The 144173-nt window shown below is 37.2% G+C and overlaps 2 protein-coding genes across 2 annotated transcripts; one reads left to right on the plus strand and one right to left on the minus strand.

Moving 5' to 3' along the window:
• Positions 1 to 72386: 72386 nt before the first annotated feature.
• On the minus strand, positions 72387 to 112452 carry LOC129256686 (rab GDP dissociation inhibitor alpha-like). The gene is made up of 7 exons (XM_064097737.1): positions 111038 to 112452; positions 92954 to 93056; positions 84703 to 84837; positions 83857 to 84049; positions 80573 to 80704; positions 75399 to 75673; positions 72387 to 73288 (listed from the first exon to the last, which is right to left on the minus strand). Exons 1-7 carry the CDS (start codon positions 111122 to 111124, stop codon positions 72930 to 72932), a joined length of 1284 nt encoding a protein of 427 aa, XP_063953807.1. The 5' UTR covers positions 111125 to 112452; the 3' UTR covers positions 72387 to 72929.
• A 747-nt stretch (positions 112453 to 113199) lies between these two features.
• LOC129258049 (uncharacterized) lies at positions 113200 to 118119 on the plus strand. The gene has a single exon (XM_054896504.2). It carries the CDS (start codon positions 113200 to 113202, stop codon positions 118117 to 118119), a length of 4920 nt encoding a protein of 1639 aa, XP_054752479.2.
• Positions 118120 to 144173: the final 26054 nt, after the last annotated feature.

The following is a 144173-nucleotide window of genomic DNA, read 5'->3' on the forward strand; positions in this document are numbered from 1 at the left end:
CAATGGCAGAATTAGTGACTTTAGCAGAAAAGGCCGTTAAACTGTATCGTGAAAGAGAGGGTTGTGATCACGAACTTTCCGAGCGAAAGCGACGTTGTGTTGTAGTGCATGACGGCACTGTTCATCTGAATGGCAAAACAGTGCGTTGGACTTCCGAACAGGAAGTTGTAATACCGAAAAAGCTATCCCATAATGCTATGCGCGTTACAGGGATTTTCCCGGATCTCGGCGAAATCGCTATTTGGGGTAGCGAGAATTGTCCTTTAAGATACCCCGAAAGTGAGGTCAAATAAGTGAGGCGTACTTTGCTTCACCGGATTTTATTTTCAAGTTTTTAGAGACATTCCACTCTTTTTTAAGATGCTTTATTCTTGGCAATAAAACTGGTGATTTGCAGTTTATATTTCAACATTGCTTCCTGTGGCCATGTGGCAGATCCAGGATTTTGTCACATCTTCCTGAAAATTCATCAGCGAAAAAACAGGTCCTTACCATTTAAAAATTATATACTCTGTCTTTTAAGGTGAGTGCACAAGTTTTCATTATACTTCTCAAAAATGGAACCGGCCGGATGTTCTCGATCCCCCTTTTAAGATCCATCAGTGATATCAACAAACATTGCGACACAGACAATAATTACATAATCATGAATAATTGTGTAGACCTACATGTAGAAATGCACACAAAATACAACGTTCGGAACGAAAGTGCATGTTCATTTAAATGGGATTTTTTTACGTTGATTAATTCGAATTATATTCAGTTTATACTTAAATAAGATGTAAAATCAACCAAGAAAACTTAATATGTTTGAATATGATTGGAAGAGTTATGGCAAGATAAAAGCTGCCGGATGCATGATGAAGTAAAATATAAACTATTTTAGACATTTGAGAGAGAGAAGGAAAGAGAGGAAGAAAAGATAAAAAGGGGAGAGAGGGGAGAGAGGGAAGAGATAGAGAATGAGAATAGAAGATATCCATTATCATATAGCGCTTATTTCCAAGCGAGACATATGAAATTGGTATAACATGAATGAAAATAACTGTACATGTATTGATTATATAAAAGTAGGGTAAAGATAGATAGATGAACGGTATTTACCATGATAACGTTCAATTCGCAGCCAATTAAAGCTGAATAAGATAGAGTTGCACATGCGGAGTAAAATGGCAGTATAAAAACAAATAGTAAAAAAATATCAACAAAAACAACGTATATCAATGCATAATATAAGGAAGGGGATGCAAAGATAAATGCATACAAAGGAAGAAAGAATTAAAGGAGAATGAAACCCTTGAAACCAGCTGAATCCATATCAAAGAGAAAAATCAAAGAAACATATTGTTGAAAGTTTGAGGAAGATTGAATGAATAATAAGAAAGTTATGAGCATTTGAATATTGAGATCACTAATGCCATGTAGATCCTCCCATTGGCAATGCGACCAAGATCTGTGATGTCACACACGTACAACTCCCTCATTACTTTGGTACTTATTTCACTTATATTCTCACTTTAATAGAGTCTATCACAAGGTGAGGTGTTCTCTTTATGAGAGGACAAGTACAGAGGTTTCACAACATTATATCATTGATGAATCGTTTGTCATATGATTAGAATGAGCAAAAAGAGATGGTTTGGGGTATATTTTCAGTGTCCAAAAGGGGAGAGTTGTTCATCAGTGACATCATAGATCTTGGTCGCATTGCCAATGGGAGGATCTCCATAGCATTAGTGATCTCGACATTCAAATGCTCATAACTCTTCTATTGCTAATCCTATTTTACTCAAACTTTTGTTGATCTTATTCTTTGATTTTTCTGCTTTCACAAAAGCTAACTTGCTCCAAGAGTTTCATTCTCCTTTAAGGGAAGAGATCAAGCACTGAATGTGAAGAATTACATTTTGTACGGAAAGTTTCCTTCGTTTCACTCCTAATTATTTGTTATTTCGTGTTAAGAAAGGTACCATTTCATACAATCCGCTCTTAACATACTTGAGAAATAACACGGATATGTTATTCTTTCAATATTGCCCAAAATCATATATAATCATGTTAAAAATATTACTTGTGTTAAAATGCTTTAACTTGAGGCTACTCATATTCCAACAATTCCACTTAAGTTTGGTAATAAATTCGCCGCTAATCGAAATCACCTTTTTATGTCTTGAAAATCAACCAAATTGATCTTAATTAATCATTTCATCGATTTAAGGGGAACAGTGGTGCACAGAAAAGGGGGACGGGGTCTACGATGAGGTGGGGGTTCATTAATATTGACGAAAATACGGCGTCTGCTATTATGGCGTGCTATATTATGTACGTGTATTCCAACAATTCCACTTTGGTCTGGTATTAAATTCGCCGCTAATCGAAATCACCTTTTTATGTCTTGAAAATCAACCAAATTGATCTTTATAAATCACTACATCGATCTAGGGGTGAACATTGGTGCACAGAAAAGGGGGACGGGGTCTACGATGCCCCGAAAGGTGGGGGTGCATTGACGAAAATTATGGCGTGCTATGTATTATATACGTGTATTCCAACAATTCCACTTTGGTCTGGTAATAAATTCGCCGCTAATCGAAATCACCTTTTTATGTCTTGAAAATCAACCAAATTGATCTTTGTTAATCACTTCATCGATTTAGGGGTAAACATTGGTGCACAGAAAAAAGGGACGGGTCTACGATGCCCCGAAAGGTGGGGGGTGCATGAACGAAAATATAGCGCGTGCTATGTATTATATCCGTGTATTCCAACAATTCCACTTTGGTCTGGTAATAAATTTGCCGCTAATCGAAATCACCTTTTTATGTCTTGAAAATCAACCAAATTGATCTTTGTAAATCACTTCATCGATCTAGGGGTGAACATTGGTGCACAGAAAAGGGGGACGGGGTCTACGATGCCCCGAAAGGTGGGGGTGCATTGACAAAAATTATGGCGTGCTATATTATGTACGTGTATTACAACAATTCCACTTTGGTCTGGTAATTAATTCTCCGCTAATCGAAATCACCATTTTATGTCTTGAAAATCAACCAAATTGATCTTTATTAATCACTTCATCGATCTAGGGGTGAACATTGGTGCACTAAAAGGGGAGACGGGGTCTACGATGCCCCGAAATGTGGGGGTGCATTGACGAAAATACGGCGCCTGCTATTATGGCGTGCTATATTATGTACGTGTATTCCAACAATTCCACTTTGGTCTGGTAATAAATTCGCCGCTAATCAAAATCACCCTTTTATGTCTTGAAAATCAACCAAATTGATCTTTATAAATCACTACATCGATCTAGGGGTAAACATTGGTGCACAGAAAGGGGGGACAGGGTCTACGATGCCCCGAAAGGTGGGGGTGCATTGACGAAAATACGGCGCCTGCTATTATGGCGTGCTATATTGTGTACGTGTATTCCAACAATTCCACTTTGGTCTGGTAATAAATTGGCCGCTAATCGAAATCACCATTTTATGTCTTGAAAATAAATCTAATTGACCTTTATTAATCACTCCATCGATCTAGGGGTGAACGTTGGTGCACAGAAAGGGGGGACGGGGTCTACGATGCCCCGGAAGGTGAGGGTGCATTGACGAAAATGCGGCGCCTGCTATTATGGCGTGCTATATTATGTACGTGTATTCCAACAATTCCACTTTGGTCGGGTAATAAATTCGCCGCTAATCGAAACAGTGGCGTAACAGGCGGGGGGCAAGTTGCCCCCCCCTGGCGGATTTCACCGGGAAAATAAAAGAAAAGCGGGAAAAAAAAGGAGGAAGAAAGAAAGGGAAAGGGGAAGGAAGGGGGGAAAGGAAAGAGGGGAAAGGAAAGGGACTGGGAAAAGAAAGAATTTTTTTAATGGGAAAGGAAGGAAAGCGGGAAATGTACAAAAAAAGAACAATTGAGAAAGAACAAATCATTCCGAAAAAGGCCTATGTAATGCAATAGCACCGTGGGAAATAAATCAAAAGATGAAAAAATGGCAAACAATAGCGGGAAACATAGGTAGAATGGGATTAGTCAAAAGCTAAATTGGAAAACAAAGAAAAGGGACAAGAAAAAAATAATAACATGACCGGGCTGCCGATGATTGAAATTAATGAGTGGGAAGAAAGATGGACTGCAAACATTGTGCTATAAGTTTGCTAAATTATATTCAAAATCAACCAAATTGATCTTTGTTAATCACTTCATCGATCTAGGGGTGAACATTGGTGCACAGAAAGGGGGACGGGGTCTACGATGCCCCGAAAGGTGGGGGTGCATTGACGAAAATATCGCGCGCGCTATGTGTGTACGTGTATTCCAACAATTTCGCTTTGGTGGCCGGGGGCTGGTAAGAAATTAGCCGCTAATCGAAAATAACATTTCATGTCATGAAAATTAACCAGAGTGATCTTCATTAATCACTTCCTCGATTTAGGGGTGAACTTTAAATGGCTCACAAAAAGGGGACGGCGTCTAAGATGCCCCGAAATGCAGGTAGTGCATCAAAGTCAATGTAATTTTTACTGAGAATTTAATGTGGTCTACCCCCCCCCCCCCTGTTCCAATGCCCATGTGATAGGGACTGATCCTTCATATAAAATTAATTACCTGATGCATTTTATTTAGGGAATAAGCAAAACTATATTGATACACATAGGAAACTCAGAAGACATAAAATGGTTGCATACTCCGCGCTGGATATAAGATAGTTATTGTGGCGTAACCGGGCCCTGTCGGGGTAGCGTTCTGCCGTCTCGCAGTCTCCAGAACCCGGTCCACGCTTCTCCTCACTTTTATATCTCTTTTGGGGCAGGTTCGTTCACAAAAGTATATTGTGCAACGTGGTACACTCTCTCGCTCCTCTGAAATACACCGGATCACCCGCTCACTCACCCTAAATCATGCAAATGAAGCAACTTGGGAGATATTCAGTATACAGTTCAACTTGATTTATTCGGAGCTTACGTCTTACAACCGCACGCCACCGCAGCTCCCAGCGAACTGACGTACTTCTCCAATAATCGCAAAGCATATCAAAACTAAAATATCGCCCTCTACGATTAAACTATGAAATACATCTTAAAGGCATAACTCATTATGCTACACAGCCCCTCCCCAAGTCTGGGCTGTCCTCGGACCAGGTATATTAACAACAAAACATAAAAATGAATTTCTTTAAATGTTATCTCGCTCTTCCAAAGAAGAAAATAAAACATTAAAACATCGTTAAAAATATACAGGTATATACATTGGCATAGTACACAAAGGAAGAACCTTTCTTACAATAACAACCAAAATAATCTATATACAGAAATAGATAGAAAGAGTAAAGAGAGTAGCATTGAGATCAGGAAAATGTCAAGATGAGAATTACATAAGAAAGGTTAGAAAATAGGAAAAGGAAACATGGAAGCAAAAAATATAAAGAATACATCAAGGCATAAAACAACATGTTGAATACAAAATTCAAATGCGTCAGAGTCTGACTGTTTCTGGCACAAAGTAATATATAGCGAAAGTTCTGTCCAATATCTATTCTGCGGATTTCTATTATAGTGCTAGAGGATTCCTTCTTGGGAGTTTCTTCAAGGCGCATGTCTAGAACTACTTTTCATCATCTCGATCTCTCTCTACAAAGACTTCTTTGGAGGCCAAGGCGTTACCCTGTCGTAACAATCAGCGGATGTGCATCCAACGCAATTCCTTCGAACTATCTATCTGAAGAACAACATCACATGCCAGGTTACATTCCGACCTTGGTCACACTCCTACTTCCTGAAGAGTATGTCTTGCTTCATCTCCAGCTGTGCATCCTCCAATAGGACTTCTCCACACTAGACTTTGAAGCCACCGTTGACCAATCGGGCCGGTCGACTGACTGATGCTCTGCTTCCAAGATCTACCTGATCGAAGGTTCTTTCTGTTGGTATCTGCTCATTGCTGATGTCAAGTTCCACGGTAACCACCCTTGCCTCTGCAAAGATCCAACCAAGTGCCCGATGATCCCTCTTGATCTCCGCCCATAGAAGTTCTGTTGCAGCTCCGAAATACCGGCCCATGACTCCTTTTGAGCCCCATAGTAGTTTTTTCTCTGCTTTCTGAATGCAGTACCCCACTAGCATAGGATATGACTTGCTCCTTCCCAACATAGGACAGCTCCAGTTCCCTCGTTGCTAGTATCTCCATATCCAACAAGTACTTCTCTTCGACGTTCAGAGATCCCCATCTCCATGCTGCACTTATCCTGCAAGGAATTTCAGATCCATTCTTCATAGCCACTCGTCGTAGGCACTATACATTTACATGTATAGGCGCTATCCACGCTGTCGTCTACACACCGACTAAATAGGCGCTATTCACCCACGTGTATAGGCGCTATTTCCGCCACACACACTCAAGGCGCCATCTCCGCCACACAAACTCAAGGCGCTCTTCACCAACGTGCATAGGCGCTACCTCCGCCACACACACCCAAGGCGCCATTCACCAACGTGCATAGGCGCTACCTCCGCCACACACACTCAATACGCCATTCCCCAACGTGTGTAGGAGCTACCTCCGCCACGCACACTCAGGGCGCTATTCACCAACGTGTGTAGGCACTATCTCCGCCACACACACCCAGGGCGCTATTCACCAACGTGTGTAGGCACCATCTCCGCCACACACACCCAGGGCGCTATTCACCAACGTGTGTAGGCACTATCTCCGCCACACACATCCAGGGCGCTATTCACCAACGTGTGTAGGCACTATCTCCGCCACACACATCCAGGGCGCTATTCACCAACGTGTGTAGGCACTATCTCCGCCACACACATCCAGGGCGCTATTCACCAACGTGTGTAGGCACTATCTCCGCCACACACACCCAGGGCGCTATTCACCAACGCGTGTAGGCACTATTTCCGCCACACACATCCAGAGCGCTATTCACCAACGTGTGTAGGCACTTTCTCCGCCACACACACCCAGGGCGCTATTCACCAACGTGTGTAGGCACTATCTCCGCCACACACACCCAGGGCGCTATCCACCAACGTGTGTAGGCACTATCTCCGCCACACACATCCAGGGCGCTATTCACCAACGTGTGTAGGCACTATCTCCGCCACACACACCCAATGCGCTATTCACCAACGTGTGTAGGCACTATCTCCGCCACACACATCCAGTGCGCTATTCACCAACGTGTGTAGGCACTATCTCCGCCACACACACCCAGGGCGCTATTCACCAACGTGTGTAGGCACTATCTCCGCCACACACATCCAGGGCGCTATTCACCAACGTGCATAGGCGCTCTCTCTTCTTGCCTCTTTCCAGGCACCCTTCCTCGGCTCTCTTTACCTCTCTCTCCTGGCGATCTTCATAGGAGATATACGTGGCGCTCCCTGTAATACAGGCGCCTAAGTTGTCTGAGCTTCCAATACCACGTTGTTCAATCCCACCGCGGCCACCAGTGTGGCGTAACCGGGCCCTGTCGGGGTAGCGTTCTGCCGTCTCGCAGTCTCCAGAACCCGGTCCACGCTTCTCCTCACTTTTATATCTCTTTTGGGGCAGGTTCGTTCACAAAAGTATATTGTGCAACGTGGTACACTCTCTCGCTCCTCTGAAATACACCGGATCACCCGCTCACTCACCCTAAATCATGCAAATGAAGCAACTTGGGAGATATTCAGTATACAGTTCAACTTGATTTATTCGGAGCTTACATCTTACAACCGCACGCCACCGCAGCTCCCAGCGAACTGACGTACTTCTCCAATAATCGCAAAGCATATCACAACTAAAATATCGCCCTCTACGATTAAACTATGAAATACATCTTAAAGGCATAACTCATTATGCTACACAATCAATAAGAGTTGAATTTACAAAAGAGAATCTGGAAGCAATCATTAAACTCTGATACTGAATTTTGAAGTAAGCAGTATTTTGTGAAAATATAATGCACGCAGTCATAACTATCCATTTGAAGTGATCATGATGTCGTGTTCCAACTTTCGTTTTGCTAATTATAAAATGTTCTTTCGTGAAATCATTATTAATCATGTGATGTCTCTTATATTAAAATAATGTCCATAAATTAATGAAAAAATGAATTAAATATTTTTAATATAATATTTTTAATTCTATAGGAGGAGGAAATTTGAATAATCATGAATTCATATGATTAAAAAAGTGGGAATATACAGGAGAGATTACTTTTCTCCTTGAATGTTAAAGAAGAAATGCATATATAGAACTGGCCGAAATGCAGATCTTTAAAATATCATAACTCTATTATCCTTGTCCGATATTGTTTACATTTTACCAACTTTGTTTGATTCTTCTTGATCTGTATTATTTTCAGCTGCACTCATGCCATATAGAAACATACTCCATTCAATTCTTTATGATTATATTCAAATGTTATACAAATCAGTCATTATATACTAATATTTGAAGCAATCATAATGTGGAATAGTGCATTATGGAAGTTCCATATTTTCAATCATCTGTAAGTTCGGGTAACCATGCTTTTTTACTATACCATTTCCGTGCGCATTAAGACAATATTCGAGACGTTTGAGAATTTAAGCTGTATTTAGGGTCTGCGACTATTAGACTACGCACACGGTGTAGGGCGGTTTGTATCGCGATAGCTCTGTGCACTGGGTTTGTGCGCTGGCTTGCTTCAATATATTCTGTGCGCTGGCTTCAGCCTGGTAAAATATAAATATGCAGAAATTTTGCCGAAATTGTTTTTCATTTTTACGACATCAGCTTCCAATCGGAACTCTCTTCGCAAGTGAAATATTTTGGTCACTAGAAAAAGGTATTGTATTACCGAACGTGTGTTTTCTATGGGAAAAGTTGGGAAAACAACAAAATCACTGATGAGCTATTTTGACCATATTTTATTGCTTTGTGATAAAGACTTCGAATTGTGTTTTTGATCATTTTTCTATTCAAGCTCCCTTTGGAAGGATATTGCAAAGGTTTGAGCGTATTTGATTATTTTCTGATGCATGATGCGCGCGTTCGGTACAAGGCCGGTCGGTAATACAATCACTCACTGTATCTTGAAAATTTGATGAAGTTTGATGCGGTATCCACTGAGTAAAGATGATTTAAACTCATTTGGTGAATTCGTGAGGTCTAAAGAGAGGCATAATTCTCTTGATTGCGCAAGCGCAAGATTGCATTCATTCAGATCAAATACGCGACTTTAAAGACCCGTAGAAAAAAAATAAGCACATGAACCTACCGGTATATTATTTTTTGCATTTTCATAAAATACCGGTAGGCCTACGCCCTACGGTAACAAAGTTAGATACCAAAGTAACTCTCACTCAGCAAAATTTGGTGAAAATGACATGGAATTCATTTTAACTGTGAGTGTGGAATGTCCTTAACAGAGACCGAAGCTTTTGGTCTCATCAGTGATATGATACGGTATAACAGCATTTTATGGACAATAAAGTTATTCAATTCAATTCAATTAATCTCCAGCTAGGCCTAGGCCGGCTTGCAACTTTGTAGTGTAAGAGGGGCTTACTAGCCCGTTCGTGCCCCGCCCCCGGGCCGGGCCGGGCGGGACTCCACGCAACAACAAAACAAAGGAAACTTACCTGTTGGAGATCATTGTTGGTCAGGGTAAATGGTAAATTTGAGGCATAAACTGTGCTTTTACTAGGAGCTAGGCCACCACTCATCTTGGGAGGGCAGACGTTGATGTAAACCAAAATTTAAGCTTCGGTCTCCTGTTAATAATGTTATGTAGGTATACCGTGCATGCGTATGCTGCAGGCTGCACTCCACTCGTACTCGTGGGGCCGATTGCACGAAAGGGTCTTTCCATCCAAGGACCGTCTTTCGTGTCGCCCATCTTTTATGATACGCCATGTGAAACGCATTTCAAATAAATTATCTGCAAATATATTTTATTTGTCCGTTAAAATAAACAAAATATTTGGGTTTATAAAATGATGTGATATCTCATGAAATCGTATAAAATTTGATTTAAAAGCAAGCTTATAGCGCATCATAAAAGATGGGCGACACGAAAGACGGTCCTTGGAAAGACCCTTTCGTGCAATCGGCCCTAGCTCACTATACCAAATACCGCTACACTATGCTCCACCTGCCCGAGCTTCGAGCCCGTGAACTCGCTCTGATATTCCGAGTGAGAAAGGTGGGATTTAATGGGGGAGAAATAGATAATTCATTCAACATCTTGGTCTTTAAAAACGATTAAAACTAATATTCTTACTTAACACAAAGTTTCACTGCTTTTCCATGCTTCTATCAGTCTAAAAATTGGTGATTTAGAGCCAACATGGAGTTCCTCACACGTATTAACGATCCGCTGCCGATTTCAAAACATCGCATGCGCATGCGCGAGGGTCTGAGCTCATAGTCCCTCTCCCAGGACCAAAATCCAGTTAAAACCAATTAGGGCAAAACCAATTGAAACCAGTTGGCCAACTGGTTTCAATAGGGAAATTGGAACAACTGGTTCCAATTGAAAACCAGTTGCCAATTGGTTCCAGTTAAAAACCAATTGAAAACCAGTTGCCAATTGGTTCCAGTTAAAACCAATTGGGCAACTGGAACCAGTTGGCAATTGTTGTCAATTGGTTCCAGTTGTTCCAATTTCCCTATTAAAACCAATTGAATCCAATTGGAGGCAACTGGTTTCAATTGGTTCCAGTTGAAACCAATTGGAGGCAACTGGTTTCAACTGGAACCAGTTGAAACCAATTGGTTTCCAACTGGATCCAATTGGAACTTCCAGTTGGAACGAACTTAATTAGTTACAAATTAATTAGCATTTGCAGTAACTATTTATCATGCCAACACAGAAGCAGTGTTATATGTCTATTAATACCAATGTAAAGGGCATTGATAAAATACAGACTTTCATGTATATATATTTATATGGAAGATCTTCAAATATATGTACTTTTATTTGATGTAATTTGGTAACAGTTAGTGGTGTACTAATTATCCTTTAATCTGTTTTAATTATAATCTATAACATTTATGAACATGGTTTTCACTGCTAAGTATTCTAAATACTAATCTTTAAAAAGTGTGGTACTTGAAATTGTAAAGAATTAAATAGATACATTGTTAATGATGATTAATCTCATAAAACATTAATCTGTGCACACTGGCAAATAATATGCAAATTAACTGGTTTCAATTGGATCCAGTTGGGTAACTGGAAAATTTCCAATTGGAAACCAATTGGAAATAATTTCCAGTTACCCAACTGGTTCCAATTAGAATTCATTTCCAGTTACCCATCTTTCCAGTTAGAAGTCATCTCAGTTACCCAATTGGTACCAGTTAGGATTTCCAGTTACACAACTGAATGGTTCAAGTTAGGATTTCCAGTTACCCAACTGGTTCCAGTTAGAAATCATTTCCAGTTGGAAGTCATTTCCAGTTACCCAACTGGTTCCAGTTAGGATTTCCAGTTGCCCAACTGGTTCCAGTTAGAAATCATTTCCAGTTACCCAACTGGTTCCAGTTAGGATTTCCAGTTGCCCAACTGGTTCCAGTTGGGATTTCCAGTTACTCAACTGGTTCCAGTAAGAAATCATTTCCAATTGGAAGTCATTTCCAGTTACCCAACTGGTTCCAGTTAGGATTTCCAGTTGCCCAACTGGTTCCAGTTGGGATTTCCAGTTACTCAACTGGTTCCAGTTAGAAATCATTTCCAGTTGGAAGTCATTTCCAGTTACCCAACTGGTTCCAGTTAGGATTTCCAGTTGCCCAACTGGTTCCAGTTAGAAATCATTTCCAATTGGAAGTCATTTCCAGTTACCCAACTGGTTCCAGTTAGGATTTCCAGTTGCCCAACTGGTTCCGTTGGGATTTCCAGTTACTCAACTGGTTCCAGTAAGAAATCATTTCCAATTGGAAGTCATTTCCAGTTACCCAACTGGTTCCAGTTAGGATTTCCAGTTGCCCAACTGGTTCCAGTTGGGATTTCCAGTTACTCAACTGGTTCCAGTTAGAAATCATTCCCAATTGGAAGTCATTTCCAGTTACCCAACTGGTTCCAGTTAGGATTTCCAGTTGCCCAACTGGTTTCAATTGGTTTCAACTGGAAATTGTTAAATTCCAGTTAAAACCAATTGAAACCAGTTGAAACCAATTGAAACCAATTGAAACCAGTTGGAAATCCAACTGGTTTCAATTGGATTTTGGTCCTGGGCTTTATCCAATTCCATTAATTTGATGTAAATATTATTACAATTAATTCACTATTTACGTCTCGCTGTTCATTTGAAATTGTCCATGTTCATAACGGGTCATAACTCTTGCTCTCTAGCTGGCAAACGGTCCGAAACTACTGATATTTCGAGACACTGGCATCTTTGTTTTCCCACTGAAATATCCATAAAGGTAAAAAGTCATCTCAACGCTAAATAGATTACCTACATAATTTGTTTATGTATAAATCTTTTTGACTGGTATCTCATTTTTCTCCCAAACTTTGAGATCGAGCAGGCAGAACATGGCATAATTCTGTACAACGTCACTAACGTATGATAGTTTCCGTTCCTAGACCCTTTTCATTTGGAACAATTAAAGGGGAATGAAACCTTTGGACTAAGTAGACTTGTGTCAAAACAGAAAATTCAACGAAACAGATCAACGAAAGTTTGAGAAAAATCGGACAAACAATGAGAAATTTATGAGCATTTGAATATTGCACTCACTATATGCCATGGAGATCCTCCCATTGGCAATGTGATAAGGATGTGTGATGTCACATGTGAACAACTTTTCCTTTGATGGATTATGGAATACACGGCCCCCAAATGTCTCTTTTTGCTCTTTGTTATGGTGATATATGTGGATATATGTATTTATGATAGATGTATTCTTTAAAAATCTGTATTACATGCCCTCCTTTAAAGAACACATGATCTACTGATAGATGTGATTAAGAGGCAATTTAAGTGAAATGTATACTAAAGTAATGGGGAGAGTTGTTAAAGGACAAGTCCACCCCAACAAAAACTTGATTTGAATAAAAAGAGAAAAATTCAACAAGCGTAATACTGAAAAATTTATCAAAATCGGATGTAAAATAAGAAAGTTTTGCTTCATTTCACAAAACAGTTATATGCACATCTCGGTCAGTATGCAAATGAGGGAACTGATGACATCACTCACTATTTCTTTTGTATTGTATTATATGAAATATGAATTGTTTTGATTTTCTCGTCATTGTCATGTGAAATGAAGATTCATTCCTCCCTGATGAACACATGGAATTCCATTATTTTAACATTTTGTGGTTCAGGCAAGGAGGTCCTAATTGTCAAATTCATAAAAAATGAAATATTGTATAATTCAAACAATAAAAAACAAAAGAAATAGTGAGTGAGTGACATCATCGACTCTCTCATTTGGATGTAACTGGCTCGTTCACATAAATATTTTGTTAAAAATAAGCGAAACTTTGAAATGTCATAACTTATTTTACATCCGATTTTGATGAAATTTTCAGCATTTTGCTTGTATGATTTTTCTCTATTGATTCAAATCAACATTTTTTCTGAGGTGGACTTGACCTTTAACAAGTAATATCACACATGACATGCCACATTGCCTATGTGAGGATCTCCATAACATTAGTGATCGCAATATTCAAATGCTCATAACCTTCTCATTATTTTTCTCAAACTACTGTTAATCTGTTTCTTTGATTTTTCTGTTTTCACACAAGCTATCTTGTTCTAAAGGTTTCATTCTCCTTTAATACAATCCAAACAAAATTAACTAACACAATTAATGTTGAAAGTAACAATATTCTTGTACTATGAAGCTTTGTCTACTGATATAAAATATAGCTACAGTTTCAGAGGGCAAATATTTTTAGTATCGAATCCGGAATCGATTTTGATTTGCAATAGGGTCTGCGTACATATAGTATAAACTAGCAGGCTGCATCGTCTGCTATGTAAACCAAACGAGCGAAAAAGACCGAAACTGACACACTTTTGGCAAGGCTGGATTCCCCTTTAATTGGCAAACTATTTGGAGTTAGCAGCGCCCTCATTTGACAAGAATGGTGCACTAAAACAAAGCTTCAAAAGACGTGTTTGAAATTCAAAAAGTAGAGTTTAAGCTGCACTTCTATTCAAAATCCAATTTTGAATAAGTGTAGCTTAAGCTCTACTTTTAGATTTTCGAATAGATTCACGTCTTTTGAAGATTTGTCATTTTCATCAAATTCAGCAAAATGGTGGAGGAATGAATTGCGAAGGTAGGGAAGTTAAAAGTGCTCGTTTTTAAACTATCAGTATTGCGAGTTGGCTTGAAACAGCCCAAACTGCGCCGAAAACGTGCAAATGTCTAATACTGTCCAAAATGTCTAAAATACGAATGGTTCCTTAGTTCTGCTCTCAAACATTGAAAATCAATATCATTTTCATCATACTTTTTAAATTTTTAGGGGAATATATTCTGAAGATGTTAAAACATTAAAAATATGGGATATATGTGATCGTTTTTAAACTATGCAGTGACCAAATAGGGAGTTGGCTTGAAACAGCCCAAAATGAGCCGAAAACAAGCAAAAGTCTGATAATACCCGCCGTCTAAAATGCGAATTAAGTGTTCCGTAGTCTTGCACCCAAACATTGAAAATCCATGTAATTTTCATCATACTTGGGCGTACTTTGCATATAGAAACTTTCGCACCTGGATAGCATGGGTCGGCCATGTGCTTGATTTTAGCTATAGAGCTTCAAACTTCAGCTAAATGGATGTTCTTAAGAATTGCACATTCAAAAGAATTTGGCATTTTTAGACGTCACAAGATCACAACAATTATAATAGTTTAAAACTCTAGTACTATAAGTCAAAATCCATGAAAATTTCATCATATTTCTCAGTGTAATTAATAATCGTATCCTAAAGAAGGATAATCTATTTGTATTGCTATTGTTTGCCTTTTTAAGTCTATCAGCATTCTCAGATCTTAGAAATCGCGCAAAAGATAAAAACTCAACCTCAAAATTGTGATATTAAAATTACACACTTGAGAAGTACAAGAAATCCCAGTGTCATTTTCACCAAACTTTGCAAAGTTGTAGAGGAAGGTATACATGCATGAGGTGCACAATGAAAAATATGGGTTCATGTGCTTGTTTTCAAACTATCGAGTACTTAATTAGAGCAAATGTGTTTTTTAAAACACCCAAAACGTGCCAAAAGCTTTGTATCTATGTGAGGAAAAATTCCAAACCACTCCGGGAAACCACTCTACCATTTGTTTACTCGGGGTCATATTCGTCTTACTTTGCAGTACTACCGACTAAACTAAAGCATTATGAAATTGTAGAGGTATTAAAAATGGTCCACGGAATAATTCCAGTTTATTAGCTTCATAAGATAGCACATCGGATCTGCAGTTACTGCAGATAAGGAGAAAAATCCGCATACATTCGTAATTCCGACGCTTCGTTATTCTGAAGGTTCGAGTATTCCGAAGGTTCGTTATTCCGAAGGTTCATTATTCCGATGGTTCGTAATTCCAAAGGTTCGTAGTCCAAAAATGAAATATGGTTCGTAATTCTGAAGGTTCGTTAGTCCGAAAACGAAATGAGGTTCGTAAATTCTAAAGGTTTGTTAGTCCGAAAACGAAATGAGGTTTGTAATTTTGATGGTTCTTCAATCTGAAGGTTCGTTAGTCCGAAAACGAAATGAGGTTCGTAATTTTTATGGTTTGTTAGTCCGAAAACGAAATCAGGTTCGTAATTCCGAAGGTTCATTATTCCGAAAAGGAAAGGAGGTTCATTGAAGTACTTATTCTAGTCATGTATTCCATAAAGTTCTCAAACATTATTTTTCAGGTCTGATCGTCAAAACTTATCGGGAATATGTGAATGAAATCCCCCCCCCCCCCCGGCGCTTGGCGAAAGTTCGATGCACATCTGTAGGTCTATAAATGCATATATTTACACATATAAATTTAATGTGAAATAAGTGTGCCCCCCCCCCCATTCCAGAAAGCTTGCTACGATGGCTGCAGATGTTTTTTTTTGCCCTGGCCACCCCAGCCAAAAAAGGAGTCTTTATCACCCCTATTCTGATCCAAACATTCACCCCCCCCCTGCACAGAGCTATTTTTTAATAGGATTATAAGTGGTAAACATTTAATCAAGAATTACTAGCGTACCTATGGGGGGGGGGGGGCAGTCTGCCCCCCCCCCCCCCGACGAGTCACAACCCATGAATATTGAAATTGTGTATCATTAGTTATAATTCTCCCCATGTTAATCCATTAATCCGAAAACGAAATAAGGTTCGTTGTTCCGAAGGTTCGTTAGTCCGAAAAACAAAATAAGGTTCGTTAATCATTTCGTTTTCGGACTAACGAACCTTCGGAATTACGAGCCTCATTTTGTTTTCGGATTAACGAACCTTCGGAATTACGAACCTCACTTCGTTTTCGGACTAACGAACCTTCGGAATTACGAACCTCATTTCGTTTTCGGACTAACATACCTTCAGAATTACGATCCTTCAAAAATACGAACCTTCGGAATAACGAACCTTCGGAATATCCGAACCTTCGGAATAACGAAGCTTCGGAATTACAAATGCATGCGATTCATCATACCAACCAGATTTCCAGGGGATGCTACCTATGAAAAATAGCACCCCCAGCACCCCCGCTTCCAAAGGCCATGCAACTTAGACTGACAGATACACCAAAAATTGCAAGTCATTGCGTGCAGATGACCATACATTTATTTCATTCTGAAGAAACTAAACTGCAATACACCTAGGGCCTTCAACATGTGTTTAAAGCCAGCTATGGGCAATGCAAATACCATAACTTGCTTGGAATTTCAAATATGGACATGGCTACAAGTGTTTATTTCATATATTAGGCAGTACAGTGGCATAAATCTATTCATATCAATATACACATCGACATATAACACCCCAATTTTAATTCACAACAAAGGCAAGGTAAGATAAACATTATCAACATCAATAACCTTATCAACATTGGACAGTAATTTAGTAAATAAGTCATTCACTAATGTTGCATTGTTGTGAGTTGTTGAGTGATCTTCCATCAAAGATCGTTAACATCGGAATTGTCTGTTGTAGTGAACACTTCAAATAAAGATGTGGAATGATTATTGAAGTTTCTCAATTCTCACTATACCATTGCTTACTTAGGATAACCTTGATGAATAATAAATGACTGGACCAACAACATACACAGTAACCTGGGATTGATTTTTATTTTACAGAATCATTTGCATTTCTCTAACCATCACCATCTTAGTTCTATTATCACAATCAGAAAACATGATTGACCTAAGTTACTAAAAATACATAAAACAAAATCTTTTGTGAGTAAAGTGGTTCATATTGCAGTCAGATGTAAAACTAGTATTTCAGATAAAATGGTATGATTTTACAGCACATGAAACAATAATCATTCTTATTGATTAACAAAATTATGTAGGCTGGTTGCACTTGGTTTTTTTTTTCCAGAATGGATTATTTCAAACACACTTCTCATATAAAATAAAGGCAAGTTATATGGATCATAAATAAAACACAAATATTGAAATGTTCAAAATATCAACTATAAAAATACCAAATGGAAAATAAATCAATAAACTTTTTGTAAAAAAAATGTGTATTGCCACAAAAAGCACAAGGCTTGTAAACAAATATGATTTACTGTTCCAGTGGAACTTTGGTATGGAACACTTAGTACCTGACCTTTCTCTACCATGAAACATCAGCCATTATATTGCAAACATACATTGCTTTTATTCACACAGTTTTTCCATTCCAGTGCAATCATATTTTTCATTCCAAAACTTTCAAAACTTTTCGAATGTCGGCTATGAAATAATGTCATATATTTTATTCGTGTTAAAAGGTAGTAATAGAGAAAAATATATCAGCACAACTGCAAGATAAGATATTTAATGAGATGTTCAATGATTAGGTTTTCATTTCAAATGTTAATTACTGTAATGTAATGTTAAAAGAAATGATTCTAGATATGAAATTATCTGATGCACTACACTTGGCTTGAAATAGCTAACTTTTTCTCAAAACTTAATATGAAGTGATAATAATTAATACAAGTAAAGCATCTTTCATTAATTGCAGTTGAACTTGAGACAGACATACATCTGCCCAAGCAAATCATAAAACTTTCAGTCAGTTCCCTTTGCAATGAAATTTCATAGATGGTTTATTTTTAAAGTTGAGAGTAAATATACTGGACATTACTGAGCCTTCCTCAGAGTATTGATACAAGATGAATGACTTTCATTTCAGCATTCATAAAGATCATAATAACTTTAAAAGTAATAATGATAAAATGAACTTTATTAAGCTCTTTATCCACTCAGCAACAAACAAATAAAATATGGAACATACAGTAGATGTATGAATTTAAAGCCAACACTTGAGTTCAATTTTCAATTTTTTTCTCCAAATTTCAATCCAAATCAAAATTTCTTTCTCCATTATTTGATTCACACACTATCTTCAAGCATAACATGAAGGATACAGTATAGGGTTTCAGTTGCACATCATTTTCAGAAAACTCACTTGCAAGTAAAGAACAAGACATTCTACATATTCTACTATTAAAAGCACATTCACAATGGATACATTACAACATAAATGCAATGCAACGACTCACAGGTTACACAATGTTCAAGCTTCAAATGCCATCGATTTGAACGGGAATAATAATTGCAATATTTCTTAACACTTTTTGTCTTTGAACAACAATGGCAAGAGCTGAACTATCTTTGACGTTCAAGATAAGTAGTTTTTAGCGTTCATTATTCATGAATGACTTTCTCTTTAAATGAATGATACAAACCTTGATAAGAATGTCAAAGATATATGTACTATATAATCAAGACTGATATCAGTTTTAGGTATTTCATATTAAGATTACTCATTACTTGCAAGCAAAGCACATTATTTTTTTTTAATTTACACCTAGGATAAAAATGAACATCTAGATCTACATGTACACTATTATGCTCTCTTGACTTAACAAATATTTTTAAGAGTTCAAAAATTCAGGCTTGAAAATCTAATCTAATTAAAATAATATATCTTTCAATAATATATTAATCATCTCATTTTGGTATATTGTGCAATAAATAAAATTAGCAAAAACATGTCTTTGCTCACTTTTCACACTAACATATACACTTATGTAAAGTGCATTTTTTGTCTGCTTCTAATCAGTTGCAATATACACATTAAGATTATGAAAGGCATAACTCATTAAAGTAGTATACATCATCATTCATTACTTCTGTACAACTTATCACTGGCAATAGGAAGCATGATTGGTTTACAATTACAGCTGGAATAAGAAAAAAAAATATCTGAAGTTGAACTTCTAAATGTACAAATAAAATTTGTGGAATGTAAACATTTCACTAATTTGAAGAAGATTTTTTTTTAGTTAGTATCTAACCTCACACCAGAACATCCAATGATTGAAGGAAAAAATGATCCTACATATTGTTACATGTTTAATGCAATCATATGTGATACCATTTGATCAATTCAAATTACATTTACAAGTTGACTTTAAGTACACATCTTATGGCTGCACTTTAAATAGTGATTTGCAACATACTTAAATAATAACATGGCTTGCTTCTCCTGCACACACAGCCTCTAAACTCTCTCACAGGAGATAGTGGACTAAATGTGACTATGGTGCACAGCTTATTGAGAATCTTTACTGATTTCAAGATCATGTTGAACCTTAGAGAAGTCTATTGGTTCTCCTGTAGCTCTAAGATATATATCTTGGATATCATCAAGGACTGTCTCAAAATGTGTAGTAGCATCATAGGAGCAAGATATGAAGATCTGTATTGGTTAGAGAAAATATCAAAACTTGATTTCATATGAATGAACAAATTTAAGTGGAAGTAAACTACAACAATTTCTTATATGGTTTAAAATGTCCAACATGAGCAACCTCAAGTTTGTAACATGGTTTAACTGTATAAAGACAGGTCGCTCGCTGACTTTTTACTTTCAAGTCTCGTGCAACTTTTGAGACCAAAATTGCAACCCCCGGGTACACGGTTCCGAAATTACGCAACATTTCATAAGTGCATGCACTCCCATAATTGCTCAAAAACTTGAATTTGTGTACAAATTCCATGCAAATAGTGTTTTTAGCCAAAATTTATAAATGTATCATTATTTTTACTCTTACCAATTAAAATCAATTAATTTCATCTTGTTTATAGTAAAAGTAAAGTCCCTGAAAATTTCCATTGAAAAAACAATTAAAAAGTTGAAAAACAAAAAAATACATCAGAAATTTGGAAAATACATATGAAATACGTGTGATGTTAAATTTTCTTAAAAACTACATTTGATCAGATTCCTATAAAGAGTCTGTTAACCAAAAATTAGCATTATTAATAATAAGAGCAAAATTTTGATTTTACGCATAAATTAGTATTATTATTTAGCAATGAGATTTTTCGCAGAAATGGAGCTCATAGTTGTGTAGATTATGCCATGGGTAACGCGCGTGCCTATTTTGTTATGATCATGCGATCGACCGTCCCCACGGCTTAACCCCCCCCCCCCCATTCTGACTTTTTACTTTGAAGTCTTGCACATCTTTTGAGACCAAATCTGTAATGCCCAGATATGCGGTTGAAAAATCACGCAACATTATTTAAGTGCCACGTACTTAACTGCCCATAGGCAGAGCTGCCAACCTTGTGCAAGCAAAAAAAAGGAATCATTATGGCCAAAAAAAGGAATTTCCAACAAAAAAAAGGAATGTGTTAAAACGAACCTTAAAACCACATGCGACAAACATCCAATGCAAAAAGTATGTATGCAGTGAACAATTAAAAAAAATTCATCTCTAGGCCTAGTCTGGGCTAAGTAACGGAGTGTTACAAATTGGACCCTTAGTCTTGGGCCGTTTGATATAATCTACCAACTTTAATTAAGTCAGTAGCAGGGCTTGAATTAAGAATTGAGAGGGGCAAGGCCATTTTTAAATGGGCACTTTCAGCTTGGGGCAACCGGCAAAGTGGCCTTGGTTGCCCCCAAATTTCAAGGGGTATCAAGGCCATTCTAAAGGGCATGAAGGCCACTTTTATTCTAGTCAAATGGGCACCTAGGCAAATTTTTCTAAAAATGACAAGTAGGCCTTTCATTTTGTAGTGCAACCTACTCCGGCACTTATCAAAGTGAAGATCTGTCGAGAAAAAATCTTTCAGGGGCACCAAAATCAGTTCTGGTGAAAATTTTTAGGGCTCCATTTTTCTGGGGCTTCCTTTCCACTTCTATTTTTCTAAAATAATTCATTGTTTTATGTTGAGTTTCCTGACAAAACTACCAAATTGTAGACTAAGAGAGAGAAAAAAAAAAGTTGACATCAATTCAGACTTCTCTTCCCAAGTAACATTGTTTTTGCCAAATATACACAACAAAAAAAGTAAGTCCCCCCTTAAACAAACATCAATTATTTCCGAACCAATGCGAGTTTTTATATATTTTTACATGAGCATGTAGGTAATTTTATAAGCTACCCTCTGAGTAAATGTTACGGACGTATTTTATGTCATGCTTCAGTGAGCACCGTCAGAAGGCGAAAATGTCACTTTTCAAAAGTCACAAGCCAAATATCATGACTTTGATTCCATTTTATTGGAACTAATTCCACATACTCATCATGAAAAATAGTAAGAAGGCTTGTAAAAGGTACTTTCTAAAAGACGATACAACTTTTTTGGCTAAATTTCACGGTTGAATAAACACAAGTCCAAATTTGCTATAATTTGATTTTTTTACACATTTCTAAAAAAAAATGATCGAATATGATGACAGTTAATTTTGGGAGGAGTATCTTCAACAATATTCATCGTTTCACGGTTCAATGAACATTTATTGAAAACAAAAAATACGATTTTCAAATATCATAGGCAAGTATTGTTTCATTTTGGTAACTGAAAATGATCTTTTCTCAACTTTTTCGTTATGTTCATGACCAATTAACATACTTCAATGATTCACAGGCGTTTAATTAAACATTCACGCTTGAATGAACATGTGGAATGTGATTAGCTCTTTTTTACGTTATTGGAAAAAATGCAATTTGTAACTATGGATATCTGTCACAAACCTCCTTGCATAGTTCATTTGATTTGATTTTTATGAAAATCCCGATGTTTAATGCATCAGTGAGCACACAATATTCGAAAATTATGCAAATGAGAAGAAAGTTCAAGGCCTTGGCCTCACGCTGTGCCGTATCGAATGGTTATTTTGGTGTGCGCGCCTTTTGGATAGTGTTACTCTGGAGCCATTTGCAAAGTTTCATGAAATAACTGTTGGCAGAAGTAACAAATACCGTATATGAAACAACCCCTCATTTCACATTTGCTAAAATTTTGACTTCCTCTCTCATAGACATTGTGTACATTATGGGTGCATATGTTTAAAAATAAGTAACCCCTTATTCAATATGGTGGAACTTTTTTTCAAGGCTGTCTTTCGCAATGTCATTTGGCAGTAATGTTTATCAACCTATGGGCAGAATTCTGTGCAAAAATGAAATCGATTTGTTTATTCATGGATGAGTGAGCACGCATCAAAGTGGGAAAAGGGGTATTTTCAATGTCACAGACTCATTTTAAAGGGTAATAAAGTGAATATTGGGGGAAAATTCGGTTTCAAATGTGACTTTAATTGCTGTTGTTTTTATCATTCATCGTTTCTATCACCACACACTTTCCGAACTTTTAAAATTTTCATGGTTGAGCGAGCACATTCAAAAAATTAGGAATGAATACTCTTTATACCGCATAAATGTATTCTTTTCCTAACAATTTCTCAGGATCAGTTTAATTTATGGCCAATCAGTGGTGGATCCAGAATTTTAAAATGGGAGAGGGGCCTATAATCGGGGGAACCACCAACATTTTCAAATTTTAACATGATCTAACAAGTTGAAGAGGATACTACCATTAACCCCTATGATGATACGTCACAATACAGGGGTCGCGGAACGGTTTTCAAAGTGGGGGGGGGGGGACTGACCATGCAAAAAAATCACAATCGTATGGTCATTTTTACATTTTGTACATGCTTTTGGAAAAAAGTGGGGGGCTGAACCCCCCCCCCCCCGCTTCCGCGGCCCCTGCAATACACTGTGCTCACTCAACCATAAACATACGATATCAAAATTGTGTGTGGAGTGGCTAAATGATTGATAGTAAAACAGCATTAACACCATAAAATCCACCTAAAAACAACTTTTGCCCAACTTTGTATTTGCACAATCTGAAAAACGACTCTTGTGACTTTCAAAAATTGTCATTTTTAATTCAATCTTTATTTACTCATGCATGACCCAACCGATCAATCTCATTTTTCCCCAGGAGTTCCTTAATGAGTGTAGAAAACCAAAGTTCTACGAAATATCATATCTCAAAATAATTCTGTTCAAAAGTTACAGCAATTTGATTTAGGGGGGACTTACTTTTTTTGTTGTGTATAGTACCCTTTAAAATTAAAGTGTCATAAAATGGTAGTGTACATCACAGTGAGCCAGACTGGTTTGGGTGATTCGCCGTTTTTTCGCCGTTTTTTCTCCCTTTTTCCCAACAGAAAACGGCTAGAAAACGGCTAAAAAACGGCGACAAAAAAAGTGTACCGACTATGGAAAGCTAACTGTATGCAACAATGATTTTCATCAGAATAAAATAGTGAATACCTCCCTTCGAGAAAACGGATACAAAACGGCTAATAAAGGGCGAATACCTCCATTGTGGGAAACGGCTACAAAACGGCTAATAAATGGCGAATACCTTCCTTGTGGAAAACGGCTACAAAACGGCTAATAAAGGGCGAATACCTCCCTTGTGGAAAACGGCTACAAAACGGCTAATATAAGGGTGAATACCCCCATCGGTAAAAAAGCCTTCAAAACTGCTAATAAATGATGAAAGGCACAAAAAAAGTAATAAAACTAGTAATAAATAGGACTAAACAAGTACCAGCAAATAATGTTGTACCACACAAGCGGGTGAGTGCATGTACTTGAGACAACTTGGAATAACATTCATACTACCGTAATGTATGGTAGTGGATAATACCGAACAATCTTCAGTTTTTTCAATCATATCAAACCTTTTCTTAAAATTCATCAAAATTCCACCATAAAGTAATCACAAATACCTACTAAAATTTAAGAATTTTAAAATGGCTGAAATCAATCGGCCTATATCTGAAAAAAAAAAATTCTCAGCTTCCGATTTCGCCCCTCTTCGCGTGTGAAATCTTTTGTCACTTGTGGTTCGTATACCAAACACGTGTTTTCTGCTGTCATAAGAGAATTAACAAAAATCTATAATTAATTCATTTTCACCGTATTTTGTTATGTTTAGAAAATTGATACTTCATAAATATGATTTTTTTCATCATTGTTCTTTTGGAAAGATGCTGCAATGTGCTAAATGTATTGAATTATACTGTACTGTATTATTTTCTTTATCTTGGGCTTGTTACGATCGTTTGCGAAGTGGGAATGGCCGCACCCTTTCGAGAAAACCAGGATAGCTTTTCTCGAAAGGGTGGGATGAGGGAAGGGAGTCAAATAAACACACCTTCTCGGGACAACCAGGGGAGCTTTTTACGAAAGGCTGTGTTTAATAGTTTTCTGAGCCAGTTGTTTCTATGAAAATTATTCATCAAATAATAACAACAACATAATATTAATATAGGCTATTGATAGAAATGCACATATGGGGGGGGGGGGCCTGTTACACCCACAAATGTGATAATCGCTCACAAATGTAATAACACTTTACCCACAAATGTAATAACGCCCAAAAATGTAATAACACTTTACCCACAAATGTAATAATTTAACCCACAAATGTAATAATGCACTTTACCCACAAATGTAATAATGACTTTACCCACAAATGTAATAAATTTGAAGGGATTTTAGACGAATCCGTTCTAAACTAAAATCTATAGTAATACGTTGATAAGGCACAAAAGTGCAAAGTCTTTTTCCAGACCCGGTTGTTTCAAAAAGTATAATATAAGTCCAAAGTCTTTTTTACAGACCCAGTTGTTTCAGAAATTATCATATAAGTCTAGTCTTTTTTCCAGAAACGGGTCTGGAAAAAGACTTTGTCCTTTTTATATCATAATTCTTAAAAAGAAAATTTCCTCCTTTTTTATAAAGTTACACACATAATATGTTTATCAAGAAAAAAAATAATTATGTTATCGTCATCATCATCACCGCCATCAAAATCATTACCACCACCATCATTCTCGTCCTCTTCTTCCTCTTTATCCCCCTTCATTATCACCGCTATCATTATTTAATTACATCACAAATACACTATCATCCTCGATTATCATTCCGTTTTCACAAACGCTGACTATTGTAGTAGGTCTGTGATTGGACAATGTGGTTTGGGGGATTCATCCGGGTTGAAGAAACACAACGAGAGATCACAAGTGATCATTGCGTAACTTAAATTGAAACAGATTCTTCCTATTGTTAGGTGTTAACTGCAATCTTCACACCTTCATTCACACCTTCCATTGTTCACAAAAGGTGCGAGACGGTGTAATTAATTGACCCCATTGAAGTCGCAACAGCTAGTGCATTCACTCCAAAGCTTCTGTTATACATTTTAAAAGTTATCTTTCCTATAAAACGAAGTAGCTCAAGTGCATTGGGGTCTTTAACACTATAAAACACAGTTTTGATCAATATACCAACGAGATCGAACCAGCTCATGACATCATGGAGGCTGATGTATGCCTCCCCAAGAATTAAAGTATATCGAAGTGGTTTGTTGGATACTACTTACATGACCAATGGCCCAGTCACATTTCCCTTACGGCGGGTCAAAAACATCCGTTAAGACTTTTTTGTACCATCTACACATTAATAAAACGGCTGTTTTCGACTCGCCATACGCCGCGGTAGGGGAAATGTGACTGCAGCATCAGGAACATGAAAAGTGCCTTTCGCATTATCATGCGAGAGTGAAAGCAAGAAAAGAATGAAAGAAAGGAAGAAATATGGAATGACAGAAAGAATGAAAAGAGAAGAGGAGAGGAAGGGAACCAAAAAAATAAGGAAAGAAAGAAAAAAGGAGATAAAAGGAAAGTAAGAAAAGGAAGGAAGGGAAGAAAAAAATGAACAGAGAGAGAAAGGATCAGGAAAGAAAGCTAGGAAAGATTTGAAATAAGATAGAACAACAAAAAAGCAAGCAGGAAGGATAGAAGAAAGGATGAAGAAAAAAGATAGAAAAGAAAGAAAATGAACGAAAGAAAGCAATAAAGAAAGAAATGAAGAAAGAATTAAAGAGGAAAAAAAATTTATGCTTCAGCAAACAAAACAAATGTAATCATCTAACAAAAAAAATCTTACTAATATTTGTCTTTTTTATAATATATTTAAAAATTGTTAGAAAACTAAAATGTTTTAGAAACAAATAAAATTTGAAGGTGAAACATTGTCAAACTTTAATAAAATGAACATCGCGGCATCACACCATCTCTCTTCCCATTGTCTTGTCTTCTTGTTATCGGTGCAAACACGAGAAGACTCATTTTCACTCAAAACAAAAGCTGAAACAACTAGATCGATCTAGTAATGAAAACTCGATGACTGACTACGACTACATCACCAAATCATTAATCTGAGGATCCATATATATGTAATTATAAAAATGTCCTGCCGATTTTGTGATTATTTTGTTGGAAAAACTGTTAATCATGTGAGATTGTTCACTTTGATTCAGAGTTTGCAAATCTCCTCCGATCATGCAAGCCTGCCACACACCACACAGGCAGGCAGGCCAAGCCACGTGTGGCAGCTGGTACATGTACACTGTATGCTAACTTTGCGTGTGTGTGTGTGTGTCTGTGTGTAGATCCCAGAAAATCACGGAAAATGGCTTGCAGTTTGAATTGATCTGAGTTATTTTTTAACTTTTTTTTTTTCTATCTCTCTTCTGTATTTTTGCTTGTGAAATATGGGAGAACTTTGTAAACTTTGATCTTACACTGAAGCTAGGGCATGACCAGTTTTGAAAAAGGGCACGTCGCGGCCAGGTAGAAAAAAAGTGCACGGCCTTTTTGGCCGTGAATTGATCACTTTTTGTAAAGGCATCACGGCCAGTTATAGGGGCATCTACGGCCTGCATATTGTACACGATCGAAATTTTAAGAAAACGTATTTTACAAAGAAAAAAAGTAATGCTGTATTTTGGGTGAAAAAACGTAACAAATACGGCAAAAACATAACGGTTGGCATCTCTGTCAGAAGAGTCCCAAACAAATTTAATCGAAAAAATAATGAAAAAAAAAAGTAAAAAACATAAGAAATACATACAGAATTGCAAAAACAATAAGACAAAAGAAATTGATCTGATATCACAATTTTGTTCATGTAGACAAAGAGTTCTTATACCAAAAAAAATAGAACATTCTGAGCTTTATAAAGAAAGTTAGAGGAAAAAGTATGATTTTGCATACTAATTACGCATGAATTAGCATAATTACTTAATAGCGATTTGCATGAAACAAATTACGATACAATTTTGTAGATTACTTCCCTGACAACCTGCGTGCCAATATTCGGCGCGAGAAATTTGGCATTTTTTTAGTAAATAGGGCAAATTTAAGCTCTTTAACTACATTCGACTTTGAATGATTTATTGTTCTCCATCATAAAAGACCACAAATAGTAGAGGGGGATTTGATATTATGCCCCCCTTTCCAAAAAGTGAGGGACAGGTCCCCCTCGGGTTCCCGCCCATGAAGAAGGGAAAATAAGAGTAAAGAATAAAGTATTCAAAGAAGTTTCAATCCAATTCAATTAAATTTTATTTTCATCTGATTGACATTTTATCAAATTCCACATGAAATATCAAAAATGTTGAAATAAAACAATTAATGTAGTAGGCCTATACAATATGTAAATAAGATTTATGAAAGAAGGCGTAAACCCCCCCCCCCCCCCCCCCCGAAAGTAAAATAAAAAATTGTTTACATGAATGAAATGAGAATTATTATCAAATATTACCCATGAAAACTAGAGCTTATTTCCAAAAGGAGTTCTTCAGAAAATCTTAAGTTGGCAGAAAAATTGCAAATATATATTCTACGTTTTCTAGTCACTTTTTCTCAATGCATATCACACATTTTCACATTTCTTTTTGCCATTTTATGCAATGCACTTCGTACTACCCATTTGCCCTTTTCTTTTTTTTTCTAACCTTTTTTTTCTGTTTCATGCTCTCACCTCTTACTACTCATTTGCCCTTTTCTCTCCGTTGTCCCGCCACTTTCTCTCCCTTTCATGCAATGCACTCCTTGGGACCCATTCACAATTTCCTCTCCGTCTATGCACTGCACGCCTTATACCCATTCGCCCTTTTGTCTCCGTTTTCTCGCCCTTTTCTCTCCGTTTTATGCAACGCGCGCCTTACTACCCATTCGCCCTTTTGTCTCCGTTTTCTCGCCCTTTTGTCTCCGTTTATTAGCCGTTTTCTTTCAGTATCTTCACTCCTCTAACAGGATCCTCGTCCTTAACATTCGCCGTTTTCTCGCCGTTTTCATGGGGAAATCAATAGCTCCGCTAATATTAAACAATCATGGCACTCCATAATAATTCAAGATTTACGTAAGAAACCTAATGTAGCCGTTTTTTGGCCGTTTTTTCTCCAAAAATTCTCCCTTTCTTCGCCCTTTTCTAGCCGTTTTCAAAACGGCGAAAAAACTGCAACTTTGAATTTCCCATAGGTTATAACACACAAAACGGCGAAAAAAGGGCGAAAAAACTGCAGTGGCTCACTGTGGCATGTAACATTCCAAAAATATAGAAAAATTATTCATAAATCAATCTAATCTAAAATTCAAATAGATCTATAGATAAGAAGTTGAAATCATTCCACAAAAGTCCCATCGTAAATCACTTCACGATGTGCACAGCTCAGCCTCAATCACACTGCACGCACACTCAATCATCCCCAGCAGTGACAGCACTTTAGAGCAGACATCTAGGCCGCCAGAACCGGGGAAGAAATCTTCCCATTCCTGCTAAACTGAATGCTAAAGTGCCGACTTTTTTAATGAATTCCAAAGGCAGTAGGACATCTCTCTAGTATAAATCATGTGAAACTATCAATAAATGTTGAATATCACCCAGAATTATTACTTCAGGGGACAATGAAGAGCTTTCCAGGTCTTTTCAAAGGACAAAGCCAAATTCATCGTATTTGTTTGATACGAGTTGATGAAAATTAACCAGACAGTACCGTTATCCGAAGGGAATTGATATTAATCAATTCAAGAAAATAGCCTCAAAATTTCATTTCTTTATCACTACAATTAATTTTAAAGTATATGAAAAATATCTTTTGATGATTCAATCTTTAATATATATGATGAGTATTTTTGTAAAATTTTGCAAATGGAATAATTTCCCTCAAACCTCCAAATCCCCCTCCATTACAAATGGACTCTTCTCTTACTACATTTGGGGAATTACCCTACCCAATTCATCGTACTCCTCGCTCTGCGCTGCAAGAACAAACGTTGTAGTCTAGGAGATAGGGGGCTTTATTCAGAATTTTTGGTGGGGAAGGTTTGACAAGCTTATCCGGGGTAAAATTGTGCGCTGATTCCAAAAATGCCACTCTTATTGACCGTACTCACGCCATTTTGGTCATTTTGGCCAAATTTTGACCACTCTTTGGAAAATGGTCCCTTAACAGACTGCTTTTGTAGGCACATGCAATCAAAAGTGTCTATCTTAAGTAAAAATGCACACAGATTCCAGATAAAGTGCTTTCATTTGCCAAATCACAATAGCAGTGGTCATTTTGGCCGAAATGTGTTACAAATATTGATCAGAGCTACGACTGGATGTTTTTTAGAAATCCACATCTATTTTCAAAATGTGCGCTGGATCATAACCATCAACCTCATGTAATTTATTCCATCAGTTTTGACATGAGGGTCATTTTGGGTACTTTAAACATAACTGACCATTCGCGCAGTTTGCATTATTAACTGTTTAAATAGGCAGGAAATTAAGGTCTGCAGCATGTTTTTCTTCTTTCCTTATAAAATGAGAATGCATTGAAATGTCCTTCATGTGTAGAATTTTATGCTGATTCCAAATATATCAGTCATAATAAACTTATTTAATAGCTTGTGGTCATTTTGAACACTTATGGCCCTTAAAATGGCCAATGACATCAGTTCATTTTACCCCCAAATACTTCGAACGTTACCAGAACCATTACAAGTGTGCTGCGACACCTAACCATGCTAACATTGGTGTGTTAATCCTTTAAATTGAACATCTCACAAAGTATTTTGACCTTATGTAATTTATTCCATCAGTTTTGACCTATGAGGGTCATTTGGGGGTACTTTATACATAACTGACCATTCACAAAGTTTTGCATAATAAAGTGCACATATACATGTAGGCAGGAATTTGAGGTATTATAGCGTGTTTTATCTTCTTCCCAATATAAAATGCAAATGCATTCAAAAATTCATCTTGTGTAGAATTTTATGCAGATTCCAAATATATCAGTCTTAATGACCCTATTCAATAGCTTATGGTTATTTTGGCCACTTATGGCCCTTAAAATGACCAATGACATCAGTTCATTTTACCCCCAAATACTTCGAACGTTACCAGAATCGTTACAAGGGTGTGTTGCGACACCTAACATTGGGGTGTGTCAATCCTTTAAATTGAACATCTCAAAATTATTTTGACCTCATTCCATCAGTTTTGACCTATGAGGGTCATTTGGGGGTACTTTAGACATAACTGACCATTCGCACATAGGCAGGAATTTGAGGTCTTCAGCGTGTTTTATCTTCTTCCCTTATAAAATGGGAATGCAAATGTCCATCTTGTATAGAATATTATGCTGATTCTAAATATATCAGCCTCAATGACCCTATTGAACACCTTATGGTAATTTTGGCCACTTATGGCCATAAAAATGACCAATAACATCAGTTCAATTTATCCAAAAGACCTCAATGTTACCTGAATCGTTACCAGGATGTGCTGTGACATCTAAGTGACATCTAGCATTGGTGTATTAGTCCTTTAAAATGAACATTTCAAAAGTATTTTGACCTCATGGAATTTATATCATTAGTTTTTATTTTTGACCTATGAGGGCCATTTTGGGTAACTGACCATTCGTGCAAATCGGCAGGAATTTGAGGTCTTCAGTGTGCTTTATCTTCCTCCTTTATAAAATGGAAATGATGCATCTAGGTCGTTCTTGTGTAGAATTTCATGCTGATTCCCAATATGTCAGTCTTAATAACCCCATTTAAGAGATTATGGTCATTTTGGCCACTTTTTGGCCCCCAAATGACTAATACCATCTGTTCAATACTTCAATTTATCCAAAAATACTTTGAATGTTACTATAATCGTTACAAGGGTGTGCTGTGACACCTAACACTGGTGTATTAATCATTTAAATTGAGTGTCCCAAAAATATTTTGACAACCTTGGTAATTTTAGCCAGATTGTCCCCTGCCCAATGTGTATACTAAATTAGCCTATAGTGAACATAGTGAGGAGACAATTCAGGATTGTGTTAATATTAGCATCAATTATTGTTGGAAAAGTTTGAAAGCTTTTAGGTGAAAATCAATGCAATGATTCCATATGAATCAGTGTTATTGGCCGAACTATTGGACTTTGTGGTAATTTTGATCACTTTTCCTCAATAATTTCTAGAGACCACACTTTATTTGATTTAAAAAGGGCTCAAATGTTGCGTAATATAATTTTCAGCGTGAGCTACTACACCAATACACCAATAATTAAGAGTTTAATGAATGTGATAAAAACCTTTACATCAAGTATATATAAGGTTGTTTGACCATGCACTTTGGTCAATTTCATGATTTTAGGCACATTGACCATTTTGTAATTCATGGAAACGAATTCAAGAATGATGTTAGATAGGACATATTACAAAAACTTTCTGCACCAGATTAATACAATGATTTAGAATATATCAGTCTTAATGACTACTTAGTGGTCATTTTGGTCACTTTTGGTCCCTAAAATTAGCAATGACAATTACATGTATCAAAAGTATTCCAATGTTCTTGCTCTATATTTTTGTAAGATTTGTTGTATCAATCATAATCAGTGACAGATTATTTAATTCAATATGATATTACTAATAGTACATAATCAAAATGTGACCATTTTGGCTACTTTGACCGTTTATCCAATGTGTGAATTTTGAAATAAACATGACTTAGCAGCAATTGTAGGCCTATGAACATGATGAAATGCGTTCAATCCCTTTTGATGGGAAATATTAAAGGATCACCTTGAGTAAAAATTGTGCCAAATACCATGTGACTGTCTACTGTGGCCCCTTTGATCACTGTATGTTCCTAAATAGCCAGCATTATGTTCCTTCTTTAAAGTCAAATTGTACTGAGAATCATTACAAAGCAAAATAGGTCACAGTGAAGTTCACAAAGAAGTTTGACTATCATTCATTTTTACCATCTTTGTTTTTTCTTGTACAGTGGTTCACAAACCTCACATTGGCATGATTGGTGAGCAGCAAATTTACCCTTAATTCTTTTGAAGACGTACTGGGTAATAAAACACATTCTCTATATGAAATTATTCTCTGTGCCGAATTTGGTCACTCTTTAACAATTTAGGGCAAGTTTTCCACTTTCAACTTTACCAATCATGCCAATGTGAGGTTTGTGAAATATTATACAAAATGGCAAAGGTAATAAAAATGCATCATGGTCAAATCTATTCGTGAAATTCACTTTGACCAATAGCTTTGTAATGACGCACCTTTGAATTCAGGATTAGTGCCTTCCTCTAGAATATATTTATCTGTATAATTTGAATTAAAAAGGAAGGAATGATGTTATGGCTACTCAATGACCATACAATGACCACTTGGGCCATATTAGACAGTGGTGAGGTATTTGGCACAATTTTGTACTCAAGGTGAGCTTGTAATATTTCCAATCGAAAGGAAATTGAACGCATTTCCACAATTGCTCCTGTCATGTTTATTTACAAAAGTCATACATGCGATAAATAGTCAAAACGGCCAAATTGGTTTCAAAATTTTGATAATGTGCTATTAGTCATATCATATTGAAATCAATAATTGATATAATACATCTTATTAACAATACGGAGCGACAACAACATTTGAATCCTCTTTGATACATGCAAATGTGATTGGTCATTGTCGGGACCAAAAGCGACCAAAATGACCACTAGCTCATAAATGGTCATTAAGACTAATATATTTGGAATAATTAATCTACATTAATCTAGAAAAGTGTCTTAACATAACATGTAAATGATGCTAAAATGTCTCATTCCTGAATTTGCTGCCCCATATATGTGAGGTTTCCATAAACATTTACTGTGTGGTCAAGGTGGCTAAAATCATGTAAATGACCACAGTGCATGGTCAAACAACCTTATGTATGCTTGATGTAAAGGATTTTATCACAATTATCAACACTCTTCACCGATTATTGGTAGCTCATGCTGATAATGATACTAACCAGCATTTGAGCCCTTTTTGACTCATCAAAGTATGTGTGGTCTCTCTTTTAGCTGATCCCTCCACTAATTGGAGATTCCTAGGGTCCATGGTCACTGGTCAATTTTTTTTTTTTTTTTTTTTGCTTGAGTGTGTGCGCTACTGGGTGGCCCCAAAGAGCTCTCTCCAATTTCTACTTTTTATTGTTGTTACTGGTGCCGGTGATATATATATGGTCTATCACGAGCTGGAATATAAACCACTGACTCATCAGGACCAATTTGGTGTTATTCTTGTGCATTTCAAGTGGGATTTCTGCAGTATTTCTTTTGAACTGTCATATGTTCTACAAGTAGACGGCCATGTTATGTAGTATATAGCCCTACTGTAGTATATGTGGTGCACTTCTATGTACTGCTTCTAAAGGCCCATTCACCGGATTAAAGTGATTATCTTTTACCTGAGCTGAGGCATCAAACTTGACAAAGGAGAGTTGTGCTCTAATCCTTCTTATCTTTTGTATGTGGATTGGTTCTACTACTCAGTGTGAATATATCATTAACTCAACATGGAATCCGCATGATATCAAAAGCAAAGATGTCAAAGCCAAGTATGTTGGAGTTAGAATTAACTACTACCCTAATTCAGTTTCAAGTTTTAGATCTAAATTGCTACAAGCAGGTGACATCGATCCGAATCCTGGCCCAAATGTGTCAGAAAACAGTTTCTCCCATGGCCACCCGCCAAACTCCAATTACATATCCCTTTATAATGGAGTGTGCTTGAAATACAGTGTAGATGATTTATTGAAACTTAATGTTCGCTCATCATTGACACAACCTACAAGGCAATTATGGGAAGTCATCAATAACCTTGGCATTGCTCGAAGACGAAGAACTCACAGAGGGAAGCGTCGACCTCGGAATCCTCGGATGTCTTATGATAGACCGCCCTCTACTGTTGAGTTACTACAACCTAGTCACACAATAGTGCCCTCTGTTGTTGAATCGCGGTTACAACCCGATCCTCCCGTCGATGGCTCTCAAACCGCTCAAGATGCTTCTACGCCGGACATTCACCTAGATCCTGTAACCCCTTCTCATCAACAGTGTAACCTAAACAATCACTCCGTCCCCAGTAGGGAAAAAACACAGTCGAATATTGCTCTACTGTCCTTTAATGCCAGAAGTATTAGACATAAGACTGTCTCCTTGCAATCTTACTTGCAAACTAACCCAACTGATGTTATTTCAATAAGTGAAACCTGGCTAGATGATGAATACAATTCCAGTGAGTTAGGACTTCCTGATGACTATTGCATTTTCCGTAATGATAGGCATAACCAAAGAGGGGGAGGTGTTCTCCTTTCGGCTCGATCTCGTCTCCTTCCAAAGCGTCTACTGGACATTGAGTCTCCGGATATGGAAATGGTTATTTGTGAAATAACTCTAAAGAAGAAGGTTAAGTGGATTATTTGCTCAATCTACAGACCACCAAACTCCCAAGACTGAATTTTTTGATAATCTTGAAAGGGTGGTAGATAGTATGCAGGCCCAAAGTAGGAAATATCAAGGTATTGTCCTTGTAGGGGACTTTAATATTAACTGGAAAGATGAGAACTGTAGAAATAGGGATAGACTGCTTCAAATATTTGAAACAATGAATATGACCCAATGTGTAACCGATATAACTAGACCACAGCTAGATGACCCAAGTAAAGGTTCAATAATTGATCTTGTTTTTGCTAATCGTCCTGAACTCCTTCAAAGTATTGATGTCACTTCAAACTGTGTCATTAGTGATCACCATGCAATATTGATTAGATTTCATGCTAGTACACCTCAATTACCAAAGTCAATTATTCAGAAGTTTTTGTGTTACCAAAAGGGGGACTATGAACATCTTAACAGTCTTCTTAGGCTTGCTCCCTGGGACCTATTCATGAATGACAATGATGTTAATGAAAGCTGGGAAGGTTTTTTTGACTTATATCAAGCTGCTATCAATGACTGTATACCGCATAAAATCCAAAATAAGAAACGATTTTGCCCTTGGATAACCCCAGAAATCAAGCGGCTAACTAATAAAGCTAAGAAGCTTTTCACTATTGCCAAATCGCATGTGAATGATGAAGAGGGTGTAAGGAATGAATGGTGGGCTAAGTACAAAGCAGTTCGCAATCTCGCCAAGCATGAATCTAGCAAATCTTATTGGAATTATTTAAATGGTCTTTTCTCCATGCGAGATAACAGAAAACATTTCTTTGGATACATGCGCTCGCTGAGACGCAACCCAACTCCACCAATAATTTCTAGTCATAATGACAAAGTATTGAATAAGCCTGATGAGATTGCCAATTGTTTCTCTGATTATTTTGTTTCAGTGTTTAGTCCATGCGATTCTGACAATGTTCCAGAATTTCCGAGTGTATGTGATTTCCCTGCAAGTGAAATAATGAAGCTTATTGACAACCTATCATTGAACAAATCTCCAGGTATCGATGGGATTACGGCTGTTGTACTCAAGAAAGTTAAACAAGTGGAATGCCTCTGGCCGTCTCACCTGCATCACGCGATTCAATATAGCAGCAGTGCTGATTTTGAAAACTACTATAACTCGCACAAGATGTTCAGTGATACTTGGTTACTCTTATTTCCACGTTTTATGAACTAGACCAATACACTTATAGAGATATGATGGCAATTCAACAAATACCCCCAACGTGGCCAAAGTTCTTTGACCTTACATGACCTTTGACCTTGATCATGTGAGCTGAAACTCGCACAGGATGTTCAGTGATACTTGATTACTATTATGTCCAAGTTTTATGAACTAGACCAACACACTTTCAAATTTATGGCTGTAATTCAACAAATACCCCAATTTGGCCAAAGTTCATTGACCCTAAATGACCTTTGACCTTGATCATGTGACCTGAAACTTGCACAGGATGTTCAGTAATACTTGATTACTATTATGTCCAAGTTTCATGAATCAGATCCATAAACTTTCAAAGTTATGATGGTAATTCAACAGATACCCCCAATTCGGCCAAAGTTCATTGACCCTAAATGACCTTTGACCTTGGTCATGTGATGTGAAACTCATGCAGGATGTTCAGTGATACTTGATTAACCTTATGTATAAGTTTCATGAACTAGGTCCATATATTTTCTAAGTTATGATGACATTTCAAAAACTTAACCTTAGGTTAAGATTTTGATGTTGATTCCCCCAACATGGTCTAAGTTCATTGACCCTAAATGACCTTTGACCTTGGTCATGTGACATGAAACTCAGGCAGGATGTTCAGTAATACTTGATTAACCTTATGGCCAAGTTTCATGAACTAGGTCCATATACTTTCTAAGTTATGCTGTCATTTCAAAAACTTAACCTCAGGTTAAGATTTGGTGTTGACGCCGCCGCCGCCGTCGGAAAAGCGGCGCCTATAGTCTCACTCTGCTATGCAGGTGAGACAAAAACCGATATCAGTAGTATTACAGCGTATGTTCAGAATTTCACTTTCACTAGGTCAACTTCCCATTCAATGGAAACAGTCCATTGTAATTCCAGTTCATAAGTCTGGTAATCCCTCTGATTATCGTAATTATCGTCCGGTTGCACTCACTTCAATAGTTTGTAAGATGATGGAAACTTTTATTGACAGATCAATAGTGTCACATGTCGATTCATATGGTTTGCTCTCTCCAAAACAACATGGTTTCACTCCCAAAAGGTCATGTGTTACCCAATTACTTAATATCACCCATGACTGGTTAACGTCCCTGGAAGTATTGCCCACTCCTTTAATCTATGCCATTTTCTTCGATTTTAGCAAGGCGTTTGACCGAATGCCGCATAGTCTTCTACTAAATAAATTATCAAACAAGTGGAATGCCTCTGGCCGTCTCACCTGCATCACGCGATTCAATATAGCAGCAGTGCTGATTTTGAAAACTACTATAACTCGCACAAGATGTTCAGTGATACTTGGTTACTCTTATTTCCACGTTTTATGAACTAGACCAATACACTTATAGAGATATGATGGCAATTCAACAAATACCCCCAACGTGGCCAAAGTTCTTTGACCTTACATGACCTTTGACCTTGATCATGTGACCTGAAACTCGCACAGGATGTTCAGTGATACTTGATTACTATTATGTCCAAGTTTTATGAACTAGACCAACACACTTTCAAATTTATGGCTGTAATTCAACAAATACCCCAATTTGGCCAAAGTTCATTGACCCTAAATGACCTTTGACCTTGATCATGTGACCTGAAACTTGCACAGGATGTTCAGTAATACTTGATTACTATTATGTCCAAGTTTCATGAATCAGATCCATAAACTTTCAAAGTTATGATGGTAATTCAACAGATACCCCCAATTCGGCCAAAGTTCATTGACCCTAAATGACCTTTGACCTTGGTCATGTGACGTGAAACTCATGCAGGATGTTCAGTGATACTTGATTAACCTTATGTATAAGTTTCATGAACTAGGTCCATATATTTTCTAAGTTATGATGACATTTCAAAAACTTAACCTTAGGTTAAGATTTTGATGTTGATTCCCCCAACATGGTCTAAGTTCATTGACCCTAAATGACCTTTGACCTTGGTCATGTGACATGAAACTCAGGCAGGATGTTCAGTAATACTTGATTAACCTTATGGCCAAGTTTCATGAACTCGGTCCATATACTTTCTAAGTTATGCTGTCATTTCAAAAACTTAACCTCAGGTTAAGATTTGGTGTTGACGCCGCCGCCGCCGTCGCCGCCGCCGCCGTCGCCGTCGGAAAAGCGGCGCCTATAGTCTCACTCTGCTATGCAGGTGAGACAAAAACTACAATATCCAGGGCGATACGTGGAAATGGATTAAATCTTTTGTTTGTGGGAGAGAGCAATCCGTTCAGTTCCGGGGGTCACGATCATGCTGGTCAAAAGTTACTTCAGGAATACCACAGGGAAGTGTATTAGGGCCAAGATTATTCAATCTGTTCGTTAATGATATCACTCATGTAGTAAAATCGCAATGTGTTCTCTTTGCAGACGACACGCTCTTATACCGTATAATACGAAATGAGTCCGATAAGCAATTACTCCAAGCTGATATTTCATGTGTAATTAACTGGTGTGAATCAAACAAAATGCAACTTAATGCTGCAAAAACTAAAGTTCTTAGGATTGCCCCTCGTAAGAAAAATGTCAGGCAAACAGAGTACACAATTGATAATACAATGATAGAACAAGTACATTCTGTCAAGTACCTCGGGGTCAACCTTAACTCTAGTGTGACCTGGGATGACCAGGTTGATAATGTAATTAAAAGGGCAAATAGAATGCTAGGTCTTATATCGAGATTAGGTAATGGCGTGTCACAACAGGCATTATTCTGTCTGTACAAATCACTTGTATTGCCAATCCTGGAATACGGGGTCCCGTCATGGTATGTTTTCACAAGGAAACATACTGAAGCCCTGGAAAGAGTTCAGCGAAGGGCAACGCGAGTAATCTTGAAACAAAGGCAACAGGAAATGCCTTACCCACAGCGCTTACAGAGCCTTTCTTGGTTTACTCTTGAATCCAGAAGGAAGTATCTAATGATGTCATTTGTAATCAAAACCTGTATAACATTGTATCATGTGAGGCGGTCAATGACAATATAACGGTACGATCACGCCAGAGTGAACACACAATCCTATTCCACCACATGAAAGCCAGAACCGAACGTTTGCACCAAACTGCAATACATAGATTTCCGATTATATGGGAAAGTATGCCCTCACATATCAAAGATGAAATTGTATCTGGAAACATCTCAAAAGTTCTGAACCTCCTTCGTCGTGAAATTCTTTCTGTTTTTTGAATAACTAGATGTCTGATTTATAATGATATTTCCTTCGATAATGCCCCATTGATAAATTTCAACAAAAGAGCAAGTTTATTCATAATTTATACACTAAATCTAATCCGGCCTATTTCAACTTCAACATTATGTCATTTGATCGCTCTTACATGGTTTTATATATTCTTATTGTCTCATATCCCATTACTTATGGTAGATGCATATTATATATCTATGATTTTAAATTTACGATTGCTTTAATGTTTGATGCTTATCATTCTGATGCTTGTAGATACATAATGATGTGATTGGGGGAGGTATTGTGGGGGTTGGCTTGAAGTGACCAAGTCACATGTATGACCATTGTATTTTGCCGATTCTAAATATCTTCATTTTATTTCTATTTTCACCGTTGGTGTTATGACCTGGATGGGGTTGGGAGGTTTTGGGAGGAAGACCTGTGGGTTATGGCTATTAAGTTAGCCTTTTCCATACCCAGGCAGCCTCTCCAACTCTCATCCAGGTCTTATTTTCTCTATCATGTACATGTTTGATTGATCTTGTCTCTGATCTGTTTGTTTTCTGTGTTTTTTGAATGCCAAATAAAATAATAATAATAATAATAATAAGATAAAACATGCTAAAGACCTCAATTTCCTGCCTATTTGAACAGTTAATAATGCAAAACTGCGCGAATGGTCAGTTATGTCTAAAGTACCCCAAAATGACCCTCATAGGTCAAAACTGACGGAATAAATTACATGAGGTTGATTGTTATGATCCAGCGCACATTTTGAAAATAGATGTGGATTTCTAAAAAACATCCAGTCGTAGCTCTGATAAATGTTTGTAACACATTTCGGCCCAAAAATCATGAAAATTGTCATTTTTGGCCAAATTATGGCCAAAATGACCACTGCTATTGTGATTTGGCAAATGAAAGCACTTTATCTGGAATCTGTGTGCATTTTTACTTAAGATAGACACTTTTAATTGCATGTGGCTACAAAAGCAGTCTGTTAAGGGACCATTTTTCAAAGAGTGGTCAAAATGGTCATTTTTGGTCAAAATTTGGCCAAAATGACCAAAATGGCGTGAGTACGGTCAATAAGAGTGACATTTTTGGAATCAGCGCACAATTTTACCCCGGATAAGCTTGTCAAACCTTCCCCACTAAAAATTCTGAATAAAGCCCCCTATCTCCTAGACTATATATTGGCTCCACTCACCTGAAGAGTGTTGGCCCGTGCGTAAAGACAACGTATTAGCATTAACGTTAGATCTAACATTCGGCGGAAATCTGATTTTCGGATCGTTTTTTTGTACATAAAACATCACTTTATAGGAAAGAAATTACATGCGAATTTAAGATAAAATATATAAAATTCAGAAATATCGTACCTTAGACCGCAGTTACTGTTATTTCCTTTCAAATGATGATCAAAACATAATCATCCTCGATCCTTTCGTTTGTCATCGTAAGTTGCCATCTTGGATGACGTCATCATCCTCACAGAGGTATTCACCAGTCGCTATACATCACGATTCGTACCATGCATGCCGCTCGCATATTCAGCTAACGTATATGTACGTGCACGCTATCAAATTATTAAAGTGCGTAGGAAAACCGGCCGGCCGGCGGGCGACTACGCACGCGCAAGTACCAGGCTCATCTCGGGCTCAACACGCACTCCACATACATACAATTATGTACACACATTATCAAAATTGTCAAAAAACGTAATTTGAAGAGAAAAACCATAATGCCGTAATTTAAATGAACAAACGTAATGATTACGGCAAAAACGTAATGGTTGGCAGCGCTGCATAGGCTATGTATCAACTCAGTGGAGCACGCCATTAAAGCCTTCTCGCGGTAGGTCGCCAGCAATCTTGTTAGCAACGCTTGTGACTAGGTTAACTTAAACTAATCGCATTTACAAGGACCGCAGATAGGCAAGATGAAAACATGTCACTGTTACCTTGACCTTTTGACCTCAAAATCAATAGGCTTCCTGGGTTCCATGCTAGTATATACACACCAAATTATATGAGCCAAGGTAAAGTCAAACTGAAGTTATCGCCTTTATAAGGACTTCAGAAGGGTAAGATGAAAACATGTCACTGTGACTTGACCTTGACCTTTTGACCTCAAAATCATGAGGCTTCCTGGGATCAATGCTAGTACCAAACACACCAAATTATATGAGCCTAGGTAAAGTTAAACTAACGCTATTTTGTTTACAAGGAAAAGTTAACAGACGGACAGATGGACACCGAGCGTGATAATAATACGTCCCATCCAGGACGGGTGTATGACAAAAGGCTTTATGTATGATTGATTATCAACAAAACAGACAAACAAGTCCAATAGCTAGCCTGTTTAAACATCTTTGTTTCATACACTTAATCATCATCATCTGCTATAATCTTCAAAGGGTTCCCAAAGATGAAATTCGACCTGGATGCACGTTATGAGGAGTGATGGATATTTTTGCAGAAGCTGTTGAAAGCTGTCAAGCGAAACTGCATTTACTATTTGAAGAGGGAGTTTATTCCATTCAGGGACAGATCATTGGGCAAAGGCAAATTAGTCAATGGCAAATTAGTCAATATTGCCTCTTGGACGATATGTCTGAAAGCACTTGTGATTTCCCTGGTGACAGTGGTGTTTAAGGAAAAGAATTTGTCTTGGGGTAATGCAGCAAGATCATTCACTATCTAGTACACCATGCTGAGTCTAATACAGTGCATCTTGAAAACAGGCTAGGCCACTTCAGCTAAAAAATGCTGGTTACACTGCTAGTTATTCGGTAATCAGCTAGAACGTAATACACAGCATTTATTATGCGCCATCTATCTAGTAAACTATTCAGAGACGTAACAAGCTGCTTGTCTTTGGATTCTTTCCAAATTCTGTGTATCCATGATAGAGTGAGGATCCCAAACACTGCAGCAGTACTCTAAGTGATGGCATATCAGGGACTTGTATGCTGCCTCACTGAATGACTGGGGCAGAAACCTTGTGTTACGCCTGACAAAGCCTAGCTGTTGGGTTGCTTTCTTGCAGATCAGCGAGATATGAGTTGACTATTTGAAGTTGTTGGGTAGAGTAATTCCAAGACATTTACCACTCTTACAGAATTGAAGAGCAGTGTTGTGGATGTAGTAACAGTAGAGTACTGAAGACTGAGATGGGCAGAACCTCAGAACAAAGCATTTTCCAGGGTTGAATGATATTAGCCAGGTGTTTTCCCATTCCTTGAGTGCATCAAGATCTTTCTGCAACATCTGAGCATCAGAACTGCTTGTGATTTCTTGATACAACATGCAAACATCACCAAAGAGCCAAATTGCAGATGAGACTTGTTGGGGAAGATCATAAACATACAGCAGAAAGAGTGTGGGGCTGAGGACAGTCCCCTGGGGGACATCCGATGCAATGATACATGCTTTTGATGGTACGCCTTCAAGAACTACAGACTGCTCACGATCAGATAGGAATCTCCTTATCCACTTGAAGTTGCGGTCTTCGATCCCATAATGTCTCAACTTCCGGATGAGACGGTTGTGTGGGACATTGTCAAAGGCTTTGCTAAAGTCCAGCACAATCATATCAACTTACTTTTTACCCCTGTACGATTTAGCAAGGTCATGGGATGTAAGCAACAGTTGAGTCTCACAGGAGTACTTTCTTCTAAATCCATGATGGCAGGGGGACAAAATGGAGTGAGAGTCAAGGTGCTTCATCACCGACGACACAACTATGTCAACTATTATACTGGTTAAAGAGATAGTTCGGTTATTTTCAGCTAACGTCTTGTAGACTCTCTTGAAGACCGGAGCTATTATGCGCTTTCTTCCAATCCTTTACATGAACTCCAGATTTCAATGATTGGTTAAAGATGAAGGTGAGAACAAGACTTCTTTCTGAGGCTGTCTCTTTCATAAGAATGGCTGGGATGTTATCTGGACCAGTGGCTTTGGATGCGTCTAGTCGCTTCAGAAGCTTCTCAATACCATTGACATGGACTGAAATATCTTCCATTGATGGATATCGAGAAGGAAGGATATTAGGAAGATGAACATTTTCCCGTTCAGTAGTGAAGAACAATTAAAACTGGCGACTAAGTATGTCAGCCTCTTCTTGGCTGCAAGATTTCAGACATCCTTTGGAAAGAATTTGCAGAATATCTGTGGAGTCTTGCCTAAGTCTTTTAACGTAGTGATAACAGGCTTTGGGTTTTTCTCTTAGACTAGGACCAATGACATTAAGGTACTCGTGGAGCAAGGGGCTTCTGGACCTGGGATCTCAGTTTCCTGAAGAGGCTCCAATCTTCCTGAGATTGACTTTTGTGAGCACGATTAAGTACATGATGCTTCTGTCTGATCTTGCTCTTAATTTCCCCAGTGATGTCAGACAGGTTGGTACTGCTAATCTTGCTAGGGATATCCTTCTTCTCTGGGTATGTTAATTTATATTATGATACCCAGTTCAAATTGACAGACTTGGCGTCAGGACTGTTGATGAAAAAATCATCCGAGAAGGAACAAAGCTCAGATCTGATCTTATCAAAATCTGTCTTCTTGTAATTGTAGAATCTGTGAGCTTTACTTCTTTGATCTTTGACAGAACTGGTGAAGTCAATCTGGACAATAGAATCATGATCATGGATCCCCGGAATCAGCTTGACAGATTCAATCAATGTGATGTTACTAGTAAATAAAAGATCTAGCACATTCTGTTGTCTCGTTAGGATGTTCACGACCTGTTGGAGATAACGGTTACTAGCAAATATCAAGAAGAAGGGTGCATGGTTGGGCACTACTTTTGTAGACTCTTGCTGGGCAAGGCTTGACTGAATCAGAATCCCTATGTCTGGCATGTTAAAATCACCAGCAAGTACCTTGTATGCATCAGGAGGAAGTTTACCCAAGGAAACTTCCAAGCCCAGGAAGGCCGTTAGTATCATTACAATGGGGGTTGTAAAACACTCCGAGATATACATCTTTCTGGCCGTGGGACCTCGGCTTAGTCCATAGTACTTCGTAATCAGAGTCATACTCAGGAAGAGCTACTGCGAGTATCGTTTTTCTAACTGCAATGAGGACACCTCCATGACCATCATTGTGGTCTTTCCACCATATGTCATACATATCAAGATGTGCTGGAAAAAGCTCAGAGTTAGTAATAGTATCGTTTCCCCAAGTTTCAGTTCCAAATATCATATCTGGATGAACAGAATTTATAAGATTGGACAGGGATGCGACTTTAGCTTCTGAGGCTTTGAAAATTGATGACTACAGCTCTAAGTTTCCTATTACCAGATTGCGGAGACTTTTACAAGAAGGTGAAGGAGGCTTGTCAGTGTCACCAATTGTACTCGTTGGTGAGGACATAGTAAGTGGTGAGAAGGAGGGAGACTTGTTCTCAAGTAGAGGAAATACTGTTCAAACATACAATCTCAGATAATCTAGTAAGGATGATGCAAAGATTGGCATGCCGCACATATAGCAGATCCAACTAACATTCGCTGCCTGAAGAGCTTCATACAATGGCATGTGCATGTTCAGACATTTCACATGGTACCAAATATCACAAGAATCACAGCATATACCATGTTGATTCCATCTTACTGATTTCTTGCATAGACCACATGGATATTCAATAGGGCCTGCATTAATTTGAATATCATTAGATAATGTCAAGGCAAGAAGAAGGACACAAGATGTAAGCTTAGCTTCATCAATCTTCACATAAATATCAGGATTATGACAGAGTGTAACTTTGGTCAGATTTCCACACTTCCAAATCCCAAATTGCAGAAACAGATGAAAAAAGTATTAAGTCCACCAGGTCCTTGTATTGAAGCAAAAACAATGTCCAAACTGGATTAAAATTGGCAGAATTCCCGCCGGTAAGTGCATGCATGCGTCATGGATGGAAGGAGATGCCCAGCACATTAAAAACTATGGATGGGACTGTACATGTAGCATTCCACTTAGTGCTGTAGCTCGTTTTCTTCAACTCGGTCCAAACCCGGCTAGTAAATTCTATCAGAATCAGAGCTCGACCTGGAAAAGCCCGGCAACCTGGACCAGCTAAAATTGATTTATGTCCATGCAAAACTACAATGTTTTGACCTACTTGACACTTATCTGTGACACCTTCTGACCTTGTTCTTAAAAGAAGATACAAACCCCCAAATATTTTATTCACTGTTTATATTATCCAGTAGTAATGTAGTTAGAGGGGATTGAGACCATACAAGGTCAACTCGCAATCCCTCACATGCTTATCAGTGCAGTGGTCAACAGCATGAGTCTGTGCACCGCTATGTTTGGTTCTTGCTTGACAATTACAAGAATCATTTACTACCAAACATGTGCATTGAAATTATATTCTTTTGTGTGAGATCGAGATGCAGTTTACAAACCACATCGTTTATTATGTCATCATTCTGGTGACCCAATTTTCAAACAGGCTCTCACAGACATTGTTTTGTCTACCAATAGTACCATAGGATAGATTTGTGGGAAGGGGGGGGGGTGGCAGAAAGTGTTAATTTCTGAGCATATTTCATTCTTCATATTTTCTTTGAAAATTGAAGCAATATAGTATTTAACTGAAAGTATTTTTTTGTGCATGATTAATATTTTATCTGTCTTCTAGCTTTCAGCTCATAATATTTTTGGTGATAGGCCTATTGATCAAGAATAATCTGAAAAAAATTACTCTTAGAAAAAAAGGGTTTTTCCCCCTTTTAATAAAAAAATGAAATTAAAATACATTTTTTTTTAAGATTAAAATTTGTCAATCAAAGTATCAGCCCGATCCATTCAGTCATCTCATCTCTTCATCTGACACATTTTTTTTGTTCTTATACCCCCCCCCCCATTAACTCACCCTCCTCTTCTCGCCCTCCATCCACCCTCTTTAAAGGTCAAGTCCACCACAGGAAAATGTTGATTTGAATAAATAGAGAAAAATCAAACTAGCATAACGCTGAAAATTTCATCAAAATCGAATGTAAAATAAGAAAGTTATGACATTTTAAACTTTTTAAACTGTGATATGCACAACTCAGTGACATGCAAGTGAGACAGTCGATGATGTCCCTCACTATTTCTTTTGTTTTTCATTGTTTGAATTATACAATATTTCATTTTTTACATATTTGACAATATGAACCAACTTGACTGAACCATATAGTAATTAAACAATGCTAATTCCATATGTTCAGGGAGGAATTATTGTTGTTTCACTTGACATTGAGGAGAAAATTAGAATATTTCATATTTCATATAATAAAATACAAAAGAAATAGTGAGTGGATGATGTCATCAGTCTCCTCATTTGCATACCGACCAGGATGTACATATAGGTGAGCGGCAAGAAGCCAAAAAGTGGCTTATTTCTTGACTTTAATCCCCCCGGCTGGATCAAAGCAAAATCATACATCAAATTAAAGAAAATTTTCTGAATTTTTCGGAATTGGGCATTAAAAGTGATGTAATGTGTAGCATCACCATGGAAACCGGCCTTGGTTAAGCCACGCCCATTTTAAATACATATTGAATATTTATCGTGAATATTGATTTTTTACTAATTAATTTAAATTATCAGGTATTTTTTCTTATTTTTAAAGGATAGTTCCACTTTATATTGTAAGAAGGATAACTGAATAACAACTTAGCATGAATTTTATGAACATTTTCACAGAAACTGTTGCCTAGCAACATAACTTTCCCTAGCAACCAGTTAGCTCCTTAAGTAAACCACTTATTTTTTCATTCCAAACCTAACTTTTAACTTTTTAACTAGGTTAGATTAAACCTAATAAGTTACACCAATGAAATTCTATAAAGTATTATTAAAAAATAATAAAAAGAACTAAAAAACCCCATTTTAACTATTGCGAACCTCAAATAAATTGGCTAAGCTCTACTTAACACACCTCCTTCTATCGTACAAATCGCCATATTATTGTTCATTTCGACTATATTGATACACGTACGTACAAGTCACATACTTTATACTATTTTGTGGTGAAAAAAGTGGATTGAGTTAATAATACCTGATCAATTAACATGCAGTATCTTGTCTTCAATAGAACAACAACAAAATTACCATTTCACATTACCCATGGATACCAATTCATTGCCTAGCAACGACTATTTTCCATAGCAACGACTATGATAACGACTCTCCTCCCTGAAAAAATATGTGTAAAAATAGTTCATTATGAGCAATAATACTGACACAGTTATCATTTAGATGCCTACAACCTCGTTTTCAATAATCATTCAACAAACTGACTATTTTTTAGCTTCCATGGAGACAAATGTGTTGCCTAGTAACGATATTCCCTAGCAACGGCTATGTTACCACTCTTCATCTCGGTCAAATGTGCTGAGGAAGTTGTGCCTTAGAGTACAAATATTGAGAAAATTAACATATGATAGTTTGTTAAACAGTATTCAGGAATTTACCATCATCTACTGACACAATTCCATTGCCTAGCAACACTATTTACCTTAGCAACAATGTATTTTCCAATTAAACAAACTTGAGGAAAATAATCCACTTTTAAGTGTACAGTACCATTTGTGAAGGGATGGTCCAGGCTGCAAATATTTCTATATAAATAAAAAGAGTAAAATTGACAAAGCTAAATGCTGAAAATGTCATCAAAATCTGATAACAAATAACAAAGTTAATGAATTTTAAAGTTTATCAATATATTGTGAAAACAGTTATATGCACATCGTCATGAATATTCATTAGATGGGCTGATGATGTCACATCCCCACTTTCCTTTTTCTCAGTTTATTACATGAAATCATAAATGTTTCCTTATTTCATACATGCGTACATGATGTGTCTGCAATATGATGAAATAAGTTGCGGTAATAAATAACTAATGTACTTCATCAGTTGTCAATCCAATTGTTTCTTGGTAGAAATATGTTAAATAAACCTAATTTCATATAATAAAATACAAAAGAACAAGTGGGGATATGACATCATCAGCCCACCTAAGAATATTCATAAAGACATGCCTAGAACTGTTTTACCGGAATAATGCAAATCTTTAAAATTCAATAACTTTGTTATTTGTTATCCGATTTCGATCAAATTTTCAGCAGTTTGCTTTGTGAATTTTATTATATTTATTTAGATAGAAATATCTCCAGCCTGGACCATCCCTTTAAATAATATGCCTACATGCATACTGGCAATGGCAAATTAAAGGACACCACTTAATTTCTCTCATTTCAAAAAAAAAATCATTTATCCTTGTTTGTATATTGCTTGTCTACAAATTCTTAACAGTATGATGAGCATGGTATTTAAACTTAATCACATAAAAAGAGCAGCTTCAAAGAGAAATTTAAATGTTGAAGATATAAAGAAATTAATATGGTTTGGAGGATTAATAGCTGGGTACATAACATATTTTTTAGCTCTTGGCTGCATATTCCTCAAGTGAATATGGAATGGTTAACAAATGGATGTGTCTTGTCAAATAATACTTAGTCACCCATGCATGTCCAACTTCCAAGTTTGTGTCTGTGTGGCGGCTGTAGCCCAAAGATGCCAAAGCTGTGAGTTCGACAAGTTTCTGTTGAATACTATTAATAAGTGTCAGAAGTTTAATCACAGGGAACTTATGATGTCACTTTCAATCTGATAACTGTCAAGAAATCAGAGGGATGAAAGTATGGAAACTTGGGATCTTAGGTCTTAATATGGTGGTTGTTTACCTGATTGCTATGAAAGCATGAATGTTTCTAAGAAAACAACCAGAGGACCGACAGCTTAATGTCCTCTCCGAGACCTGGTAATGAGATGCGCCTTACTAAAGAGCACTAATGTACCAAGTGGGAATCAAATACAGGTCACCGGAATCCGAAGCCCCCGCTTTACCGACTGAGCTATCATTCCTGATTAGGCCAAGAAAATGACAAGAAAACCAACCAACTAAATTGGGAGATGTTTTCTATGTCTAAGTGTCATTATGTAATATGTCATGATGTTGGCACACATCTGCCGAATAGAGACAACCAGGGAAGGGCATACAAGAAAAGTCCCTGAATATAGAGAGGAGGCATATCAGCTTAAGTGGTCTTTGATGTTGTCCTTCAGGTATTTTCTGCCACATCAATAGTGTCAGTGACTCCGGCTGTTAAAAACTGATGCCTTAAATACTCAGTTTAAGAAAATATGTCTGAAAAAAAGACAAGGATTCCCTTCACCATGCATACATATGTAAAGGACATTGACAAAGCTTCCGAAAAACAGGTACACATGCCACTATTGTAGGGCTTACACTAACGCTACTGTTCGTTCCATGGAGATTTAGATCAATATAAATCTTTAAAGACATCCATGGTATAAGAAATACGTCTAAGAATATATCTAAAACTGATGTAATTGGGATGATACCCCTACAGTATTGGTAAAACATACTAATCTGTATTTGTAATGACGATTAGTTCAAATAATAAGGCTGGAACATCTAAATTACAGCCATAATTTTGTATCACTGCTTTAATGGAGTGGGAAAACATTGAACTTTGCAATAATCTCTAAATAATTACTCCTTTGTGTGCCAAAGTGATGATCTGGCAAGTCTTACTCCTGACTGTGCTATAAATCATCTCTGAGCCAATCCAGAAAGACCCCAACTTAATGTATTCCACCTTAAAACAGAGAGCAGATAAAAAACTGAGGATCAGATGGTAACAAGTCAACCTATCTTGGCGTTATTCTAGACCGTTCTTTTTCATAAAAAGAACATGCTTCCAAAACAAATGCAAAATTTGGAGCAAGGAATATCATTCTGAAGAAGCTGGGAACAGATTGGGAATTGAGAGATGCCAAATCTATCTGTACCACAGCTCTTGCTCTATGCTTCTCCACTGCTGAGTACGCAGCCCTTAGTGACAAGTCTTAAATGGAGCTTGCAGAGCCATCACTGTCTGTTTGCGACTAACAGAAGTGAGTAATCTTTACCTTCTCTGTATTATTGCCCCATCGTACATCAGAAGAGAAGTCATCAGCACAGAAGAAGGAAAAAAAAAACAATCAAGAGGATAGTATTCCACTCGTCAACCATCAACCTGCCAAGAGACTCAAATCTAGACACAGTTTTCTCCACTCAACAGAATCCCTTGACATGCATGATGACTCTGCACGCATGAAAGCGTCACCCTCTGGTCTAACAATCTCCAGTCTGTGATGCACGATCTCACCTATGGACTTAGTACATCACTATCCAGGTCCAAGTGAAGAATGGCCTACCTGATCTTGTTTAAATCGCCTATGGGGCTACAATAGGGATGGAGAAACTACCTGCAACTGTAAGGATGATCATAGGATACAACATTTTTGTGTCTGCTCCCTCCTACCAGAGCTTTGAACTGCCACTGCCTTTGCCACTGCACTAGAGTCTTTTCATAGGAAAGCTACATGTAGATCTTGTACCATTAACAGGACATGACATCTTTAATGAACTAAGAAGAAGTGTGTCATTAATTATCTGACTGGTAGAAGACACCTATTTATGGTAATCTGACATTTGGAAGGGGGGAGGGGGCAGGGGGCAGGGACTTGATTGGTTCATGATGGGGTTGTCGGTTAGGCTAAAACTTTGCTGAAAACGGTGCCTACATTCTGATTGTTACAATTTGACAGTAAAAGAGCAAAGATATTCGATGCTATCAATCTTACCTTATATCTACATACCCCCATAAAAAGCCACGTTTTGGAGACCTAGACTCCTGCACACCTAGGCTCCCATTTGGTCATAGTATACTGCATGATTTTAAACGGCAATATTTGCTCTGTGCCAATCTTCTCGGGTCAGTACACAGGTCAGTAGAGGGTTCAAGCAAGATTTGGCTTTTGGGTTGAACGACTCCAGATCTTTGGCAGCGCACGGCTCTGGTAGGAGGGAGGGGGGGGGGGGAAGCCAAAAGGTGATGCACTGTCTGATCCTCTCCTCAGCCGTAGATAGTGTCTGCATCCCTGCTCAGTGTAGCCCCGAACTGCATATTAAGGACTTTGCACCTTCCTGTTCCAGACCATAGGCGATTGAGACATAGCCAGGATGGCCATTCGTCACTTGTACCTGGGGGCCAGATTCGCTAGGTCACATGGAAAGCTTTTGCGTCACAGACTAGAGGTGGTTTGACCATAGGGGGATCCTTTGGCTGTGTGCATAGCCATCAAGGGATTCAGTCAAGTGAAGGAAACTGTCTTGATTCAAGTCTCTTTTTGGCAGGTTCAGAGTTAAAGAGTGGAAGAAGAGGGACATTTTTTTGCTTGTTTTTCCACCTGTGCTGATACCTCTATGTGTGGGGGACTGTGTCACACAATAGGTAAAGATCACTTACTCTTTTTGGTAGCAAACAGTCGGAAATTTCTCTGCAAGCAGCATTCAGGACTCGGTTAAACTTGTAGAATACAGCAAAGCTGTTGAACGGATGGTTTGGCATCAGCTCCCCATATCGTGCTAGCAAGCCTGTTTTTTAAGTTAATCCTTTCTCCAGCTTTTGCCTTTGTCTTGGCAACATATTCTTTGTATGCAAGAGTGACGTCAAGGTAGGCAAGCTTGCTGGTGTGATTCATTCACTTTCAAGTTTCAACACCATCTGACCATCAGTTTACGGTCTGCATCTCTATTGTTAAGGTGGAAGAAGCTAAGTTGGGTGTTCTCTTGATAGTAAAGAGCCAGATACGCCAGAGGATCACTGAATGTTTTTTTCCACCTCTTCAAATGACTGCTTCTGTGAGGCAATGTACAGTTCATAAGCATTGGTAGCTCTTGGTGTTTGGGTGAATTAGTTGGTAGTTTGTGTATTTGGGCAAAGATATTTCTTTGTGGGGGACCATTTTTCTGCCTCCACCATTTGCTGCTGGAACCACTGAGATTCACAAACAACCGGTTTGAGGGAATGTTCTGAATTAGCCTTGTCAACTTGACGTCCTTTGTCATCACAATGACTTTTCTCGTAAGTAGGCCTACCCTATGATTAACTGTTATATAAGCTGCAGAGAAGTCAACAATGGCTGCTCTAGTTTTCAGACCTTCCTCAAACCATTTGATGTACTGTGTCAGATTCAGTAAAGGACTTTCCTGGTCTGAATCTTGCATACTTGAATGAGGAACTCAGTCACAAAGGGAGCAATGCGTTCAATCAGGAGCCTTTCAAATGGCTTGTATGTGTGACAGAGTAGACAGATTGTTCTGTAACTCCTTGGGCTGATTGGTTCTTTACCTGGCTCTAGTTAGGCAACTACCCTCAACTTCCTCTTGCCGTTGTTTTATTTTTTCATGCAAACAATGGTTTAACATGTCAGCAGCCATTGGGCTGCAACAGGTTCAAGAAGTGTGATCTGCTCACAGAGGAAATCTAATCCAGGTGCCTTGTTGCTCTTCATTATTTTCTTTGATAGCATAGCACAAGCAGACAAGACGTTCATGCTGAATGGTCTTGTGGTTTCAAATGACTCTTAGTTGGGAGGCTGTCTCTGCACTTTTAGGGAGGTTGGCTCTTCGCGGGCAATACACAAGAAGATAGTTGGCCATTTGGTCGGTGGTCACTAGGGTTATAGTTTGAGACTCGCATAGTCGTTTTCAAGGATCCGAATTATTTTCCCCGGCTTTTCTGCTGTAGTGAGTCATATCCATTGATTTAATTAATTATTGTCACTTTCTTTTTTTACTATCCATAATGACAATTGTCAATTTTCCCCCACATTCAAGTGTATCGGCACCAAAGGGGTAATTCTCAAAACTCTTTTAATTATTAATTGTACAGCAGCTTCGTCATCCGTTAAGCCCGGAGAATAGTTTGTACGGCATAGTTTGTACGGCATCCTCGTGGAATATTTTTCGGTGATGATTCCTTCAACAGCTTTTCAAACGTGTCTTAATGTCGTAAGGAGTGCTGGAAGATTCTGTGGATAGGTATTCGGATCTATGACAAACTGCTCCCAGATTGCTTTCTTCAGGGTGAAACGTCTGTGAAAAGGAACTGTGCATGGAGTGATGGCTGCATTCACCTTCAGCCCAATCGGTCGATGTTGAGTGTGCGGGAGAGGGTCAAGCACAACATTCTCAAATTTTGTCGGGTGATGAAATCTAATTTGCATGTGACCAGTTCTCCACAGATTCTCCATCTCGTTGGTTTCTCCCGGGTTTTCTCCATACCTTACATTTCCTAGATCGGAGGTGGCTTTTCGAGTAAGGGAGAAAGATTGGTTAGGAGGTTTATAGAAAGAACTTAAAGAAATACTCATAAGTTCAATGGTTAGGACTTTGCCCTTTAGCATGTTTAGCTTGATGAGACAATAATAGGCCATCCTCTTAATCAATTATACTTGAACAGATATTAGACCTGCTAATTAACTGCTGGAATCAGTAATGCCCATATAGAATGTCCAGGGACTAACCGGTTCTAGTGAGCAACAGGCTCAGAACTGCCCCATTGCCCATGGATGCATTGGTATAATAAAAGAAAAAAGACAAAACCTTGCAACAACACAGGAAAATTGCCAGAATTGCAGATAGAGACTTTGATAGATCATTGTGATTTACATAATTTAGTAGGTTCCCCCATAAAGTAATAAGCTGTTGAGTTCACAATCACTACAGTTTAGGAATTGTATATGCCATACTGATAAATAATTTCGTTTTCCTATTGCAGACACTTCACACTTTATTGGTTGGTCTTGGATATGTATTGCCCTTCCTAATAAATGTTGTATAATAAAATGTTCCAAATAACATCCTAAATGATATTGTTAATAATACCTATTTCCTCTCCCATTGCCGTATGCAGCGAAAAGTTACATTTTTAAACTAAAAGTTTTCACAAAATTCACCCAAAGTGTGCATGATATCCTTCAATTTACTATGAAAAGGCGCCTCTTGCCAAACTCAGTAGCTTCGCTCCCTCGCTTTGTCTCTTGGAATTTTTTTAGTCGTCAGCCACCCCAAGGAAAAATCGTCTTCATACAGCCATGCCCTCTCTCAATATGCCAACTGCCTGGTCAGATGTGTAAAATTAATTGTCATCACCACGATAAATGCTTAGAATAGTATAAGATGCATTTTGAGTACCAAAAAACAGGAATTTTTGGGAGGTTACAGGCTTGAAATATCGCCAAAAAGTGATGGTTGCTAGGGAAAATACTGTTGCTAGGCAACATAAAATGGTTTCCATAGGTAACAAAAATATCTGAATACTCAATTATTTAGATTAGAAGAGATGACATGACACAGCAGGGTATCTAAGAATGATTTATAACAATATTATAAAATCCATTAAATGATGCGTATAGTCGTAAATACACACAAATAAATTATTAGTGATATCCGTCACATGCAGGGGTTAATCAAACAAGGCAATAATGTAATTTTTTCATGATCATGAATGCATTATACACCCTATTCTTCCTCTTTTATCACTTTTTCATCAAAATTCACCTTCTTCATTAGTTTTTACAAATTAAAAACTTTAAAAAATGATAAAATGAATTAATCTGATAAAAAGATAGGAGAATATTGAAAAATGAATATGGTTGCTAGGGAAAATAATGTTGCTAGGCAACAGTTTTGAAATCAAATATTATGAAATATATATTTGGTTGCTAGGCGTTATCATATCATTCAATCTGTAGTGATTTTAACCTTGTAAATTCTGTATTTATATATAAATTAGTGTTATTAATTAACAAATATAAATAATAAGTTACTGCTTTGCATTTATCACAAAAATGGGCGTGGCTTATTCAAGGCTGGTTTCCATGGTGAAGCTACACTCTGCGACAATTTTAATTCTCAGTTCTGAAAAATTCAGAAAATATCCTTTAAAATGATGCATGTTTTTGCTTTGATCCAGTCGGGGGGATTAAAGTCACAAATTTTGGCCTCTGGCCGCTCGCCTAATATAACTGTTTTGTGAAATTGTGCAAAAGTTTAAAATGTCATAACTCTTTTATTTTACATCCGATTTTGATGAAATTTTCAGTGTTATGTTTGTTGTATTTTTCTCTTTTTATTCAAATAAACTTTTTGTTGGGGTGGACTTGTCCTTTAATGTCTCCTTTAAATGGTCCCCAAATCATAAATGTTTTACACCCAGCTGAGCTATTATTCTCGGATCACCGACTTTGTGGAATATGTCAACACTACAGGGTTTTTTTTTCGGGGGGGGGGGGAGGGGGTGGGGGGCTTTCTAAGGTTAGCAGAAAAACTGATAATATGAAAGACATGTCAATACACTGAACACATTATTTTACAAAAAAAAGAAAAATATTTTGCATGTCATCACAGTAATATAAAAAGGAAAAATTCTTGATTTATGACCATGCCTAATGGACCGACTGGTCTTTACCTGTAAACAAATTGGACATTCTCACCCAGTGAAACCATTAGTCTCATCTAATCACATGACCGGTAATAATAATAATAATAATAATAGGCATTTATATAGCGCCATCTATTTAGAAATATTCTATTCAGAGGCGCGTTGTTATTATTATTATTACCCCGGCTTTTGCTCGAGCTGCATTCAGGAATTTATCCTGCCGGGTACCCATTCACCTCACCTGGGTCTAGTGCAGCACAATGTGGATAAATTTCTTGCTGAAGGAAATTACGTAATGGCTGGGATTCGAACCCACGACCCTCTGTTTCAAAGTCAGAAGACTTATCCACTGGGCCACAACGCTCCACTAAAGCTCCACAGTCACATGATATCACATGGCAGCTGTATACTGTGTGCGTACACACTTAACAAGCTTAACATGCATGGTCGGCCGCCAGCTAGCTGCAGTGTACAACTACATGTATGCATATCTCGTCTCAAGCTCTCACACACAAGGCCACGAGGCCCAATCATACACATCATCAAAATCATCATGATGGGGAAAGAATGAAAATAATGTAGGGATGCTTGGCCTTTGACCTGTCCCCTGGACCATCACACTAGATGGATGGATTGCTTGTTAAAAACAGTTTCATGACTTTTATTGCGGTGACAGATGACACCTTAAATCTTATCAAACCATCCAAATTCATTTACCGGGTTAGAGGAATGCAAAGTGCAAATGTTCTGGGCCGGACAATGTCAACTCGGTAGGATTCAGTCCGGTAAACAATCCGAGCTACAGGACTAATTCCATTGCACACATCAGGATGGTTGGATCCAATTTTGAAAGTTTATTTTACACTTGATCCTTTGACTCAAAAGGGTGAAAATTTGCCTCAATATCATGATGAAACAAAATCCAACAAAATAATGAGTCCATTGAATTAACAAAATAAACAAAAAATATAGAAAATTAAACAAAATAAGTGGAGCGCCTCTGGCAGTCTCACCAGCTTTGCGCGATTCAATATTGCAGCAGTTGTGATTTTGAAAACTACTATAAAATAATTATTCAGAAAAAACACCATTCATATAATGATACAATACTACGTTCATTGACAAATGACATTTGACCTTGATCATGCAACCTAAGACTTGTCAGAGATACTTGACCACCCCTATATCCACATTTTATAAACTGTATCTATAAACTTTGAAAGTAAGTTATGACAGCAATCTAATAATTACCTCCAAAATGGCCAAAGTTCAATGACCTTAAATGACCTTTGACTTTGGTCATATGACCTGGAACTCGCGTGAGATGTTCAGTGATACTTGATTACTCTTATGTCCAAGTTTTATGTTATGACTGTTATTTAACAAATATCCACAACATGGCCAAAGTCCAAGAAAATCAAACAAAACAAGTGTAGCGCCTCTGGCAGTCTCACCTGCATCGCGCCATTCAATATAGCACCAGTTGTGATTTTGAAAACTACTATAAAATAATTTTTCACAAAAAATACCATTCATATTATCAATACTACGTTCATTTACAATAAATGACATTTGACCTTGATCATGCGACTTTTGACTCGTCAGAGATACATGTACTTGATTACCCCTCTATCAACATTTTATAAACTATATCTATAAACTATGAAAGTTATGACAGCAATGAGTTATAATGGTAATTCAACAAATATCCCCAACATGGCCAAAGTTTATTGACCTTAAATGACCTTTAGCATCATGTGACCTGACACTCGCACAGGATGTTCAGTGATACTTGATTACTCTTATGTCCAAGTGTCATGAATCAGATCCATAAACTTTCAAAGCTATGATGGTAATTCAACAGATACCCCCAACTTGGCCAAAGTCCATAGACCCTAAATGACCTTTGACCTTGGTCATGTGACTTGAAACTCAGGCAGGATGTTCAGTACCCGGCGGGGCCACTTCCATTGACGAGTGGATACCATGCGCGACCACGGGGTCTTGAAAAGCACCCTAAACACGTATTTTCATATTCTGAAAATGCACCCCTTAACAAGTATTGGCGTGTGAAACCCTACCCTTAACAAGTATTGGAAACAAATACTATTGGCAAGTATTCCCAGAACTGAGCCCCTAAACAAGTACAGCGATGTATTTCCCATATTCTGAAAATGCACCCCTTAACAAGTATTGGAAACAAAACGATACTCTTGGCAAGTATTCCCTGAAATGAACCCCTAAACAAGTACAGCAATATTTTATTGTTATGACAGTGTTGCTGATTGCATCATTAATAAATCATTGCACGTAAATCGAAAGCTAAGACGTTTTATAAAAAGAAATTGAGAACAGAAGCTAAAGTGCCTACCTTAGTCACATCAGATTTGATTGTAAAAACTTTAGCCACATTAGATTTCTTTAACTCGCAAAACCTACTAGATGCGGGTATATGCAGGGAGGAAATATTTCTTCCCGCCAATGGCGTTGAAGCTCTGAATTCTAGAAATTTCTCTGAAACTTTAACCTGCTCTAATTTTTACCTTTACACACCATTATTTTGGTTTAGTGCGGCCCCACCTTCGACACCTCGCGCAAACATGGCAAATCGGACTCTAAACACGTAGTGTTGGGGCAAAAAGGACATCCTTTATAAACCTTTTTATTTTGTTTTATCATCCCCGCATATTTGACCCTAAACACATATATTTTTTTGAGTGAAATAGATACCCTTTTTTCAATATTTTTGTGTTTTTGACACCCTTATCACGTTACGTACGTAACGTGCCCTATCTTGAAAAGACATCCTTTTTATGTGTTTTTTTGGTCGTGCATGGTATCCACTCGTCAATGTAAGTGCCCCCCCCCCCCCGGGGTTCAGTAATACTCTCTACTTGATTAACTTCATGTCCAAGTTTGATGAACTAGGTCCATACATTTTTTAAGTCATGATGACATTTCAAAAACTTAACTCTAGGTTAAGATTTCAAAATTGATTCCCCCAACATGGTCTTAGTTCATTGACCCTAAATGACCTTTGACCTTAGTCATGTGACCTGGAACTCAGGCAGGATATTCAGTAATACTTGATTAACCTCATGGCCAAGTCTCGTGAACTAGGTCCATATACTTTCTAATATGCTGTCATTTCAAAAACTTAACCTTCGGTTAAGATTTGGTGTTTACTAAGTCTACAATATTGTAGTATTAAAGGTATAGTGTGTCATTGGTTTATTTCAAAACTTTCTTTTTAATTTAATTCATTGCTTTCCACAATATTTATAAACAAGTTCTGAGTCCATACAATGTATTGTATTGGTCAGAAAGAACTGTTTTTATTCTCAAAAAAACATATTAAGATGAGAAGTTTTGCCGAGTGAGCTTTCTGTGGATGTATTTTTTAGAACTGATATAAAAATGAAGAAAAATGAAGAGCGCCACCTTGAGACCAAATGACAACAATATCTGCTCATGAATATTCATATATCTCGCCTCTGCTTGAGTCTCAAGTGCCGATGCACGGTACGTACGGCGCATACCGCGGAGTCGAGTGGGTTTCTTTCCGGGTTTCTACTGCTACATTTTCTTGCATTTCCACAGTAGAAAGCGTGTACATTCGTGCAGTCTCTCGTGGACCTACTATATATAGATGCAAATACAGATACCTTTGTAACACCCAAGGAGCTATTTGAAATGACCATCATAATAATTGTGATGATATGCACGTTATTTTAAATCGCGGATACATACATACATACATTTGGATATCTGGGCAGAGTATCAGGTGCCGAGATGGAGGGGGGGGGGGGTGATCTCCGATGAAAAGGGGAAATGAAAACAAGGTCTGACGGCTTTTTCCTTGCTTTCATCTTTGCTTTGTTGATCTGTATTGTTTCTCTATTTCTCCAGGATATGGAGGGAGGGAGGGAGAATTAGGGTGCTTGTGAAAGGGAGAGAAAGGGCTAAATTGTTATTCATTATATTTTCTTCTAGTTTTTTATTTCAATTTTTTATTATATCTACATATGCATTTTTAATTTGTTTCCGATTCACTGCATTGTTATCATTTTCTTCAGGTTCTGTATTTTGATTCGTTCATTATTGTTTAAATAATTGGCCTGTGCTACATTTTTTAAAGGAAAAAATAGGAATCAATTTTTATTGAACTAGCTTGGCCAATTTCGTGATTTTCGTTATTTTGCTTTGTGTGTCCTATAGGCCTATTACATATATAAGATGTTCTCTCTCCACCAACCAACCATGATTTTATTTTGGAGGGGGCGGTAAGTGAACGAAAAGCGTGCCAACAGAGCGCGCGAAGGGGGGAGGGTGCAGGGAGTTTCCCCCCGTCCTTCGCGGAGCGCGAAGTTTTTGATATCTCATCAAATTGAATCAAAAGAAGACGTCTCTTGTGTCTCTAATACCTTTATCAACTTGAATTCATTTGACTTGCTGTGATAAAAAACAAAACCCGTTTTCAAAAGAAAAGATGAGGTCTCCAAAATGTGAAAAGATTGAGGAATTCAAATAATTCCTCTTACCACGCGAAGCGCGAAAGCTAAGACGTTTTATAAAAAGAAATTGAGAACAGAAGCTAAAGTGCCTACCTTAGTCACATCAGATTTGATTGTAAAAACTTTAGCCACATTAGATTTCTTTAACTCGCAAAACCTACTAGATGCGGGTATATGCAGGGAGGAAATATTTCTTCCCGCCAATGGCGTTGAAGCTCTGAATTCTAGAAATTTCTCTGAAACTTTAACCTGCTCTAATTTTGATATTTCTATAAATAATACGAAGAAAAATCTAGCTCAAAATGTGAAAGGGATGATGCAAGCTTGAAGAGGGACTTTTCCTTTCCCATGTACGCAAAGCATGGAAACTTCGGAAACTTCTATGAGTTATTTTTGGAAGAAAATTTTTTGTGTAATTTCGCTAATAATATCAAGCGCTTCCTTTTGTATGATTAAGAAACTTCTGTGATATTCAAAATTTCAAATCAATGGCGCAAAACAGAACAAGAGATGGATGTGCAGCAATCGTATGAACGTTTGCATATAGCATATGGCACGAATTCAATGCTCCCCCTTTGAGAAGATACTTTGCCAAAAAATTGCTTGCTGAAAAGCGGAAGAAATAGCATTTGCAGACTTCGGGATCGGGTGACGGTATAAAAGTTTACCCGCTCAGAACAGGAGAGCCGAAACTTTGTTTCAGTGCAATAAAAAAAATAATACTTTTCATACTCTTTACACCCATGTATACTTTATAATTTCTGGCAAGAATGCGATTCCCATGGCCGGGAAGGGGAAAACGGAGTAGAAAAAAAGGTGTGGGAAACAAAGGGGAAAGGCAATTTTGATATTTAATATTTTTCCCGCGCGGAGCGCGGAAGCAAAATTTGATATGAAGAGAGAGATCTCGTGAAGGTTTTTATTCTTTTGACAAAAAAGAAAGAAAAAACAATAAAGCTATACCCTTCTTCCCTTTTCTCCCTTTCCCCCCTTTTTTTTTTGAGGGGGGGGGGAGCGACCGCCCCCCCTGGCTACGCGCCTGCTCTCCACCACTGAATTCGTCAATATACTGCCTCAAGATATTTGTCAATTAAATTGGACAATACTGCGTGGCCTAGTGTGTTTTTTCTTTCTTTTTCTTTTTTACAATATCCAGGGGCGGATCCAGCTTTCACTACTGGGAGGGAGGGCCGGGGGGGGGGGGCTGAAAAAATATTCCTCGATCATTTGACAGCTCAAAGCTAATTTTTTTGTATATATATAGTCGTAACAGTTGCTCATAAGCCCTATAAAAATGTGAGCGCGTGGTAAAATTTTCGGAAATTGTGTATTTTGTCCTGAAAATTGACCTGACCAATTATCATTAACAAGATGCGCACTGACGGAACCAGCACGGACCGGCTGTGCCCCCCCCTCCAGAGATACAATTAATCTACCGTTATAATCATTTTTTTTTTGCTTGTCAAATTTTCCTCGGGAAAATGTGCTCCCCCCCCCCCCCTTTGGAAAGTCCTAGATCTGCCTCTGAAGATAATTATAATAAAACAAAATAATCATAACGATACGTAGGGCCTATGGTGCACCGGGTAGCCACTTCAGTTCAGTAAACTGTTTTCCCAGCGGGCCATGCTAATATATTGCTCAAGCATTTGAATTAGTACAGGCCTATTCAGTTCCCTTGTTCGTGTTACTAAAGCCTGTTTTTGTTTACATTGATCAGCTGATATTTCTTGAATTTTATATGAATTATACCTTCTTATTGTAATTGCTATTTTGCTATGTTTTATTATACAAGGTCTATTAGATGGAAAAAAAAATCTTGTGAACCTGTTTAAATATGATTGAATGAATAAAGAAATGAATATAGGTATGAATAAATAGATATTCCATCGAACAGGCAATACGAACATGAAGCGCGGGCTAAATTGCTTTATATAGTGACATATGCCCCCCCCCCCCTCAGTCTGATTTCCCCTCACCTTATTTTATTCATTCTTCCTCCTCTTATATTTTTGTCTTCTCATCTACCCTCTGCTTTCCATTCTATCACTTGTTTCCCTTTCTTTCCCCCTATTATGCGCCACCAATAGGGGGAGGGGGGGGCGTCCCGTTGGTCTCCTGGGTCCGCCTATGATACCGGTAGCCAGGCCTGTATGTTATAAGCAGTTGATGTTTATGTAACATCGATTCCCCCCCCCCCCCCCCCCCGCAAAAGTTTATCTTTGTATTTTTCTTCTCAACTTGTTATATTAAACAAGTATCACGTTTGACTTTGCCCAACTTTGTGACCAAAACTTTATTACGGTTTTCTCAGAGAAATTGATGATGACGTCTCCTGGGTGCCCCCCCCCCCCTTCACCCCACTCCTCCTTGGTCCTCTGGGCTTGGAGAATAAAATTACTTACGTATCATGGAGAAAGATATATATATTCATACAGCCATGCGGAATTATTTGGGGGGAGGGATCTTCCATTTCTTTGTTATTCCGAAGTTTCGATGATGGTGCAGCGAATGTGCTCTATGCAAAATTACATTTTGGCACGATTTCTCTGCGCTGGGCATGTCAATGGACAAAAACAAAATAAATGCAAACGTGTCATGGATCGAAATGGTAAAAAAATATGTATTAAAAAAAAAAAACATTGTTATGAAATGCAGTCAAACCAACATTTTTTTGTAAACAGTTTCAACTTAGATAAAAAATATTATAACCCGAGGCCATATTAGCACAAGGGGGGGGGGGGCAAAACCGGGGGCAGGGGGCAGGTTGCACTTGCACCCCGCCAAAAAAATATCCCAGTTGGAAAAAAAATGGAAAGTGCCCTTTTTCATTATTAGTGCATGCAATGTCCAAAATTTTGAGCTCGCGATTCGCGCTCACAACATCACGCAAGAATGCTCTTTTAACAATAATTTGCGCGGAAAATGTTTCCAAACTGCTCGCTTGCTACACTCGCTCCCAGAAAAATAAAGCCTGATTATATTTTATCAATCAGAAAAGACTTCAAAAAGGCTTTGCTGAACTAAATTACTATAAAACGTGCAACTACTTAACGCAAATCACATGGTGAAAATTTCACTTTGCATAAAAAATACAATAAGTGCCCTTTTTGCCCCCCAAAAGAAAATACGTTCCACTGCCCCTGATTAGCACCCATCGCACTTGTTGGTATTTTCATTTATCGTCATTCCCCCTCTCAAAGAAAAAAAACTTTTGCCCTTGATTAGCCTGCAATGGAAATTGCAGGAAATTTTATTTAAAACGCGAGCATTTCAAACAGGATGCAAATGGAGGTCACTATTTATACGCTTTGGATTCTTGTTTGCCTATAAAATGTAAAATATTTCAAGAGTTCTTATATTTTCAATACATCTTTGTCCTTATGTCTCTATATCTGTAGCTTTACCATGCGCGTATTTGGGGGTCCTCAGGGCAGCCCCCCCCCCCTCCCGTAGGCTAATAAGGGGCGTTAAAAATAGGAAGAAAGGGGGAGAAAAAAAGGGAAAGAAGAAGAGAAAGAAAAAGAGGAAAGCAAAATAAGGAAAGGGGAGCACCGAATTGATGTTCGCCCTAGGGAGGGGGCGTCGGATTGATAATCGACCTATAGGGGCGCCGGATTTAAGTCCAACAACATAGATAGGGGCGCCGAATTGATGTTCGACATAGGGGGCATTGACTTTATGTCCGACCTAGGGAGGCGCCGATTTGATGTTTTGCTTAGGGGCGTCGAATTGATGCTCGACCCAGGGGGTGCCAAATTGATGTTCAACCTAGGTGGGGAGGGGGCGAATTGATGTTTTACCTCGGGGCGCCGTATAGATGTTCGACATTGCTCTCATCAAATACACATCCTGTTCATGATTACCAAAAGTGCAAAAGTCCTAATTTTAGATCAGAAAACACACATAAAAAAAATCATCCTATTCTTCGCACTCGCATTATTGTTTAGTAAGATGACGATCCTGTTCATGGTTAGATAAGTGCTTAGAATGTCCAACTTTGGATTGAAATACAAAAAAAAAAAAAAAACAGCTCGCACTTCGCGCTCGCATAAACTGTTTTGTTAGTACTAATCTTGTTCATGATAACCGAAAATGCTTACTCGAATGTCCAAATCCAGTTTTGGGTCGGAATATCAAAAAAATTAATGCTCGCATTAAATAATTTGTTAGATACCCATCCTGTTCATGATTACCCAATAGTGCTCATAGATTTTTCCAAATTTTAGGTCAGAATATGGCGAAAGCTGGATCCGCCCCCGGTTAAGAAATTACAGCGCCCGCACATAATTTTAGTATGGTATACTACTTTGATGAGAATTTGAACTAATTTGAAACCCCAAAATGCTTAAAATTCTATGCTTTCTGGTCGCATTTATTTTCTTCAAAAGGTGGTTTCAACATATTCACGGATCTTTTTTTCATAAACACATTAAAAAAGTGGTCTTCTATGCCTTTTTCACGTGATTATGAAATACGATAATTCAAACTGCATTTACGACACTCATGATTCCCTGGCTGGGCGGGTCGGGGTGCCATTTTACGAAAAGTTCACAGGGGCGCCAAAATAGTCGGGCTCAATTTTGGATACGCACATGTCCGTTGGGCATCGTTTCCAACATTGTACCTCCTTATCTATACTGGTGTGATAATAGGCGCTAAGTCCATGGATTGGATCGGTTTACTTCCATTTCGTCTGATGCCAAATCGTCCAATTGCCAACTCGTCTACTATCATTTGGTCTACCATCAGTTCGTTCACATTTCACATGGCCTATGTATGTACATGCCATTCCGTCTAAAAACCAGTTGATCCAGTTGAATATATATCGTTTCAGCCTTTCTCATTATTTTACTGCATAGCGAATTACAAAACGTCCTATCCTCGTTTCTGCTAACTGCACATGACATTATTTATAATTTTATTATTATCATGCAATGAAATTTATACTGTTTTACACGCTGTGTCGGCTGCCCACTTGACTTCCTTAAAAATATTTTTCCAATGATATTCAGTTATCGGTGGCGTTCAAAATAAGGCTTGGGGTTGTATGGATTCCCAGATTTGTCATGGTCCCCCCACCCAAAAAAAAAAAGGAAAGCGAGAAGGGAAACTATTAGCTGAATACCGGGTCTAAATATCATGTCAAAATCTATCATAGATTACCAGTGGCGGATCCAGGGGGGTGGCGCAGGGGGCGCGCACCCCCCCTAATATTTGAGCGGCGCCAAAGGCGCCGCTCAAAAAAAAATAAAAGAAAAGTAAAAGAAAGAAAAGGCGCTGCTTGAAAAAATAAAAATATAGGAAAGAAAAGAAAAGGCGCCGCTTAAAAAAAATTATACACTGATATAATATTAGCAACAGTAAGGAAAGACTATCCCCCAGCAAAGCACAATCATATCATCTTCCTTATCTTTTCTTTTAACTACCCTTTTCCCAACAACTTCGCCGGTTACTCAGCAGTGCGCTGCCTGCATATAACTGGCGCCAATCAAGAATAATCAGCGCCACCTTAATCTAAATCGGCGCCGGACAACAATAATCAGCGCCATTTGGTTATAAATCGGCGCCGGTACAGAAAAATCGACGCTGCCTGAGTTCTTAACCGGCGCCGATCAAGGATAATCAGCGCCACCTAAATCTAAATCGGCGCCGGACAAGAATAATCAGCGCCATCTGGTTATAAATCAGCGCTGCCAGAGTCTTAACCGGCGCCAATCAAGAATAATCAGCTCCACCTAAATCTAAATCGGCGCCGGGCAAGAATAAACGGCGCCATCTCGTTATAAATCGGCGCCGGTAAAGAATAATCGGCGCCTCCTGGTTCTAAATCGGCGCCAGTCAATAATATGAATTGCCGCTGCCTGAATCTTACGTGACGTCGGTAAAAATAATCAGCACTACTTGTTCTAAATCGGCGCCGGTCAAAAATAATCAGCGTCCAATAGGCGCCGGTAAAATAATGAAGAAGGGCCTATTGCCAACCAAATCTAGATCGGCGCCGGTCAAGAATGATCAGTGGCACCTGGTTATACATTTTATTGTTGAATGGTCATAACAAAGCTTATCGCATGCCCTTACAGAGTGGACTGGGGCGGGGCAGTTGCCCACAGAATGACAGATGTCATGAAATCTTTAATTTATTTTAAAAATCCCAGAATCATACAAAAGCGTAGAGCAAATCCTTTAATTTTGATCTTATTTTCCAATGCTAATAAAAAGAAGGTCAGTCACTTTTCTTCTTTACACATTCCACATTGTGCTACCTCTATGGCCTTTAGTTTAAGACAGCTACTATAGTGTTGTGTAAGATGATTCGATATTTTAGCCCAAAACTTTGCTAAAACCCGTTGCTTGTACCAGGAGTGTATAATTACGCAATCAGTCGTATATTGAGATTGAGCTACACAACTCGTTCTTTATTTAAAATCGTGCTTAAATTATCCGCTTCTCAGATTGGAATATAAAAATTTTCAGCTCGCGCTTCGCGCTCGCATCATTTCTGTAGCAAAACCCCATACTTTTCATGATTAAATAGGTGAATAGAATGTCCCTTTTTCAGGACTAAACGTCAAAAGAACTCCCGCTTCGATTTGCAATAATCTTTTGCTGGATATAATCTTGTTCTTTATTACAAACGTCCATTAAACTGTCATTTTTTTTTCAAATCGAAATATCAAAATTTTAAGTTCGCGCTTCGGGCTCGCATCTATTGTTTTTTTAGATACCCATCTTAATCATTGGTACCAAAAATGCATAGAATATCAAGTTTTCTGGTCATAATATAAAGAAATTTCAGCTCGCCCTCGGCACTCGCATTATCTGTGTAGTGAGATATGTATCCTCCTCATGAGTTACTACAAACAGTCCTAAACAGGCACCTTTTTCCTGTTTTCAGGTCAGTATACTAAAAATTTCAGCTCGCGCTTCGCGCTCGCATTAATTTGATGGTGAGATATGTGTTTTATCTCATGAGTCATATATATATATATATATATATATATATGTGTGTGTATGTGTGAGTTTGTTTGTTTTGTGTGATATCGAGCGCCTTTGGAAAGTTGATTCATGATTTGCCCCCCAAATCTTAAAGAAAGGATCGACGCCCCTGTGTATATATATATATACATATAGTAAAAAAAACTTGTATCTCTATTAATATACAACAGTATTGGCCTCATCGCAATAAAAGGGTTAATACACGAGATTTTGAAATCGCACACAACATGCATAATTTGTGTTACTTTTTGCTCGTTTCTTTCTTTAATAAGTTTTTCAATCTCTCTCTATATACATGTTTTTAGAAAGATTATATGTTTAAATTGATGTATATTTCTGTTATAATGAGATATGTTTAAGTGGACTTCAGGGAATGGTCGTACGCAGCAAGGGGGAAGGAGGGGGGGGGGGCACATTCGCGATCTGCTGTTGTGAAAAACAATTTTTTTTTCCTTAACATTTCATGAAAACTATGAAAAATGTGCAAATGTGAGATGTGCACCAAATTTTCGAGTCTTGCCCCCCCCCCCCCCCCCCCCCCCCGGAAATATTATCTGCGTGTGGTCATGCAAAATGGCATGACTGAAAATCCTACATTTTAAAAAGAGCATTTGACAGGGTCAGACTTTACCCCTTTTTCAACATTTTCTTTTATGGCGCCGGTGAAGTGCAAAAATATGTGCGCCGCTCGGCAGTGCGCCCCCCCTTTCGCCAAAAGCTGGATCCGCCTATGATTACTGTACAAAGAAATCAAGATTTGTGCCCTATATGCCCATCATATTTTTTATGTTTATTATTTACGCCACTGGTTGAAATTAAATACTGAAAACATTTTCCCTTTTAATATCATTGCATTATATACATCATGAAAAGTGAAAGCATGTTCATAACATCTTTCTGTATATTTCGCTGTTCATACAATTCCTAAACTTAGGTTGTGTGTATTCCCTATGTTCGCATTCTCAATGTTATTTTTCTCTTTAGTTCAATATTATTCTCTCCAATTAACTTAATTAACTTTATTATGGTATGCCTATTCAAGAAAGTATTACTTGTTTGCTTGCCCCATGACCGCTTTGCCTTCGCTGTATTCTGTGTATTCTCCTTGACCCCCCCCCCTGGAGTTGTAAAACACCCATAAAGGCAAAATATTATATTTCTTTTGGCAACATATTTGCATCACATCACCATAAATTAAGTACATCAGAATAAGCGTATTCCCTTTGAACCCCGCCAGAAGGGACTTGCCCAAAAATTTCTTCTTCTTTTTCGAAAGTCAAAACCACTTGGGAAGTAGGCGACTTTCCCGCCCTAAAAAATAGTCTTATTCCTACAATAGTGCAATCCGTCACGAACACCATGCACGATTGGCCTTTCATACCAACTGATAGCCAAAGTATTTGAACTATATTCCAACACTTTCTACGATCAATACGATCGCCTTGACTGATTTGATACTTTCTGATACGATTAATTATTCCGCGATTATATGCCCCTTGGAAGCGGGGGTGCTGGGGATGCGGCTTGTATTATTTCCATTGGCATGCAGCACCCCCTGGAATTCTGGTAGGTGTCAAATTGGAGAAATGTATGGAATATGACCAACATTTCGATTTAGAACCTTTCTTATGTTTTTCTTTTGTTTTGTTGAATTTTCTTCAGCACGTAACCCCAGCGAAAATAAATCGTGAGTGTCAGTGAACTGAGCACATTTTTTTTCTCAATCATCAGAAATGATAATCATATTATTTTCCCCATGAGTTGTGATATGTCGACACGCCGGGATCTCCTTGGTCCCAATCCCAATATGAAAAATACACTTCCTCTGCTATAAAACAACAGTTATCATTCCCTTTTTCCTTTATATATAACAGGGAAATGGGAGTTCCACTTCCCAGTTCAACTTTCATTGCCAAATAAGTCTTTGTTGTGCCAATCAAGATGCGAGTGATGTTTTTGTCCTGCTCACGTCGCCACGCACCACAGTCATTCACATTTTTTCAACAGTTGAACTGCTCGTGCACACACTGTATGCGTAGGCCTATATCCCGGAGGCCTATCTGCCTCTCATTTGTTGCAATAAAAGTTCATCTTTCCATCTGTATTTTTTGTTTATTGTTATTTAATAAGGGGTAGCTAATTCAACAAAAGCTCCCATGAGGCTCCCCTATCTATTACTTTGTCATTGGTATCCATGTCTATCCATTCTTGGGCCATCGGATGATCCATTCATACATGTATATGCCTATTCATCCATCTTTTCATTCTTTAGTCATCCATCCATCCACCGATGGATTGATTATAGGCTACCTCACCCTCCCCATACTGGAGAAACACTCTGTGACCAATTTCTGGAAATCCATTGATACACGTTTCAAAGCCGACGTAAATTACTAGTACATGTGCAATCCCCTCGGACATTGCTTCTCCAAGTTTGCTTAGTCTTCTTTTACGTACTTCGTTGCCCTGTTTCCCACTGCGTGACATGTAAAGTTCTGTTGTAAAACATGCTGGTCGCCCCCGTGGTCGGCTCTGCACTGAAATTAACCCCTCTGCATACGTAGAGCGGTTCTACCGTAGATCATAGCGCCGTGCAATACTGAATATACTCAACTTCTCCTTATTCCATATCTAGGTACAAGTTTTCTTGGGTGGCTGCAAGAATAGGAGTTTTCCGAGAAATCTTGCCCATTACGTCTTGTTTCGTTTTGTTTGTTTGTTTTTTTTTGCTTTTGCTCATGACGCCTGTAAAGATTGACCAAATAACACTTTATTCTAAATTTGCAACTTGATGCATGGTCGCATACACACACTATCAAGGTCTACACGATGTAGACTACGCTACGTACATACTTTGCATAAACAGGTTTCTCTGCTCACCTTTTGACCTCGCAAGTTCAGTCTAAACAACCGATTACTAATCAAGTTGCATTGCATTGCCGGTGCATTGCACCTACTTTCATGTCAATGTGTGTCCTCATGGTCCTATCAACTTGATTTATCTTCCTTTTATGTTTTAGTATTTTGTTTCCCGCCCTGAAAATTATTGTTTTTCTCTTCGCCCTTCCCTTTCTTCATACTCGGCCCTAGACAGAATGGGGGTGGCCGTCTATTTAGAATTTTTAACATTTTTTGTTTTAACTTTTTATCAAACATTTCCTCTGTAATTGGTGATTGGAGCCAAATAATCTGAAACTGACTGAAACGCTATACAATATGATATCATGATTTCAGGAAAGATAAACGATTTCAATATATATATATATATATATATATATAATTAGGGTATGTTGTGTTCACATTCTCTTTTTGATCGTTCTCTCAATTCTCCTTCACCAATCCACTTCTTTCTTTCTTCTCTCTCACCCCTCCCTCTTTCCTTTGGGGAGGGCCAATGAGTCAGTGTAGTAAGCTATCGCCTCGCTCCGAGACAGAGTTCCCATACCTAGTACGCCACCCTATTTGGAGGGAACTGAAAGGGTGCATAAAGAGCTACAATCCGACATGAAACAAAAAAATCAAACTCGGCCCTTTTCCGGGATTCCTCGTATCTCTTTTAGTCATAGGGTACTTTCAGATTCATGACATACAATTCTTACAGTAAGCCGTATTGCATCATCATTCACGTCCGCTAATCAATGTGTCTGAAGTTTCATGTAGGGAATGCTCGTATGTCTTTGGTATACATACAGTGTGTAGGTGCTGCAGGACGATTTTCATTGATTGGGCAAACCATGGACCTATGGGCAAACCAAACCCAATCGGACCTAACCCCCGCCCGCACGCACAACCAATACACACACGCCCTCCACTGATTCACTTACCCCCAGTGATCCACCTAACACAGTGATTCACTTTACCCATTGATTCAATTTCTCCGGCTATTCAGGGGTGTGTGTATGCATGTTATGGGGATGTAGTGTGTTATGCGTTGGGTAGTCTTATCGTACAAAATAACAACAGTCCAGGAGGTGGACTTCAGCAGCCAGTGGCCGCCTAACCATCGGCGCATTGTGCATGCAGTGTCCATTGCATGACTTCCACCCTGCTCTCGCTATGCGTGTAGCATTCGTCGATAATGCGCATGTGCAATGACGTATTTATGAATATCCACGATGTCATAATGAATATGCATGATTCAAACGGCGTTCTGATATCAATTTATTTTCTTACTCGAGAGGGCGGAAACAAACTGATTCGGTTAACCGATCCCTATAATATATATTTCACCCCTCAATATCACCAAAACAGAAGAGTTATACCAATTTCTTTTGAGTGCTAAAGTAGAGCATTGATATAGATATTTAATGAAAAGAATATCTTTACAATTGATTCACTGCCCTTGTCTGAGATGAACCAATCATACACTATACCTTTAAGTACCTTGCCTTTAAATTTGATTCTTGGGAAATATTTTTCACCTATATATAACTTTCTACCGCCACACTGAAAGTCACTGTGACCTTTGAAAAAATGATGACAAATGGCTCAACTTGCCCCATCTGTGGGGTAAGTTGTGCCACCTTCTGAGGTAAGTTGAGCCACAAAAACTATGTACAAAATGTATGCGGGAAGAACTGGCATTTCAATTTTTTATTTAAAGTCTTCACTTGTTAATTCTCTATAGATACTAACATCCTCTAAAAGTAAAAGAACTGTCATGTGAATTTGCTCGAATTTGCCTGCATATCAATGGCTTTTTAAGTTTGTTTTTTTAATTATTCATTACCATATGAATTACTATGGCTCAACTTGCCCCATGTTGGCTGGCACAAATTACCCCAGCCCATTCCGAACTTAATGCGATATTCTTACATCCAAACATTTCTTATGCATCCATCATGTAAAAGACTATGACAAGAATGAGAATCCATACCTGGACTAACAATATTATTCTTATTTCTTTATTAAATTTAAAGACGTGTGTGGGTAAAAAGCACTGAGCTACTTCACACCTTTTTTTTCACTTTTTGGCTGAAATTTGTATTTTTCCCACTAAAAAGTACTTTTTGTTTCAAAGTTGAAAACAATGTGGTGGGATTAAGGGTTATATAATGGGTCATCAATGCATGACATCACCACAATGTCTGGCTCATTCATTATTGGCCTGGGGTGGTGGCTCAACTTGCCCCTATGCTCAACTTACCCCGCCTTCCCCTTCTGTAGAAAGAATAATTAAAAAGGCCTAAAATATGCTATGCTGCCCTCATGTTAAATTGGGTTGGATGTCCAAATTTTTTTTTTTTATTGAATCTATTTTTTTGTCTTCACTACTGTGCTGCACATATAAAATCATGCATGATTCATTTATCCGTTTACCCTGACTTTAACATAGCTTAATTCAAGAAATAAATTCCTGCCATGTAACATTTACCTAACCAGGGTAGAGTATGTTATTAAAGTGTTTTGCAAAATGATGCTAATGTTACACTGTGACAGCAAGATTTCAACACTGCAACTTGTTGTCTGTAGTCCTGAAAATATCATATCTGGCATTTAGCTAAGGATACAATGATTAAGATAAATGGGGTTTGAATTTAATGGAAGGGAGTGTTTCAATAAAATCGGAAGACCAACTAAAATTGCATCTTAACACAGATGAGACACGTTTGGACAATGAATTCCATCCGCCTTCTACTACTGTACAGCTAAGATTAAATGAGTAAATATTTACCTTGTTCTCTTTTCCATCATCGTTTGGTTCATACATGTCAGAGATGGATACAAACTTCTGAATGATAGGACCAAGAAGATCTAATCCAGGGGCTAACTCATCTTCAGGGTTGTCTGTCTCAACTGTGGTAGCAACTAGAGCAATGTAATGTCCCTTTGTAGCAACATGATGGGCATGGGATACCACCAGTACATAGATATCTGGTAACAAAATGTTAGGAGGAAAACAAAATGACATCACCTTCAACAAATTTTCTCGTTGTAAAATAGAAATGAATTACGACAAGTTGTTGCTGATTCTCTTCAAAATTGAAACTGTGGACTGGAATTTCTGTCTGCTTCACTGAAAACTCCTCTCTTGTACTGAAAACAGATCACAATAGAAATAACAAAACTTTAACAAAAAACCACTATCACAACATTGCGACTTTACATAAGAATATCCACTTTCCACAGATGCCGACATTGAGGGATATGCTAATGTTTATATGTCACTATTTCATAAAATTAGTTGAATATATCTTTCAAATACTGTACTAAGAATCTTGCTTGAAATCAGTCAAAAGTCAATCATATTATTAAGTGAATAGCCCATACAGTAATTACATGTTATTAAGTAGTGTTAGTACATGCAGAATAAAACAAGTAGATCGCCTCTGGTAGTCTTGTCTGTATTATGTGAGTTAGTGTAGCAGCAGCGCTGACTTTGAAAACAAATACATGTATTAAAGATGAATAATTATTTACAAAAGCACCATTCATATGATAAAATACTGATTTAATTTTACGATAAATGAAGTTTGACCTTGGTAATGTGATCTGAAACTCAAGGAAAATCAGCAAGACTTGATTGCTTTTATTTTCAAGTTCTTACATTTCAAAATCTTTTGTAAGATTTTAATGTTGATGATGCCGCAGCCGTCACAGGAAAAGGAACATCTGTAGTCTCGCTCTGCTACACAGGCAAGACAAAAACTGTCCTTCAATTTTTTGTTCCATTTCTCTCCATAACATACAATGGCAATTTAGTCCAAATTGTCATTGCAATTTGAGAACAAAGTTGGCTCAGTCGGTAAAGTGTCTGCCTGTCTAACCAAAGATCATGGGTTCCAGTCCGCCCCTGGCGGATGACTGAAGCCAGTGCTTTGTGTGTAAACGTCTCTCCCAGACTTGCCAACCTCTGGGAATGGAAAACTGTATTCTGGGATTAAAAAAAACTTATTTTTCCCCAAAAAAGTGTATTTCATAATAAAATGCATGGCGCACTCACTCTACGCGGCGCTCAAGCTGCATGCGAGCTAAAATGCGCACTGCTCTTGCAGATGAAAAAAGAAACATTGAAACATGTGTATATCTCACCCTGGTTTTAACAAAATGATTGAAAAAAATAAACAAGTTACCTGAAATTACATTGATCTAATAACCATATTTGTGTAAGTTTTATGAAATAGAGACATATGGAGATGATTTTTTTAAATAAATTACGATAAAAAAAAAAAACACACAAATTTTTTTTTTTTTTTACTAAAACATAATTTTAAAAGAAAAAACGTACTACCGTATTTTGGTTGCACAAACGTACTAAATATGCCAAAAACGTACAGGTTGGCAGGTCTGCTCTTTCCTGTTTCATAGACGCAGGCTATGTTACAATGGAAAACACTCCGTCCCTCAGATAGAATGTTAAATGGAGGCCCCGTGTAGAGGAGAGTCACCACATTTGCACGTTAAGAACCCACTGCACTATTATAAGAGTAGGGGGAAACCCTGGTGTAGTGGTCACCTGCATTCCCCCAATCAGTTATATCAGGAGGAGAGACATGTGGGTCACAGTTCTGTGTGCGCCCCCTTCTAGGCGACCCACATTGGCTGGCTCCTCCAAAAAAGCGCCTTTGAATGTCTTTGACAGATATATGGCGCTAAACAAATGCTGTGCATCATAATCAAATTGTAATTAAGATTTTGCCACAACATTTTCTGCTGAATTTTTTATGAAACCTTGTGCAACTTTTTGAGATTTGAGACAAAATTTGAGGTGCCAGGGTTATGCTCTTCCAAATTTATATAAAATGTTGTTAACTGCATATCAGACCCAAATTGCTTAACAAGTGGAATGCCTGCATTATGAGATCCCTGATTTCACTTTCGTCGTCAACACTTCACGAGGTATCATACTTCTGGAACCAGCTCAGTATTTTAGTTTGCTTTAGATGCTTTTTCTATGTTCTCATCACCAAAATAAGAATGAGCAGTTTATTACTAGCTCTTTCTATCCACAAGATTTCAACTTAAAATGTAATTCAGTACTCACCAGATTTGCGATTAACCTGGCTCTGAGGGATAATAATCTGACAAGAAGCTGCTTCAGAGGTGTTAGGTACAGGGTGATCCGAAAAACAGATGGCACGAACAACCTGTCCAGTCTTCTTAACTCTTTCAGGAAAGTATGTAGGATCTCCAATCACCATGCTGCACTTGGCAGTCTCATGACCAGACCTCACTCCTGTAACCTTTCCATCTTGATCCACTACAATCTCATCTATTGGTTTATCTAGCATGTAGGTACCACCGTAGATAGCAGACAGTCTGATTGGAATTGAATCATAGCAATGAGGGTAAATAATGGTTAGATGAAAAAATAGGCAATAAAATATGTATCACTCATCAAGATGATCAACAATTGACTTGAAAATCCTGTCAAGTATACTGACATAATACAGGAGAAAGAAAGGGGAAATATAATTAAGACCACAATCATAATCAAGTAAAATGATTTTCCAATAGTTGCATGGTTCTAATAATGGCTGATAAGTTTATAAATGTATGATTTCAATATTAAGTACCATCGTTGTTATTACTCCAATTTTTCATCTCAACCAGGGAAAAAAATACTTTTTTTTGTTACAGGAGCCATTTTTCTCACTGGTCACAAATTTATGGGAGCCATTTTTCAATTTCCAAGAGCCATTTCTTAATTTGCTATAGCCATTTAAAAAAAAAAAAAAAAAAACATATCATTTGTAATTATTATCATGTTAGACATGTTAAATTTGAAGTATTGTTTGTTGTATTTTAATGTGCCATCCGTACCATTTCTTTTACCAATAAAAATACTAATAAAAGTAATGAATGATTTACTTAGATATACATATTGCCATTTGTCCTTATTTAGTGCTATTGTAGAAAAATCTCAAAGAAAGAATAAAGGAAAGAAAATGTTTCCTTCATTCTTTGAAATTAAAAAAGAAAGGAAAGAAAAGAAAGAAATGGAAGATGAATTAATGTGTAAAAGAATGAATGAAGGCGAGAAAGAAAAGGAAAGTAAGAAAAAATGAGGAGGAAAGAAAAAGGTTTCCTTCATTCTTTGAAAGAAAGAAATAATTACGAAAAACAGGGAGGAAGGAAGGAAATAACATTGAAGGAAAGAATGAAAGAAAGGATGAAAGAGAGGTAGGAAAGAGTGAAGGAGAGAAAGAATGAAAAAAAGGAAAATAATCGAAAAAGGAAAGAGAACAAAAAGAAAGAGGAGAGGAAGTGAGAAGGAAGAAGCAAAAAGAAAATCTCAAGGAAAGAAACAAGTGGAACGCCTCTGGCAGTCTCGCCTGCATTACGCAATTTAATATAGCAGCAGTGCTAACTTTGAAAACTACTATAAAATAATCATTCACAAAAACATCATTCATATAATGACATAATACCACGTTCATTGACCATAAATGACATTTGAACGGAGACTTAAGACTGTCAACTACACCCATGTCCACATTTCATTCACTCTATCCATAAACTTTCAAAGTTATGATGGCACTTCAACAATTACCCCAACATGGCCTAAGTTTATTGACCTTAACTGACCTTTGACTTGGTTTTGTGACCTGAAACTCACAGGGGATGTTCAGTGATGCTTGATTACTCTTATATCCCAAGTTTTATGAACTAGATCCATAAACTTTCAGAGTTAGGATGGTAATTCAACAAATACATGTACCCCCAACACGGCAAAAGTTCATTGACCTTTAATGACCTTTGACCATGGTCATGTGACCTGAAACTCGTACAGGATGTTCAGTGATACTTGATTACTCTTATGTCCAAGTTTTATGAACTAGATCCATAAACTTTCAGAGTTAGGATGGTAATTTAACAAATACCCCCAACACGGCCAAAGTTCATTGACCTTAAATGACCATTGACCATGGTCATGTGACCTGAAACTCGCACAGGATATTCAGTGGTACTTGATTAACCTAATGTCCAAGTTTCATAAACTAGATCCATAAATTTTCAAAGTTATGATGGTAATTCAACAAATACCCCCAACTTGGCCAAAGTTCATTGACCCTAAATGACCTTTGACCTTGGTCATGTGACCTGAAACTCAAGCAGGACGTTCACTAATACTTGATTAACCATATGTCCAAGTTTCATGGACTAGATCCATATATTTTCAAAGTTATGATGGTAATTCAACAAATACCCCCAACTTGGCCAAAGTTCATTGACCCTAAATGACCTTTGACCTTGGTCACGTGACCTGAAACTCGAGCAGGATGTTCACTAATACTTGATTAACCTTATGCCCAAGTTTCATGAACTAGGTCCATATACTTTCTAAGTTATGATGTCATTTCAAAAAACTTAACCTTCGGTTAAGATTTTGAAAATAATTTTCCCAACATGGTCTAAGTTCATTAACCCTAAATGACCTTTGACCTTGGTCATGTGACCTGAAACTCAAACAGGATGTTCAGTAATACTTGATTAATCTTATGTCCAAGTTTCATGAACTAGGTCCATATACTTTCTAAGTTATGATGTCATTTCAAAAACTTAACCTTAGGTTAAGATTTGATGTTGACGCCGCCGCCGCCGTCGCCGTCGGAAAAGCGGCGCCTATAGTCTCGCTCTGCTATGCAGGCGAGACAAAAATGAAGGAATAAAGAAGAAGAAAAGAATGAAAAACAATGAGGGAAATAAGTAAGAATGAATGAAGAAAATAAATGAACACAGAATTAAAGGAAGGAAAGCTAGGAAATAAAGATAGATGGAATGAAAAAAGGAATTCAGGTAGGACAAAAGAAAGGATGAAGAAATAAGGAATGGAAAAAAAGAAAGAAAAAAAATAAGAGAGAAAAATCAGGAAGGAAAGAAAGAATAAGGGAAAAGAAAAGGAAAAAAAGAATGAAGCTAAGAGAGAACTAAAGAAATAAAGAACTTTTGAAGGAAGAAAGAAGGGATGACCGTCAGAAAAAAGAACAATAAGAAGAACGAGAGGAAGAGAAAAAGGAGCAAACTAAAATTTAAGGAAAGAAAGAAGGAAGGAAATAAAGAAAAAAGAAGGAGTATGAAAAGGAAGGAAAGAAAAATGAACAGAGAGAGAGAGGATCAGGAAAGAAAGCAAGGAAAGATTGAAAACAAAGATAGATGGAACAAAAAAGGCCAGCAGAAAGGATGAAGGAAGGATTGAAAAGATTTAAGAAAAAGAAAGAAAGAAAGAAAGAGAGAGGAAAGAAAGTTCAAACTTAAAAAAAAAATCCAATCATCTAAAAAAAAAAAAAAATTTTTTTTTAATTTATCTTAAAAATTGATAAAAAACTAAAATGTTTTAGAATAAATTATAAGATTTCAAAGTGAAACATTGTCAAACTTGAAAATTAGGTGAATCATCACGGCATCACACACACATAGCTACAAGTTCACACCGATCCAAGACTCATAACGAAAGCTGAAAACTCAATAACTTGCTCCTCTGATCACATCATCATATCAGTAATATGAGAATACATATAATTATTACAAATTAACGCCGATTTTGTGATTATTTTGGTGGAAAAACTATTTTTCATGTGAGATTGTTCACTCTGATTGATCGGGGATGTGCAGGTCTGCAGTGCATGCAGGGAAGCACAGCCTGCATGCCTGCCACACACGGGCGGGAGGCCCGGCCATGTGCACCGGCTAGTACATGTTTGTATGCTGACTTTATGTGTGTGTCTTTGTGTGTAGATGTAAGAAAATAGCGCAATTACCGGCTTGCAAATATGAATGGAGGGAAGTTGTTAACTTTGTTTTTTCTGTCTCTCTATTGTATTTTTGCTTGTGAAATGTGGGAAAACTTTGAAAAATTTCATTGCACAGTGAGAATTTTGTTTGCCCGAATAAGGCAAGCAGTTTTTGTCTTTTCTTCAAAACACTTGCCCGACTCTTACTTTTACTTTTACTAGTTTCTGTACACAAGATCACGGGAGCGATTTTTTTTCCTGGTCGCTCTCTCTATTGGGTTTGCAAGTGCGATGTCAAAGCTTACGAGAGCGAAATCGCTCAGCGCTCCCGTGTATTTTTTTCGCTGATCTCAACACATGTTAAAGGGGAAATGAACTGTGTGTGGTCTCTCATTGACTGTGTGTTATAAATACATAGTCTTACAATGAACGTTTTCAGATATCTACTGATACTACAGATAAAAAATTGACCTATGATTGTATTTGTATAGAGAAACTAAAATGTTTTGAGAGGAAAAGTAATTGTTATGCTGCTTGGTAACATAATTATTGCAGTACAAATGTATTGAGTAGTTAATTAGCATGTTATCATTAAAGTGGGTCTATATTACTAGACTACACTAGCATTATGGGTCATGATACTGGCCAGATATGAGTAGTTGAGGACTCGAGATGGCGCTATTGGTTCGTTTTTGCTTTAAGAGATCAAACTAAATGAAACATGATATGTGATGAGAAGACATTTGTGAGACTGTAGCACAAATAAAATTGTAGATAATGTCCATTATTCATTATCCTTGCCATGGGGGAAATTCTATTGCTATGCAAAGTAAATAAACAAAACAAGAACTAAAAGATTAGAAAAAAAATAACTATTGAAAAAAGGTGGACCCGATTTGACCTCGCTTTCCTGGTCAATAAAAATTGCGATACAAAGCCACCTGCAGAAAAATAAGCATACACAGCACTTCCAGAACCAAGTTTAGGATCTGTGTTCAAAATGCTTAGATTCTCTTCACAATGGATGCATAAATACAGCCCAAGACACTTGGGTTATCTAAACTATATTCAATTAATTGCTTCAGTGATAAATGGATGTGACATCACATTTTTGTGCTCTATAGGTGTGCCATGATTATTCATCAATGTAGGATGTTGTTCACTCCACAAAATGTTCACTTCTCTTTTTTTTTTAATATTCCGCTCTTATGAAAAAACAAACAGTTGGACACAATAAAAGAGTATAGTTTTCACATAGTCATCTGAAGATTAATGATTGAAATGGATTTCATGAACTTTGGTAAAAAAATTAAGAAATTGTTTGTTTCTGAATTAATAGAGTAATATGCCATTAATAACATAGTCTCTGTTACATTGAAAGAAAAGTATCCTTGAAAACTTGATCCAAAGACTCAAAGAGTCAAGAACCTGATGCTGATTCCTATATTACCCCTTCATTAAACTTTGTTTGGTTTGTACCTACCTGGCAAATCCTTGTGGTAACTCTCCAAGACCATACATTGGATAGAGGTATGGTGACTTGCCATAACGGGCAAGGCTTTCAGAGTACAGTTTGATCCTCTTTATAGTCTTTCCACATGGTTCATTTAGATAGCTATAAATAACAGATAAAGACCTTTTAGTCCAGCAATCAAAATGGTATACAAATGGTACACATAATCAAGGGAACTTGTAAGAATATCGCACACAAGGTAAATTTTGAACATTTGGAACACACTCGAGGCATAGTTGAAGTGAGGGCTGTTTCATACGAAACAATTGGAGATAATTGATGCAATCCTCAATGCATATTACATGTATGTTTCATAAGAGAGTGATCTAGGTATTTGATAAACCATCCTTATCTCAAGCGGTCAATAGAACTATTCATTAGTTTCAGCCACTAAATTTGTTGGTGCTCATATGAACCGTCATATCAGTCAATTGATAAAAAAGACAGAAAAGAAAAAAAATATTTGAGATTTTAGCAGAAAATGAAAGTACTGCTATGGTAAATTTCTAGGCACCAATTTACCAGTATTCTAATTTCTGAGATATGTGGGGATTTCAAATTTTTGATAAAATGAGCAAATCCCATTGGAAACGTGTACTGTAGCGAAGCAAAAAACAGCTGCACTCACTTAATATGTAATATGTTGTAACTGCATGCATTGAATTTGCACATGAAAGAGTGATAAAATGATTTGCTTGATATCACGCATTGCAATCGTGGTCAGGATTGTTTTATTCCCATGGCGTTTCGTACATGGAAAATCTAAACCACTCAAACTGAATTTACAATTTTGCAATATCTTCTCTAATTCTTGGTACTGTGTAAAAATAAAGATATCAATGTGAGCATGTGTCTTAGTCTTTTCTACCATGTTCATTTAGTAATTTAAATCCTGTATGGCTTGGGATAAAAAGTACAAATTGCAGTAAGCTTTGGAGTCGATTTTCTCTGAAATGGGTTTCACACCGTCATATTGTGATGAAAATGATTTAGATTACAAAATGACTGGTCAAGTGATAGATTTCAGCCATTTATTTGATTAGGATCCATATTATCATTTTACAATAAAGAATCATTTCAGAATATTCTTGGAATGTTGGAGGTTTGGAGGTTATTAATTTAGGTTTCAAGAATGGAGGAATCTTTGATACATGAAACTACATTGTGGGAAAAGTAACAAAGATTCTTTCATCCAAGTTCACATTTAACTAGTCAACTTGTCTAACTAGTGGCCATTCAAATAGAGATAAGGTTAAATAAAGAAAGTATTTGAACTGCTTCAGCTAACAGCAAAATACACAATATCTTTAAAAGAGTAATTTAAACTAAGCTTGAGTCATATCGATTATTTTGAAAACCGGTGTTCGACAGCTTTAATTTGATTGAACATCGATGCATCGAATTTTGAAGGCGCGGCGGGGAAAATCGAGTCAATTTTTTTTTGCTCCGGCCGTCGCGTTGATGCGCTATGCACGCACTGCATGCACTGATGACGGTACGTGCTGGCCGGATGAGCGTTGCACAAGCAGATGACAGAGCAAAGTTAGTTTGTATTTTCCATGATCACAAAACACAAAACAAGCCGGGGACCAATGCAGAATTCTTCCCAAAATATCATCAACAATGATATTTGCAGATGACAACATATAAGTTTAAAATTAAACAATATCAAAGACATGAATCACGCAGAGTCGATCCGAACGATTTTCGGTCAACTCGCATTCGTGGTCCAGACTCGCACACACCAGCCTGCCCGCAGCCCCGTACACCCACTCTCCCGAAACGACAGGCGTGCTTGCCAGCGCCAGCAAACAAGTGCAACCAGCGGGAGCACTGTAACTTGCCTGAGATTGTGTATTTGGATCCAAAATGAGCTCCAAATTGATGGGAATGAATATGTAATATTCTCTGGATGGTCATTTGAATTGGTATTCAATGCTGATATAACGATTGTGAGGAAAGATTGTGGAATATGAGTTATGACGATGTTCGATAATTAATCCTGATATGATAATCCATTTTTTAAAATTTTAGACACAAGACAAGAGCATGCGATCGAAATAAATATGAATGTCTCGGATCGAGCATATAAATTCATATTAATTCATATAAATTATTATTGGATGTTAAATAATTACGATTTATTAAGATTTTATGGCCATACTAAAAATATTGGCGATGTCAGCAAAGTATGTCATGTTCATACGGAAGTATTAATAGCATTATACTGGCATTATTTTAATTTTTATTCCATCTCTGGCCTGGACGTCTAGCTAGCTCAGAGAAAAAGAAGCACAATGCGCATGAGCGTTCGTTGACGTAGGACATATTTTCCATTCATGAAATCAGAGCCCAAAGTTGTGCACAAACTAGCTTCAAATTGATGGGAAAAAAAATCAAACGCAATTTTCTCTGTTTTTACATGTAAAATGTTATTATATGGTGATATTACGATCTTGAAAAGAGTTTCTGCATGTTGACAATGTTCGAGATTCAATCCTGACGTGATGATTTTTTTGTGCACTCACTCAAGTCGATCGTCATGTGATGTCCGTCATTGAAAATTGAAACGAAATACAAACGTTTCACATCAAGCTCTAAATTCATATTAATGATTATCCTATGCAAATTATTGTTAAATATTACGATTAAATAATGTTCTATGGTCATGATATTAATTCTGTTCATGATAGCAAGGTTTATTTTACGTTGATCGCGTCAATTTTTCGGCTATTTTCTGGTTTGATTAAAGCACAGTACTTCGCATGCGCTGCACAATCGATGACTTCCATTCATGAATTCATCGTGCATAAATTATCTCGGCACGAGCAGACGAGAAGACTCGAACTATTATCAAAATAAACTTCAAATTAATGGTGAATAGGCATCATAATTACACAATCGGTTTCATTTTGGGGGAATACAAATCGAGTAAGTAGTAGTCAAGTTGGACATTACTGTTTATTTTGATGACTGATTGTGTGAACCAAACGAATCGGCCGGCCGACGTATTTTTTTTTTTTTTCAATGCACCGATTTTGCAAAAATCTGCACCGGCGCTCGATGACATCGATCGAACACCGATTTTAAAATCGATTCGACTCAGGCTTAATTTAAACCATATCTGATATCAGATTGGTCTCACTTGTATACTGAAGAGATATGGATTGAAATCAAATTGAAACAATCACTTCTAACACAAATTAAATAAATAAAGCATTTAATAGAAAGTAAGAAGTTACAGGGAGCATTACCTGTCATCTCTATAAAGAGCTATGGCATGACCAGTGAAATCAATGGTAGATTCATCTAAGTCAAATCTTTTGTAGAGTTCCTTTGCAGTGGTCTTCTCTGGATCAACCTCATCTTTCAAATCATCAGGGTTGAATTCAACAATATACTTCAAGAATGCTTGGAATTTGGTCTTCTCCACCAAACCAAACAAAGCTGCAGGGAGAGATTTACAACTATTTAATCATATACATACACGTACCACCCGACTTATAAAGATTTCATATCCATGTTAATGACATTGCAATGACTGACTGTTCCCTTTGCCCTATACTCAAAAAGATAAAGCATAAAGTTGTTAAGCTTTTAAAAATGGCCATTTTGATGCCAAAGAAGACATAAAACATCACAGTGGGATCTTTTCCATTACATATTTATTGTGATAAATGTTGAGGGGGCTGAATCAGCACCCCTCCCCCCACCCAAGGGAAACTACACAATTGAGAAAAAGAAAACTGTTTACTGGACAGTATTTAAATGATTTGTAAATCATAAACAACTCTTGACAAGCGAGACAAGTCCAAGCATAAGGGAATAGAACTTGTCTGGTATTAACTTTTTTTTTTAATTGTCAATGAGAATGCTTCAGAGATCACAGAAGATTGTAATGTAATTATAAAAGTTATACACTAAAAGCAGAATAAAAACATTGGTAACTTGTCCCATGCCTGCCCCCCCCCCCATATCAAAGCTCTCTGCCCCAACTTCCCTTTCTTTCCCTATCTCTCTCTCTCTGTCCCTTCATCCCAAATCCTCCTCTCCTCTGACCTCTCAGTGCTACTCATCTTACCCCTTCTTCACATACTTACAAGATGAGATTGCTTCCTTTTCTGTAGCTGGTACCTTGTGGACCTTTCCCTTCTTGAAGACATAGCTCCCTTCTACAGACTTGAATTCAAGGTAACGAGTCACTCCAGAATTAATCAGTACGGTCACCAGCTTACCTGTGTATGAGGAATAAGTGAATTTGATATTTTCAAAAGATCTAGAATGAAGGTATTATCAGATAATCTGTTTTTCTGATTTGGAAACAGATAGCAAATATGGAGTATTGAGTCAAAACTGATTCTGATTTTGTGATTTTCAACAGAAAATGGTCCTTTAGCAATCATATTTATCTGGAATAAATTATATAAAATCAAACAATCGAAAAATTCACTTTTTTTTCTCCTTAAAAAGTGTGTTATATTTTAAACTGATGTAAGGTTTGATTCATCCAAGAAAAGTCAAATTACGATGGAAAAAATAAATCTATTCATCTGGACTTACTTTGATTGAAACAGAGAACAGTTTCACGTCCGATCCGAGATGCTTCTTCAGCTCTTATGAATTGGCATTGAGAGGGGGTCCGTGAGGTGGTCTACGTCAATGCAGAGAACCCATCTCTCAACAAAGGAGGAGGATTACGACACTACCTCTCTCGGATTTACAATTTACAATCCTGTAATCCGAAAAATTCCTCGACGTCTCCAAGATAATAACATCGACGGTGCTTCGGCGCCAATTGGCAATGACGATTTCCCGCCAATTCATAAGAGCTGAAGAAGCATCCCGGATCAGACGTGAAACTGTTCTCTGTTTCAATCAAAGTCAGTCCAGATGAATAGATTTATTTTTTCCATCGTAATGTGTTATATTTTGTTCTTTGAACTATGAAAATCTAACAACTTTAGATGTCTTATACTTTGCTTTGAAAAAAACAGAAAATAAAATTCAATTCAATTCAATTTATTTTCCTCAGCATAAAAACAATAAAAATAGTACAAACATAATCAGTAACATACCCAAATTAAAATAAAACATCATAGCAGAAAAGGGGAAAATATATACAGTGCGTCCCACAAAAAACGAAACCGAGATTTATCGATGATTTATCATAACTTAATCGCAAATACAATAGACAAATGACCTACCATTTTAAAGCTTAGAATCTCCTCTTTCATCTAAAATTGCTTAGATTATTTATCATTCACGCATGAGTGAGCAAAAACAATTTGAAAAAGGGATACCAAAAAGTCACTTGGCGGGCCGTATCTAGGTTTTAATAAGACAAGTGGAATGCCTCTGGCCGTCTCACCTGCATCACGCGATTCAATATAGCAGCAGTGCTGATTTTGAAAACTACTATAACTCGCACAAGATGTTCAGTGATACTTGGTTACTCTTATTTCCACGTTTTATGAACTAGACCAATACACTTATAGAGATATGATGGCAATTCAACAAATACCCCCAACGTGGCCAAAGTTCTTTGACCTTACATGACCTTTGACCTTGATCATGTGAGCTGAAACTCGCACAGGATGTTCAGTGATACTTGATTACTATTATGTCCAAGTTTTATGAACTAGACCAACACACTTTCAAATTTATGGCTGTAATTCAACAAATACCCCAATTTGGCCAAAGTTCATTGACCCTAAATGACCTTTGACCTTGATCATGTGACCTGAAACTTGCACAGGATGTTCAGTAATACTTGATTACTATTATGTCCAAGTTTCATGAATCAGATCCATAAACTTTCAAAGTTATGATGGTAATTCAACAGATACCCCCAATTCGGCCAAAGTTCATTGACCCTAAATGACCTTTGACCTTGGTCATGTGATGTGAAACTCATGCAGGATGTTCAGTGATACTTGATTGACCTTATTTATAAGTTTCATGAACTAGGTCCATATATTTTCTAAGTTATGATGACATTTCAAAAACTTAACCTTAGGTTAAGATTTTGATGTTGATTCCCCCAACATGGTCTAAGTTCATTGACCCTAAATGACCTTTGACCTTGGTCATGTGACATGAAACTCAGGCAGGATGTTCAGTAATACTTGATTAACCTTATGGCCAAGTTTCATGAACTAGGTCCATATACTTTCTAAGTTATGCTGTCATTTCAAAAACTTAACCTCAGGTTAAGATTTGGTGTTGACGCCGCCGCCGCCGTTGGAAAAGCGGCGCCTATAGTCTCACTCTGCTATGCAGGTGAGACAAAAACCACATTTTTAAAAAGTTCAATATCTGTTCTTTAATTTGATATCTCAATTTTAGAAAATGGTCAAGAAATAACAAAGTTCTGGTTATTTGAAATAAGGCTTGAATTTCAATAATTTCATAAAATGAAGAGGTTTTATAGGCTAGCGTTCAAACCACTCGACACTCCGTTTTGTTGACGATCAGCCATGCATTAAGTCTTTTGTTACCGTGCGATAGCTTCTGTGGAAAACCGGTGAAAACACGTTTATTTAATGAATTTATGGAAATACAAGCATTGTTTCGAGGGATCATAACTTTTTTACTACTTGACCATTTTCTGTGATTTAGGTATCAAAGAAAAGAGCAGATATTGAACTTTTTAGTCATGTGATTTTCTTTTTGAAATTCAGATACCCCCCGCCAAATGAGTTTTTGGCATCCTTTCTTCGAATTGTTTTTGCTCAATCATGCGTGAATGAGGAATAATCTAAGTAATACCAGATGAAAGAGGAGATTCTAAGCTTTACATTGGTAGGTCATTTGTCTATTTTATTTATGATTAAGTTATGATAAATCATCGCTAAATCTCGGTTTTGTTTTTTCTGGGACGCACTGTATACAAAAAAAAAAATAATAATAATAATCATGTAATTTAAATGAATATGTATTGATGATTTTGTACTTATGATTTTTCATTAAAACATTGAGATCAATTATCCTTTATAATTTCAACTGTCTGTTACAAAAGATTGAATTTTGAAATAAATAAGATATAATTGCCTCTGGTTGCATGACTATGTACATATGATTTAAAACAAAGTAATTGTAAATTGACTGGGGTAAAAGTCTAAAAGAAATCTATACATAACAAGTGGAGCGCCTCTGGCAGTCTCGCCTGAATTACACGATTCAGTATAGGGCAGGTCCAAGCTATTTGACTTGTGACGTATGGCACATTTAGAGACTTTTAAGTTGTATAACATAAAAAATAAATGCACAACAGAGAACCTTTTATTGATTTTGGAAGGCCAGTTGTGCCCTCTTTATTCAGTAAAAAAATTAGTGATCTACAATTCCATTAACGATGTAATAATTCAATTAATACGCGCTGTGATGTACGGGACCAGACAAAAGCTGATTTTTTTGAAAAAAAGTTTGTCATTAAAACTCTGTGAATGGCTTGGAATAGGCTGGAAATCTCTCATTATCATGTTTTCATCTTGTATCTTATCAAGTTTCATTAGCCATGAATGAAATGATAGAACTCATTGTTGTTATTATGTAATAGCTCAAAATATAAATATCCGTGCTGTGACGTACGGGACATTTGTCTATGCGCAAAACGAATGGGGAAAGTGAAATTTTATCAAAATTTATAATTAACTTGATGTACACTAGAGTAAGTTAAGTTTTACATGGATTATATTTCTTTAATACTATAGTATACAATGAAAAAAAAAACGTAGCAAACACTTTACGACCTTATAAATATTTATATGAAAGATGTCTTGCAAATAATTCCATATGTTTAAACGAATGGGGAAAGCGAAATTTCATCAAAATTTATAATTAATTGGATGTAAACCAAAGTAAGTAAGTTTTACATGGATTATTATGATTGATATATCTATAATCTATTATAGTATATGATGAAACAAAACATAACAAACACTTTATGACCTTATAATTTTTAAAGATTTAATTAACAACATAAGACATATATGTTAAGAAGAATGCTAATATATGCACCTTTGTTATTTATTACAAATGATAACTTTATTATCAGCCTTTTACCAATATTCCACCACTGATTATCTCAATTCACTTTATCTTTGCTTCTAATTGAAAAATAACCCTAATCAGAATTACGTAGAAATCCTATAAAGTATGGTGTGTCCTGTACGTCACACATTTGTCCCCATGTCACAAAGCTTAATTAGCCGATATAATTTAACATGAAATTAATTCAGTAAGTACACTTCAATTTTTGGTTGCATAGTAATATAAATTAGATCTCTCCAAAAGTGTGAAGAAAACTGTTCAACTTTCGTTAATTAGAATCTAAAAAAACATATGCTAAATTGTGATGTACGGGACACTGCCTATTGGACACCAGATAATTAATTAATTTTCAAAATCATTTTTTTTTCAAATGTTTGCATTAACTTAGCACTACACGTCCCAACAGAAATATGTGCAAATATATGATTTGCATTATCTGCAGATCAAAAATGCGATGTCCCGTACGTCACGCTAATTAAAAATTTCTTGGAATCCTGACCTTGGCATTCATTAAAAACTTTACGTTTTCAGAAGAAAAAGAAATATAGGGCAAAAAACTTCAGAGTATAAGCTTTAAAATGACATACAATATATTAGATTTAGGCAAAGATTTAATTTTGGCTTTAATAGGGGACAATAGCTTGGACCTGCCCTATAGCAGCAGTGCTGACTTTGAAAACTACAAGTACTATAAAATAATCATTCATAAAATACCATTCACATAGTGATATAATAATTCTTTGTTCACCGAGCCTAAATGACATTTGAAGTTTATCATGTAACCAAAGACTTGTCAGTAATACTTGATTACCCATATGTCCATATTTCATAAACTATATCCATAAACTTTCAAAGTTATGATGGCAATTCAACAATTACCCCCAACATGGCCAAAGTTCACTGACCTAAAATGACCTTTTACATTGGTCATGTGAACAGAAAATTGCACAGGATGTTCAGTGATACTTGATTACTCTTGTGTCCAAGTGTTATGAACTAGATCCATACACTTTCAGAGTTATGATGGTTATTCAACAATACCCCCACATGGCCAAAGTTCATTGACCTTAAATGACCTTTGACCTTGGTCATGTGACCTGAAACTCGCACAGGATGTTCAGTGGTACTTGATTACTCTTATGTCCAAGTTTTATGAGTCAGATCCATACACTTTCGAAGTTATGATGATAAATCAACAAATACCCACAACTTGGCCAAAGTTCATTGACCCTAAATGACCTTTGACCTTGGTCATGTGACTTGAAACTCAGGCATGAAATTCAGTAATACTTGATTAACCTTAAATCCAAGTTTATAAACTAGCTCCATATATTTTTAAAGTTATGATCGATGATGACATTTCAAAAACTTAAAGGACAAGTCCACCCCAACAAAAAGTTGATTTGAATAAAAAGAGAAAAATCCAACAAGCATAACACTGAAAATTTCATCAAAATCAGATGTAAAAGAAAGTTAAGATTTGCTTAATTTCACAAAACAGTTATATGCACAACCTGGTAGGTATGCAAATGAGGAGACTGATGATGTCATCCACTCACCACTTCTTTTTTTATTTTATTATATAAAATAGGGAATATCATATTTTTCTCCTCATTGTCAAGTGAAACAACAATTAATTCCTCCCTGAACATGTGGAATGAGCATTGTTTAATACTATATGATTCAGTTAAGTTGGTCCTTATTGTCAAATTTATCAAAAATGAAATATTGTATAATTCAAACAATAAAAAAAAAATAGTGAGGGACATCATCAACTGTCCCATTTGAGTTGTGCATGTTTTGTAAAAAATAAGCCAAACTTTAAAATGTCATAACTTACTTATTTTACATCTGATTTTGATGAAATTTCAGCATTTTCCTGGTTTAATTTTTCTCTATTTATTCAAATCAACATTTTTGTGGGGTTGACTTGACCTTTAACCTTAGGTTAAGATTTTGATGCTGATTCCCCCAACATGGTCTAAGTTCATTGACCCTAAATGACCTTTGATCTTGGTCATGTGACCTGAAACTCGGGCAGAATTTTCAGTAATACTTAACTTAAACAAGTGGAATGCCTCTGGCCGTCTCACCTGCATCACGCGATTCAATATAGCAGCAGTGCTGATTTTGAAAACTACTATAACTCGCACAAGATGTTCAGTGATACTTGGTTACTCTTATTTCCACGTTTTATGAACTAGACCAATACACTTATAGAGATATGATGGCAATTCAACAAATACCCCCAACGTGGCCAAAGTTCTTTGACCTTACATGACCTTTGACCTTGATCATGTGAGCTGAAACTCGCACAGGATGTTCAGTGATACTTGATTACTATTATGTCCAAGTTTTATGAACTAGACCAACACACTTTCAAATTTATGGCTGTAATTCAACAAATACCCCAATTTGGCCAAAGTTCATTGACCCTAAATGACCTTTGACCTTGATCATGTGACCTGAAACTTGCACAGGATGTTCAGTAATACTTGATTACTATTATGTCCAAGTTTCATGAATCAGATCCATAAACTTTCAAAGTTATGATGGTAATTCAACAGATACCCCCAATTCGGCCAAAGTTCATTGACCCTAAATGACCTTTGACCTTGGTCATGTGATGTGAAACTCATGCAGGATGTTCAGTGATACTTGATTAACCTTATGTATAAGTTTCATGAACTAGGTCCATATATTTTCTAAGTTATGATGACATTTCAAAAACTTAACCTTAGGTTAAGATTTTGATGTTGATTCCCCCAACATGGTCTAAGTTCATTGACCCTAAATGACCTTTGACCTTGGTCATGTGACATGAAACTCAGGCAGGATGTTCAGTAATACTTGATTAACCTTATGGCCAAGTTTCATGAACTAGGTCCATATACTTTCTAAGTTATGCTGTCATTTCAAAAACTTAACCTCAGGTTAAGATTTGGTGTTGACGCCGCCGCCGCCGCCGCCGTCGGAAAAGCGGCGCCTATAGTCTCACTCTGACAAAAACCTTATTTCAAAGTTTCATGAACTAGGTTCATATACTTTCTAAGTTATGCTGTCATTTCAAAAACTTAACCTCAGGTTAAGATTTGGTGTTGACGCCGACGCCGCCACCGTCGGAAAAGCGGAACATATAGTCTCACTCTGCTATGCAGGTGAGACAGTAACAATTTTGCATGGTGGATTTATGGCAAAAAAAAAAATGTTGAATGGGGGGGGGGGGGGCGAATTCCGCCCCCCTGGCTTATTAGGGCTTAAAGGAGAATGAAACCTTAGAACAAGATAGCTTGTGTGAAAACAGAAAAATCAAAGAAACAGATAACGAAAGAAAAATCAGACAAATAATGAGAAGGTTATGAGCATTTGAATAAATATTGCGATCACTAATGCTATGGAGATCCTCACACTGGCAATGCGACAAAGATGTGTGATGTCACTTGTGAACAACTCTCCCCATTACTTGAGTATATATTTCACTTAAATTGCCTCTTTTATCACATCTATCAGTAGATCAGGAGTTCTTTCTATCGGAGGGCATGTAATAGAGATTTTTAAATAATACATCATGGATAAAGAGTTTTATCACCATAAAAAAAAGCAAAACAAGACATTTTTGGGGTATTTTATAGTCCATCAAAGGGAAAGTTGTTCACATGAGACATCACACATCCTTGTCGCATTGCCAATGGGAGGATCTCCACAGCATTAAATGCTCATAACTTTCTCATTATTTGTCTGATTTTTCTTAAACTTTCGTTGATCTGTTTCTTCAATTTTTCTGTTTCGACAAAAGCCTACTTATTCCAAAGGTTTCATTCCCCTTTAAGTTAAAAACAGTGTGCTTAGAAACGCATGTACAGTATTTTTAAGTACCCAACATGTATAATTGTTATTTGATTGAATCGTAATCTAAAATAATGAATCCACATGTTTACAGCAAGATTTTAAATGTCATGACTTTCAGAAAAACAATTTTGAATTTATTTAAAACATCTAAGTGCAGAATTATAATTGATATCATACCTGACTTAAGTTTTCACAAATCAGTCAAATCTTATGGCTTGCACACCAAAGTTATTAAAACATACACTGTACCATACACGTGTACATCAGGGATTACTTTGCAATTAGTCTCTCAACTTTTTAAATAAGAATTTAACAATCAAAATTCAATGCAAAAAAAAAAAGAGAAATTAACATAAATCAACCAACAGGAATGGTAGGAAAAGTTTTGTTTGTTGCAAAATAATGCAATGGATATTTGACTTTCATTCTAGAATCTACTTATTATTTTACCTGTTGCCATGAGAAATTTCGGGATGAGATCAACGTTCCAGTCTCTACCTCTCCCCATACTCTCAGGAATATCTTCAGACTCCCTATTACAGTGTTTGAACAACTATAAAATAAAAGTAGAAAAAAAAATAATAATAGTAAGCAGGTTGTCACAAATCAAGAGAAGTTAAAATCAATATTTTTTTCTCTATTTATAGATATAATCATTTTCAGGCCAAAGTTCCCCTTAAAGTCGCTTTACTTTAACAGGGGGAGATAGGGGTTAGTTTGAATGCAGGGTGAGTTGAAACTTTGTAATTTTCTTAAACACCTTTATATAAATGTATGCAATACTGATCTCTATTTATTGCCATTAGCATGACAGACAACACCTGTGCAACAAACCTGTATCGGCCGCACAGAAACACTGTAAGCTTTATTGCGCTAACACTGCGCTAACAAAGTGCCCTGTTACAACCGGTAATCTTGCCGCGATGGCTAATGTCAAAGCATGGAGCTATTAATGCATTATTTACATCTGGGATCAACGCTTGACATCACAATCAGTATATGATATGTATATCATTATTCTTTAACAAATCAGCTCCTAACAACATGGGTAGAATGATCGCAAAGAAGGCGCAGAAAGCACTGTTAGAGCTTGTTAGGCGCGAGTTGTTAGGGGATTTGAGTCAGGCAAGATTTAGTTATGATTATTTGCACATCCTACAAGTTTAAAATCTTGTCTAGGAAAGAGTAAAGGAATGTAATTCATTATCATATAGGATTACAAAAATTTCCTTATTATTACATTTTAAACATGAAATGACAGCAAGAAGATAAATATTTACTTATTTAATTTAAAAAAATATCGAATAAGCTTTAAAGTATACACCCGAAGAATCAAAAGTATATAATGACTTTATGTGGTCATCATTGTAAAGGGGAAGTATTACTAATCAGATATATAACTTCACTTTTCAAAATAGTGATCAGAGTTTGCAGAAATCAGCTCTCAAAAATGATTTATTTTCATGCCATATTTCTGCCTTCCACCGGTGCTCTTGCGAGCTCCAGCTGAGTGACGTCACACAATGAGCAGTGAGCAGCTGAGCTGACAGCAGCCCATTGGAGACGATCTTTCCAATCAGCGTTTTTTGCTCTTAGAATTGTTTATTCCTCTTAAGATTGGTCTTGTTATATAGATAAAAGTTTGAATTTACTGAACAGTGAAAAAAAGTGCACATTTAACGTATTTTGGTAACCGACATTTAGCTTAGAAATTTTTTTTTTCAAGAAATATATGTGAATAAACAAAGCATATTTTCACGTAGAAATCACACTTGCGTCACATTAATATTATAATCAATATAAAGCATAGACATTCTTCTTTATGACTGAACAAAAATTATGAAATTTCATTAAGTAGCAAAGTCAGGAACCACAAAAAAACACGGCAATATCCATCGCGAAATGACTGAAATTGCAGTTGAAGTGCCGAAGCATTATTAGGCAACAGCGGCGAGCGGACTTTATTTCATATATCTTAAAAATGCCTCTCCGATAGGGTAATGGTCTGTGGCCAAATGCGTTGGCCATTGTTTTGTCATGTGCGAGGACCCTGGTTCGAAACTCGGATTTTTTTTTTATTCCTTCCCCGTCCCTACCCATCTTTTTTTCTCTTTTTATTTTCTTGTGAAATTCTATTCAGACCTGTATCTATCAAATCTTGCTTCTTAATTGCTGCTTTTGATTTTCAAGTTCTTGATTAGATTATTTCTACTCTTATTTGGGATGGGAGGGGTAGAGTTAAAAGTCAAGTCCACATCAACTAAAAATTATTTGAATAGAGTAATTTCCCTTGTTGTTTTTACTCAAAACAGTCATATACACAAAACAATGATATGCAAATTAGAGTTGTCACTCACATCACATTCGTTTCTATTTTTTGTGGCATTTTGTTTTTTATTTAACTCTTCATCTGATCACAATAGGTTATATTTACGGAACTGTTAAAATAGTAATTATATAAATTTGAATCAAAGTTTTTATGAAATTTCCTGCAATATCTTGTTATTTTTCTTTAAATTCAAATGAATTTTTGATTGCGTGGACTTCTCCTTTACTCTTAATGTAGGGAATGCATAGCAAAATTTATCCAGAAACAAAATTGTCTTAGAATATGCAAATCAGTAATTGGACACATGTTCACTTTTCTTTCATCCAGGCCACTTCCTCACATCCACCAGGCTTTCAGTCTTATAACAAAAATGATGAACCATCACACAACATTCACAGTGCTTCACAATAAATATTTCACTTCTGTTCATACATGCAATAAATATTGTGGAAAACAAATAAAAGGCGTACCCATATTCAAATACCGTTTAAAAGGACAAATATATTATACCTTTCGAGAAAAATCAACACGTTAAATATCTGATAACAAAACATAATTATGGGGCACTGCAAGAAACTTATGTTCAATTGCAAATCTAACGTAAGTCTTAAATTCAAATTCAAGCGTAATAAGGTCGAGTTGCAATCGCAATTCAACTACATGTTTAATCAAAGGACTTACCCTTGATTTGGGACGTGTGATTGAGTATAACATTTCTCGCAAAATGCCCTAGTAACATTAAAATTGTTCTTTCGTTTTAAATTGTGTGTTATTATTTTTGACAAGCTGTATTCCTGTCCAAGTCAAATTTCTTAGTTCTCTCCAAAACTGTGCTCAAAATTGTTTCCAAGATTGATAAAGAAAATTTTTCTTTTGTATCATTATCAGTCCACAACTTGCAAACCGTAGGTCCTGGAAAGAGTGAAGAAAAAAAAAGGCTATATCCAAATCATAGTAAAAGGACATGATGGAATCTCCCAGATTGAGGTAGCAAGCAGAGACCAGAAGTCACCAGAGTCAGCAAGTGTGCAGATCTGTGTGTAGAAGAGAGAAAAAAAGAAATAGTTTAAATAATCAAATCAATGTATGAATTTAATTATTGTGATGATTGATGATGTGCGGTGGCATGTAATTCCTGGTCAACAACAAATGATAGTAGGTTTAGACACCTGAAAAGTTCCACTCAGAACACTGGTGCTCTACCTCAAGTGATGTTTGTGTAGGCCCCACTCCACTTCTTTACCGCTACACTACCGTACATGTACGCCACACCTACCCGGGTAGGTGTGTAGCGTAGTGTAGGCTGTAGCAGTAGTGAAGTGGAGACTACACGAAGGGCAATTCCATGAGATAGGTGCCATGGGGTGAAAAAATAAATTCATATTTTGGAATTTATAACCCACCTAATTTTGTTCAGTATACTTCTGGGCATACGGAACAGCAATTTTTTTCCAAAATTTCCATCAAGAATTGCAAATATTGAACTTTGAACTCAACCTACAACTTTATTGAGAAAAACAGTAAAAATTTACCTAAAGAATTCATTTGAATTAAAAAATAATTAAAGAATGGTCAGCAGTTGTTTAGTTGATTTTTAGAATGTATGGAGCATTAGTTTTGAGTTGCCGAAGACACAAAAATGTCTTCCAATCCCCATGAGTGGGTAAAAAGCATGCCACCCCATTGCTTAAACCAATGTAACGTGAGTAACGAAAAAGTTTGATTTTTTTAATATTCCCTTCCATTCAAAATGTGCCAATGAAAATTCTCTTCATTCTCCTTGTACCTGATAAGAAAAATAAAGTAGGAGCTGTATACATGTTATGGTATTACAATAAATGAGGCCCCAAAAATGTAACGTGAGTAACGATGGTGTAACATGAGTAACGGCATAAAATTGTGATATTGATATGTTTTTCACAGGCTATGGTACAGTACCCTTTTACTGTATGACTAAGGGGTAAAAACAAAGAGTTTGGTCCATTAATGACCTTTAATTACCCTTTTGAAGTGGTCATTACTGTCATTAAAGACAAATTTCCCAGTTGTGGTAACGATCACAAAATTAATTCGATCAGAATCAAATGAAATGACCAACCAAATGTTTGTATATTAAATAAATAAATAAAAATGTGTCAAATGGCTCTTGAAGGAAATGTGTCATTGCTGACAAATTAGCAAAATAAATTCCATCAAATGTCAGGTATTTTTCCAAGCAATATTGATACACTGTCCCACATATGCTTTTCTGTGTTAGTGATCATAAAAGTTGTCAGTTTTCAGCTAAGATTTCATGATTTCACAAAGATAAGTTTATGTTATTGTAGCATATCTAGATCTATGATAATCGAATGACAATCAACCTTGATTCTAAAGACTTTCCCATGAAATAATTGTTTGCTGCAACTACATGTACATTCTTTTGCCATTAACATAGATAAACCGGAAGTAGCTGATAATTATTGCCCTTTCAAGTTTACTGTTCAGGTTTAAGCCTTTCTCAGACTTTTCATCAATAAAGATGAATACATTTGTATCTTTGCTTATAAGAGTCTGCATGATTTGCATATATATATCCTAATGTTTAAATACCAACACTTAACTTTGGTGCATTGCTTTCATGTACTAGAAATAAGTTCGAAGAATAAATTATTAACCTGGATAATAATTACAGATGGATAAAGCACAACAAATAAATACACTTCTTTATTTCATTTTAGTTTGTTAAAGGTGGCAATTTCTGTTTTCACAATTTGCATTTTTTTTAAGGGGGAAGGGATATATGATAATTTCTTAACCTGCAATAGATATAATTTTTGGTCAGAGTTACACTATTATCTGTTTAACACATAATTCTGCTCCCTTAATCTTTAAGCAAGCACATTAACTTTATCAGATAGGTTTGCTTAATATTGCTTACAGTACAATTAATTCATTCATGAAAGAGAAACATACACTGTTTAGAGTATATACATGTAAGTTCATGTGTTAGGTTGGATCAGATTGCACATAAATGTGGTGTGGACTCTAGGGGAATATTTTCTTAATACTCATTCTGCCAGTTGTAATACTTCACGATTATTAATATCTTCAAATGACTAACTACATAAAATTCAAGTGTCTCCTGACTCAGTGATTCAGAGAAACTTGAAAGGAATTTAATTTTAAGAGAATAGAATTAAAGGAGAATATTTTTCACTCCACATCACTTACAAAATGCATGTATTATAACTAAAATTGACATTGTACGTGTATGTGTGGTAAAATTGCTTAAATGTTGATGATAAGCCATATAAAATGGGCTATAAAGCAATTCTTGAGAAAAGAGGTTAACAAAACTGTTCCATTTTATGCCTAAAATAATTTTAATAGTTAATTACATCTAAATATACACTTTCAAGCAAATATTCATGGTCAGGAGCATGGCAATGAATTATGTTGAATATGTAACGTGAGTAACGTGAGTAACGCTAATTTTGGTAAATTTGTCAAAGATGTGAAATGTTTCAAAAATTCTGAGCATCTAAATTTGTGAACCTCTATGTCAGTTATAAAAATCATAAACCCACTACTTGCTATTCCACCCAGTATGAGGACACTTTTTGAACAAAGTCATGTTCTTGACTTATGTGGTCCAAAAATGTAACGTGAGTAACAAGAATTAGCTTGCCTATATTTTATGGATAGAATTGTCAAACTAAATTATGATAATATACCAAGGTGTATTAAGTTATCATACACCTTGTACAGAAAAGAGAGATTGTCAAACCCCACAGTAAGCAAAATATGGCAATTACAATATGTTAAGGTGCCTAAATTGTGTAACGTGAGTAACATGGAATTGCCCCGAACATCACTTGAGGTACAGTGCTCTCTGAGTCTCTGTGTCATTACAAAGATTGCATTTATCTTCATTGTTGAAGGCATTACGCATACATATATGCAGCAACACTCTAATCAGAAAGAAACACCAGACTCTAATTTTGGCCCACCCAAGGGTTCATTACATGCCGCCGCGCACAGAAAATTCAAGCCATAGTGGCATAGAAGTTGTGTGTTGTGGACCCAAGAAGTGAGATCCCAGCACGCGCGACCCACTAGTTAGAAATCCACTGCCAAACGCAGTTCGTGGTGCGAGGTTAGTATACTAATACTAACCTCGCAACACGTGTGAGTGATTTTGGCCAGGAATCAGGGTAATCACTGCTGAAAATTTGTCTGGCTTCATGACATCGGCATCATGGTGATATAATTCTGTGTATAATAAAAACTTAAACATTCCTCTGAAACAGCAGATTTTCAGCCATGGTCCATACCAGTGCTCCTAAATAATTTAATCGCCTGCCTGAGTCCTGACCAGTTTTAGAAATCTGAAGAAAAAATCTGCTGGAATTGTGCAAAAACATTATTTCTAAAATAAAGACTTTTTAATTTTAATAGTAGTTATGCCAAAATGCATGATTCTAAACTTATATCAGATCTGTATCTGTCATCTGACCCGAATGCATCGTCAGAACAAGTACAGTTTCCAAACATGCTTACCTTGACTTTTGACTGGATCAAACAGCATAACCTGCAACATGCATCGGGAGCAAGTGAATGGGACCGTGCAGCTTGGAGTTTTTCAATAGTTAGTAGAGCAAGCCAACACAACGAAGACTGTCGAGTGGACAAAATCGATCTTTCCAGTTCACAATTCAATAAAAAACGGGCAAAATAACACAGCTCTGGTTCCCTTATAGTCTGAAGTTGTCGAAAACAGAATTTGGATATCACAATACATGAAGAAAACGGTAAATTCGAAGAAAAGTAGAGACAAGGAAGGTGAATCAGCTATCAGTGTACTGCTGGCTTGCACAGAGAGCTGAGTGAGTCGATCATGTGACGTCATTATTCTCGCCTGTATTTGATCGTGTGATTGTCTGTCTGGGGGCGGCTGGGGGGCTGAGAAGGGTCTCTAATAATTTCATTTCTTGCATTTCCACGACATCAATAAGACTTTTTAGTGACATATTTGTGTATAAAAAGACAAGACCTTTCCATTCATTTATAATTTGTCTATAATCATCACTTTCGTGAATTTTCTTTGGATGTATACTTTAAAAAGATTAAGAAAATTAGCATATCATGATAATACGATGGAGATTCTCTACCAAAAGAAAATGCAATCCCACTTTTCATCAGTTTCTTTTGTTTGAAAATGCTCTTCACAGACTTCACTCATCATGCTCATGATAGAGTATTTGCCAATTGTGATTATCATGCAATGAATTTCATCAGCTATTGCTCTTCTTTCTAATGTACATGTACATGTAGCGTCTATTCTTAAAAGTGTCTTCAAAGACTTAAACAAGGCAAAAGCGATTTTGTGTCTTGCCCACTTTTCACGAGGGCACGCAACAGAATTGTATCGAAACTTCATTGTGAAATGACTGGGATGGAATAACACTTGTCATAAGAGCCTTCCACACATGTAAACTTTAATGCTGACCTGAAAATGACCTTTGACCTTACCATGTGACCTCCGACGGCAGCATAACATGCAGGTCGCCTAAAGTACATCTACCATCCAAGTTTTGTTGAAAAGTGACGTACGGTTGAGGAGTTAGGTGTCATAAGAAATTCTTGCATGTAAACTTTAATGTTGACCTAAATATGACCTTTGACCTTACCATGTGACCTCCGACTGCAGCATAGCATGCAGGTCCCCCCCCCCCCCCCAAGTCCATCCACCATCCAAGTTTGGTTGAAAAGTGACTTACGGTTGCAGAGTTAGGTGTCATAAGAGAGTCTTGCATGTAAACTTTAACGTTGACCTGAAAATTACCTTTGACCTTATCATGTGACCTCTGACTGCAGCATTACATGCAGGTCCCCCAAGTCCATCTACCACCCAAGTTTGGTTGAAAAGTGATTACGGTTGCGGAGTTAGGTGTCATAAGAGAGTCTTGCATGTAAACTTTAACGTTGACCTGAAAATGACCTTTGACCTTACCATGTGACCTACGACTTCAGCATAACATGCAGGTCCCCCAAGTCCATCTACCATCCAAGTTTGGTTGAAGAACGACTTACGGTTGCGGAGTTACATATTATAAGGTTTGTGACGGACGACATTTGGATCCCTATGTCTTGCCTTCACCTCTGGTGGGCGAGACAAAAAATGATATAATTTAAAAGAAAAAAATCTTGATGAAAAGGATCATATCTTGGCACTAATCAACATCCCCTGCTATACCCATTCTTTAAGGGACGTACTCCAGGCTGAAGAAAGCAATACATTTTGAACAGTAAAGTGAGACAAACAAAAAACTGACAAATAGATAACAAGGCAAAGGCGATTTTGTGTCTCGCCCACTTATGAAAATAAACAAAAATATCATGACTTGCGAGGGCACGCAATAGAATTGTATCGAAACTTCATTGTGAAATGACTGGGATGGAATAACACTTGTCATAAGAGCCTTGCACGTAAACTTTAATGTTGACCTGAAAATGACCTCTGACCTTACCATGTGACCTCCCACTGCAGCAAAACATGCAGGTTGCCTAAGTACATCTACCATCCAAGTTTTGTTGAAAAGTGACTTACGGTTGTGGTGTTAGGTGTCATAAGAGAGTCTTGCATATAAACTTTAACATTGACCTGAAAATGACCTTTGACCTAACCATGTGACCTCCGACTGCAGCATAACATGCAGGTCCCCCAAGTCCATCTACCATCCAAGTTTGGTTGAAAAGTGACTTACGGTTGCGGAGTTAGGTGTCATAAGAGAGTCTTGCATGTAAACTTTAACGTTGACCTGAAAATGACCTTTGACCTTACCATGTGACCTCCGACTGCAGCATAACATGCAGGTCCCCCAAGTCCATCTACCATCCAAGTTTGGTTGAAAAGCGACTTACGGTTGTGGAGTTATGTGTCATTAGATTTGTGACGGACGGACGCCGGACAACATTTGGATCCCTAAGTCTCGCCTTCACCTCTGGTGGGCGAGACAAAAATTGAAAATGAATACAAAAAATTATGATATCTTAAAATTTTGCATTAGGCCCTATTTCGGTGAAATTTATATTCATGTCTTCAGGAATATGCAATGAGGGTCTGTTGTATCAGACAAAATTAGGTTTATTTAAATTTTGTCCACCCAGAATATTGCTTCAAAGATCATCATTTCATACTCGGGTGACATATACACATTCGACACAATTACGAGATCATTTCAATAAAATCAGAAAAAGGGGAAAGAGCTAGAGGATATGGCATCATCGTTCCATTTATTGCATATTCATGGCCACATGCTGCTCAGTAATATCATTTGCAAAATACAGTGTTAAATTTTTAATATTCAAGAATTTGTTATATTTTTATCAGATTTTGATGAAATTTTCGGCAATGTGCTCATCTAATTTTACTCCATTTATTCATATATTGTTGTGTGGGCCTGGAATACCCCTTTAATTCGGTCGAGGTCTATTTTAAATTACTTGGTATAAAAAAGGGAGACAAGTTTTAAAAGAGAAATTATTCACTAACATCGTCACTATTGGTGCCCTTGGCTCTGTTAGCGATTTGTATTACATTAGCTTCTGCTGGGCCTTTTAATGTTAGACCTCCATCAGTAATACAACCTTCAAAAGTTCACGGCCGCGTCTGCTATCACCACGAGGTTGAAGAGAAGATGTCTATCATCATAAAGGAGGTAAGAGAGTTAACGCATTGATCTCCGTCAGTAATACGACCTTTAAAAGTTCACGGCGGCGTCCACTATCCCCATGAGGTTGAAGAGAAAATATCTATCCTTGTAAATCACTGCGTCTTTCTCCCTGATTAATGCGACCTCTAAATAGCTAGCACCTCAAAAAAATCTTGAAATGGTCGCATGTCATAAGGTGGTCAAATTTCGCGAACAGGGTAAAAATGGTTAATTTTTTTTTATTACCATTCTTCAAATAATGAAGGAGGATGTTATCCCAAAATAACTTTATTTTTTCTTAAAATTGACTAATTCATATCTAATTCAAACATTAACTTAAATCTAATTTGAATTTTCAAAAGCGTTTTTTCTCAAATTGGACCTTCTGCACATAAAATGGTGAAAAAAATTAATGCTACATTGGATCACTCTAGTATTTTGCAGTTATATTATTTGAACATCAATGCTTATATCCATAACAAAAAAAATTGTAATCTGTTATTGCATGCATATCAATTACATCTAATTTCAACAATATTTACTTTTGTATTTTTTTTTCAAAAAAGTGACTCACCCTTAGATGCCTTGCAAATTCACTACACCATGAATAGAAAAAAAGAAGGTTTTTTTGCAATGATACAAGACTTTAAGATGACGTTTACAAATTAAATACTTAACAATTTTTTGCTAAAATTTACTAATTAGATACATGTAGGTTGCAAATTGGAGCTATGTACAGTAATATGCACATGTAGCTAATTCTTGAATTATATTTTCAAAGTTGTCAAATTTGAATAAAAAATTAATTGTTCTTTGCATTTAAACTGACAAGAAATATGAGACTGACAGTCAGTATACATGTATATGTACATATCATGACCTAAGGAAATATATTATCGCATAACAATACATGTTTTAGTTGTTATTTACCAGTCAGACCGCATGTCCCTATGCTAATGAGCAAAAAGGCCAGATTCATCCAAATCATCTCGTAGCTATCATCCTCCGTGCAAAATCTCGTGATTCGTGAGATTTTCTTTCTCTAAGAAGTTACCTGTTTTAACCTCAAGTTAAATGAAATATTATTGCACCATCAGATAGAGTAAATGTTACTCTTTCATATTGGTCATTTTTTTTTAATACAATATTTTGTTAAATAAGTAAATTTTTGGCCTGAAAATGTGCCTCAAAACTGAATTTTCTTCCTCTGTTTTCTTTTGCAAATTGTGCAAAACTTTTTATTTTGAGCCTCAATGATATCTATATCACAATAAAGCTGAACTTCTGTACTTTCTCACAATGCCACTCTTGATATGCAGCACCTTTTAATCGGGTCAAGATCACACTTTTTCCACCAAGGTACAAGACGAGATTTCTGAAATTTTGTACTTGCATGAAATCCAGAGTTCTGATTGGCTGGATAAGGTTCACAGAACAGGCGCGGGGTATTTGAGGAGATTACCACATGGGAAGTGTGACCTTCCCATGAACCCAGGCACTGGAACCGTTGGAATTTGCCACTGTGTGGTCTCTTTGACCAATCAGAGTGCAGTATTCTTGTTTTCAAGCTGCTTTATGTACTTGGCAAATGAAAAGTGTGATCTTGATCCGATTAAACCAATTCTTATTTTGAAACCTATATCAGTTTAAAGCATACATATTCAGCTTTATCATGATCTAAAAATCATTTGGGCTCAAACAAAAATAAAGTGTGAGAAAAGCAGCTTTTGTCAGGTGAAAATAATTATTTTGTAGCATATTTTAGATCAAAATTTTAACCTAAATTACAAAATCTTTGAATAAATTCAAACACATGACCTGAAAGAATGATTCTTCTTCTTTACAATGATACCAAATTCATGAAATTCGATGCACAATTAGAGCAGCAATGACCGAATGAAAAGAGGTGCTTTGGTCCGCATCAAGCTCATTAAATATGCAAAACATCTCAAGTCATGAATATCACTTGGATGAAAGAAGCCACTTTCTTGGGACCTGTCGTCTGACTGTTACCTGCATGCCTAGATTCTATAGTATACATTTTTTTATGAATGTACATCAACTTAAAAAAAGTGATGCCTAGAGTCTTACAGTGAAATTAGACCAAATCTATATTGAAATTAAAAGAAATTAGGAAAAAGGGTTTTTAAATGTATATATTGGATAACTTTTTCCTTCTTAATCAAGTATATTAATTAGGCAGATCATTAATTCAAAAATTAACTGTATAGGGGCATTGAAATAGTTCCAAAAGTTTGTTTTTGGCAATAAATGAACTTTATTTTGTTTAACCCTAAATCTTGTGAGGTATTTTTATTCTTGTCATTCCCGGGGGGGGGGGGGGGGGGGGGGGGAGGCCATTATGGCCCCCCTTAAGATCTCGGCCGCCGATAGCGCGAGCGACGCAAAAATTTGCACGCTGGTAGTGTGCGATGTAATCTACAAGGCTGTATGGTAAAATTTTCCAAAATAATGAGATTTTATTTAATATGAATTAATCATGCTAATTTATGCATAAATCATACTTTTTGCTCTAATTCACTAAATAAAGCTCCTAGAATGCTAATTTCTGGTAAAAATATTCTTTGTAGCATTCTTAACAATCGCAATTAAAAAAAACTTCGGTCTGGAAATCAATTTCTTAGGCATTTTATTGTTTTATGAATTTCTTATGTATTTCTGTGTTTTTTTTACTTTTTGTTTTTTATTGTTTTTTCAATGGAAATCGTTCCAGACTTAATTCTGATCATAAACAAGGCAAAATTAATTAAGTTTAATCAGTAAAAGTAGAAATAATGACACATTTATGAATTTTGGCTAAATACACAATTTGCATTGGATTTGTACATGAAATCACGTTTATGAGCAATTTTGGGTCTGACATGCACTTATATGATTTTGCGTAATGTCGTAACCGCGTACCCGGGCGTCACAAATTTGGTCTCAAAATTTGCGCGAGACTTGAAAGTAAAAAGTCAGTGAGCGGCGAGGTCAAAAAATTTCGCGCAGCAGATATATCGCGAAAATTGTCGAGGAGGGGGGGGGGGCATTATGCCCCCCCCCCCCCCCCCGGGAGAATTAGGGTTAAGTAGTGATATTTAACTCAACAAATGTTTTAAATTAATAAAAATCATGAGTTAAGCATCACATTTCAAAATTTTATCATTTACCGCATCCACCGGCTCTGCCACCCCTGTAACTTCAAACTTTAATAATTTGCTGTAGTTTTTGTTGCTGATATATTGTATTGACTTAATTTATAGTAATATATTTAGCCTATAGTTCTAGCTTCAAAATGAGACCTTTCATATCAAATTTGGCCATGGGGCTGTGACGCAGCTACAAATTATCCACAGCACTGAGTGGAAATTTGTTCATCCGCCACCCTTTTTGCATACCCAACTTATGAAAAGTGAACAAATATGTTCTGAACGATCATGCACTGTAACTAGATCAACGCCGATTTTTTTAAATCCGATTTTTTCTTTCAAGGGGCATGATCGAAGATTGGAAGGTGATCGCCGATTGTGGTAAAATCTGATAAAATCTGGAGCCAATTTTAACATATACCGGTAACCCAAATCTCCCTTACTGTATTGAACAAGGATGATGGTATGATGTCGATATCCAAATGTCTAAAAAGGAATAAATTGTACAAATTTAATAACTACAGTAGGGTCTACAGTATAAGACATCAAGGTTTCAACAAAACCTAAGTAGCTTTGGACATCCTGGCATCATGTATCAGTTGCATCTTATAGCACTGTTATTACAAACTGTACAAGGAAATCAACATTCATACTTAATGAATTTATCATGTAAATCTATCAAATATTATCAGCTAGAGATGTGAACATTGCACATTCAATCAACCTAAAATGTCCAAAATAAAACTTGAAATAAGGGGGGAAAATGGCATTTCATATTCAAGGCAAATTCAAACAAAAACAAGAAGACAACAAATTACAGTACTGTATTTATTTTCCCAAGGGAATCTTTCCCTTTAATTCCACAGATACTAACAGACTATTAGTCATATCAGACAATTGAGAGTAGAGTCCTGCAGTACTACATTGTATTAATAGTTCACACTTACATTCAGACACACAATCATGTACATGTAGATGACCAAGGTCACTCACTGCTCCATCAAAGCACTATAACCTTCCTTACATTAACAAGTGGAACGCCTCTGGCAGTCTCGCCTGCATTACGCGATTTTAATATCGCAGCAGTGCTAACTTTGAAAACTACTATAAAATAATCATTCACAAAAACACCATTCATATAATGACATAATACCACGTTCATTGACCATAAATGACATTTGAACGGTGACTTAAGACTTGTCAACTACACCCATGTCCACATTTCATTCACTCTATCTATAAACTTTCAAAGTTATGATGGCAATTCAACAATTACCCCAACATGGCCTAAGTTTATTGACCTTAACTGACCTTTGACCTTGGTTTTGTGACCTGAAACTCACAGGGGATGTTCAGTGATACTTGATTACTCTTATATCCCAAGTTTTATGAACTAGATCCATAAACTTTCAGAGTTACGATGGTAATTCAACAAATAACCCCAACACGGCCAAAGTTCATTGACCTTAAATGACCATTGACCATGTTCATGTGACCTATAACTCGCACAGGATATTCAGTGGGACTTAATTAACCTAATGTCAAAGTTTCATGAACTAGATCTATAAATTTTCAAAGTTATGATGGTAATTCAACAAATGCCCCCAACTTGGCCAAAGTTCATTGACCCTAAGTGACCTTTGACCTTGATCATGTGACCTGAAACTCAGGCAGGATGTTCACTAATACTTGATTAACCTTATGTCCAAGTTTCATGAACTAGGTCCATATACTTTCTAAGTTATGATGTCATTTCTAAAACTTAACCTTCAGTTAAGATTTTGAAAATAATTCTCCCAACATGGTCAAAGTTCATTGACCCTAAATGACCTTTGACTTTGGTCATGTGACCTGAAACTCAGGCAAGATGTTCAGAAATACTTGATTAACCTTATGTCCAAGTTTCATGAACTAGGTCCATAGACATTCTAAGTTATGATGTCATTTCAAAAACTTAACCTTAGGTTAAGATTTGATGTTGACGCCGCCGCCGTCGCCGTCGGAAAAGCGGCGCCTATAGTCTCGCTCTGCTATGCAGGCGAGACAAAAATTACATTGGGCATATTCAGACTACCACAAAATGCCATAACACCAGTCACCAGGTATTATCATACAGTCCTTTAGCAATACAATAAAACAAATATTTTGGTCTGCATCAATTGCCTGTTCAATACGAGAGCATGTAAAACAAAGGACCGAATATCCCTTTATATTAGGCTACTCTACAAAGTATGGCAAGTGCTGTATTGAACAATTTAATGCACACAAGCGAATGGGCTGAAAATACAAGGCGTTCAACAATGAATGCAACAATAATCAATTACGTCATGATATACATGTATAAGTTGAATTATCAAATTGAATTTATTTATTAAGTGAGGTCATAGTTATTGAAATCAACTACAGTGTAGCTCAATCAAAATTTCCCCTTTTTTCTGGGGGGGGGGGGGGTGGGATGGATGGATAACAATATTTGGATGACTATATTTTATGGAATCCCAGAAATATTCCTGGAGAAGGTACTTGCCGAAATGAAGAGAATATTAGCAGAGATTTTCCATGATCATGGGTATTTTGGTAAAGTGGAAGCAAATTAAAAGAATTTTCCCAAACCAGCAATCCCTGCAGACTGGGGGGGGGGGGGGAGGGGGCACTTCCATTGACGAGTGGATACCATGCGCAACCATGGGGTTTCGAAAAGTATTTTTCATGTTCTGAAAATGCACCCCTTATTGTATTGGAAACAAAATGGTACCCTTCACAGTATTCCCTGAATTGACCCCCTAAACAAGTAAAACGATATCTTAATTATCACAGACGTCGGCTTTACCTTTACTTTCATTGGGTTAATTTAGTACCACCCCACACACCACGCTCAAATCAGACCCTAAACACCGCAGTGTTGGGGCATAAAGTACATCCTTTATAAAGTATTTCAGTATTTTATACCCTCGCAAATTGGACCGTAAACACATAGTTTCTAACATGAAATATATACCCTTTTTTTCATTATTTTAGGGTTTTTGACACCCTTATTAGGTTATGTACGTAACATGCCCTATCTTGAAAGAGAGATCCTTTTTACATGTTTTGGGGGGCACAAATGGTATCCACTTGTCAATGGAAGTGCCCTGCCCCCTTGCACCTGCTAATCAGACAATACTGCGCATGCCCTGAGAAGGTCAGCTTCAGGTCGGTTTAAATGTGGCAAATAATTATCAGGGATTTTAAGGCCTGAACAAGTTCTTGTGATTGAGGAAGTCTGAATATAGTGTGGTATGCAGTTTTTATTGTGCTACAAATGTGTAATGTCCGTAATGCAATGGTGATGTAGTGTGCGTAAAAAAAAATTTCTATGAATTATTGAAATTTTTATAAAAAGTTGATATATTGCGCTTTGTATTGAAATTTGCAACAAAATTGGACCAAAACACAGTATGCTATAAAAATTTTATTACCTAAAATTGTTACAGACGTTAAACTTCAAGTGAGATGGAAATTTAAAAAAAGGTTTAAATGACTATTTTAATGTCCTATTGGATAATTTTAAATGGGTCCTCGGCTTTATAATAAAATTATCATCCAATTTTATAAGTGATTTTATGGTGACAGTTTTTACTGCAGAAGAAATGAATGCAAAATGTAGTGAATCTTATGGCAGTACCTCTGAAGAAAAACTTTTTTCAACGGCTTATAAAGTAAAATATGTGACTTGGGTCACATTTTCTTCAAATGAAATCTTGATATAATCCTTCTTGAATACTTTATAGGTTAAAACAAATTTGTATCTATTTTTTTCTTTTTCTTTTTTCATCCTTATGTATCATTTTCATTGAGTTGCCCGTAAACTACTGCTCTACTAAATGCTATCTCACTGGCTTGTTCTAGTCCAGATAAGAGTTATGATAATAATGTTTTAAACTAAAATAGAAATCTAATAACCATATACCATGATTAAAAGGTTACACTTCGTAATTCCGAAACACACAAATTGCCTATACCTCGATGTTCGTTAATACGAAAACGTTAAAGGGTTCGTTAATCCGAACATTTGTGGCCTTATTCCGAAGGTTCGTTAATCCGAAAACGAAATAAGGTTCGTTGATCCGAAAACGAAATAAGGTTCGTTGATCCGAAAACGAAATAAGGTTCGTTGATCCGAAAACGAAATAAGGTTCGTTGATCCGAAAACAAAATAAGGTTCGTTGATCCGAAAACGAAATAAGGTTCGTTGATCCGAAAACGAAATAAGGTTCGTTGATCCGAAAACGAAATAAGGTTCGTTGATCCAAAAACGAAATAAGGTTCGTTGTTCCGAAGGTTCGTTAGTCCGAAAACGAAATAAGGTTAGTTAATCATTTAGTTTTCGGACTAACAAACCTTTGGAATTACGAACCTCATTTCTTTTTCGGATTAACGAACCTTCGGAATTACGAACCTCATTTCGTTTTCGGACTAACGAACCTCATTTCGTTTTCGGAATAACGAACCTTCGGAATAACGAACCTTCGGAAATACGAACCTTCGGAATATCAGAACCTTCGGAATAACGAAGCTTCGGAATTACGAATGTATGCGGATTAAAATCAATGTTATAAAGAAATTGATATGGGCCTATGCATCAGTCTCATACTTACTCCAAAAAGATGCTTACTAGTATGTATAGTTTATGAAGAACATCTAACACATTTTGATCAACTACAGTCAAGACTCAAGAACTATTGATATTTACAGCCAGGGCTCCCTCCCCCCCCCCACCCCCTCCCTTCTATCAATTATCCCATTTTAATATTGAATATTCCTGGAATTTAAAATCCTGAGCCATCAGTTGTGTTGTGAAGACTAATGTACACATAAGTGGTTAGAAACCAACAAACTGAATTGAGTTTACAGTAGTGCTGGTCGATATTTCACTTTAATGTACATGTAAGTCTGAAAGTCATCAGAAAAATATTGCAGATAACACAACATATCGCCAAGTCTAAAAATTCATTACATTGTTCACTAAGAGCTGCAATTCCATAATGAGCAGGGAAGGGAGAAATTAAAGTAATAAGGCTTTCTTCGATTGGTGCTTGTCCATGAAAAGCGGGAATTTGAGTACCAACTTACAAAGTTCTAATTTGGTTATAAGCAAAACAGAAAAGAATTTTTGGTTAATAGTGATTAATTTCTAATTCTATAATCAATAATATTTTGGTCATATCAGGTTACCGCGATATATCAAAACAATATTGAATATTCAATATTTTTTTCTATTTCAGATAATTTCAATAATATTGAAATACTGCCGAAGACTAGTTTACAGCATAGCTTTGCCATGATATAAAGTCTTATCCAAAACAATGATTCGACTTACTTCAGTGAGGGGAGTAAGAGATGCACTTTCACCACCATAATACTTGTTCTTATCAAGATGAAGAACTTTCTTGCCATTCACAGACATAAGTCCACTTAGCACACTTTCCTGAAAAGTGAAGAGACAAAAGCAATAATCAAACAATTATAATACTTGAATAACTTGATATACAGTATACATGATAAAAATTAAAGTAATTTCTATCATCAACACTGCCACTGGTAGTGCCTAGTGTAGTAGGCTATTTCAACACCAGACTGTACTGTAGTGCAACTTTCTCGCTACCACGCATCACAATTTGCGGGCGCCGACAACCCTGAAAATTTTCAGGGCAAATCCGCCAACCGTTAACTTCCCCGACAACTGTAAAACAGGCCTAGATCTACACGAAAAACTGAATAATATATTATTAAAAAAAAAAAAATCTGCTTTTCAGATCCTAAAACTAGAGATGCTAGAGGGTCGCGCGGCCGAGCACGTATCCCCCCCCCCCCCGAACCCACCGCGTCATCCATCAATGATGCGGTATATAGAGCTCACACAGATATTTGACAAATAAATACAATTGTCATGGCGACAATGACCCTGCCCACATTTTGCCTGTGGGTACCAAATTTGATGACAATAATATGATGTAGCAGCATGACTCTGCAGAACCTAAAATATTGTCTAGTATCACCTGTTGGGAATACAATTATAGAGTAATCTAGATCTATTTTATAAACCTAACCCTAAGACCCCCCCCCCCCCACAAAAAATGATGGGCATCTTCACTTCACCTTCTAATAATGCTTCTGTGTGCCAACTGTTATGACAAACTGAAAAAAAAGCAATGAAGAAGAAATGCAGCTGATAGAGCGCTCACAAGGACATCTCTGCTATTTCCACAAAAACTTGTTACCATGGCAATGATGTCTCTGCCCACACCAAAATCAATAGGCGGCTTTGCTTTACCATAATGGACCTTCATGCCACATTTGAAGATGATCGGAGAAGAAATGCAGCTGGTAGAGCGCTCACGAGGGCATCTCTGCTATTTCCCAGTTGGAATTGATCAGAGGGCCTGAAAATTACCTAGAATACAATATTTTGTACACAAAAATGCTAAAACTATGGCCTGAAAATAAATTGCCAGGGCCTGAATTCAGGCTTTTGCCTGAAAACTGGCATCCCTGTTGTTACTGCGACGCATTGCGCGCATTAATTGTGACGTAATTAGTGTTATTTTAATCTTGATTGCAGCGTCATGGTTGCCATGTATATTTGCGCATAATAATAATAATCATAATAGTTGCGCACGTGTTATAAATAATTGTCATTGTTTAAGTATTACGAAGGAAAAAGGCTGTGTCCAGTCCAGTATACAGAAAGAAACTGAAAGCCATATTTGGTAAGTTTGATTACTTTTATTTGATTATTAATTGCACTCTGTTATTTACCAAATATTTATTATGAGAATAATGATGAATGGATGTTGTTTTTATGTAAATATGAATCTAATGTGTAAACGAGAAGATAATATGTCTGTGTATTTATGATTCTTGTATATCTGTTTTATAATTTTCAGAATGTTATCTGCAACGCTTAATCTACAAAATATTTCTACTGATCATTAATCGACAATCATCTATATTAAAGAGTTCTTTAAATCGTATATATGAAACTCGTCCTGTCATTCGTCGTATATTTTTGGAAACTCCTCTTTTATAGAGGCAGCCACAATAACATTCAAATTAAGCATCAAGCTGAATAACATTCAAAAAGCTGACAATGGACATGATGGAGAGAAAAGATAAGCATGATAAGGAAGAATGCGGATCTCTCAAGTCAAAGTGCAGTTCCACGAGGACCGGAGTAAGTCTAGCGGTCTCTGTAGAGCTGGAAATGTTGGAGTTAAAAAAGAAGGCCGCCGCCATGCAAGCAAAATTGTCTTTCAAAGAAAAGGATAAGAAAGTAAAGGAAATGGAAAGAAAAGCCAAGATGGCACAAGAAGCATACAAAGAGATGCAAGATGCATAAGTCTGCGAGATAGAACTCGCAGAAAACGAAGCTAAGTTAGAAGTGCTGGAAGAATTTGGAAAGGAGAATGGATTGGAGAAATCATCCCTATTGGAAGGACTTGATGTCAATAAAGAAGCTGATATGGAAAGATTTCTGAAGTCATGCGAGGCAGATGTAACGCCTCCTCCAAATCTTGTAGCGGGGCAGTCGCCGCAGAATTTCCAAGTACCTTCTACCCTGAACAGTCAGGATGGGAGCAGATTGCCAAATCACTGGAAAGATGTGTTACTCAGCTCGGCAACGTAAGTCTCCAACAATGTGCCGCTAATCAGGAAATGTCGGCATCTCTTCAGCTACCTAAGATAGACATTCCCATCTTTAATGGAGACCCCATGACCTACCCAATGTGGAAGCATGCATTCATAAGTATGATAGATAGCAAGCCAATGGGATCTACCACCAAGTTGATGTACCTGAATAATCATGTAACAGGAAAACCAAAGGATGTCGTCCAGCATTTCATGCTGATAGGAAGTGAAGATGGCTATGAAAGAGCGATGAGTCTCATAAGTGAGAGATATGGAAATCCAAGCATCGTTAGCACAGCCTACATGAATAAACTTGCCGCCTGGCCAAAGATAGGACCGAAGGATTGCAACGGTTTGATGGAGTTCGCAGATTTCCTAGGAAAAGTAAAGGCAGCAAAGCAATCAGTAAAGTCTCTTGGAATCTTAGATTATCCACAGGAGAATGCCAAACTTCTAGAGAAATTGCCTGTATATCTCGAAGGAAGATGGAGAGATGAGATTGACCGTCAGAGAGAAAACATCGACCAACAAGAATATCCATCATTCTCAAAGTTTGAAGAGTTTGTGAGAAGGGCAGCTAACAAGGCCAACATCCCTGAACTTGCAGGCCTCAGAGAAACCTCGAGAAGTCTTGGAGCATCGGGTCCTAAAGCAAGAACCTTCGCAACAGATGGAAGGAGGGTAAAATCGGAATGGTCGAAAAATGGAAGCTATGCAAAATGTCCTTGGTGTAAGGAAGACCATACCCTAGATGAATGTGATGATTTCGTCACCAAGCCTATGTATGACCGGAAGGCATTTCTTTTCAAGCGGAGACTGTGCATGGGATGTGGGATGACAGATAGTCATCGTATCAAGGAGTGCCAAGATCGACGATCGTGCAAGGAATGTGGCGGTAGCCATCTGTCCTGTCTACACTATGCTACCAAGAAGACTGAGCATGCAGGGTTTGCCAACTGTACTACAGTATGCTCAATCCAGGATCAAAACGGCAGAGATCATAGTATGATTGTACCAGTCTGGGTGAGACATCAAGAAAATCCAAGTAAAGAGTGCCTTGTGTATGCAGTGCTTGATGATCAGTCAAATGTAAGCTTCATGTCAGAGAAACTGCGTGACAAACTCGGCGTAAAGGGAGCTTCAACAAATCTGCAGCTGACAACAATGCATGGAAGTTCTAACATCGAAAGTAAGAAAATCAAGGGTCTGGAGATACAAGACTATAATAAGGAGCATGTAATTCAACTACCAGTGGCCTTTGCAAGACAGGAAATACCAGCCAGCAGGTCACAAATACCCAAGAAGGAGGTGGTAAATCACTGGCCTCATCTTCGTCAAGTTGCGGATGAAATGATACCCTATGATAGAAACATTGATGTGTCACTCTTGATCGGAAACGATTGCCCAAGAGCTATCCGGCCTCGACAAGTAATTACTGGAGGGGAGGATGACCCCTATGCGAAAAAATCTCTCCTAGGTTGGGGAATTATTGGAAAAGTCTGCCTGACATCTGAAAGTTCAGGTGCTGTTGTTTGCAACAAAGCTACAAGTTGTGAGAGCGTGAAGTTTGCAGTCCCGTCAACAGCGAAAGAAATCCTCTGCCCGCAGAAAGTCATTGCGATTCTCGAGAAGGACTTTGCTGATGAAAACATGGGAGGGCAGTCTTTCTCAATGGAGGACAAGAAGTTCCTGCGAATCATGGAGAAAGGAATAAGGAAACGACCAGACGGACATTATGAGATGCCCCTCCCTCTCAAGACGCCTAACACATCGCTACCATACAATCGCAAAGTAGCAGAGAACCGATGGAAACAACTAAATGCCAGGTTTAGAAGGAACCCAAAGTTTATGGAAGACTACATAGAATTCATGAAAGATGTGCTTGAAACATGTGCTGAAAGGGCTCCCTCTAACTACAAACAAGGAAAGGTAAACTATGTACCCCATACTGGTGTCTATCATCCCAAAAAGCCAGGGAAAATACGTGTGGTCTTTGATTGCTCAGCAAAGTGTGAAGGAATCTCACTCAATGACAACCTCCTACAAGGACCAGACTTGACTAATGGCTTACTTGGAGTACTGTGCAGGTTCCGCCAAGAAGAAGTTGCTGTCGTTGGAGACATCAAAGGAATGTTTCACCAATTCTTCGTGTCGGAGGAAGATCGGGACCTTCTCCGTTTCTTGTGGTGGGAAGATGGTGACCCAAACAAAAACGTGATCGAATACAGGATGAAGGTTCACCTATTCGGCGCTACTAGCTCACCTGGATGTGCCAACTATGGCTTCAAGAAAGCAGCAGATGATGGCGAAGCTGAGTTTGGGTCCGATGCAGCTTCATATATTCGAGATGACTTCTATGTCGACGACGGACTTAAGTCAGTCGCAACCCCAGATGAAGCTGTGAGTGTCATGAAAGCAAGTCAAGCAATCTGCAGTAAAGCTGGACTGAGATTACACAAGATAATGTCTAACAATAAGGAGGTTCTGCAGAGTTTTCCTATCGAAGACAGAGCTAAGGGTATTGCTGACTTGGACCTAGAAGTTGATCCACTACCAATAGAGAGAGCATTAGGTGTATTCTGGTGCGTGGAAAGTGATACATTGCAGTTCCGAATTGAGCTTAAAGATCGCCCTCTTACTAGACGGGGAGTTCTATCCACTGTTGGCTCAATTTATGACCCTATCGGCCTTGCAAGTCCAGTGACTCTGAGAGGAAAGCAGATTCTCCAGGACCTCTGCAGAAGGAAACTTGATTGGGACAGCCCCTTACCCGATGACGTCAGACCACAGTGGGAGAAATGGAGATCTGAAATAAGTGAACTCGAGAAACTAAACGTCCCAAGATGCTACAAGCCTCCAAACTTCGGCAAAGTAAAGCGTACAGAGTTACATCACTTTTCAGATGCAAGTTTTGATGGTTACGGACAGTGCTCTTATATTCGCCTGGTGAATGAAGAGGACAAAGTGTGTTGCTCTCTCGTGACAGCCAAATCAAGAGTAACCCCACTCAGACAGATGACTATTCCCAGACTCGAACTGACGGCTGCCACTGTATCAGCAAAGATGAGTACATTTCTAAGGAAAGAATTGACAGTGGCTAAACCTCAAGAATTCTTCTGGACAGATAGTCAAGTGGTCTTGGGTTACATTCGTAACGAAGCAAGGAGATTCCATGTCTTCGTGGCAAATAGGGTGCAACAGATACATGACGAAACAAACCCCAAAAGATGGTTCTATGTGAACACAAAAGACAACCCTGCTGATGAGGCGTCTCGAGGGATGAGAGCAAAGGAGCTCGTTGAAAGTAGCCGCTGGCTGGTTGGACCGAAGTTTCTTCATGAGAAAGGAGAATTCAAGATTCCTACAGAGCAGTATAAAGCCAGCTGTGAGAAAGATGACCCAGAAGTTAGACATGTGTCGACTTTGTCTACAATGACTGCTAGAGCCAACCACTTCGAGATTAGTCGCCTCCAGCATATCTCAAGCTGGCAACGTGCCAAGAGAGTGGTAGCACTATGTATGATGTTCAAAAGTAAACTACGAAAGAGAGAAGTGAAGAGGAAGACAAGCCCTAAACTGAACCGTCCACTCCAACGTGTTATCTTGACAGTTGCAGAAGTCGATGCAGCAGAAACTGAAGTAATCCGAAACTTGCAGATAGAACATTTTCGTGACGAATTGATGGTACTTCGCAACTTAGGCTCTGGTGAGCAAAAGGACAGACAAACAGCAAGGAAGAGAAACAGTGAAATCAAGCCAATCAGTTCTCTATATCGTCTAGATCCATACATTGGCAGTGATGGTATCATGCGAGTTGGTGGACGAATCGACAAAGCTGCCGTACCTGACGAAATCAAGCATCCCGTCATCATGCCGAGAAATTCTCATATGACGACATTGCTCATAAGACACAAGCATGAGCAGGTTAACCACATGGGAAGAGGAATCACACATAATCAACCGAGACAAAATGGATACTGGGTGATTGGTGGTTCTTCTGCAGTTTCCAGTATCATATCAAAGTGTGTCTTGTGCAGAAAAATGAGAGGACCATTGCAGCAACAGAAGATGGCAGATCTGCCAAAAGATCGCCTAGAACCGGCACCCCCATTCACATACTGTGCTGTGGATTACTTTGGACCTTTCAACATCAAAGAAAAAAGAAGTATTGTGAAAAGATATGGAGTACTTTTCACTTGTATGGCATCGAGAGCCATTCATCTAGAAGCAGCAAATAGTCTCACAAGCAGTAGCTTCATCAACTGCCTCCGGCGGTTCCTCACTCGTCGTGGACCAGTCAGACAGATCAGATCTGATAAAGGGACTGCTTTCGTTGGCGCTAGAAACGAGTTGCGGGAAGCAATGAGAGAGTTGGACCAGGAATCTATCCAGACGTATCTACTAGAGAATGGAGTTGATTGGATACCCTTCCAGATGAACACGCCAAGTGCATCTCACATGGGAGGAGTGTGGGAGCGCCAGATTGGTACAGTACGCAGAGTCCTTGAACCCCTCCTCATGAGTTCAGGGTCACAACTAGATGATGAATCCTTCCAGATGTTCCTTACTGAAGTGGAGTCAGTTGTCAATTCCAGACCACTGTCTACAGCTAATCTATGTGCAGGAGATGCCCCTAAACCGTTGACTCCGAACCATCTTCTAACCATGAAGGCAAAAGTTGTGATGCCTCCCCCAGGCAAGTTTCAGCAAGGACGTATATGCTCGGAAGTGGTGGCGTCGTGTGCAGTATCTAGCGAACGAATTCTGGAGTAGATGGAAGCGTGAATATCTCCAAGACATCCAAACAAGACAGAAGTGGGTCCATCCAAAGCGTGACCTCGCGATAGGCGACATCGTCATTGTAAAAGACTGCAGCGATACTCGAAGTCAGTGGTCACTAGGAAGAGTGACAGAAGCCTACAAATGTGATGACGGCCGAGTTCGTAAAGTGAAACTGATCATGGCTGATCGCGATCTTCGAAAAGACGGTAAACGTAAGCATGAGCCTAGATTTTTGGAAAGACCCATACATAAGCTCGTTTTGATCCTAGCAGATGACTAGATTTGTTCTTAATGTGATACTGACACTATAACAGAAAGAGACTGCTTTTCACATGGGCTAGTATAATCCACGCGAAAGACATTTAGGGATTCCCCCACAAGGAGCCAAACACAAGAACAATTAGACTGTTACATTATTATCGTTTATTTTTATATCAATAGGCAATGAGCAGATTGATATGCAAAGTTATTGATAGCTTGTAAAATTGTTTCTGTGCTATTTGAATATGTGATCTTTCATTTTGTCTTGTTCAACCAAATGAGCGAAACATTGCTTATATTGCAGTGTGCATGTTTTGGCATGATACATATACAAATTTAATATATTATCTTTTTGATGTTTCAAGAATCAAATCGGATCAAAAGAAATGCATTTGAAAAAAAAAAAGGCTTGCTATATTTTCAGATATCGTTTAAAATATTGTATTATGCATTCATTTATTTATCATTTTATGATTTGATCGTATAGTTTTGACCTGAATTTGCTTTCGAACGCTTGAAACTTCGAGAATATATTAGAATTATTTACTTATCAAACTGTGATGAGAGCATGCAAGCATAATACTAAAGCATGAATACTTTGTTTATTGATATTTTTAATAGTGGTTTATAGTGTTATTCTTTTTATGCAAGCGCTATATATATTTCTAATTGAAGTTTATAAGTATATATAAGTAACTGTTTTGGATAATCAGTTAAAGGAGCCATGTTACTGCGACGCATTGCGCGCATTAATTGTGACGTAATTAGTGTTATTTTAATCTTGATTGCAGCGTCATGGTTGCCATGTATAATTGCGCATAATAATAATAATAATAATCATAATAGTTGCGCGCGTGTTATAAATAATTGTCATTGTTTAAGTATTACGAAGGAAAAAGGCTGTGTCCAGTCCAGTATACAGAAAGAAACAGAAAGCCATATTTGGTAAGTTTGATTACTTTCATTTGATTATTAATTGCACTCTGTTATTTACCAAATATTTATTATGAGAATAATGATGAATGGATGTTGTTTTTATGTAAATATGAATCTAATGTGTAAACGAGAAGATAATATGTCTGTGTATTTATGATTCTTGTATATCTGTTTTATAATTTTCAGAATGTTATCTGCAACGCTTAATCTACAAAATATTTCTACTGATCATTAATCGACAATCATCTATATTAAAGAGTTCTTTAAATCGTATATATGAAACTCGTCCTGTCATTCGTCGTATATTATTGGAAACTCCTCTTTTATAGAGGCAGCCACACCTGTCATTACCATGGCAACGATGTCTCCGCCCACACCAAAATCGATAGGCGGCTTTGCTATATCACACTCAACCGTCATGCCACATATGAAGAAGATCGGAGAAGAAATGCAGCTGGTAGAGCGCTCACAAGGACATCTCTGCTACTAGTATTCCCACAAAAACTCTTCTTACCATGGCAACGATGTCTCCACCCACACCAAAATCAAGAGGCTTCTTTGCTATAGCATATTCAACCTTCATGCCAAATTTGAAGACGATCAGAGAAGAAATGCAGCTGATAGAGCGCTCACAAGGAAATCTCTGCGGCGGCGCGACGAGGCCAAATCCATAGTATCCTCCGAACTTTTTCTTTCTCCATTTCTTTCTTTCTTCTTTTATAATTATTTTCAGTGATTCCCTTTTTTATTTTGTGCCACGGTCACAAAAGAAAGGGGCAATGGTACATGTCCATAGAACATCACTTCTTTCCTTTAAACGGTAAAATCTTGTTTTGAATTTTTTTTTTTTTGGGGGGGGGAGGGGCAAGTGAAATATATATTCGGGCTAGTATTTTCGAACTATTTAGAAATACAATAAGTTATCTAGCACCCTGTACAAGATTAAGTACATTTAACATCTAAAAAAAAGGATACCGAAAAAATGTCCATTGATGCCATTTTTTGGAAAAAGATTTTGGCCTTGGTGCCCTTTGTAGTGGCCTTGGTGCCCTAAACAATATGAGGTATTTCAACAAGCCCCCGAAGCTACCGTCATTTTGTTTAATCCATTAGAAGCTAAAATAAGCCCTCATTAATATTAATTTCGTACGATGCTCCCTCGTCAACTGTGGTTTTGTACGTGTATTAGACAATACGCACATCAGCGCAATGACAAAGGTCAACTTGGCAAATTCATTAATGTATTCATTTTGTTACGCGCTCGTGACGCGAAGGGGTCAGCGAATCAAGCAAGCGCAAATCTGAGACGATACGTTGCGCTCTATAAAGTATCAATATCACAAGCGATATCACTTATAAACAAAGCATTGTTTGTATTGCGTCTTATAGGCCTTTGCTAATTCCAAAAGGGAAGATGAAAAGGGTAGATCGAGTCGTGATTATGTAAAGAGGTCTCTAGTGCTTTTGCCATCCATAAATCGTAATTACCATAATTGTAACTCATGATATAACGGGCCCCAATTTATCATGTTTAATACGTTTCCTGTCCCCTTTATTCTCCAGCATTTCTTACTCTGTTTTTTTTTCCATTTAATCATTTTCCCACTCATAATTCTTTTGTGCCGCCTTTCTCCTACATATGTAGAGCTCCTTTTCAAAAGGGGTTAGGTCCATTTTTCATCAAACTTGATTCTTATGTCTTTATGAAAAGATTTTTAGTAGCTATATAAGATGATACCATAGAAAAGTTGAAATTCCTATTAAAAAGTGAACTAATATGGCAAAGAAAAATCACCTTTTTTTCAAAAGGGGTTAGGTCCATTTCAGTTTAGTTGCAAAAGGGGTTAGGTCCACACAGACTTTTTTTGGAAAATAATATCTTAAAAAATATGAAGACAAGTAGATATCTTTTATACCCAATTTCATGTTCTCATGGTAGGGTATCATGAAAATTCAGTTTCGCATAAGAATATTGCAATATGGGAGAATTAAAAAAGAATTATTTTCTTGGAGTGGACCTAACCCCTTTTGCAACTAAACTCTTCTGAAGAACTCATTTGTCAAAAGGGGTTAGGTCCATTTTTCATATAGTTTATTGTTTTCTGTCTCTAAACCTCTAAATTTTCAGTCACTCTGATGATACCAAAGAAAATTTGAAATTCAAATGAAAACGTGAATGGAAGTGGCAAAAAAATCACTTTTTTTTTCAAAAGAGATTGGATTTAGTCTGCTATGCAGACTCTGAATGGCTCGTGAAGTGGGATCTACAGCTGGTTTGCGAAGCAAACCAGCCTGAAAGGGCGAGCGAAGCGAGCCACATCTGCAGCTCTAGTAGACCTAGTCTGCTATGCAGACTCCTTGAATCAGCTGTGATACACACACTGCAGATGTGGGTCTACAGTTGTAGACTAGATTGGATTCACTTCAATTTACTTGCAAAAGGGGTTAGGTACACAATGATATTTTTTTAAGTATATAGAAAAAATTTGAAGACGGGTAGATTTCTTTTATACCCAATTTTATGTTCACATGATAGAGTAGTACATCATGACAATTTAGTTTCTCATAAGAATATTGCAATAAGTGAGAATAAAAACATGGTTTTTCTCGGAATGGTCCAAAGTGGCCCTAACCCCTTTTGCAACTAAACTCTTCATATATTTCCTTCTTCTTTTCCCACTTGTTATCTGTCTCCTGGTTTCCATAAATCTTGTCTTATTTCTCTTCCACCCCTTTTGTTCCTACTTCCCACATTCTAGCTCTCTTACCACCCCCCTCTAAATTATCTCTTCATATGTGCCCCTCCATTTCTTTCTCATCTCTTTTCAATCCACTTCTCATCACTCTTTCCCTCTCTCGATCTTCATCTCATTTTGAATTTTGCAAATTCTAAATCCCTTTCATTTTAGCTCTGTACAAATACTATATGAACACAAATGAAAGACATAAAGGAATTCTCTGGTTAGTGGTGAATTTTATTAATTAGCCATAAAAAAATATCACATTATCAGAGGATTAAGCTTTACCTTTTTCTTAAGCGTATGTTAATACTTTGAACCAAAAGAATATTTTGTTTGTATGCTGGGGCAGCGATCCTGGGGAGGGGGGGGGGGGCACAGTTCCTCCTACTTCTTTAAGCACTGAAAAGTGCCTTTTTATGCAAGAAAAATGCCCCCTCACGAACGTGTACTGTGTCCCTTTCACCTGACGAGAACCTGTTTTAGGTGTTACCAAGTGCTCTTCCTTGTATGCAATTATTTAACCCCAAAATGCCCCCCCCCCTGGAACGTGTTCTGTGCCCTTTCATCTGAGGGCCCGTTTCCTCGCCTTCTTGTAAGTGCCCTTTCTCGAATCACTGCCCCCTTTTACCCAAGAAAAGTGCTCCTAAAGAACTTGTTCTGTGCCCCTTTCACCTGAGAAGGACCCGTTTTATGGCCACCATGACGATTGCCCTTTGAAACAAGAAAACAATATTCTCATTTCGATAATATATTTATGAAGGAAATCCTTTGTGCATTAAGTTTGATAATTCATGAGTGGGGGTATATAAGCAGTTTCGTACAGATGGAGGGGGGGCTTGAAGGACTCTTTCCCCCCCCCCAAAAAAAAAAAAGAAAAAAAAAAAAAGGGTGAAATATATCATTCTGAATATTTTAGATTTTCTTTTTCAAAATGTCAAAATTTTGCTCGCTCGCAACTTCTTAAAAAATTCACATAATACAGCATTTTCCCTATGCCCCCCACTTTCAACTTCACTCCGCCGCTCCTATTTGTATGTTTATAGCTTCTCCTTTTGCAACCAGTTTTAATGAAAATCAACAAGAAATTTCATACGTCATGAATTTGGGATTGTAGTAATAATTTTTTTTTTTTTTTTTGAAAAATTGGACTTGGAAAAAAAAACCTTTTCCATCTTCATCAAGTGGTTCCTAAGTCAGACTCTTGAATTGTTGGATTTCTTGAATGAAAACATCTGTTACACCAGTGCTGCAGATTGAAAAAATAGAGAAAGAAAATCAATGAATTTCAATTAAAATTGTCGTGATTTATAAAACATAAATGTTTTAAGAAAAGTGAGACTATACATATATATGATTCTTCAACACATAACAGGAAATCTTACTTCTACTAATTATAAACTTGTACTTCCATAAAGCATATCACTTAAACCTGTTCTATACAGTTTACATACCACTCTCCATTATAACTACATGTACTCTATGAAAAAATGTCAGAGATTTCTCATAAATATGAATATATGAATCAACATATGTAAATTATATAAATAGTCAGAATTAAAGTTGATATGTTTTGTTGCACAGAATATTTTGATCTGTGATTAAAAACGACACTAACTATAATCTAAAAACAAAATTGAAATGGGTTTTTCAAAGGCAGGTCTATTTGTTGCCAAAAAAATGTGAACAACCTCCATTATTAACAATATTCACGAATTAACTCACTCATATAACTGCTGTAGGTTGTATTTCTTTTTGTGGTCTAGTCGCTGTTCTATTAGGCCTACTTCACCAATTATTTATCATCATCAATCACCTCCATGGAAATTGTAAAACTGCATCATCCTATTGGACAAAATGTAAAATAACAAGATTTAAAAAAATCGTAAATCTACAAATATGAAATATGAATATCACACTAAAGAATGAATAAAATGAATTTTTGTAAAATATGGAAAATAGGTATTGCTTTGTTTAAAACAAATAGGAAATAAAAAGGCCATTTAATTACTAGTAGATCAAGGACATGACCTTACCGGTATTTCATAAATTTGCCCAAGGTACATAACTTTTGGCTTGGTTTTATTTTAGACTCGAGAGCCTGTATATTTAAGAAGTGTCTATATTCATTACAGATCCTACCTCTTTGTGGCTCGGATTATTTTTATTTAATGTAAACATGGTTAACATTCAATGCATGTAATGTATCTGTAATTTTGTATAATGATGCATGCACTTATGATCATTATCTTGAACCATATAGGTAGACCTCTACTGTTTTTCTTGTTCTTCAAACTCAACCTGTTTGTGAAAGAAAAGAGAACAATAATAAGAAGTGATCTTTTTCATGGCCGTATGTACTGTATAGGGGGAGGGGTTTGGGTAAGAGCTGAAATGTGAAACCTTCATCAAAAAGAGAATTGCATGACATCCTTCAATTTTACTTTAGAAAATGCACAAAACGGCCCTAGGTAATATTGGTCGCTTCTGGCCCTCGCTTTCTGAATTTTAGGTTTCTCTAAATTTTTTCACATGTCTGCCCCCCCCCAAAAAAAAAAAAAAAAAATCTGGATCTTTTTATTTCCGAATCTTATTTCATTTGATTTTAACATAATTTCATAATCTCATGCACTAGGTCTAGATCTATTTAGTCTAGATCTAGTCCAACAAGACTCAGTGCTGTGCGACAGCATTCATGTATCTAAATTAGGTCTAGATCTAGACTAACGATGGACTCTCGATCTATCTAGACCTAGAAAGTAAAGCTTCGGTTCTAAACCGAGATCTAGACCCTATATCGGTTTAGAAAATTTTGATGTCTGACTCTGACTTTTATTCCTGGCTAAGACTTCATTGCCATTATTGACCAAGTCCAAGAGTAGATCTAGATCTAGTCCTTGGTCCACTGACAGTCATACTCGTACATGTAAATGGAGTCGTTTAGGCCCAGACCTAGATCTAGGCCTAAATTACAGACCTAGATCATAAGCCCTGGGGGTGTCAAGGGTTGGGAAAGTATAAGTTAGACTAGATTTGAATTAGATAGGCCTAGCTCTTGTCTTGATAACATCGATGAATAAATAAAAGTAAAGTAGCCTAGATCTAAGTATAAAGTAAGTAGGGCCTAGAATTAAGAAGATCTAGGCCCTAGATCTATTGATAACAAGACAAACATGCAGAGCAGCATGTTATTTCTAAGACCGAGTCTAACTATATTTATAAATAACAATAAGAGTTAAAATGGGTGGGGGCTAAATGCAGAAGCCTGAAGTTATGCAAAATAAAGTTGATATCTGAAACAAAGTGAGGACTGAGGATTGACACAATGACAGGCGTATCTTCATCCATACTCCGCTTCACAGTTTATTCCTGACTGATTCTCGATCTACTGAAGATAGATGCAGATCTCCCTCTAGATCTAACGTTACAGTGTACAAGAAGAAGCCTCATTCTTCTTGTTTTAATCAATCGTGGGTTGGTCCTTGTTGGAGGTGAACCAAACCAGCCCGATTATCTCTCGATTCCCAGCCGGCTAGGAGCCCGTACAAAATACATGTGGTTAACACAGCGGCATAACGGCATAACCACAACACTGCAAGCAACATACAGGCTGCAGTGGGCGACGATGACAATCTAACATCAATTTCAAAGACCAAATTCTGCTTTCCTTTAACAGAAGATTAATAGCAAACTCTCTAATTTGTTAAACACACAAAATACAGTGTGAAATGTGTAAATAGTCCACTGAATTCATGTGGTTATATCAATTAATACGTACTCACCGGAGTGTTCGTAGGTCCATTTTGTGTGCAGAAAGAAAAGTTTCAGAATGAATAAATTAGATGACGTAATGAGGTCAAATGAATAATTAATTCTGTAACACGATACCACTAGTATCGATGACAAAGAATCGGGGAAATCGCGTATTAATGACGCTCTTAGCCAATGAAAAGGCCGGATTATGAATATCTTCATGCTCATGAATGTCAATGAGGGCTTATTTTTGTCTTCAAATGATCGCGGTAGGCGGAGCCTAATCTCATTTGTTTTGTGCTGAACGCGCACGCAGCTTTCGATCTAGTAATATATTATAAGGTCTTTGTATTTCAAGGCCAAACTGGCCTTGCCCTAAAAATGATGAATTTTAAGGCCTGCATGATAATACACCAGACGGTGGCCTGTACCCTGGCCTGCACCGTTTCCAGTTCTAATACATTATAAATATAGCATAAGGGTCTAAAAGTATAAATATGCAGTGTTTATTTGTATATCTGTCGCAGGAGGAACTCTAGTTGCTAAAGTGAAGCCTACAGAGTACAGTATATCATAACAGTTAGCTGTATGCCAAATTTAAATCTTATATTATACTTATAGATCTAGGGTCTAGACTAACCCAGCTCAGGGAGCTCCGGCCTGCTTTGCGGGCCGGAGCCTAGGACTCGTCCGTGTAATACTAGGCAGACATGGGTACTCTCCAAAATCATGAAAATGGGGTAGAATGGGATCGCAATATCACTCCAAATAAAAGGTGAAAAATAAATTATGCACTTACCAGTACCTCGATTTTATGGATGAAGGTCTATCATGACACAGAATCCTGACACCGAAGCACAAACTGGACCCTCAAAAAAAGGAAAAGTTCTGTCTCGTTCGTTCTCCATCTTTCAAAAATTGAAAACAAAATGGCCAATTGATACCGAGAACGAACGCGGCATAGAGGTCTAACTTTTCCTCTTTTTGAGGGTCTAGTTTGTGCTTCGATGTCAGGATTCTGTGTCATGAAAGACCTTCATCCATATAATCGAGGTACTGGTAAGTGCATAATTAATTTTTCACCTTTTATTTGGAGTGCTATTGCGACCCCATTCTATCCCATTTTGGAGAGTACTCATGTTTGCCTAGTATTACACGGACGAGTCCTGGGCTCCGGGCTGGGAGCTCCTTGGGTTTGGTCTTGACGAGAAAAGACACATCACCACTAGCCTTGAGGACTCTGTGATCATATTTTTTAATGATTTTGATATTGTCATTTGATCACGAAGCCTTGTACCACCTCCCATATACATATAAGAGACACATGTAAACAAAGATGGATTTCCCTAGGAAATCCATCTTTGAAGATAGAAATCACGCAAATGTTTTTTATTTTACTTGGATACACCTTCATACGTCCAATGCGTATGAAGTTTCCAAAATTTTGTTAAAAAAGGTAAAAAATTTGAGGTTTCTTACCAGACCGATCTCATGTAGATCCCTCGATCCATTTACACAACACAAATACAATAGGCTTGACCCTTGAACCGCTTATGTATGACGTACATGTACCTTCGATTAACAATGTTACAAAATGCTGTTTTAAAGAACAATTTATAGATAAGAATTATTTAACAAATAATAAAAATGTAATACGTGATTATATATATTTATCATTATTATATAATAATCACTTTTAATCACGTATTAAAAAGTTAGATTTCATTATTTGTTAAATAATAATTCTTATCTAGGCCCTATAAATTGTTCTTCAAAACAGCATTTTGTAACATCATGAACATTGTTAATCGAAGTAGTAGCTCAGGAAACAGTAGTTTTCAGTGACCAATCCTACAAGAAGCGACCGGGAGTTACAGGCTTGCGCCAGCGAAAAAAATACACGGGGGCGGTGGGCGAATTTGCCTCGGAAATGCCTGAAGTCGCCCTCAAAATCACCCAAAATCATGCTTTCGGGGGCGACATAAAATCTTAATGTCACCCCCGAAATTATTGCCGAGCCATAACAACTCAGCGGCCCACGAGCGCCATATGCTCGAGCTCCGCTTACCATTTAAAAATAATAAAAAATCCACACTCAAAATCATGAACAAGCCTTGGAAATAGCGAGGAGTACAGTTTCAAATTCCAAAGTTGCGTCTTTTTTTCTGTACCACGTTTTTCCATACCGGTACACACGGTTGGGAAACGGTTGCATGTATCCCTATACCATTATGACTACCACCATGTGCAATTTCTAATGCACATTTTCCCCTACAGATATCACAATTCTGTGATAAAATAATTCAAATTACACAGGAAATAAATCCCAGAGTCTAGTAACCTCGCATTGGTGAGTTGTCATTTGGCTCTGCTTTGCAAAACGGCCTAGTAACATCCAAAATAACTTATCTTATTTGCTAATTAAAACTTAAAAATCATCTGTTTTATTTTTCTAGGGGATGAGGTAAATATCAGACAATAAATCATCAAATAAAGCTCAATCTATTTTACAAGGCCGGCGGGAGGCTCACGCACGTACGCATTGGCGCTTGTACTAGCTAGCCAGTCTGAGCTCTGTCTCTCTGCCAGAGCTCTGGGGGACAATTCGCTCAGTAAAGGCCTCAATGATGATGATTTTCTGTTTCAGACAGAGTTTACATTTCGGGTATATTATTCAAAACTGCCAATAAAGTTTGATGATTTCTTCCTTGTCATGTATATTTAAGTTATTAATGAGTTCATTCTCACCAAATTTAGACTCCCCCATAGAGAAATGCAATTTTCGTGGAGATCTGCGTTTTCAAAGAACTTCAGGAAAAGTTAGGGTATGTGGGCCTTTATTACATGGCCGAGTACAGGTTATTGTACTGGAATAGAAATTAGATATTGAATTCATTTATATCCAAGTTCAACTCACAGTCACATCCACACAAACACACCCAAATCCAAGATTCTAAGCATGAAAAAAATAACTTTAAAAGTCATACAATATTAAACAACAAGTAATAATTCATTCAATAAGTGAACAGGTATTCCTCAAAATACAAAAACGTAGCATTTGAAAAGAGCCCCCGAAAGGTAGAAATGGAGCCCCAGAAATATTACAAAAAATTGAAAATGGAGCCCCCGAAAAAAAAAAAAAAAAATTTTCCCTGGCTTGCGCCTTCATCCCGTACCAGATGATGATGATGATGATGATGAAGGTACGTCATATATAAGCAGTTCAAGCCTATTGTATTTGCATGTAACCTTGAGCATTTTCCGCAAATTGGCAAAATCCAATATGGCCGCCAAAATATGCAAATTACCCATGAAAATCATAAAATTGTCCGCACATTGGCTGTGAAATGCATGAAATTGTGTGGCAGGAGTGAAATACTCTCTGAAAAAATAATTTTTGACAAAATATTTATTTTCCTGATATTCAAAATGGCCACCATAGGCCCTTGTATACTCTATTATGTACAATATGAATAGAGAAAACTAATTTTCACAAAAATGAGCACTAAACTGCAAACAAGTGGAATGCCTCTGGCCGTCTCACCTACATCACGCGATTCAATATAGCAGCAGTGCTGATTTTGAAAACTACTATAACTCGTACAAGATGTTCAGTGATACTTGGTTACTCTTATTTCCACGTTTTATGAACTAGACCAATACACTTATAGAGATATGATGGCAATTCAACAAATACCCCCAACGTGGCCAAAGTTCTTTGACCTTACATGACCTTTGACCTTGATCATGTGACCTGAAACTCGCACAGGATGTTCAGTGATACTTGATTACTATTATGTCCAAGTTTTATGAACTAGACCAACACACTTTCAAATTTATGGCTGTAATTCAACAAATACCCCAATTTGGCCAAAGTTCATTGACCCTAAATGACCTTTGACCTTGATCATGTGACCTGAAACTTGCACAGGATGTTCAGTAATACTTGATTACTATTATGTCCAAGTTTCATGAATCAGATCCATAAACTTTCAAAGTTATGATGGTAATTCAACAGATACCCCCAATTCGGCCAAAGTTCATTGACCCTAAATGACCTTTGACCTTGGTCATGTGATGTGAAACTCATGCAGGATGTTCAGTGATACTTGATTAACCTTATGTATAAGTTTCATGAACTAGGTCCATATATTTTCTAAGTTATGATGACATTTCTAAAACTTAACCTTAGGTTAAGATTTTGATGTTGATTCCCCCAACATGGTCTAAGTTCATTGACCCTAAATGACCTTTGACCTTGGTCATATGACATGAAACTCAGGCAGGATGTTCAGTAATACTTGATTAACCTTATGGCCAAGTTTCATGAACTAGGTCCATATACTTTCTAAGTTATGCTGTCATTTCAAAAACTTAACCTCAGGTTAAGATTTGGTGTTGACGCCGCCGCCGCCGTCGCCGTCGGAAAAGCGGCGCCTATAGTCTCACTCTGCTATGCAGGTGAGACAAAAATGAAGTCCTCTACATAAAAAGTCAAGTACGGACCGGTACACAGTATCATTTCAATTACTGGTACATACATGTACCTTTAAATGAGTAGCTATGTATGACCTATACTTTTACCACAGACAAGTTTGTGTAGGCTAACATGTGCCTGATATTAGCAGTTTTATGCAAAATTAATTTGTGTATGAACTAGCAAACGCATTCGATGATTACATGTACCTGCATTTGAAATAAATGTAAAGACCATCTTTTCATGCTCAAATAATGTTTTTAAATATTCATTACATGTACTCCATACTATAAATCATTCGAATAATATTGATAAATAAGAAAACTGTATAAAGAAGAAAAATATGTTTTTATGTACTCACTGACTCTGCAGTGATTTGCAAAATTTGTTCACCTCACATGTGAAGTGTTTTTTCCACTCTCTCTCTCTCTCTCTCTCTCTCTCTCTCTCTCCCTCTCTGCCTGTCTGTCTCTCTTGTTTTGCCCCTCCAATTTGCTGCATGTTTTTTCCTCCTCTTGAAATGTGCACTTTGAGATAAAACCTAATGTGTGTTTGATGTAAAAGGATTGGCAAAGGGAAGTTTCTATACATGAATAAAACAATATTCAGACGACAAAAAGTACCTTACAGGAAGCAAATGTCTTGTCAATTTTTGTGGGAAATCCAATAACATGGCATTCATGAACTTTGAACTATCAACATCTGGAAACTTCTTTCATTTATGGATTCTTGAAGATTTTTAAAGTTAATAAAATCAAACTCTGATTATGATCATGAATACTGATGCATGGCATGTTTAGCAAATCCATATGAGGATTGTAAATGTTTAGCTAAATATCATGCCCTTTGATTAAGTAATTCTCCACAAGCAATTTAACTATTTTTTTTTTTAAGACTGCAGGAATTTCCCAGGAACATAAATATGTAATTTGTTCAATAGACCTTTTCATTCTTGGTGTCACTTTTCAAAAGGAACACTGAACTGGAAAATCAATGCAGTGGCAGATCCACAGGGGACTGGGGCTGGGGCCTATCCTCCTACTCAAGAGTTTGTCTTCTTTTCTTCAAGAAACATGTAGCTATAAGTGTATGAAAAAATGGATCCCAACCCCTGCATTGTGATGTGTACAAATGTATACATTTGGAATTGAAAGTGGGTGATTCCAAGAAAAAGCAGACATTTTCCAAAAATTCATATTGGTTCTATCTAAAATCTGGATCAAAAGTTTCTATCAAAACTCATATGGAATTTCATAATACAAAGGAAAATTATAATTAGCCTCAAATAATTTTTCTTACGCATCTCCTTATAGGAGAATCCAAACAATACAAAAAATTACACACATGGGACTACATACATATTCAGGGCTCCACACTAACCCTTTTTTAGAAAAAATCTGGTATCATATTAAAGCTTTAGACATTGGGAAAAACGATGGTGATAGAATTCAGATGGAAATCCACGGAAATATACACATTTCTAATGTAAATGCAAAAAAGGGAATCATCAGTCTATTTCAAGGAATAATAATCATACATGTACCCGAAAGGTATCTTTTATATACTAGTACTTTTAACCCTTTCACATGAAAAAATAATATATCAGAATTATGTGGCAGCAACTTCAGATTCATACATGAACAAGTGGAATGCCTCTGGCCGTCTCACCTGCATCACGCGATTCAATATAGCAGCAGTGCTGATTTTGAAAACTACTATAACTCGCACAAGATGTTCAGTGATACTTGGTTACTCGTATTTCCACGTTTTATGAATTAGACCAATACACTTATAGAGATATGATGGCAATTCAACAAATACCCCCAACGTGGCCAAAGTTCTTTGACCTTACATGACCTTTGACCTTGATCATGTGACCTGAAACTCGCACAGGATGTTCAGTGATACTTGATTACTCTTATGTCCAAGTTTTATGAACTAGACCAACACACTTTCAAATTTATGGCTGTAATTCAACAAATACCCCAATTTGGCCAAAGTTCATTGACCCTAAATGACCTTTGACCTTGATCATGTGACCTGAAACTTGCACAGGATGTTCAGTAATACTTGATTACTATTATGTCCAAGTTTCATGAATCAGATCCATAAACTTTCAAAGTTATGATGGTAATTCAACAGATACCCCCAATTCGGCCAAAGTTCATTGACCCTAAATGACCTTTGACCTTGGTCATGTGTCGTGAAACTCATGCAGGATGTTCAGTGATACTTGATTAACCTTATGTATAAGTTTCATGAACTAGGTCCATATATTTTCTAATTTATGATGACATTTCAAAAACTTAACCTTAGGTTAAGATTTTGATGTTGATTCCCCCAACATGGTCTAAGTTCATTGACCCTAAATGACCTTTGACCTTGGTCATGTGACATGAAACTCAGGCAGGATGTTCAGTAATACTTGATTAACCTTATGGCCAAGTTTCATGAACTAGGTCCATATACTTTCTAAGTTATGCTGTCATTTCAAAAACTTAACCTCAGGTTAAGATTTGGTGTTGACGCCGCCGCCGCCGTCGGAAAAGCGGCGCCTATAGTCTCACTCTGCTATGCAGGTGAGACAAAAATCGTGATGTATGAACGAAGTAATATGCAAATCATCATTACTAACGAGATATATCATTTATTATGTCATATATGGGAACATTGCTGTATTTTGATATCTAAAATAGCCGCCACTGGCCCAAACAGTATTGCGTACAATGGCAATGGGGGCCAAAAGATTCACAAGAGTGATCACTAAAATGCTTATTATGAAGAGTAAACAAGTGGAATACTGACTAAAACATAATTGTTAACGAAATATATTATTTATATGCCATGTATGTGATGAATGTTGTATTTTGATATTCAAAATGGCTGCCAAAGGCCCTAAAAGTATTAAATGCACAATGAGAAATGGGAGAAAAGAAATCACAAGAGTGAGCACCAAAATGCATCTATATGTGATAAATTAATTGGATACTAGTGCTGTTGTCGGGAACAAGAATCCATCTCGACATGTCGCTTAGAAATTAATCCCAACATCGACAATGTCAACATGAAAAAGGGACTGTAATTAGCCTAGCCCTAGGCTCCTTTACAATCATTCGATCATAGCACATATCACTTTCTCAATCAAATGTATTCACCTTGACACGAGTGATATCCCACACTAGATCTAGATCTATAATACAGGCTCAGTTTGGGAAAAAATATTTTGACTAAGCTAGAGTGAATTCACTTCCAAAATCACCGATTTAATCCACATTTATTCTGGAGAATCAAGTTTTTGTACCACGATCCGGTCTCGAAAGCATTGAGCAATAACACTCGGAGCCAATTTGAGAATCACCGATTGCAACAGTGATCATTGCGTATTATATGCTGGTACTGTACACATGTGCTGCAAACGCAAGCTCCTCAAATTGACAATAAAAAATAATAAAAATCGATCGATAATTTCAGTACCACTTCTGCGGCGATCCGTGCAACGATCTCCAAAAGAAGGAAGGTAAGTTTTCTGTGACTTTGTGAAATGAAGTAAGCGCTCAATTACGGCAGTCACAACTTTGACAAAAACATGTGTTCGCTGCTGCTCACGTCTAGGTGAAAAGTAATACATCAAGGAGCAGCGTATTATCAAGCACGGTGCAGTGAATATAGTGATGGGTACGGTGAATGCTGCATGCTACTACGCTCACTAGGCACTACCGTGCTGCAGGTCTATCAAATGATCGTTGGGCTAGGGCCCCGCACTAACATATTTCTGCTGCCGCGCAGCTCGCAGGCATTCTTTTTTAATTTAATGCGCTAAGCTGAATAAACCTTTTAATTGCGCCATTTAAAGTGGATATATGCTTCTAACTTTTCAGGTAAGCTTTACACTCCTGACTTTAGGCTAGACCCCTTTTCATTTCATGTTTACATGTCGATGTGGGTGCATGCATGTCGACATGAGGCATATCGACAACAGATATATTGGATACTGTCTAAAAACATATTTTCTAACGAAATATATCATTCAGGTTTCAAGTTTGTGTTAAATACTGTATTTTGACTTTCAAAATGGCCGCCATCGACATTAACTGTATTATGTACAATGCAAAGTGGGAAACCAATATTCACATGAGTGAGCACCATAAATGCACGTAATAGTGATCTATGTGTGAAGTATTGTCTGAAAGCATAATTTCTATTAAGATATATCTACCGTTAAATAAATACCGTTATTTTAAAGTCAGAATGGCCGCTACAGGCCCTTACGGTATTATGCACAATATGAATGGGAACAAATCATTTCAACAGAATTTGGCTTTGCTTGGTCAAATGGTGATGTATGAGTGGAATATTGTCTGAAAACACGATTTATAACAAAATATATATCTTATGTAAATTTAGGTGATAAATAAATTCAAAATGGTTGCCATATGCCCTTTTTGTGAACATTATTTGTCTCCACCCAAATTTGATAAGTGCCTATGGTGGCCATTTTCAATCTAAAAATGGAGCATTTATCACCTTAATTACAAAACATTATGATATATATCTCGTTAGAAACCATGGTTTTAGACAATAATTCACCCTTACATCACAATTATATGCAATATTTAGAGTCAAGCAAAGCCAAATCCTGTCAAAATTATATGTCCCATGTGTACACAATACTTTTAGGACCTATATGGCAGCCATTTTGGATTTCAAAGTACAGTATTTATTACCTCCACCATGTCTACGACCAATATGTGATCTATTTAGTTAGAAATAATGTTGAAGACAATATCTTTACTCGTACATCACAGTTATATGCATTTTATGATTCTCACTCTTGTGAAAATTAGTTTCCCTGTTCCCATGTTACATAATTTAGTTAGGGCTTAGAGGTTATTTTTAATGCCAAAATACATTATTCAGGCCTCTACAAAAAAAAAATTCATCACTTGCCCTGTCGGGCAAGTGATAAAAAAATTTGCTTGCCCGATAGAAAAAACTGCTTGCCCAATTTTTTTTCAATAATTCTTTTGCTCTTAATTATTATTTTCTGTCCTGGCTGAACTTGATTTACTGGCGCTGTCCTTGGCATTTCTTTTTCTTGACTCTTGTTCAAGTTGTTCTGGCCTTCATTCTTGGAAAGAAAGAAGAAAACAGGAAGGAAGGAAGAAAGGGAAAGAAAGTATAAGGGAAAATAATAAGGACAAAATGAAATAAATAATGAAAGAAAGAAAGGAAGAAAGAGAGGGAGGAAAGAATGAAGGGAGGCCAGAATGAAAAAAAGGAAATAATGGAAGGAGAGATAGAACGAAAATAAAAACGAGTGGAAGAGAGAAGGAATCCCAGGAATGAAGGAAATAAAAAAAAGGAAATGTAATAAAGAAGGCAAGTAAGAGAAAGAAGGAAAGAACTAGAACTGCAATCGTTTCATTACGATGTGCATGCATTGACGCGTCTGATTGAAAGGTCAAGTCCACCTCAGAAAAATGTTGATTTGAATCAATAGGGAAAAATCAGACAAGCACAATGCTGAAAATTTCATCAAAATATGATGTAAAATAAGAAAGTTATGACATTTCAAAGTTTCACTTATTTTTAACAAAATAGTTACATGAACGAGCCAGTTACATCCAAATGAGAGAGTTGATGATGTCACTCACTCACTATTTTGTAAAGGTAATGGTCACTGATGCGTACAACACATGTGGATTATGTGGAATGATACAATAAGCATACCCTGAAAATATGAGACCGAAATGAATGAGAACAAGGAACTTATGACCATTTTAACATTTCTTTAGTTTGCAATAGAGGGCGCTATTTCTAAATGTAATTGTCACAGATGCGTAAAAAGAATATGGATTATGAAGGATGATATCATAAGCCAGCACTGAAAATAAAAGACCAAAATGAATGATAACAACAAAGTTATTGTCATTTTATTATTTGTTGACTTTGCAATAGAGGGCGCTATTTGAAAATTGAACAGTCACTGATGCGTAATAATTTGTTGAATTGTAAAGGGTGATACCATTAGTAAATCATAAAAATATAAGACGGAAGTGAATAAAAACAAGAAAGTTATAGCCATTTTACGATTTTCCTAATTTGCATTTCAATAAATATGAACATTTTGAACGTAGACTATTGGATTTGAATTTAGGGCAAGAAGACGGCATTTTGAAGGCCAAGTCGTGTTCTTATATGAGAGAACAACTCTTAAACAATCTACTGCAATTTGTTAGAAGTTGGTAGCATGCAGGATGCGGGAGTTAGGACGAGATTAGTAATGGTATGCAAATGGACTTGAAATGGACAAAATGGCGCCTGCACTGTCATGCATGAATGATTTTAGAAAATGAAATAAAAGGTACACAATAATGAATCATAGACAACATGTCTACCAAATCGGAATGAATTTGGATGAGGAACGGAGGCAGGGGAGGACTAACTAAAATTACATGTTAATCAAAGTGGATTTTGGTACATTTTGCTTTCCATAGGAAGTTACATTCTCGAGTCAAACATATTTCGTCCATTTTAGACCATATGGCTGCTCATACGTTAAGTTTGTTTTTGCATGAAACCCATGCCATAGACATTGTGTACAATTCTGTTGATAATGTGTGCATTGTGAGCAGTATACCATGTGTTCAAATTGACTTATCTTGAAATTTTCTGTTGTAACCTATGTCGTATTTGGTATCACTGGAACGAGCATTTCAATGCGGTGACATTGATACCACTTTTATTTGTGCGCAAGCAATAGACCGGAAGTAAATGCCATATAAAGAAAGAAATTAAAAATGACAGTTTTTCACAATAATTTTAAGCTGACGTCAGCTCTATGTCAGTTTCTGTCACAAAAGGTTGACGAACGGTTGAAGTATATATCAATACTCATATCTGCCAAGTTAGAAAGGATAAGCTTCAATAATAAGGAAATGAGAGCAAGTTGATGTTGTGCTTGCATTATAGTGCATTTTTGCGTATTTTGCTGATTTTCGGGAGCATTTTTCAGATATTTCGTCAGTGGTAAGGTATATATTTTTCTGAATGGCATGAAAGGGCATATCTCGAACACCCTAAATCTAAAAAAGGGTACGGGTTTGGCCATGCATGACGCAATGAGGAGCATTCAAAGGTAAGCGTTTTTTAAACTTTAGAGGGCGCTATTTCAATACCGGAAGATAAATGATGCTTGAAAACTATGTCGTAAGTATGATATGTTGCTCCAGTGGCGTACCTAGGATTTTCGACAGGGGGGGCAAAACCGTCCGCCAAAAAATTTGACAAGCAAAAAAAAAAAAAAAAAAAAAAAAAAAAAAAAAAAAAGGTCTTCGATCAGAAATAAAGGATCTCGTACCAGAAAAAAATTGACAAGCAAAAAAAAAAAAAAAAAAAAAAAAAAAAAAAAAAAAAAAAAGGTCTTCGATCACACAATAATAAAAAAAAAAAAAAAAAAAAAGGTCTTCAAGCTCGTCAGGGGGGCATTGAAGGTCTTAAAGCTCATCAGGGGGGGGCAAAAAAAAATTTTCAAGCCCGTCAGGGGGGGCAAAGATACGTTTTGGCATGGGTTTTGACTCGTCAGGGGGGGCAGAGTGCCCCCCCTGCCCCCCCCCCGTAGGTACGCTAGTGCCAGTATCAATTCCTAAATATATGAGCTCAAATTGAATAAAAACGAGAAAGTTATGGCCATTTTACGATTTTTTGACTTTACATTTCAATAAATATGAAGTTTTTGAAGGAAGGCTATTTCGGATTTGAATTTAGGGCATGAAGATGGCATTTTGAAGGTCAGGTTATACGTCGCAAATGATGAAGTAACTCTTTGACTATCTATAGCAATTTGTTAGAAGTCTGTAGCATGCAGGATGCGGGAGTTAGGACGAGATTAATAATGGTATGCAAATGGTCTTGAAATTTACAAAATGGCGCCTTGATGGTCATGCATGAGTGATTTTGGAAAATGAAAGACGAGGTGCACAACTAGGGATGCTGGATAACATGTCTACAAAGTTTGGATGAATTTGGATGAGGGACGGGGCCAGGGTAGAGCTAACAAAAACCATGTGTTAAACAAATGGGATTTTGTGGAAGAAGAAGAAGAAGAAGACGACGGAATAGGAATACGGAACAAGAACAATGCATTGTCGCCATTGGGCGTCAATGCAAAGAAAATGAACAGAGAGAGAGAGAGAGAAAAAGGATCAGAAAATAAAAATAGATATGTAACAAAAAAGGGCAAGAAGGAAAGATAGAAGGATAGAAAAGAAAGAAAGAGGAAAAAGTTCAAACTTCAAGCAAATAAAAACAATCCAATCATATAACAAAAATCCTAATGATATTTGGTGTTTCTTTTATATATTAAAAAAAAAAAAAAAACTAAAATGTTTTAGAAATGAATAAAATACGGGACGTCTGGTCCTGGCCGAGTCAGTCCGAAGCTTGCATGCATTCAGCGCGATCTAGCTCGAGACTCGGCTGGCTCGATCGTGATCGCTCGTGCACGTCCGTACATGCGCTCAGAGGGCGAGAGAGGGGTTTCCCCAGCTAGCTCCTTCGTCGATTAGTAGCGCATGCGCACATTGTAGTTTAGAAAGTAAGATAGCAGCCTCCATCGAACGGGACCGCTGGCGATAAATTGTCGCCTTTTGTCGGTAAATTGGCGCTGATTTGACATGTTTCCACTGTTTTTTGACTGGTATGACATTGTATGAGAGATAATTGGCCGATAATTGCAATTTATCAAAAAATTATTAAACTTTACTGTCAATTTATCTTTTTTTGTTATTTTCAAAACAACCACTTGCCCGATCGGGCAATTGACTTTGAGAAATGCTTGCCCGCACGTCATTTTCACTTGCCCCGGGCAAGCGGGTTTGTCGCGCCCTGCAGTATTTATCACCTATGGAAGAAGAAATGCGATAATTTAAAAAAAAAATGTTTTCAAATAACGTTTTACTCATACAACAGGATTATATGGATGTCATAGTCAAGCAAATCCAAATTCTTACAAAATTATATGTCCCAATTCACATTGTAGATAATAAGCCTCAGTCATATCGATTATTTTGAAAACCGGTGTTTGACAGCTTTAATTCGATCGAACATCGATGCATCGAATATTGAAGGCGGGGAAATTTAGTCTTTTTTTAGCGTCGATGCGCTATGCATGCACGACGCACTGACGGTACGTGCTGGCGATGACCGGGTGAGCGTTGCACAAGCAGATGACAGAGCAAAGTTCGTTTGTATTTTCCACGATCACAAAACACAAAAAAAGGCCGGGGACCAATGCAGAATTCTTCCCAAAATATCTTCAACAATGATATTTGCAGATGACAATAACAAAGACATGAATCACGCAGAGTCGATCCGAATGATTTTCGGTCAACTAGCATTCGCAGTCCAGACTCGCATTCACCAGTCCCGTCCGCAGCCCCGTACACTCACTCTCCCGAAACGACAGGCGTGCTTGTCAGCGCCAGCACACAAAAGTCACAAGTGCAACCAACGGAGAGCGCTGTAACTTGCCTGAGATTGTGTAGTTGGATCCAAAATGAGTTCCAAATAAATTTATGAGAATAAATACGTAATTTTCTCTGGTGGTCATTTGAATTGCTATTCAATGCTGATATAACGATTGTGAGGAAAGATTGTGGAATATGAGTTATGACGATGTTTGAGAATTAATCCTGATACTGACAACCCATTTTTTTGGACACAATTGAGCATGCGAATTGCGATCAAAACAAATACGAATGTTTCGAATCGAGCCCTAAATTGATAAATTCACATAAATTATTACGATTTAACAAGATTTTATGGTCATACTAAGAATATTGACGATGTCAGCAAAGTATGTTATGTTCATATGGAAGAATTAATACTGGCATTATTTCTATTGTTATTCCATCTCTGGACGTCTCCTCCGAGCTCCGAGAAAAGAAGCACAATGCGCATGCGTGTTAATTCGATGACATGACATATTTTCCATTCATGAAATCAGAGCCCAAAGTTGGGCACAAACTAGCTTCAAATTGATGGGAAAAAAATATCAAACGCAATTTTCTCTGTTTTGTCATGTAAAATGTTATTATATGGTGATATTACGATTTTGAAAAGAGTTTTTGCATGTAGACAATGTTCAAAAATCAATCCTGACGTGATAATTATTTTTTCAGACAAGTGCACTCACTCGACTCAAGTCGATCGTCATGAGATGTCCGCCATTGAAAATTGAAACGAAATACAAACGTTTCACATCAAGCTCTAAATTCATATTAATGATTATCATATGCAAATTATTGTTACATATTACGATTAAATAATATTCTGTGGTCATGATATTAATATTGTTCATGAAAGCAAGATTTATTTTACGTTGATCGCGTCAATTTCCGGCCATTTTCTGGTTTGATTAAAGAACAGTACTGCGCATGCACGATCGATGGCCATGACTTCCATTCATGAATTCATCGTGCATAAATTATCTCGGCACGAGCAGACGAGTAAGACTCGAACTATGATCGAAATAAACTTCAAATTAATGGTGAATAGGCATCATAATTACACAATCGGTTTCATTTTGGGGGCAATAGAAATCAAGTAAGTAGTAGTCAAATTGGACATTCCTGATATTTTGATGATTGATTGTGTGAACCAAACGAATCGGCCGGCCGACGTAATTTTTTTTTTTTTTCGATGCACCGATTTTGCAAAATCTGCACCGGTGTTCAATGACATCGATCGGACATCGATTTTAAAATCGATTCGACTCAGGCTTAGTAGATAATACTGCCCAGGGGGGGGGGGGGCACTCAGTATATAATGCATAGTGGGTATGTGCCGAGGAGGGGACCCCCATTTTTACACTCAAATTTCCGTTCCAAGGCATAGCATTTTTTTCTTTTTGAGAAAAAGAACAAAGAAAGCCGCTCAAAAGCATAGCATTTTCTTCTTATCAAGAAAAAAAGAAGAAAGAAATCCGCTCCAAAGCTTCGCATATTTTCCGTTACGCCGTTCCGGCTGTATTGATCTGCTACAATGAGCCGCAATTTTGGTGAAAAGCGGCCGCAAAGCGCTGTCCGACCATCGCCTCTGCGCTAGCGCACCCGGTGCCCGTGCCGCCGGGCTATAACTGCATGCACGTATGCCCGTTCCATAGGGATGAATATGCACTCACAAGCAGGCGACCCGTTCCTAGGACCCCCATTTTCACACACATTTGTAGTTCCGAAGCCCATTCCGAGGACCCTCCTTTTTACAATAAGCCCGCTCCAAGGCCCCCGTTTTTATGTCTCGCCCGCGGCACAGACCTACTACTTTTTTGGTCGAGTGCCCCCCCCCCCCCCCCCCCCCGGTAATACTGTCAGGGCCTATAGCCTATAGGGGCCATTTTGAATTTCATAATACAGTATTTGTCTCATGCATGACAAAAGAAATGATATGTCTTGCTATAAAACATGTCAGACAATATTTTACTCGTAGATCACAATTACATGCATTTTGTTTCTTACTTGTGTAAAAATTAGTTTCTCCATTCGCATTAGGGGCTATGCGGCCATTTTGAATTTCAAAAAACAGAATTTATCACATAAATGGCATATATGCCATTAACAATTATGTTTTTAGTCAGTATTCCACTTGTTAATCTTAATAATATGCATTTAAGTGCTCAATCTTGTCATTTTTTTTTGCCCCGGACATTGCCATTGTACATAATACTCTTTTGGCCATTGGCGTGTACTGGCGCGGCTATTTTAGATATCAAAATACAGTGCTCAATGTTCCCATATATGACATAATAAATTATATATCTCGTTAGTAATGATGATTTGCATATATTACTTCGTTCATACATCGCGATTTTTGCAGTGAGTTTTGTGAAAATTAGTTTTCCCTATAGATTCATATTGTACATAATAGGGTATATAATGGGCTATGGTGGCCATTTTGAATATCAGAAAAATAAATACATGTATTTTGTCAAAAATTATTTTTTAAGATTGTATTTCACCCCTGCCACACAAATTCATGCATTTCACAGCCAATGTGCAGACAATTTTATGATTTTCATGGGTAATTTGCATATTTTGGCAGCCACATTGGATTTTGCCAATTTGCGGAATATGCTCAAGTTTACACGAGTGGCATCATCCAGATTCGTAATCAGCACCCTCGAATTGACAAGAAACCATAAAAAAATATTGTATATATAAAAACAAGTGGAATGCCTCTGGCCGTCTCACCTGCATCACGCGATTCAATATAGCAGCAGTGCTGATTTTGAAAACTACTATAACTCGCACAAGATGTTCAGTAATACTTGGTTACTCTTATTTCCACGTTTTATGAACTAGACCAATACACTTATAGAGATATGATGGCAATTCAACAAATACCCCCAACGTGGCCAAAGTTCTTTGACCTTACATGACCTTTGACCTTGATCATGTGACCTGAAACTCGCACAGGATGTTCAGTGATACTTGATTAGTCTTATGGGCATTTTCACCACAGATGGACACAGAGGCAAAAAAATCAAGCTGATATTCATGTAAAATGCTTTATGTTTTTTAATAAAACAAGACCTGAAGTTTCTGAGACAATTTTTTATTTCAAAATGGCTGCCAAAGTATGGATACAAATTAGTGTTGAAAATAGTATATTGATACATATTTTGTTTTGACAGATTTTTAAAGAACAGGTTTGATCATGATGGTTTCGCCTGTGATTTAGCTTGCTATTATAACACTTTTTAAAATCACACAGAAAGAAACACCAGTAATTCATTCATCTGATAAAAAAACATTGATGAAGTATGTGATATGGTATGTAATGTCAGTTACCGAAAACATGAACTTTTTTTTTCTCATTTCCTGGAAAAGAGGATATATTATATGAAACTTGGTAGATTTCCTCTCTAGGTAACACCTCTCCCTTCTATACCAAAATTAAGATTACCAATTAACAATGAAGCCATAGGGTACCATTAAATATATGTAATGTCAGTTACCAAGTGGAAAATGTAATGTCAGTTACCGAGATGTAATGTCAGTTACCATGATAAAACGTTGGTTACCAATATTGAAATGCAAATATGTGGTCAATTTTATGGTGAAGAAATATTGTATAAAAGTCAAGTCACACCAGAAGGAGCTTGCTATTGACTTTTAAAAGGTATAGTTCACAAGGAATACTATATGAAATTATGAAGGAAGTTGCATTCCCATCGTGCAAAAAAAAATTACTATGAAATTGTTTTGTACATGCACTTACCAAGTAAATAATTGTTTGTATCAGACAATTTTTTGTTTGGTTTTCGGGGGGGGGGGGGGTAGGGGGTACTTTTCCCAACCTATTGCCTAAATCTGCAACATTTTTAAAGCTTAACATTGTGATGAAGGGGATTTTCAGGGTCCCTTTTTTAGTTTCTAGGATTCTTTTGAGCATTGCCTCGCTAAAAGTAAATTCCTGGTTTTTATACCTGTTAGTAGTGTGGATGTGTGATACAATTTTGTTTTTGGTTTACAAGTATAGATGAAAAGTGAAATTTGACAGTTCTGATCAATGTTGCATGGATCTACTAAAACTGGTGTTTTTTTTTCTAATTTACAAATAGTTTATTTTTTGTTGACAGCTTATAAAAGAAATTAGCAAAGAAAATGATTAAACAAATTATGAAGAGAATTGAAATCCGACAGATATGAACAAGCATTGCTTGCACTGACCAGAATAGAAATCAACAAGTGGAATGCCTCTGGCCGTCTCACCTGCATCACGCGATTCAATATAGCAGCAGTGCTGATTTTGAAAACTACTATAACTTAATGTTGTAACCCGCAAGTGAAAACCCGAACCGTACCGTCCCGTATAATCCA

This window comes from Lytechinus pictus, chromosome 3, assembly GCF_037042905.1.
Source record: "Lytechinus pictus isolate F3 Inbred chromosome 3, Lp3.0, whole genome shotgun sequence".
Taxonomy (NCBI): Eukaryota; Metazoa; Echinodermata; class Echinoidea; order Temnopleuroida; family Toxopneustidae; genus Lytechinus; species Lytechinus pictus.

Coding starts and splice junctions, on each gene's coding strand:
- LOC129256686 (XM_064097737.1), bottom strand. CDS start 111,124: ATGTCTGTGAATGGCAAGAAAGTTCTTCATCTTGATAAGAACAAGTAT. Junction 75,674..80,572: donor TTACCACAAGGATTTGCCAG/GTAGGTACAAAC, acceptor AATTCCAATCAG/ACTGTCTGCTATCTACGGTG. Junction 73,289..75,398: donor CCAGGTTAATCGCAAATCTG/GTGAGTACTGAA, acceptor TTTTGTTACCAG/ATATCTATGTACTGGTGGTA.
- LOC129258049 (XM_054896504.2), top strand. CDS start 113,200: ATGCGAGGCAGATGTAACGCCTCCTCCAAATCTTGTAGCGGGGCAGTC.